The sequence below is a fragment of the Tamandua tetradactyla genome, chromosome 7 (assembly GCF_023851605.1).
Source record: "Tamandua tetradactyla isolate mTamTet1 chromosome 7, mTamTet1.pri, whole genome shotgun sequence".
Taxonomy (NCBI): domain Eukaryota; kingdom Metazoa; phylum Chordata; class Mammalia; order Pilosa; family Myrmecophagidae; genus Tamandua; species Tamandua tetradactyla.
Window position 1 is genome coordinate 78,801,920 of NC_135333.1, and position 144,179 is coordinate 78,946,098.

At 36.8% G+C, this 144,179-nt stretch overlaps 1 protein-coding gene across 1 annotated transcript; it reads right to left on the minus strand.

Annotated features, from left to right (window-relative positions):
• Positions 1–23,841: 23,841 nt before the first annotated feature.
• Positions 23,842–100,921, minus strand: SLC15A5 (solute carrier family 15 member 5). The gene is made up of 9 exons (XM_077167930.1): positions 100,561–100,921; positions 95,887–96,109; positions 85,293–85,462; positions 75,262–75,479; positions 70,256–70,442; positions 52,225–52,413; positions 45,750–45,881; positions 27,283–27,391; positions 23,842–23,989 (listed from the first exon to the last, which is right to left on the minus strand). Exons 1-9 carry the CDS (start codon positions 100,919–100,921, stop codon positions 23,842–23,844), a joined length of 1,737 nt encoding a protein of 578 aa, XP_077024045.1.
• Positions 100,922–144,179: the final 43,258 nt, after the last annotated feature.

The window sequence follows — 144,179 nt, forward strand, 5'->3', positions numbered from 1 at the left end:
ACAGCAGGATGGACTAGAAATGAGATGAAGGGTGACTTAAAGACTGAAGTCAATGGAAGGAATTCTTTGAGTTGTGTCACATGCACCATTGCTTATTTACTTCCATAATTCTCTCCAATTCCCAGTTTTTGTAAAAAGCTCTGAAAGGGAAGTAAGTCTGAGGATACTGCTGTTATAATTACACAGGTGAAATAGGGTAATTGGGAAGGTTAAATACACTGGAGACTGTTGACCCTGCAAAATATGTGCAAAACTGCCTCATGGGAGTGATGAAATCTTTAGCACCTAGAAGGTCTGAGTTTTGACCATTCATGTATTTGCAGTAGTTGTACCTAAGCAGATAACAGTTGTGGGATAATTGACTGAACTCTGCACCAGTGTTTGAATCCTATACCTATGACTTGTTCTGTGACATTGGGCCAGCTTGCTTTATATCTCTTAACCTTAGGCCCTTGTCTATAAAATGCAGGTAATAGTACTGCTGTAAGATGTGTTGAGAAATGTAAATGATATTTTATATAAAGGAGAGCCTAGGACATAGTGTTTAGGAATAAATATAAAATTTATTGGGAATTTAGAGGCAATTAAAAGTTTAAAAAAAGGATTTTGAATCTTTAAAAGCTCTTTGCTTTAGTTAAAATGGAAAAATAGAAGGATTTGGTTTACTTACCATATACTTTATTATCTACTCAGAGTTAATGAAAATTATTTAAGCATATAGTTCCCCTTTGGAATGTCAGAGAGGAAGACTAATGCACAGCTAAGTGAAGGCCTCACCTTAAAAAAAAAAGCCTTTGAAAGTGAAAACTTCTTAAAAGAAAAATGCTACAGTTAATTCTTAGGATTTTAAAGAGCGAGAAGGAGAGTGCAAATTGAATGAGTTTCTTTACTGATTAAGTAGCTGAAGCACAGAATTCTGTGCAAAGTTGAAGCAAAATGACTTTGTACCATCCATCACATGGCACTGTAGAAGGCAAATTGAGAGGACAAAGTGCAGTAGAATTGATGTCATTTGTTCTGGAACCAGGGACTGAAGCATTCAGAGAATAAGGAAAACTGAGAATATTCCTCTCTGAATGGGTTCCGTCAGGCTCCCAAATGAAGGCTCATTTCTCTAATGGCATTCTACTACTAGACTATTTTATATTCGTTTAGGGAAAACAATAAAACTTGTTTGTAACTAAGGAGCAGCCCCCGCACACAGTTCCTGCTGGGAAAACAATATTGGAGCACATCTACTGAGAGAGTGTTCGGGCTCACTCTTAAGCACTGACAACTAACCTACTAGTTAATATTTCTCAAAGGAGGAAGCAGACCTTGTCTTTTGGTGATGCGTTCTATAAATTTCTTTGTTTACTTTAACACAATTTTTAAAAAAATACAATAAAAATCAAATAGTACCTCTGGCACTAGTAACTTAACTAAAAACTAAATCAGAAATACTGTAAGATTTGAAGGATTAAGAGTCAGAGTGAAAGGTTTTTACTAGCTTTGGCTTAATGAAGAGTGAATTCAAACCTTTGAGAGTTTAGAATTTCAAGTGTTGGGTAGATGAAGAAATCATCCAATCAGATTCCATGGCCAAAGCACAACTCTTGAAAATTAACTTTGCCTGAAATGTACTGACCAGATTTTGCAAAAAGGAAACCACCAGGACACAACCTGCAGGGCTCTGCTTGTAACAAGTTACAGGCTCTGCTGCCTTGAAGATGTTCGGGCCAAAGACACAGACATGAGTTTATCAAGAAATGAGACAAAGTCTTACTGATATTTTCCCTTTGGGGAGAAGTAATCCTATACCTTGCTTATAAATTAGGCACTTACTCGATGAATGCCAATTGAAAAAATATAGTGCTCTTTGTGAATAACATTGATGCACGTGAATTTAATTTCTGTTGTCATAAGCATGATGTTACCTATCCAGACTATTTCCCCATGTCCCATGTCGTCTAGCTGTTCATAGTTTAGGAGATGGTTGAATGAATAGGGAAAGGGTAGGAGCAGAACTATCAAGCAAAATTGACCCTTCTTTCTGAAATTTTAACTATATAACTTTAATCAGCTCTACTGACAGACCACAGAAGTCAAAATGGAGCTCAAACTTGTGTTATCAGTATCACTCAGAGATCTCATTTAAAGCACTGTCTTACGCCTTATTCCCAGAGATTCTGATTCTGTGGCACTACTGTAGGGCCCGAGAATCAGCATTTTAAATAAGTACCACTTACTGGTGGTTCATGCTCAGATGGTTCTTGAACCAAACTCTGAAAAACATTGGCAAGTGATGCTTGACATGTGAATTCACTGGAGGTTAGTAAGGACTGTGAAGAAATAAAACTTTATCTTCCTTATAACAGAAACTAAGAGGGGAGGAAGGAAGGAAGGGAAGCAATAAATTGGCTAGGTGTTTGTAGTACTGATTACTATCTTAATTTGCCAGAGCTGCTATGGGATATACCACACAGTCGGTTAGCTTAAACAACAAACATTCCTTGGCCTATGGTTTCAGAGGCTACAAGTCCAACATCAAGGCATTCTCAAGACAGTGCCTTCTTCCCAAAGTTTGTAGCATACTGGCTCTGGCTTCCCACAAACCTTGGGTTTCCTTGGCTTGCTTCTCTGCCTCCCATCACATGGTGATCTCTCTCTCCCATGTCTGCTCTTCTGGTTTCCTCCAACTTCTGGCTTTTGGTTCCTGACATTTCCCTGTGGCTTTCTCCTGTTTCTTTTCTTTATAAGGCTTCCAGGAATACGGATTAAGGCCCACCCAGATTCAGATGACCACTCCTTCTTTAACTAAATATAACATCTTCAAAGGTCCTAATTTCAAATAAATTCGTACCTACAGGAATAGGGATAAAGATTACTAATATGTTTTTTGAGGGGGGCTACATAATTCAATCTACCACAACTGATACATCCTGGGAAATGCATGAAAACTTTTTCCTACCATCAGTTCAATTACTACCCATTGTTACTTAGGGCTGTGGAGCACACAGGAGGGGGAGCGTAGAGGTTCCAAGGGCGTGGACTTAGGGCCATATTGCCTGGGTTTGTCTCCTGGCTCTGCTGATTATTAGCAATGTGATGTTTGAAAGTCACCTAATTTCTAATGTTTCTGTTTCCTCATTTGTAAATTGGGGATAATAATAGTACTTGTTCCATAGAGTTGCTGTGAGGATGAAATGAGTGAATATAGATGAAAGTGTTCAGAACAGTGCCTGAAATGTAGTAAGAGCTAGATAAAGGTTACCTATCACTGCTATCACTTATAATTCAATGCTTTTTGGAGGAAGGAAAGGGATGCAATTGGGGATAGAAAATGAAGCAATGAGTTGAGTTTACCTAGAGTAGAAGAAAAGAATATAATGCTTGTGAGCGCTTAAATTGAGCCAGACCATTTTGTGATCAGACTTGCTATTTTACAATAAGGTATCTTGCAAACTTGTATGTATTTGAACTTTTACATTTTTGATGTTCTCTTTTGCTTTTGGTTTTGATTTCCTTCTTGAGAAAGTCCTGTGTGAAAAATTCCAAAGTGGAGGTAAAGGAATTAATGCCCTAGAGTATGCGTTTTTAGGTTTGAGGGGATTTTTGAAGTCAAATTTTTGTTTATATATATTGAGGTACATTTGTAGATTCCAGGTAAAATTTCTTCCCCAAAAAAATTCCGAAAGAGAACTGGGACCCATAAAAAGTTTATGAATCATCCTCTGAGAGCCAGCTTATCTGAGGCCTCTTCCAGTCTCTACTTTTGACTGTACTCTCTATGAACCTTGAAGAATGGTTCTCAACCAAGGGCAATCTTTCCCTCCCCTACGGGGACATCTGTCAATATCTGGAGACATTTTTGGTTGTCATGACTTGGGGGTATTGGGAGTGCAATTAGTGGGCAGAGGCCAGGATATAGCTCACCATCCTACAATGCCTAAGGCAACTTCCTACAACAAAGAATTATCTGGTCCTATATATCAGTTGTACAGAGGCTGGGAAACCCTGCCCTAAGGTAATGTTAGCAGAAGCCCAGATGGAGACCAGGGCTAGGCCCAGGGAAGCTGGGCACATAGTGAGGGGAAATGGCAGAGCTGGAAACAAAGGAGATGGCCATTCCTTTCCTTCTGGGCTGTTCCTTTAAACCTAGTGTGGGCTTCCTACCAGGGTATCTACCAGATGCCAAGGGCATCTTCATTTTTGCACAGAGATACTCCTAACACAATCTTATTGTCTTTGGGACTTGGTATATATTGGTGAATTCCCACCACATTGGCTTAATACTTACCCCACTCGTGGGTCTGATATTAGGCTTATTGAAACTTTGGATATTTGATTCAGAAGCAAACAAATTAAAATTTCTGTAGCATCTACTTTATCAGGGGAGACATTTCCTCAGTTGGGCAGTGGAGTCCCTATAATAATTAATGTTAATTGACATCTAGGTCAGCAGCTTTAGTAAAAAGGCTGACAACTAAATCACTCAACAGCAGTGACCTAGGGAACTGGTCTTATGGGTCCACATTTAGTAATATGAATGAAGAAGAGGAAGGCAGAATTTAATGGGATGATTAAGCCAGCTTTCAGGATGCATTACATTAGTTGTAAACAGTCAGCAAAATATTTATTTGGGCTAAATTCTATGAAAAATATGCACACACCGATCTCTACTTAATTACAGATAGATATCACAGGGCCTATAAAATTATTCTTTGAATAATATATAGGTTGTGATTACTAGTCTGGGGATGAGATCACATATGTCCCAGTCATGTCCTAGGATGTCTTTGTGTGACTCTCACTTAACTTTTCTTTCAGTTTCTCCATTATTAAAAGAATCTAAACCTCTGCTGTTTTCTACTCTGTAGCAACCTTTCCATACCTCTGGAAAACTACATTTGGAGGCAAGACCAAGTACAGAGAGAGCTGTGAAATTTAAAGAGAGGTGAGTTCATTAACTTTCTTGAGTTATATCCTAGTTTTCTGGGGAAAGAGAGTGTGGATGAAAAATAAAGCCACTTAGAAGAAAACATCCCTTTTTGGTGAGTTACAGATGAGAAAATAGACAATGAAAAACTTGGAAGAGCCAGAGTACTTGCTATGGAAAATAAAATGTGTATTTACCAATACAGGCTTTGGTTTTATGTTATAGACCTGAGGAATAGATGCCTATGAAAATTCACAGAATGCTGACAGTTTCCCTCTAATCCTTCCCATAAGAGTACAGAACAAGAAGTGGTCTAGATTGTGTGAGGACAAAGTTGACGCAGTCCAGGACATGTGCAGCAAATGCCAAAGCTTTAAATGCCAAGAACCTTTGCCCCGTTCTTCGGATTTTTCTGAATTTGGCCATTTGGGTGAAGAGAGAAAAGAAAGAACTATGTGAATTCCAGTTCCAGCTTTGCCACTCACTAGCTGAAAAAAAAGATTTTTTCATATGCCAAGAAAAAAGGGTTGAACTAATGACATTTACAGTCTCGTTCAGAGCTAAGTTTCTAAAAAACTTGACTCCAAGCTGCTTCAACAACACTAATTTTAATCCAAAATAACTTTCTATGACAGACGTTTATATGAGAAACAAAGTTAACATTTCGGTAATCTATTCCCCTGGGAATCCCTAATTCTGAATGAAATCCTGGGCTGAGACCTCATCCCGGCCAAATTCATCATCAGAATTAATTTATTGCTTGTGAGTTCCAAATTTGAGCCTAAACTGCTGTCACCCCAGAGGGTGTTCACACCTCACTTCTTTTGGCAAAACCAATCCAATGAGGGCATGCATCTACCAGGAGACTATTTGCACAAAAGACCTGCCAACTTTTCTCTGTTCCGAGAAGAAATTCTTGAACAGAGTGCTAAGGCACCTGAGTTTGCCTAACTGTGAAGCCTTGGTAATTGAAAGAGTTTTGAATATGTAGTAGTCTACATTATTTATATTCTTCTGTTCCCATTAATACTTCTAGAAGAGCTGAGTGCTTGGCTACTTGGCTTTGTTATTTGTGAGGAAGATCAGGAAATGGGAAAAACCCTTTGGGCAGAGAGCAAGAGTACTGTTTTAGCAAACTAAGGGAATTAGAATAGAGAATCCAAAAGCTTCTAGCTGAGTTACTGTTCTTGGGGTTGTCAAGATACCTGTGGACTATGACAAGATACCTGACTGTGGGGCTACCTGAAGTGGTTCTGGAAGCACTGGGAAGAAGGACCGTTATGGTGGGTGACCTCACTGTAGGCACCTGCTGCAGTTATGCCCATGTGATCCTCGTGAATGGTTTATTTATTATTTTTTTTTTGGAGGGGGAAGTGTGTGTGTGTGTGATGCAATAATGGTGCACTCCATCTGCGGTGGAGAAGGCTGTTCTATGAAGCTTCAGTGGGGAAGAAGCAACCACAATCTTGGGTTCAGGAGAGAATCAGACAAGCATGGTATACAATTATAATGTGATTTTCCCCCTCTACCACCTCTAACATATCTACCCCTCCAGCCTCCTTTGTCTAATGACAAGGAGGGGGACCCAAGTCCCCCAACCTGGTGTATTGAAAACCACTCAGGTAGGAGTGAAATCTCCTGGGAATTCTGAACAGAACAGAGCAGAACAGTTGTAATGCTGGGTACCTGATGGTTGACAGCAGTTCTTATATAACAGTGAGTAACTGAAATGAGTTTTAGGGGTCTCAGATAATTTAAGGCCAAATTTAGGATGGCCTTAATGCCTGGAAGGCCATGGCTAGAATGCCTGGAAAATGCTAAAAGAAATACCCATATGGAGTATCCTGGAGCAGAATTTGTATACATACCAAAACTTGCAGACTATTCTGGCAGTCTACTCTGTTTCCAACTTTTAATCTTTGTGTTCTCTTCTATGGGGCATCTCCATTTCCAGCTTCAGAGCCGGCAATGAAAAAGGGCTCTGAGTAATTAGAGGATTGTATGCTTGAGTCACAGTGATTGGTTCAGAAATGGACACATGGCCTGTTTGAACCAATGAGATGTACTGAGGCAATTGCTGGAACTTTCCTCCTCCAACATGAGCAGGAAAGAGATAGATAATAGAAAAGGAGGTAGTGGGTTCTGAAGTGATCATGAACTTTCCAGCACACAGTATCAGAGGAGTCAGGTCTGGCTTCATCAGTATGTAGGCTACAGAGGTACACAGGGCCCCATGCTTAGAAGGGTTCCATGCTTGTTTTAATGCTCTGCTGCTGCTGTCTTGAAAATTTTAATACATTTTATCTCTGAAGTTGTGTTTTGTAAGTGAAGTCTTATGGGATAATAGAGCCTCTGTAGAGGAGATACACATAATATGCATGTCTGGCATTCCTTGCAACCCCATTTACACATGGCATTCATGATGACCCATGAACACAGAATTCCAGTGGACCCCACAACACATGGGGCTCAGGAAGACTCAAAATGAGCACAAGGTATACCTCTTATGCTTGTGACTCAGTAAATAGAGAGTGCTGACAGTTCTGAGAGGCCATTCTTTCCTTTTGAACCAGAACTTGCTTTGAATATAGAAGGAAGGCAGAGTAGCATTCTAAGAAACACAAACAACCAGAGAACTTTGTCAGATCCTTTCTTACTCATTTCTCTGCATTAGCCAACCACTTTCACTGAAAATGATGGCATAGAAGGAAAGGGAAGGAAAGAACAATCTGAAGTTCCCTTCCTTACTTATCATTAAAGCTAAGATAGCAAGTATTGGTAGAATATGCACTTTAACAAGAAGTGAAATTTAAAAAGTTGAGTTAACTTTTTGAAGTATTTCTATTGTCCTTGTAAAAATAATCTACATTTGCATGTACAAGTTATGAAATAAGAATCGTACAATTTTGGTGATTCCACATGCAAATTAAATGCTCTTATATTTGCACTTAAAACTGACATTGCACAATTTAGAGACTGGTAAAATTCATGCTAATAATTCGAAACTTTGTATAATTTTTTTACTAGAATGACTATTTAGCAAATACAAAAACACCATGACAAGTTAAGAAGACGACCTTAGAAGACAGGAAGAAAAGTCTTATTTTTTGATATCATTAATGGTACTTTTACCTCTGCTGTTTGGACCCACATTTTCAGTTTTCCCTGGGCTCTGCAAATTATAAAGCCAGCACTGCAAGGGACTTTTCAGTGACAGAAGCCAATAAATTTTCTTTATCTTTATGTCATTAGGTTCTACTTTTTTTGTCACCTAGAACTTTAAAAAAGTGTAACTGAGATCGCTTCCCAATGCAATGTCTTAGCCCCTATTCTAGGCCATCCATGGAAAAATTATTTCTAATACTCTTACGCAACTTAGAATTGAGGGAAGATAGGTAGCTAAAGTTGCCATAAAATGGAATCAGATGCTTGTGAAAATATACCTCCACATTCCATTTCTTGAGCTCAGAAAATGTTAGTCTAGTGGAGTCTCCTTATTTTCATAGATAAATAGATTGAGGCCTTGGGAAAGTCAAATTAAATCCACAAAGCTCCAGAAGCAAAGACTAGAACCCGCTTTGAATCATGCTTATGTTAGGACTCTTCCCATTCACTCCAAGATACTTTGTCCATAATACAGAAATGAAGGGCATAATTTTGATTCCTGAACTGATATACCTGATTGGTAAAGCTCACCTTTCAGGTTGTCTTTGGTTATGAATTTTTGAACAAAGGATCATTTGAATAAAATGTTGTACCAGTATACCAAGATTCCTCCAAACTTCTAAAATATGTGCAATAGGAGAGTGTCTAGCTCATTTTAAAACAATTCTTTTATAGAAGTAATGCAGATAAATGTACTTCTCATTCACAAAAAGTCACAAATGCTACACTCTAAATTGAGATATTTGTAAGTGTGACTTCAATGACAGTGTATACAAAATTATCAATAATTATAGAAGGCAACATCTCTATAGCAATATTGGGCTTCAGAAGCAGGATTAAGCTTTAAAAATGAGAACATCCTCCATCCATCCCTGGAGTGAATTCCACATGCAGGGCATAGACTTGGTTCTCAAGAACTAACAGAAAGCAGTAAAAGCACTATTTTTCCTTGCACAGTTTTCTAAAGAGGAATCACGTATATGGTAGATGGATATTTTTTATTTATTGAATGTTCTCGGCATTCCTCATTGGTATCTTTAAGCAGCAGAACTAAGATCAATAGGAAAGAATAAAGTTGTAAGATGGGAATGAAAAATGAGATAAAGAGTGATGCTTGTAAAAATTCAGATACCTGCCTGAGAGACAGTGGAGACTATGTGACCCAAATTCTCTCAAGCTCTCCTTTCTTCATGCATGACAGTACCAGTGCTATGACCACCTTGAAAAAAATGTCTTTCCAAAGTGTTGAAAAATATAAAGTACTGGGAAGATAGTGAGAGAGAGCGTGTAACCGCAAATGAAATGACTATTCAAAGTTGAAAGGTTTGTTACTGCCTTAAATGCACACAATTATAAAGTAATAGGGCTGTTTTTTTTGGGTTGTTTGTAAAACAAACACATAAACACATGCTGCTTGTATAGAGGTTGCACTATTTTCATGTGTCTTGGTTGTATATGAAATCTTATTTTATGTAATGCAAATAAATATACATTCAGACACACCATTACTCCCTGGTTACAAACAAAACAATTTAAGTCAGTTCTCTGTTTTCTCAATTTCTGGTTTAAATTCTATCAAGTTAGAATTTTTCCTTTTTTTAAATTTTTGTTTATTTTTTTTAATCCCTGGAGTTATCTTTGATGTGAGCTTTTCACAGCCACACAGTAATAGTGAGGAAGTAGTGTTTAGTCCTTGGTCTCTACCTGTCTCTACTGAGTTATATAATTGTCCAATTTGGTCCTCCATGGCTCTTCCTGTTGCAGTGCCCCCTCATCATGTCTACAAGGACATCTGGGCCACTTTCTTTCTCTCTCATACGTTCTCCTTTCGAGTTGCAAATGTGGGGAGGAGAGACTCTACAGTGTGTGTTCCACACCTCTTGAGGCTGCTGGGGACTTGGATAAATCTTGGGCCCCAGACATTCTGTGAAGCTATTTATCTCTTGCTGTAGTCATGTGGGGGGAAAAGTCTGTGATGAAATTCCTGGCAGGTAACAGGATCTCTTGAATCTTTGTTGCCTGGATGGCTGATTGAATACAGTTGCTGCTTCCCAGAGTTCTGGAAGAGAAGTAGGGTGTATGTTTTCTCATGTTTTGGTTTCCCTGAATTATCCAAGTATTCTGTTATTTTCTCCATTCTCTTTGAAACTAATCCTGGGGTACAAGTGGGGAGAAGAGGCTGAGGCCACTTCAAAGAAACCCTACAAGAATAATTCGAGATCTCCAAGGACTTCCCCTAACATTGTAGTCCCCTGGGGAGGTGTCCGATCTGATCCATTCCTCCTCCTCTCCCTGTTTGGCTAAATTCTACCCCTCTTTTAGGTTTTAGATGAGACCTCACTTATTGGATTTTCTCTAGCCTTTGTGCTTTATGAGGGCATGAGCCTTTGCTGTTCCTGTCACCTCTGAATTACCAGGTACTGTGTTTGGCACATCAGACCATCGATACTAGCCTTCAAAAGGTTTAATGTGACTGAAAGGTTGAGCTCTTTGAGTAAGGCTGTTTTAACATTTCTTAGGCTTACTGGTGTTTTCTAGATTTTACTACTTTCTCAGAAGTCTGGAAGTACTGTTTTAATCTTGGCTGCATCTTTGAATCTGGAGATAGTGGGTGAAGAGGGAAATGTTCTTTTCCCCAAGTAAACATCACTTAAACAGACCAAAATTTAGAAAGGCAATTTTGTTTTAAGATGCTATTTATCTAACTTTTCAGATAGTTGCTTTAAAAAAAAATCCCACACATTCAAGGTCCTATTAGAGTGCTCTGGGATGTTCTAAGATCTGACAAAGCCAGTAATCATATGTAAATTTTCTGTTGCATAACCAACAATCCATTTCTTGCATTTCAAATTCCTCAGTGACCATAAATGACTTTGAAAGGAAGAGTACTCCTCACCAACCAGTACAGGGAAATCTCCACTGTACACTTTGCACAGTGAAGATTAGGAATGGCTGGTAAATCTTTAATGGACAATTGCCTTCATTCTTCATGGGTTTATGAGACCAGCTGCAGCGACGTACTAAATTGAAATGTTCTGCTGCGAAAGATCAACTTTTCTTTTCCTTCCTTCTGTACTTTCCCTCCTTCCCTACTTTCCTTCCTTCCTAATACATTCCTAACCACCATGTCTTTAAACTAGTTAACTAGATTTGCAGAGAAGTAATCCTACTTATGATTGGCCCACGGGGGGATAAGAGGTGTGTTTATTTCCAGTTGTTTAAACTTCATCTCCATTCAGCTGTTCATAGGAGCTATGCTTTTAAGGATAAAGAATAAAATTCAAGGATACCAGTAGTCTGGGATTTTCTCTGAGCATATGTATTCCTTTCCTCAGATATCAAAGGCAGAGTTATATGTCTTCAAAGTCATGACAAAAATTGGTCGAGTGTATACAGTATTTCATCTTTATAAACTTGAGTTCATCGCACAGAGGCAACACAGCCAATAGGAAGGATGGAATTTAAAATACATTGGTCCTTTATTTCAGAATTGGGGCAAATTTTTTAACTCTAGTTTTGAAATCCGGAACTTCTTTCACTGGAGCAAAAATAGCCATTAAAAAAAAAATCTGATTTCCTTCCCCTTAGATTTGAAAGTGGATCTTCAAAACGTTAGGTGGGAAGTTGGGTCATCATGAAGCATGTGTTAAACACCTAATTGCATATGTCACTAACATGTTGGCAGCATTTATAGCACACATTTTAAAAGTTTTTTTTATTATGGAATATTAAAAATACACACAAAAATGGTAAGGATGGTATAACAAACTCCTATGTACTGGTGGTGGTTTGGAAGTGTATGTATTCCAGAAAAACAAGTTTTTAAAGCTATTCCATTCCTGGCAGCATGGGCCCATTGTAAGTAGGGACTTTTGATGAGGCTACTCTAGGTAAAGTGTGCCCTACCTCAATCAGGATAGGTCTTAACCCTATTACTGTAGTCCTTCATGAGAGAATGAAATTCAGACAAAGAACGAGAAAGCCACATAAGAAAGAAGCTGAAATCAGGAAACCTGGAGAGAAGGGAGAAACCACCACATGTTGCCATGTGCCTAGCCATGTGACTGAGGAGCCAAGGATTGCTGGCAGCCAGTCCCCAGGAAGAATCGCCTTGTTAATGCTCGATTTGGACATTTTCCTGGCCTCAAAACTGTGAGTGGATAAACTCCTATTGTTTAACCTGAACTATTTCATGTTACTTGCTTTGATTTTAACAAAAGAGTGGAGGGCTGATATTGCTAATACCAAAAATGTGTAAATGGCTTTGGAATTGGGTCATAGGTAGAGGCTGGAAGAATTGTGAGGAGGCTAGAAAAAGTCTAGACTGTTTTGAAAAGACTATTGATAGAGATACAGATGCTAAAGGTACTTGAGGCCTTAAACAGAAAAGATGAATGTGCTATTAGAAACCAGAAGAAAGGTGATCCTTGTTTTAAAGTGGTAGAGAACCTGGCAAAATTGAGTTCTGATGTCAGATTGAAGGCAGAACTTTGATATTTGATATTAAGCTAAGTGTAGAAAGTACAGCCTGATTTCTCTTTGCATCATATAATAAAATGCAAAAGGAAAGGAATAAGCTAAGAACTGAACTCTTGGTCACAAAGAAACCAGAAACTGATGGTTTGGAAAATTCTGAGCTTCCAGAAAGGAGTTCCCAGAGAATACTGCTCCATGTGAGGGTTTAATTGAATGAGGATCCAGTCAACCATTTCAGTGCAATCCAGGATTGGAGGTACAGTAATCCAGGAAGGATCTGTGGAAAATCCTACTGTCTGATGGTTTGGACACCTGTGTCCTATGTGCAAACCAACAAGTTTCTTGTGAGATCTGTATGAACGGAATCACTGCCAGCCTGGACTAAAAGGTTCAAAGAAGGGACAGATTTAAGGAAAAATCACCCCAGGGCAGAACCATGGAAGCTGAGGTCTGGACTGAAGACATCTCTCTTGGGCTCAGCGAGCAGGAGCCCACCCATGTATGTGGAAAGGGTGAGTGTGTCCCAGTGCTTGAAAAGGGTTGGCCTTCTGCTCTGCTCAGGATGAGTGCTGCTACCCCAATATTCTGAGAGGGTGGAGCCTCAGCCTGGGGATTTCAGAGAGCTTGGCTGCCATCTCAGTAGTTTGAGGTAGGGAGCCTGTGACCCAGCATTTGCAGAGAGCCTGGATGTCATCTAGATGCTTCTTAGAGAGGGAAGGGCCTTCATCCCAGTTTTTAGGGAGTTCATGACTGCTGAGCATAAACATAGAAGGTATGGGACTGCTGCTCCATCAGGCCCAGAAGATAAAACATCGTTTTGTAGGTGATTGTCAGACCTTGAAATCGAATGGAATATGCCCTACTGGATTTTGAATTGTTTGGGAACCATGATTCCCATTTTCCTTCCAATTTCTCCCTTGTGAATGGGAATATTTATACTATGCCTGTCCTTCCTTTTTTTTTCTGGCATGGGAAGACTCCGGGAATCAAACCCCGGTCTCAGGCACAGCAGGTGAGAATTCTGCCACTGAGCCACTGGTGCACTGCTCTGTCCCTCCTTTTTTTTTAGGTGCATGGTCTGAGAATCGAGCCCGGGTCTCCCATGTGGAAAGCAAGCGTTCTACCACTGAACCACCTGTGCACCCCTTCTGTCCCTCCTTTTTATACTAGAAGCAGAGAAGTTGTTTTCTAGGTTTCACAGGTCCACATATGGAGGGGAATTGTGCCCAGGGAGAGACCACACTCATAATCAAGTTTAATCAGACCTTGTACTAAGCTTTGTTTCTGAAATGACTTGATGCTTTTAGGATATTGTGATGGAATGAATGTATTTTGCATGTGGAAAGAACATATCTTTTGGGGGTCCAGAAGGTGGAGTGTGATGGTTTGAAACTGTATGGACTCCAGAAAAATATGTTCTTAAAGTTAATCCATTCCTATGGGTGTGAATCCATTTTATGGGGGACCATCTGATGAGGCTACTTCAAATAAGGTGTGTCCTACTACAATCAGCATGTGTTTTAATCCTATTACTGGAGTCCTTTATAAGAGAATGAAATTTGGAGAAAGAGAGGGAAAGCCATAGAAGCAAGAAGCTGAGATCAGTTGAAATCTAGAAAAGAAGGGAAAGATTGCGCAATGCCACCACTTGCCTTGTCTTGTGAGGGAGGAGCCCAGGATTGCTGACCACTGGCCAGTGGGAGGAAAGAACAGCCGGAATAATGCCTTGATTTGGGCATTTTCCTGGCCTCAAAACTGTGTGTGACTAAATCCCCGTTTGTTTAACCCAACCCATTTTGTGTTTTTTTATTTGAGCAGCCTTGAAAAATTAAAACAGTGTCCAAATCCAAACATCAATATTTATCAACTTGTGACCAATTTTGACTTATCTAAATCCTTATATAGTTCCCTTCATTCTAAATTAATTTGAAACAGATCCTAGAAATCATGGCATTATATCCATTAGTTTTTTGTATTGATCTAAAAAAGATAAAGATTCTTTTAAAATATATAACCATCAGGCCATTATCACACCCCAAAATTAACAATAATTCCTTAACAGCATTGGTCATAAAATATTGTCAGTGTTCAAACTTCCTTATTTTTTACATTTATTTGTTTGAATCAGGGTATAAATAATTCCATATATTGGAATCGATAGATATTTTATTTAATTTTCCTTTAATCTAAAACTGGCACCTCTTCTGTTTTTCTTTCAGTACATTCATTATAGTAATTGAGTTTTATTTGTCCTTTGAGTCTTTTTTAGTATTGGTTTTGTTGATTGCATCCCTGTGGTATCATTTAACATATTCCCCATTCCCTGTATTTCCTGTAAATTGATATATCTAGAGGTTTAATCTACTTCAAGGTTTTGGCATATGTTTCTATTAGGTGACATCTAATGCCTAGTTTTCTTTCTGTTTGTATAGTATACATTTTTAACAATGGATTATATATCTTTATAAATTATTTATTTTATCAGTGAATATCTTATTTGCCAAAGGAGTTTATAAGTGCCTTTAGGGTGAGCTTGGTTTCTTATATACCCTGCATAGTGTCTTTCCACAGGCTAGACTCACAGCAAGTGAGAATATTAGGCATAATTGTTGGCAAATGTGGCAAACAAGCAAACTTTATTTCTTTATTAGAGACTTAGGAAAGAAAATGGGTGAATACATCACTGCTGTTCATTAAAAAGGAAATTAAGTTAACTTTACTAAGGCTCTAACAGAGGGATTCTTATCCTAATGTTTAATGTGTAATAAAGACCTTACTTATTTCTTTGCATTTTATACAGTGATTATCTTTATGAAGCTTTATTTTCATTTGTAATTCAGATAAGAGTGGCAAAGTGCCAAAGAAGGGGGAGACCTATATTGTGTATCGGGAGAAAATCAAAGTTCCATGGAATCGGAAGACTTTTTAGGGCATATTGGCATGGACTTTTTGTTCTGATAAATGAGATTTCTGCTGCTCCATCTCTTCTAGGCCAAGAATTGGATTTATTTAGGGTCTAGTATCAACATGATTGGTATTAATGGATAAATATCTTGTTTGGAGTAAAATAAAATAAATGGAAAAGACTACTTTTAGTTTTTCTGGAACAATAGTGAGGAATATAATATTAATTAATATGTATTCATGAATTGTTTGGGATACATAGAAGATATCCAATGAATATTTGCTAACTGAGGAGAAAAAAAAGAATGGGTGACTAATTTGTGTTTACCATATACCAAGTCTGAAATTCTATGCCATATTCTAGATAGATAGGTAGGTATAGATAAAAAGTATATATTGATAAAAACATAAAAAGCACTGTGAAGAATTTGTTCACATCTGTATGTTACAGATGTGGAAACTGAGACTCAGAGATTAAATATTGTGTCTAAGGCCTCCTAGCTGTACCTGGTAGAGATATAATTCAAATCCAGTCCTGCTTGATTTCAAAGTCTATGCACTTTCCACTCTGCCAGCATTACAAAGTGTACAACAGAGATGACCAATAATGAAAGATATTCCCCGAGTAAAGAATTATGTGTCCATATAAGTTTAGACAACACTGAACACCAATTCTCTTTCTTTGGGAATCCCCAATGTACATAATAAAGTTTCTGAGAAGTCCAATAGAAATCAAACTAAAGCATTTGAATATGCACACTTTTCTCCTACTCTAATAATTCTTGGAAATTTGTGCTCTACCGAGCCGTATGAGTCAGAAGTCCTGGAAGCTTTACCAGCTAAATAGGTGTTTGTACATGAGTAAGCCACTTCATCTCTCTGTGCCTCGATTACCTCATTTGTGAAATAAAATTTGGTCTCTTTTAACTATAAATGCTCAATAACTCTGATTCTTTTCTATATGAACAAAACCCAGTATGCCTTCTTTAAATTATCAATAGGTTTTTCGAAATCTCCAACTGGATTTCTCACAGACACTTCAAATTTATTATATACAAAAATGTTCTTATCCTTTCCCTAGCCGTCTCCTTTCATCCTTCTTCACTCCTGTATGTCTTTGTCTTGTTAAGAGGCATCAACATTGGCTTAGATGCTTAAACCAGAGACCAAGTAATGATCCTGGGCTCCTTGACCTCTGTTCCCACCATTTCCAATCATTATATCATAGTAGCTAAGTGTGTGGGCTCCAGTATTGCACTGTATAAGATCTTTGGATCCTGGCTGTCATTGTGGGTATTAGGGAGATAGTTGAGACACTCTCTGTGTCTCAGTTTCCTTATCTGTAAATGGGGATAATAATTCCAAGCTCATAGTTATTGCAAAATTACACAAGATAATTTAGGAAATTCACTAAATTGTTTCTTCCTATCATTTTATCTTTGACTTTTCTTCTAGTCATCCTCTCATTTCCTAATACTACCACTCTATCCTCAGATCTCATTATCCTTACCAATATTATTGTGATAGTCACTTCTCTGGACTCTCTAACTCTTGTCCAGTCCCTGTCAAGTTGTCCTCTACATTTTTGACCAAGTGATCTTTTTGAAACACAAATCTGTAATATTCCTCTGCCATTGAGTCTTGGCCTCAGTTCCCAGAATATGCTATGTTATGTCACACTTGGCTATTTTCCTTATGCAACTCCCTAAGGTTACCTGAAATGCTTCTGCCACTGTCCCATGTTTGCCTAACTGATTCGTATTTAGATATAAGATATCCATAGCAATATTTCTGGTCTCAGATACTTTTCCCAGAACATTTACACTTATGGAGAGATGGAGCTTTTTTGCCCTCCTCTTAAGTCTAGACAGGGCTTCCTGATTTCCTCAAATAGAATGCAGTAGAAGTGATGCTCTGCACCCCCCTAAAAAGCTAGGTCATAAAAGACAAAAAGGTTTATGCCTGGCTCTCCTTCTTGGGAGGCTTGCCTTTGGATTCTAGCTATCACAGCATCAAAGAAGTCCCAAGTAGGCCATGTGAGAGATGACATGGAGAGTACCGCATGGAGAGGAGCTGAGGCTCCCAGCAGGCAGCCAGCATCAACTGCCAACCAGGACTCCATTTTTATACATGTGTGGGTGTGGGTGTGCACATGAGTATGTGTATATCCATGTATCTCTGCCTTCTTGAACCACATGTTACCTATTGAGACAAGAAGAGAGTCCTCATTAAAGTATTTTAGTGTATAGATTTACTCACTTGTGTGCAGGATCATTTATATTTTGCATGAATTAGAAACGAAAATGCTTGAAGGTGAGAAGACCTTTGAGTTTGTCTACCTGCTGGTCTAACCAGTGAACTTCACGGACAGTTATACACTCTAGCTTCCTTGTCATTTAATCCTTCTTTTGTGAGCTGCATATGGTGATCTGGGCCAGCCGTATGGGAGGTGACTCCTGCTCCAAGAACGAGGATAAAGTTGCTGGCACTCACTGTCATTGTGGGAAGCAGACTGTGGTTGAAGTGTTATTATTAATGAGAATTACTGCTGGACAGCTTGAACTAGAGGATAATTTATTCTCCGTGAACTTCTAATTGCAGTGAAACAGTTCATTCACTGCCACACTTGTCCATCTTGCTTGTTCCTGTCTTTCAGGCACGGTTGGCTGCAATGAAAGAAGGCAAGACTGCACAAACTACACTAGAAACAAAAGTCTGCATTTCTGGAGACACTTTGTTAACTGGTCAGAAAGGTTTAACTTATACAAACAAGGTTTTTGAATATGGTAAACATCTGCCTGGTATGCTCACAGGTGTCATAATCAATTCCTATTAATCAAGGCACCTACTATGTGCATGACATTATGCCAAAGTGGGTACTCAGTGTTTCCAGATGGTCTCTCGCTGCTCTCGCTTTTGAAGCTCACACTTCTTCTCTGGCATTTTTCCTATCTGAATGATTTCTTATTCACTTATTTTAAAATTCAGCATGTCTTCTCTACTCGTTTTCTCATTTCACTTGACTAGATTGCTTTGAGAAAATGAAAACTGTCCATGATGATGACATGTGTATTTTCTTGGTAATATTGTTCCTTCCCCCTGATTTTTGCCAAATCTCTGCCTCCTATTGATTCTGTTCTTCTCCATCTTTTCTCCCTGCTAGATTGTTGGCTTATTCTTTGCATAAACATCATAAATTTTGCTCTGACTTGCTGCTACCATGGTAATAGACACTTGTCATGGGCTACTGACTCATTACTGCATTTATATGAGATTTGGTCACTTGTAGTTTAGCAGGCTTAAGAAGCAACCTGATTCCAAGACAGTAAATGGATTCAAATCTGTCTATGATGGACAATAAATTAGGGTTTGGATCCTATTATTATTTAATAGTAAAGTTTCTGAGAGGATTGGTGATGTTGCATCACCTGAAGAAATGATCCTGGCTGTCAAATAGCATCCATTTCACCATAAACTGTCTTAATGGGACACACAGCCAGAGAGAAAGAGAGTCTGAATCTTGTCTTCTCTCTTGTCCTTGACAATTTTCTGCTCCCTAGAGAACAGGGCTGAAGAAGTCCCAGGGAATGTCTAGATGCTAAGGAAACAGAGAGCCTCTTTGACTTCAGGCTCCCCTCTTGATCTGACTAAAACTGTTTACGTTGTGACTTGAGAACACTGGAAAAATATCCTACTTAGATATGTCCATGCACTGCCACAGAGCATGAAATTCTGCCTTTAGAGTCATTCCTTTGGGTTTAAACAAGAGACTGTAATTATTTATGATTGAGGAAGGAGGGACAAAATGTAGGGATGTTAAGAACCATTTTGTTGCTCATGGAAGAAGACATATTCTATTGTGTTGTAACAGAAAAAAACCTAAAATCCACTGGGCTGAGGCATTCTCTGGCATTCCCCCTAAGAATATACAAAACCCACTATAGACAATGGCTATACTGAGAAACAGTTTTATAGAGTTAGCCCCCACATTTTGCAGTCAGATTCTCTGGGTTCAAATCTCGACTCTGCCCATCCTGCTGCTCTACCTTTAGAAGGTTATTAACTTTTCTATGCTTGAGGAGTCTCATCTTTAAAGTAGGGATAGCAATAACACTTAGTTCATAGGGTTTTTTTTTTTAGAGGATTAAATGAGCTAATACACTGTTCTAATTTTTACTAGAGCTGCCAAAATGCAGAGACCATAAAATGAATTGCCATTTTTTTTTTTTTTACATGGGCAGGCACTGGGAGTCGAACCTGGGTCTCTGGCATGGCAGGTGAGAACTCTGCCTGTTGAGTCACCGTGGCCTGCCCGAAATGGGTTGGCTTTTAACAATGGGAGTTTATTAGTTTACGGGCTTACAGTTCTGAGGCTGTGAAAATGTCCAAATCAAAGCACCATCAAAGTGATGGTTTCTTCCCAAAGACCAGCGGCCACAGATCCTTGGCTCCTCTGTCACATGGCAAGGCACACGGCTGGGTTTGCTGGACTCTCCCTTCTCTTCTGGATTTCATTGCTTTCAGCTTTTTACTTCCTTGCTGTCTCTCTGTATTCATCCCCTTTGTAAAGGACTCCAGTAAGAGGGTTAAGACCCACCCTGGGCCATACTTTAACTGAAGTAAACTAATCATAAGGTCCTCCTTACAATAGGTTACACCCACAGGAATGGATTGGCTTTAAGAATATGATTTTTGAGGAGTACATACCAGCTTCAAACCATCACATATACAAAAAGAAAAAAAATCACTGAGACCAGAGTCTTCCACTTATCAAGTCCTGCAGAAGTCTTCATAATTATTAATAATATTTTTTGGGTAATTTTTTTTTCCAAACTGGTGTTTTCTTTGGCAATTTGTAAGCGACTGTAGCACGTCCAGGGCATTGTGATGAAAAGGAGGGAAAGAACAGTTTTGAGCCTGTATACGGCCCCCTATTCCCCAGTGTTGGGTCAGCCCAGGTGGGTCTCTACCAAGGGGAGCTTCTGACAGCCTGTGGCACACATGAGAACAGTATGCAGCTTGAGCACTGAGTGAGGATAACAGATGCAGGGAAAATGCTTGTTTTACTTTTGTTACCGTTTTGCCAGGGTCTCTAGCAACGAGATGATTTTCCCTGACATTCGCATTTCCTTTGTGATGCTATAGAGAGGTCTCCGTTTAGGTGGGTGGAAGAGAGCCAGTGCTGGCAACATACGAGTGCTGTTGGTAAAAGGAACTGGCACTTCAGAGACAGACAGACCAGGGTTCAAGTCCTGCCTGTGCCACCTTCTACTTCTCTGACTCTTGATAAATTTCTTAATGTTTCAAAGCTGTATTTCCTCATTTACAAAATGGCCATACTAAAATGTGTCTACCTCCCAGAATGGTGGTGCTAATCAAATGTGATGATGTGCATGACAGCAACTTGTAAATTGTAAAGGGTGACATAGATATGCCTTGTTATTATTAGTGGTTCCCTTAATTTCCCTGCTCTCTACCAGCAGACCTGAAAATTTTAGCAACACCTGTGTGCTGTCATCACCTAGCTGATGATTTTATTTGAGGGCTTTACTTAGAAGCCTGTGACCAGTAATTGCACGCTGGCTTCTTTTGCATTGGAGAAGGTATATGCCTGTTGTGGGACCCGTTCAGGGTACTAAGGCTGAAACCCTGTTCTCATAAAACAAGTGATCCTGACAATTTTCAGCAGGGGTTATTCTGTCTCCTTCAATTTGTAAATCACACAATATTAAGAGGAAACTTGTTGGACTCATGAGCTATTTTTGGTGATACTGTTAGTCTGAGAGTGGATAAAACACTTTCAAAAACCAAGAGAATTAGAGGCTGGCCAGGGTGGAATGAATGTTATAAATCAAGATTACCTGAGGGGGATATGAGAGATAAGGGATTAAACTGAGTAAAGAGATAACAAGGGGAAATATCCAAGGAGCTTGGAAAATTCACCAACTTCCAGGGGCAGATATCTGACTGCTATTTATGCCATTAAAAAAGCAACTCTAATGGAAACATTTTTACTTGTGAATTCATGTGATAAGAATGATGGTACTCTTAATTTTGTATACCAGTTCAGTGTGGTGATTTTTTACTGCATTGGCATGAAGTGTTAATAGAAAAAAGAGGAAGATGAAAGAGATGTTACTGTCAGTTTTGGACAGAATCAGATGGGGTCAGACCTATGTTCTGGGGGTGACAGGAAACATTTTTCAAATACCTTTCCTTTCTGATCTCGGTCTTGGGTGGAGCTAGAGCACAGGAAGGTGCTTTTTAGGGAAGACATCATTTTCCAACATTTTAGCACTTGAAAATGGAGCCAGTGAGCGGCTGGGTAGAAACCTTTGGCACCGAGAGACCGGGAATAAATGGACACTGCAGGGACAGAACTTTGCCTGCCACTGAGCATATTACTGGAGAAATACAGTAGGGAACCCAGCAGGCTTCTGCAAACAACACATCCCTTTAAGTTAATTGGTGTTATATAGAAGCTGAAATGCTCCGCTTATTTACAAAGCTACAGATTTATGTAAAGCAAAACCAATTACACTTAATGCCTAAACTATTCCAGGTGCTCAGTGATAATGTTGCGGGCAGAGAGAAGAAGCTGCTGTGTGAATGCTTCCTGTTCCGACTGGAACACATGTAGACACTGCAATTTAGCTAATCACGGTGTCAACCCCAATGTGAAAATTCTCAGCTGTTTTGGTGTTCGCTTTGGGGCAACTTCATAATTCTGTAGATCTCATTTCATCTCTAAGGACAAGTGAAAGCATGATGAGCATCTTTTTTCTCTTATGGTGTAGAACTAAGGACATGAAGGCAAATTTTGGGGAAAGAACAAAATAAAGTGCCCCCCCCCCCCCTTTTTTTAACTGTCAGAGAAATGGCAAGAGCTCCTCACTTGGTCTGAAGTGAGGTATTCAAAGGTTTCTTAAACTTTGGAGTGTTTATTAAACCTAAATAACAAACTTGGCATTAAGCCTTTTGCAGCAAGGAAAATTTTTAAGGCATATCAGGGGTCTGCCTACTATTTTGCCAGAGAATGAGTGCTAACCAAAGAAGGACTGGAAAAAGCTGCAAGGAGAGAATCTATGTCTATAAGAGATAGTCTTTTCACTTGTCCTCAACACAAATGATAAAACAAAAAATAGTTTGAATAAGAGAAATGTGTGGTGCTTTACAGCTGTTCTTTGGCAATTAAAAATGCATATCATACCTAATTAAGTTGCATGAATATTTTATTCTAAAGATCTAAAATCTTTTATATACACATAATGGAGTGTTTAGTTACAGGATCATTTGCAATCAGCTGACCCACATACCTATCCTATCCAACCTGCGTTGTCCTGGAAAGTAGCAGCTCTCCAATTTTAGGAAGGATTAGAAGGATTTGGGTGTGTTTGTTAAAACCACTTCTTCCTGGGTAATACCTGGGAAAAGGTTTGGATTAAGGCAGTCGGTACATGGGCCAGAAAGATTCACTTGAAGTGAGTGGTTCTCAACCAAACATTGACGCACACTGCTACAAAGGCATGGGGCATTAGTTTTGTCTGACTCTTTTTGTTTAAAATGGGTTTCCAGATTTCTTTTGCATATAAAGGAAGAATCTCTTTTGGAAGATGACCCTGCCTTTGTTTGAATTAGTAGCAGTGGAGACCAAAAGATGTCTTTTGGGTTAGGGAATCTCTAAGCATCTCTTTTTGGTTTGGTAACTCACCTCCTCTCAGCACTCTTATGACCTTCCTTAATTTTATTTTTTCATTAATCCCAATAGTTCCCTCATTTACATTTATTTTAAAACTTCTTCCATATGTGGATATTCTCTCTTTGTGAGGGAACTCCATTTAAGGAACTGTGCTTTTGAATTCAGAGAGAATGTCCCTAATCAATTAATATCTTGATGGTGGAAAATCAAGATAATATATGGTAAAATAGTATAAAAATTTATTATTGACTCTGACACAGAAAGCATGTGGTCACAATGCCTGGTATGTACTAAGTGCTCAATAAATTTACTAAAATAAATAATGTTCATATACTATTATTTTGCTTCCAATGGCTCTTATTAAATGTCTAAACAATCATATATGTTGCTTTTAATGGCAAACTATTGTAAAAGTTGCAAAAAATATTTAAGAAATTGTCATTTTCTTGGCATAGAGCAATCACCTAGACTTTGAGATCACCCTATTAATTCTAATGTCTAATACGATGCAAAAACAATGGTTTGTTAGAGAGGTCATGTTGGCTTTTGTAAATAAAGTAGACAAAGCAATACTCAAAAGCCACTCCCAGATATATTGACTCTTACACTAAAATAAAGTGTTCAGCTGAAGCAAACAATGAATACTGTGCTCATAAGACAGGTGGAGTCAAATACAGTTTCATAGGGCTGTCTCCCAAAGATGAACACTTGAAGAAAATTCCTGTATACTGCCATAAAATTTCAGAGACTTTTCACAGAGGAGAAATGTTTCTTCAAGATTACTTCCACTGATGTCCTGGGCATTAAAATGATTTAGATTACAATATCTAAAAAAGAAAGAAAGAGCTTTTCTTAGGACCACATGTAGATGACTTGATAAATCATTTTGCTTTCCTCCTGTGCTTGTCTATCTTTCATGATGGGCCTGTAGATATGGCTCAACAGTGATGATTATTTAAGAGCCCTGCTCTCCAGAACAGCCTTTATAAAAAGACAAAACGACATTCGGGCATCTCATAGAGATCTTTAGACGGCACTCTTTTACAAGCTGCAGTGAGTCTCTTTTCAGTACCAATAGACTGGATGGTCTGAAACCAACTTTGAAGAGATCATGGAGGCCAGGACTTGTACAAAGTTAATTACACGGTAACAGAGATTTGTAAATTTGGTGCTAAGACTGTGTGGAAAATACCATTGTTGATGGAGAATACCATGAATATCTTTCTAGAAAGCACACACCTGCCCCTGTCTCCCACCATTCCTACACACAGAAGAAACCTTTTCTTCCCTGAGTGCCTTCTGAGTACCACACACCCTGCTAGGCTGACTCTGAAGAAACCTTTTCTTCCCTGAGTGCCTTCTGAGTACCACACACCCTGCTAGGCTGACTCTGTCTGAACTCTCCCTACGAATCAAGAAAGATGGAGTCATCCCGTTGCTCAGACTGGGAACTGAAATCCCAAGACATTAAATAACTTGCTTGGATTTGATGTCAAGTTAAAAACTTGCCTACAGAATTAGGGTTATTGGTAGAGCCTGTATTTAGAACCCGAACTCCTTATTCTAAATCCTGTCCTTTTTCCTCTATGACATGCTGCTTCTAAAGACAAATTGTTTTCTTAAATGCTTCTGGGCAAGCTCCAGGAAGATGGGAATATCTGACTGCTTTATTCACCGCTGTATTTCTAGTGCCTGGTCCAGTGCCTGATACTAACTGGTTTTCAGTAAATATTTGTTGAATGAGCAAATGAAGATGGGCTATAAGTTCAGTTTTATCAAATAGACATATGTTTCTGGGGTCACACATTTATTTTTGATTTGTGAAAGGGTCGAAAGCTAATTTCACCTTCTTTTCTCTCTCAATATTTTGCTAAAAATAACTATAAGAGAATGAATATTGCCTGAATTCCTCTAGCTGTTTGTCTGTGGCTTATGTCTCTTTCAATAATTGTTAAAGGTTATGCACAAAAGAATTCTGCGGTCTATGTAACAGGGAAGTGGTAGAGATAAAGTTAGACTATTTGTGTGTGTCTAATGTCTTGCCTGAGACATAAAGGTGCTCAAGACATGGCAAATTAATTTATTTCCTTAATTCTTTATTTCATCCTCTTCACTTCCTACTTTAAAAAGCATGTGGGAATGAATAAAGAATGTAATCAGGAAATGGAGATATGGTAAAAATCAGATGTTTTTCTGAATAAACCCGACATTATAATTTAGTCCCATCTTATCTTTGGTTCCTCCAATTCTGCTTTGTTTGTTTTTATTTTTACCTTCTTTACATGCCACCTCTTTTTTTTACAGTAGCTCACTTACTCAACAATCGGAGAGACAGAATCATACTTAATATTTTAATTTGAACAGTAGATCCTAGCTCCACGTAGACATGTACGTTGCTTTGTTTAACTCTGTTTCTTTAAGATCTGTAACAATACTTGGCACGTTTGTTGAATGAATGAATTAATGAATCAGAAAATCCCTGAGCTAATAGATTCTTGTTCCATCGCTAGTTCTACCTGAATTCAGAGCATAATCATAACCGTCTTGGTTACAACTCCAGCGTGAGTCTAGAGGAAGAATAAAAAGCAGATCGGAGGGCACACAAGGCAAGGTATGAGGGCGTTATTACCATTATAGCTGACTTCTTTGAATGTTTCCTCCTACTCACAACAACTGTATGAGGCAGTTACTATTCTTATGGTTTCCATCTTACAAATGAAGGAACCGAAGCTTAGTGAGGTTAAACAGCTTTCTCAAGCATGTACAACTGATAAGTTCTGGAGTTGACTACACTTGGGCTGTGTCTGAATGTTGCTTTTAAACCACTGCATGAAAGATGGAGGTAGAATCTTACAGTGGGAGAAAGGTAAACATTTAGAGACAGTAGAGTTTTGTGAGAATTGGCAGGTGGACACCACTTACGTATTTGGAGGCCGAGGATGGAGGTAAAAGAGCTTCTACCTTCAGATTCAGGTTTTGTTTTCCCCCTCTTTATTACTGCAAGACTGAGGAAGTTCCTTTGGATCCTTCCGCAAGACTCTCTGATTCTCTAATTTGCTTTTCAATCTAAGAATGAGACTCGTGTTTTAGGGAAATTGCACATTGAGGAAGGTGAAGTCTGTAAATATAAACTTGGATGCTAAGAAATTTAAAAATTTAGGAGCCATTAAGGTTTTTGAACTTGTTAATTTACTGCCTTGTTTGGGGTTTAAGTGCCTCTCCTTTGTACTGGACCACAAACTTCAAGAGAACCAAGAGCATAGGTTGGGCTAAATAGATATTGCTTTATAACTTTATGTTCTTCAAGTCTACTACAGTTTGTTCGCATGGTTGATGCTCCAAAGAGATTTGTCAGATCAATAAAAGAATGACTTAGGGAAAGGAGACCTGACAATGGATAAGATAATATACAGCTAAGTAGATAAATGAATGAAGGGAAGTGAAGAAAGTAAAGATCTGTTTGGTTTCCTACTATATGGCAGACATTGTGCTTGACCCTTTATCAAAAGCCAGCCCCCCAAACCCACAAGAGGTTGGTATTATTGTTTTTATTTTACATGTGTGAGAACAGAGGTTCAGAGAAGTTAGGCAATTTGCTCAAAGGCACACAGTCATTTGAGAATACGTCACTGGAAGAGAGAGAAGGACTGGTGATAGATTGATGGGTAGATGATATACATTAAGCTGCTTAATGGTCTCAGTGACTGGCTAAGCGATTTTGCACAGTTTACTATTGACCTTGAATTGGTCACTGTTGATCAAAGGTCTGAATAGGATCCAAATCTTAATTGTCATTATATTCCTAGCTAGTTGTTTAATGATACTTGTTTTTGTTAATAATGTTCATCCGTTCTTAATATCAATCTGGTTATTTCTAATTCTAATGTGGTAATATGTAGTGGAGAAAAAAGTCTTGTTTTAGAATTCAGTTAAGCCCTATTTTATTGAGAGGATCAATGGAAAAAGTGAAGTCTAAATTGCTCTGAATAATCTGTTACATTTTTCTAATATACTAACTTGTCCAGTCATGGCACACAGGATTCCCGATGGTTTAGTGATGGTTCCCAGACCAATATTTCATGGACTCAGAAATTGCTCCTCTTACCCCACACTTAGTTACCTTTGTGAAACACTCCAGAATCCCAGGACGTTCAACAACGTTAATGATGCCAGGAAGAAGAAGAAGCTTTCCAAATTGCCTTTGTTTAATGTGTTTGGAAACCAATTGCCTGTTTGGAACAAATGTAATTGTTATTCAACTGCAGAGATGTAAGTTTCTCTGAATATTTTATCATTCCACAATGCATAGAGCTTTATTCGTTTCAATAGTATCTACAAAGCAACAAAGCTCGTCTGAAACTTCATTGTCAAATTTCATTTAATTCTGTTATTAACAGTAAAATGATAAGCAAAGTACCCCAAATATTATAAGTATTTTGAAGGTCAAAAAGCTAAATTTGCATAACATGATTTAGGTGGCAGAATAGCTAGGTTCCAAAGGTGACCCTGATGTATGCTATTAATTTGCAGGAAGCAGATTTGCCTTATTCATCCTTATATTTCTAGTATCTAGAACAGTGCTTGTCATGTAAGGATTGTTCAGTAAATACACACTGAATGAATGAAAAATATTTTAAACAACTGGATAGTCTATCACATATGCTCATTTTAAGGTTAGTGAAATAATATTTGTAAATGGAAGATGTTATATTATTTTGACAACTTAGATAAATCTAGTGTTACCTTATTACAACATCACAGATTTTATTGGTGAAGTTATTTGCAATCTCTGGTTATCTAGAGATTTTCTTTTGATCTAGTAAGTAATACCTTCAATTTAATACCCCCAATACAGAACTATCCAGGACTTAAGGTAATTGCCATTACTTTGCTCCTAAGTTTTGACTTTTACTTTGGATCTCTTTCTATATATCTGTCTGTTTGACTGTTTGCCTATCTGTTTAATTTTTCCTCTTTTGTTTGGGTTATTATTTTAAATAAATTATATCAAATACTTCGGATATATTATATATATTTTATATGCAGTTTTAATTTCTTTGCAATACTTTTGAAACAGCAATGAGTTCTAATTACCAAATGTATTGCAGATATATAGTACAGTGTTTAGGATATTGTTTAAAAAGGAAAACTTATCTTCACAGAGAGAACTGAAATTCAACTGTGGCTCTGAATGGGTAAATGTTTCAAATCATAAATATTATGAGAATAGGAATTGATCATCTTTGAAGAATCAAATGCTAAGGTTTTAATTCCTTGCCTTTTGGTATGACTAGCTCCTAAATGGGTGAGGAAGGGTATGGGACCAGAACTATCAGACTGTCCCCACAGACTTGATCTTCTATGCCATCCTTGGCACAGGGGTTGTGTGAGTTGTTTCCTGAACTAGAAAATGGTTCTTTGCCTCTCCCTTGACTGTGCATTCTTTGATTTGGGACTTAAATTAAAGCTCTGTTCAAGGCTGGTATTCAGCAAGAGTATAACAGCTGTGATTAATTGTGCCACTTCTCACTTAAAGCTGTTTCTCTTTTGTCATTGAGCTTCCCATTGGCTATTCTTAGAATCAACCATGAAAATCAGCTTGGGACCATTATAGTCTTGGATCCATAAATGAAAGCTGGTATTGAGTTTAAAGTTATTTTGTAAGTTCCACTTCTCCAATTTATCATTTTGTGTTCCATCATGAAGAAAATTATGGTTGTATTGTTACATTGACACGATGCTTTCATCCAATGTTTGGATATATTTAGATGCTTCATTCAATGTTTCCCTACATATCTGTCTATTCAATATTTTGTAGGCCTCTTAGTGTGTATATGTGTGTGCTTATGTTCATGTGTAGGAACTAAACATTTGTACTTGAATGGGGGAATTGGAGTAGAGGTCAAGATAAGGTGAGATAATATCCCACTTATTTTCAGGAAGAACTAAACCATCCAGCCAAACCTCCTCAAACACTCCTATTTTCTTATTTCTCTTAAATTAATAACCCAGCCATATTTCTGCCCTTTTCATTCCACATCAGCACTTTGCATGCCATGCGATTATATCATTTTATCACCGTGTTTCTCCAGCTGCAGTCAGAGGAGTTTGCAGAGAGTAAGTGAAGCCTTAGAATTAACATGACATTAATTCTTCTTGGAGCATGAATTTTGATCCATAATAAGCAATTGAAAAGACTACCTTTATATTATAACAAAGTCAGATGAGGGAGAAGAATATAAATTTTGCAGGATCTTTAAGGGGAAAACGTAATGTTTCTGAGAAATTATGCAATCACAGCAAATAGAAGCCCTTCAGGAGAGTGCACCAGATACCCCCAGGCATGCCAGCGCATGCCAGTGAACTCCATCTGTTGTTGGGGATACTGTGGTGGACACAAATGAGAAGCACAGGGACTTGGTGTCTGGGGATGTGGGATGACAGGAGGATGCTGTACTAGAAAGATTAGAGACAGGGAGTGGAAATTTGCAGACATATACAGTACATTTTGTGAGTGGGGTTATTGGAAAATAAAATGAAAGATTGCCATATCAGCTATTCAAATAATGCTCCCATATTTCTTTTTAAATATCATTTTTAGGATGCAGTGTTATTCGTAATGCTGATCTTTATTCTAGCCCCATTTTTTTTGCCTGATTTAACTATAATTTAGCATTCTCCATGTAGCTAATTTACATGGTGAGCGTCATTGTAAAGAGAACCATCACTTAAATTGATAGCATGGAAAAAACACTAGCATCAAATCTGTCAGAGAGATTCTTTCAGACCTTAAACTTGCATTTTTCATAAAGAAATTATTATCTGACTATGTAAAGAGACAGCATTGGGTATAAAAATATAGAGGAAGAGCACAGACTTTTAAAGTCAAATCTTGCCTCTCTTATTTAACAGTTTTGTTGTTGGGCAAATAACGGAATAACATCTGATCCTCAGTTTCTCCTCTCTAAAATGATGACAACAGTACCTCCCTTACTGAGTTGTTATGAGAAGTAAAAGAGATAATAGATGTCAAGAGGAGGCACTCCATATAAGTTAGATTATTACCTCCCCCCTGTCTCTTTTCAAGGTAGTTCACACCAAATCATGTAGTCTGAGCTTGATCTTGGGCCCATTTCCTGTCAGATATTTCTTCATGTTCCATGTGCATTTTTTTTTTTTTATCGTTATCCCAGGACTGGTTGTAAAATGTTCCATTTAACATTGTCAGTTGACTCAGCTCTTAGGTACTATAACTTTATTTTAGTAGCTTATAAACTTTTATTGTCGTAATTCACATTTGTGCCATTTTTCATCTGACATTTCCAGTAGCTGATTGAAATCAAGAACATCCTTGCAACAGGAGATAAAGGGAAGACTTTTGGTCTAGAATAGGACTAACTAAACTTCTCTAGTTTTCAGCCTGGGGGGAGGGGCAGGAGGGTTAACAACATGAGAACAAGTTTACCACATGAGGCTGGTGGGTCACCCAGTGTCGTTGCTAACACTCACAGTGTACTCTAGCAATGGACTGTGATAGTATAATCAGCCAATGACTAATGAATGATAAGCTGCTGAAGTAATACAGCACTTACAAAATATCTGGCATTATACAGAAGTCTCCCCAATACTCTGGCTCAGCTAGATTTATTTTACACTTGGAGGTCATTCATTAAGGCATTTTCATGTACCATGAAATGGGTATTCCAGGTTGATTTAGAAAAGAAGCTTATGGGTTAGTAGGGGAGACATGCAAACAAGTAACTACTCTTAGAGATATGAGATACAACATTTTTCTATTTATCTTAAATTATCATAGTCATTTTAGAGACAAGAAGACTATAGAATAATCTTGTCTACTTCTTTTATTTTACATATTAAAAAGTGAAGGCACAGAGGTAAGGTGAAACATCAATCAATAGAACCTTCATCTTCTTAAGACAATAGCCCTCTGTTGGGGCTAAAGGAACTATTGATTTTGTAACTTAACATTTTAGCAGTTTAAAAATGTATTTGGACAGCTGTCTTTGAAATAGTGTACCTCAAATTCCCTCTAAAACACCTAAGACAACATCTTAAACCCTGGGATTGGCATTCAACCTGTTACAAGGATATTGGAGTAATTTGCACTAAATCTAAGGCTTTGGAAACTGGATCGAGAAACATATATGCTGATCCACACATGCTGTGCTATGCTATAAACAGCACAGCGTTGCTAATGTGAAAGAGGAATATGATTCCTTTCATTTCTTTTGCATATCTTTCCCCACCACAGAAATCAAGGTCAGTTCTAGTGAGAACACCAACAGCTGTTGCTCTAATGCATAGCTGCTGCTTTGGAAGGAGAAGGCACCCTTCTCTCCCCCCATCCCATAGCTCTCTATGAACCAAGTACCACTGCTTCTAAATTACATCCGGGAGTGCAAGTCCCACACAATCAGGCAAGATGTCATGGGATACAGGCATGGTACCCTGCATCCCAGGAAGTGGAGACCCCCAAAGTAAGGCTTTAGGTGCTACAGGGAGCCCCTCATAGCCTCATGTGCTTGAAACTGCACCCTGTGATCACTCAATCTAATCAGAGAAACTGACAATGGGTATAGGTAAGGTTTTTGAAGTAACTTGTGTTTTAACGGGACACCTGCAGACTTGAGTGCCAAAATGGAAAATGAGCAGGGCTAAGGGAAGCCATACATAGTCTCAATTGGCGAACACTGCTTCTCAGTAAATCTTTTCTTTTGAGAATAAGTAAATAGAAAAAGGCCAATATGGGGAAGGGAAAGTAACTAATATTTGTACATAGATGTTGCTAACAAGAAACACCCCAAAAACAAAATGATAAATATAATGATGATAATAATCAAGTCATAAGGCAAAGACAAATAAAAATAAAGCAGCGGGAAATATTAATTTCAGGCAAAGTTGAACTCAAAGGAAAAATCATTTAAAGGGACACTGAGGATCATTTTATACTGATGAAAAGCATGCTCCAAATTAAAGATATACCAATGAACATCCAGTGAAGAATGAAAAGATAATAAAATATATTAAAATATATGAACAAAAGATAGAAAAACAACTCTTGCAAATGATTATATCATAGTTAGATCAGCCTTTGATGACTATATAAAAGAAGAAAATGATGTAGAGAATTAGAATAATGAAAGTAATGAGTGCAATAAAGATTTATACCATTGTTTTGTACAAAAAAAAAAAGAATATACCCTCTTACAGAAGTTTAAACAACAGTAACACCAAACAAAATCACCTAAATATTAAAGAGACTGCTCTCAAAACCACTATCGCAAGCTAATTAGAAAATAAAGAAAATGAGAAAATTGCATTTACAAATGTGGGGATACAGATACAAACACGGATGAATATTTAAAGGTATATGTTCTCATTTTTAAAGTAAATGTGGAAATAAATGAATTAAACAATCATAGCAAGAAGTCAGAAAAAAGAATAAAACAAATCTAAGCAAAACAGAACAAAGGAAATAAAGATGAAAAAAGAAAACGAATATATGAATGTATGTTAGGTTTAAAAATTCTAAGAGCTGATTCATTGGTGGAAAATATAGCAAAATATATAAAACTGGCAAATCCAATCAGAATATATATCAAAAGATATACAGGATAAAAATATTTAAGTATGAATCTGCTATAATGATGTTGAAAATCTTATGGAAATGGGGTGATTATCTAGGAAAACATTAATTGTCAAAATTGAACCAAAAGAAATGAGAAATTGTAATGGCCAATAATAATGGATAAAAGTAACAAAGAGTGATCTCTGAAAGAAACATTTGGCCTTGATTGCACCTTTTCATTTTCGTGGAAGAAACAATCCTTCCCCTAAAATGTAAGGAGTGCCAGAGAATAGCCACAGGACCATCCATTGATACCAAGTATTATTTATCCTACATAGGCAAAGATAGTTTAATATCAAAAAGTCTATCAATTAATTATACTATAATGCTAGCTCCAATAAGAAAAATCATGAAATTATCTCAACTGCTGCTTAAGAAGCGTTCAATAAAATTGAACCTGATTTGTTTAAATCTTAGAAAGCAATAAATAAAAAGTTTCTTATGAGAAAGAATATCCTTTAGGATTACCTTTATAAACCTGCAAACACATTTAATGGCAAAATAAAGGAGATCCATATTAAGATAATGAGCAAGATAAAATGATCATTCTCACTCTCTTTTGATATTAACATGGCCCTGGAAATTCTGTGTCTTGATAAAGGCACAAAGCATAGCAGGTAATATTAGAAGTGAGAATATAAAATTATATTTATTTGAAGATAAGATAATTTCGCTGCAAACTTGAAAGGATCCACTGAAATACTCTCATAAATTTACTAAGAAAGTTTAAGGAATTGAATGCAAGATGAAGACATAAATGTTAATAGTTTCTCCCCATATGATAGCGATAACCTCAGTGAGTTGTAATGGGGGAAAATAATTCAGTTTATAATGGCAAAAAATAAAATAAAAGAGCATAAAATGCTTACAATAACTCCAACAAGAAATGTTCAGGGTAAATATGAAGAAAATAACAAAATCTTACTGGGCAGAATTTTAAAACATGGACTGCATTAAAAAGACATTTAGATGAAAAGACTAAAAATTGTAAAAACTTCAATTTTCTAAAATTGACTTGCAAGTTTACTCTTTTTATTTAAATATAAATGGATTTTGGGAAAACTAATAAGATGATTCTAAAAATATTTAGATTCTAGTCTGAGGAGACTGTGATGCATTCAAAGATTATCCATAAAAATGCTCACCCTTGTAAAATTTATAGCAGTGAAAAACTGGAAGCAACTGAGACATTCTATAAGAAATGAAAGGGGAAATACATTTATTTATTTATATAATGAAATACATTACTAAAAGTGACCTTCATATTTTTTCTTTTTGGAGAATTTCAATTACATGGAAACACGTTCACAGTATTATTTAAGAGAAGAAAAAAAGGTGGGGGCCTGATACAAATTTGTTTATTGAGCATTCAGCAGGGTTTTTCAGACCTTAATTTTGTTTACATCTATATAACTATACATAAATTTAATATATGCACACGTAATACATGCACACAAATAGGAAAAGTATTGAAAGAAAATTTACCCAAATAATTACCATCATTTCTTCAAAGTCTGTTTTTTTCTCTCTTTTCTGGTTTTGATTTATTTCATCATATACTACCTTTATAGCAGAAAAGTAATATCTTAAATCTCCTTAATCAAATATCCTTTTGGTAAAATTTGATTCTAAAAATCATCTCCAATTCATTGCAATGCAACAGAAGGGGAAGGTTTCCTATTTCAACCAACTCTTCTTCCGCAGTTGAATGATGGGATAGCAGGTCTGTTATTAGCAGCCTGGATACTATAACCTGAAAGTTAGGTGCTATTTATAAAACTGTCCTACCCAAGAAATAAAATAACTCCAAATAAGTACTTGATTCTGAACCCTAAGACTCAACTCACTTCAGTGAAATGACACGGTATTCACTACTGAAACCACAGATTTACCAAAAGCTTCAAGTATACATGGCATTATTCTAAGTGCTACAGATTATTGCTTTTGATTGGAAGCAGATTTCTGTTGTCTTTTTAGAGGAAGATTCACTCATTTCCCCATTTTACTAACTACTGTTTTATTTTAATGTAATGGAACCATGAAAATCTTAAAATGTGCCCTTCGGAATTTCTTCAAATGATAGTTGCGCATGCTGGGCAATTAATTTTCCCAGACTTGGATTTTTTTAGGAAGTTATTTTGTAATACTGATGCTTTAGCAAACGTCAAGAATTGTTGAGACAATACTGAAATGGCTTTTATATCCTGTTTCATTTTAGGCATACCTTTCACTGCACTGTTTTTTTTTTTGTTTTTTGTTTTCTTTCTTGCTTGGGAGCAAAGAAATATGCAATTAAAATATGTAATAGTCGTTTTCCAGGGTGGACATGCTTCTGTACCACAGAAAATAAACCCATCAAGGAGTTCTTGCTTCAATACTGCTCTATGATTTCTGCAACTCGTGTAACTTTTTCTGAGCTCATTTTCCTCTTATATATGATGGGGCTACAAATATCTACCCCCAAAGAATTGTTGAGAAGACTTAATGAAATAATATCTTTGTGAAATACATATAGCAAGGTCTGCATATAACTGACACTTAATAAATGTTAATTTCTTTCCTTCCTCCTTTCAGTAACCTGATTTAAATGCTTCATTTGAGATTCATAGCTCTCCTACCTGAGTTAATTTTTAAAACACATTAATTTTCATGGCACCTGAAGGAAATAATACCTAACAACTGCATTCTAACTTTGACTTTTCTACCGTTTTTTTTTTTTTTCATATTTATCAAATAAGAACTTGAATTGCTATTACCCTCAATTTACAGTCGAGGAAACAGAGGCACAGAGAGGCTGAACTGTCTGCCTGAAGTCATATAAAGGAGACAGAATAAATATTTGTGGAATGAATGGATGAGCTGAGATTGGGTGGCAGATCCGCACAAGCTTAATACTCAGCTACTGATAAAAATGTGCTAATTTGCATTTCCAGTTCTTGGGAATTGTGGATAAAAATGAAGTCACGTTGCTGTTTCCAGGAAGGGACACAGTGTCTTTCAAACTTTTAGAGAACTAGCTAGCATTGTTCACCTGAACTGCAGGGAGAACAGGCATGGGTGATATTTGGCATCATAAGCTCTCATATAAGGGGGAGTTCATTCTTTCTAAGAGCATTGGGAGGTAAAAACCCATCAAGATAGTGTGTTCTCATGATGATTTCAATGAATTATCATGGAAATGAGTTTTAGAAGAGAGGTAATGCTTTGTGATAATAGCCCGATAATGCCATTAGCTATGAACTGTAATTGTAATAGCATTAGTCAAATGAATATATCTGATATTAATTTGAGTGTCAAATATTTCTATAAGGTTCTTCTTGTTAATTAAGCATCAGCCTTGGTATTATTAATTCAGTATCTAGCAGTGCCTGCACATAGTAGGAACCCAATATGTATTTGTGGACTGAATTAATAAATTGTTCTCTAAGTGGAGCTATTTAAAATAGTAAAATACCGAAATTAAATAATTTCACGGAACGGGAGAAACTGATTTTTGCCCAACATCTGCCTGTGTATACAGTCTGTTCTCTCATTTGCAACTCTAGTTAGCTAATGGTGTAGACTTAATTTCAAAACTTGAGAAGAAAGCCCTTCTAATCTTTTGCATATTTGAGAGGAAACGGCCTTTAAGATTTACCCCAAATTATTTTAATTCAAGATTAAAGTAGAGTTTGTCCCTTCCATGCTGTGTTCATCCATATACCATTTTTAAAGCTATCAGATATTTCCATGTCTGCCTTTAGCACCTGAATATGGCTGGGCAAAGTCACGCTCTAGGTAGATTGTTATCGTGTCCATAGTCACCAGCATTAACCAGGCCTTAGACACTGCCAGCAAATCTTAGTTCTCCTCTTCTACATTATTTTATCTGTTCTCACACTGACGAGTTCATATCTCTTTGCTCTTCCTACTCCTTCTCCTCATCCTAATCTCCTTTGCTCTCCTGGATGGCTTGCTGCATACTTCTTAAAGAAAATGGGAACCTTCAAAGGGAGGTTCCAGCATCTTCTCAAGGCCAGAACTGTGTAACTGCTTGCAACTGCACCCATCCTCTCCTTTCTCCCTCCTGTTTTCTGCAGAGGAAGGAGAATCCATCCTCCTATAAGGAGCCAATCTTTCTGTGTAGATTCTTGACTGAAACCCCAACTCCTAGCCTCAGTGCTTTAGCTCCATCAGTTCTCTCCTCTTTTTTCCTGCATTTTAAAATATACCAGATATTTTCATCAGTGTTAAATATGCTTAAGCATTGCTCATGATAAAGACATATTTGAAGCCACATATAGTATTGCCAGGTAAAATACAGGACTTCCAGTTAAATTTGAATTTCAGATAAACAATGGATTACTTTTTAGTATAAGCATATTCTAAATATTTATTGAACAGTCTTTTAGTATATGTCCCAAATATTGCATGGGCATACTTATACTCAAAATCATTTATTATTTATTTGAAATACAGATTTAACAGCATATCCTGTATTTTTATTTGCAAAATCTGACAACTCAACTCACATCCCCCCTAGTTACTACTCTAGGTCTTAAATCTCCTTTAGTGCCAAGTTTTTCAAAAGAATTGTTTAAACTTGGTGTCTTTATCTCCTTACTTCCTAGATATCCTTCACCCAACTCCAATCTGGTTTTCATTCCCATCTAGCCACAGACTAGACGGCTCCTGCTAAAATTATCAGTGGCCATAATGTTGCTAAATCTTAGGGGCACTCTACAGTCTTCAACCTACTTGATCTCACTGTACCATTTGACACAGTTTAAATGCTTTCCTGCTTGAACCAAAATAATATATATGTTATACATTATATTGTTATAAATATATATTTATATACCCACTGTATATTCACACATATAGTTATTATTTTATATGTCACTTTGTCTGGCAGGATATTTCTCCTCCATCCAACTTATAATGTTGGGGTTTCTTTAGATCTTGGTCCTGGGCTCCTTTTACTCCTTATTCTTAACATCCATGCTATGTCATTTTATTAAACTTCAGTGGATTCATATGCTATTTTTATGCCAAAGACTCCATATTTAGGTTTCTAATTTAGTTTTATTTTCTAAGCTCCAAATATTGCTATTTGGATATCTCACAGGTACGTCCAACAATATGTTTAAAAAATGAATGAGTGATAAGTTTCTATATCTATTATTTTCCCTGTCTTCTCCATTTAATAAATGGAATTTTTGTCCACCAGTTGTTCATGTTAGAATCTAGGTTGTGTCCTTGGTGCTGCCTCCTCCCTCCATCATCCTTCCCTCCCTGATTGTGTATCAGAACCATCACTAAGCCTTCATGATTTTACCTCTATGCAATAGCTGTGTCCATTTGCTTCTCTCCATTTGTCCATTACCTCTCTAGTTCATCCCTGCTCTAAACTTGCCTGGCTTACTTCAAAAACTGTAACCTCTCTTCTACTTCCAAATCATTCTCTTTTCCTTGCTAATTATACTACATTTAGAGAAATCTTAAAACACAAAAAGGTCATGATGCAGTCCTTTATGATTTCTTATTACTTCACGTTTAAAAAAAAATCCCTGTAAGCCAAAAGTCCTACATGATTTGGCCTCTGCCTAATTCCCCAACCTGATTTCAAGCTACTCTCTTTTTCTGAATAGTTTCTGCTTATTGGCCTTCTCTGTGTTCTCCTGATGTCCCTAGTAATTTCCCATTTCAGGCCCTTCTCAGGTATGCTGTCAGCCAGAAATACTTCACGCTTAGGCTCACCAAGCCAAATACCGCCCATCCTTTTCATTTCAGCTTCGATTCTATTTCTAGGGACTCTTAGTGTGAGCATGGATGTGTCTCTAACGCTACCTATACTCATACATTTGCCATGCAATGGAGGGCGTGGGTTCTGAGGGCCAAGAGGAATCTCAGAGCACTGCTTTACTTCCTCTGATCACAATCTGGACCTGGAATTAGAGTACGAGGAGAACAGAACTGAGCCCTGAATTTACTGAGCACGTTCATTTTTTGAGAATTACTAAAGTGTCAGGCCAAAATATACCCATTTGGAAAACACTGAAAGACCTCACTCAAATGACAATAACAACACAAACCAATATTTTTGTACGTCTACATTTCTCTGGTACTTCTCATCTATTTCTTCTAGTACCGCTAATATTTTTGCAAGTAAGTTGTTAGGAGCATCATCTTAGAGAAGGTGAAACTGAGACTCAGAGAAGTTAAGTAACAGGCTCAAGATCTCATATCTCATTAAGGGCTGAATTGAGATTGAACTCTGATTGTCTGACTAAAAAAGTCTGTCCATCTATCTCCTGTGAAGCCACAGGAGCAGATGATTGCTTTCCAAAGTCAAAAAAATAATTTGGGCTCTTCCCTGATGTGGTTATGAACTCTAAGATCTCTCACCGGCTTCAGGGATTTCTGTGGACCCAAAGGTGGAGGGTGTGGAATAAATTGTTTCCGGGATGCAGAATCCCAGGGTAGAAAGAGGACTCCGCATCTAATTCTGACTGAGAAATGTGGGCAGTGTTGGCCCGTGCAAGTCTTTGGGGCCTGCCAAGGAGGCCCCAAAAACATTGTCACTAAACCAAGTGACATACAAAGCAGAGTATGAGCTGGCCTAAAGATGGATTATAGACTAGCAGAGCACTTCTCTTCCACTCTGGCTCTAAAAATCTATAAGCTCCAGACCCACATGGAGTTGGACCCGAGGCAAAGAGCTGAATTTGAAGAAACACATCTCTTAAAAAATAGACACGAACCAATGAAATCCAGTCAAACACATTTCTGTATGCATAAATACTTTTTCCTTTCAAGTTTACCTTAACTGCAAATTCCTGTTTCAAGAGCAACAGCAATTCATGCTGACACGGCTGTCAGTGGCCTCAACAATCATAGATATTTAAATGAGGATTTTAAAACATCTCATTTATAATTTAAAATGATCTTGATCAGAATTAAACAGCTTAATTCTTTGCTCCTCTCCTGAATTTTAAGGAGTCAGAAATAAAGGGGACAAGAAGTATACTTTGACCTCTTGATTCTGCCCAATTATCCTTTTCTTCTTAGACATTTTGATTTGAATCCTTCAATCACTTGCACTCCCATAACTAAGATGTCATCTTTCACTGAATTTTATTTTGTTATTTTCGTCAAAAGGTAAGTTCAAATTCATGAGAGTGAGAAAATTGATCCTGTTGCTAATGGGATATTGCCGAAATAGGCAGTTTGACTGACTTCTTCACTCCCTTATATTAGCATTGCTACTTTTAGATAAACTATTCCTGAAATGATTAGTGTAGGAAGATGGGTTTTAGTTTTGTATCTTCTCCTTTAAAGCACTCAGAGTTAGAGATCCCAGAAGGATCAGTTTTCTCACTTGTACTGAAAATGTCACTCTAACAGTTATCTGTCTGCACAGTCAAGTTTTGAGAAATCTTTTGAATTTACCGCATTCACACCATTCTCCGTCATGTGCTAAAAATGACTAATGCAGCTTGGAGGCCGGGAGACAGTGATAGCTGATCATCTTTTCAAATCATACACTAGCACTCACACACACACACACACATAGACACATGCTCAGCTGACATTATGAATCCTTAAAGATTTAAAATATCCTATATGCGAAATGGAATGCTGAGGGATACGGGTGGTCTAAACATATAGTTGGAGGGCCGATTTCACTATGGTTGGTTCTGTTAAAAAATTGGTCCATTTGACTGAAAAGACTGATCTTGTTTTTAACCAAGTGTGCCATTGTGATGTTTGACTTAATTTTTATATTTAAAAATAATCTCTGACATTAAAAATTTCAAAGATGTTCAATTTTATCCTCTCATTATGTCTGAGGAAAGCAAAGTGCAGTGTTCCCAGCATTCCCTTTTTAAAACTGGATGAAACGGTCTTTGAGTGTAATGACCTACCCAAATTTAGGCTGATGGTCAAAGAGTCACTATCTTTTAATGGCCCTAATTAGTCACTATGAGCCATTTTAGGGCCACTAGTGCCCAAATCTTTTAAATGAACATCATACTTTTTTTGAGGATGAAATCCTGGTGGTTCAAGGAACTGTCACAGACACAGACTTATCCTATTCCCCGAAGACATATGACAGTATCTCCTACGATGACACACAGGACATGATGGAGAAGTGTGTGGGCTGAATGATAGTGATTAGGTGAATCGTAGCTGATTACTTCCCAAAATGAATGACTAATTGGTTGTTACTAACTTGCAGTAAGTGTCTGGAAATTTTCCATAAGGCTCTATTTTTGGTTCTGTCCAATTCAACAATTTTATCAATTACCTTTAAGAGGTCTAAGAACTTGCTTACCGAATTTGCAGATGACACAAAGCTGGCAAAGGAGTAAGGATTAGTACTGCACTGAGTGACAGAAGGAAGTTTCGAAAGTGTCTGTTCTTTAGGATGATGGGTTGACATTTATTAACTATAAAGACCTGCTTTTGTCCTTGATAAGAGGAGTGGAACTGAAGTGAAAGCAAATGCTAACAGTACAAAAACTTCTGGTTGTAATTGACCATAAGCACAATGCAACTACTGAAAGAGTCAACCTAATGGCTGTTGAAATTCAAAGAGAACGTGTGTTGGGTTGATAAAGGTACCATATGCATTCCTGTTGTTCCTTTCTTGAGCCTTGTTTGATTCTGGAAACTGCTTTTTAAAGAGGATATTGTCAAATTGTTGTTTGTGTAGTGGATGGAGGGGCCTTGATAGTGAAAAATCAGTGAATCATGCTATATGAAAAAGACTGTAGTGGTTTGTCTGTAAAATAGAAGGGGACTGTGAGTGCTGTCTTTACTGAGGACTGTGTCACAGACTCTTCTGAATATTTCTTGTATTAATTCACTTAAACCTTAGAAAAACATGATGTAGACGTTATTGTCAACACTGACATGGAAACTAAAGACACACGACTAGGCAGCCTGCATTCAATTCCTGGTAGTCTGACTCTGGAGTCTACTTTCCTAACCACTATACCAAAAGATTTCACCAAGTATTTATCAAATGTTGAAGAGCTGATAGGTAGACAGAAAATGAGACTTGTTCTATGGAATATAAGTTACCAAACAGAAGGGAAAACTCACATTTTATCTCAAAGTACAGAATTTTTCCAGACACTGAAAGGTGTTAGGACATCTAGATTTTGGTGTTAGGTTAGACTAGATGACTAGATAACGTTCAGTTGTAAAATTCTAACTTACTGTGATATGCTTTGATGTAGCACAATATTATTATGGACAGAAAGAAAAATCTTGAAGTAAATTAAATTATTGATCATTTAAATGCAATTTCCTCAAGCACAAGTTTAGAGAGTACCTCACACTTATACCATCTTGCTAAGATATACTTCCTTGTATCCTTGGTAACCCTACTTCCATGAGCACCAAACTCTGCCAAAGTTATATTAAGTTTTGTTCACTTATGTTTGGGCTGTGTCTAGAATACTATCAATTTTATTTTATATGCAGACACCATCTGTTTTCGTTTCCTATGCTGCTTAAGCAAATACCATATAATGGTTTGGTTTAAACAGTGGGAATTTAATAGCTTGTATTTTAAGCCTAAAAGAAAGAAAGTCCAAATCAAGGTATCATCAAGGCTGTAATTTCTCCCCAAAGACTATGGCATTCTGTGGCTGGCTGCTGGTGATCCTGGCATCCTTAGCTTGTCACATGGCAAGGCACATGGCAGTGTCTCCTGGTCCTTCTGAGCATTGAAGTGGGGCCAGACCCTCTGAGATCCCTGGGGCACAGGCTCCAGCCTCTTGGAGTGGTGGCAGTCTTCCTAAACAATGGAGTGGATTTACCCTTTCAGCATACATGGTTGGGTTCACTCTCTTGGCTGAAGAAGGTGCCTTTGGTCCAGACCTCAGCTATCATGATTCTGCCCTTGAAGAGATTTTTCCCTTCAAGTTGTCCCTTCTCTCCATTTTAGACCAGGTGGCTGTGGTGCAATCAAACAAATTGTGCAAGTTATGTGTTGCACACAGAGTTCAAATTATCGGTCCAAAGGGCTTTCCATGTACCCTTCCTGGATAATGGATCTCCAATTCTGACTTGCACTGAAATGGATGACTGGACCCTTGTTCAGTTAAACCCTCGCATGGAGCATTATTCTCTGGGGACCCACTTTTCAGAAGTTTAGAATTTTCCAAACCATCGATCTGATTTCTTTATTCCCAGGAATTCAGTTCTCAGCTTAATCTTTCCCTCTTGCATTTTACTATAAGACACAAGAAGAAACTCAGCAGCACTTGCCACATTTAGTTGAAAATCTCCTCAGCTAAATATCCAAGTTCATCATTTCCAAGTTCTGCTTTCCATCTGACATAGAACTCAATTTTGCCAAGAACTCTGCCACTTTAAAACAGGGATCACCTTTCCCCTAGTTAACAATAATACATTCATCATTTCCTCCTGAGGCCTCATTAGAAGTACTTTAGCATCCATATTTCTACCAATAATCTCTTCAAAGCAATCTGGGCTTTTTCTATTAAGCACCTCACAATTCTTCCAGCCTCTACCCGTTACCCAATTCCAAAGCAGTTTGCACATATTTGGTATTAGCAATAGCAGCACCCCACTCCTATGGCTCCAAAATCTGTTTTAGTTTCCTAGGCTGCTGAAAGCAATACCATGAAATGGGTTCGGCTTAAACAATGGGAGTTTATTAGCCTATGGTTTCGAGGCTAAAAGAAAGTCCATATCAGGACATAATCAAGGCAGTGCTTTCTCACTGAAGACTGTGACATTCTGGGGCTAGTAGTTAGTAATCCTGGGGTCCTTAGCTTGGCAAGGCACATGGCGGCACCTCCTGGTCTCTCCCTTCTCTTCTGGATTTGGCTGCTTGCCTTCCGTGGCTTTCTCTCTCTGTCTGAATTTCATTCTCTCATAAAGGACTGCAGTAATAGGATTAAGGCCCATCCTGATTGAAGTGGGCTACACCTTGCCTGAAGTAACCTCATCAAAAAGATACTATTTATAATGGGTTCCCACACACAGGAATGGATTAACTTTAAGAACATGTTGTTCTGGGGTACATACAGTTCCAAACCACCAAACTATCCAAGGAGGATGAGTTACAGAAGTAACAAATGTCACTAAAAAGCACTTTCTTTGGGGAACTCCTACCAGATGCTGGAGTATGGCAATCAATACTGGAATTGATTTCAGAGTGCCAGAGTTCAGATCTGTCTCCAAATACTTGCAAGGCCTAGAACACCTCCCTTTCTCTTTTCTTCCTTAATTGTTACATTAGAAAATAGGAATGATAATATTACTGCCTTTACAAGATTGTGGTCATAAATGAGTTAATGCATGTAAAAACTCCTGCCACACCATGCAGATTTTCATTATTTAGGTTTGTAGTGAAATATATTTGCAAAAGCAGGTGCTTAAACAAGTATATGAGAAATTTAGATTGATATAAAGGATATTTATATATAATTATATATATAATTGTCTATAATATTTGATCTTACATTTCCTTTAGAATACCACCAATTGAGTTTTTTAGCAAATTTTCAGAAATATAAGAATAAATAATGGCATGTTAAGGCCTAAAATATTTTTGGTAAAGTATAGGTAATACTTTTCCAAGTTGTCTTACAAAATCCTAACAGTATTGCTTCATCACTTGTTTACATTTTAGGGATCTAGAGAAGTTGGCAACTTGCTGCAGTTCACTCGGTTACTTATAACAGTTTGGATTTGAGCTGTTTTAGGATTGAACCTTGAGGAATCATGACTTACATAATTCTGTGTTGCTCATGCTAAGTATTTAATACACATTTTTGTTTACCTTTCTCCGTAATTAGGAAAAGGATGGGGCTTGATCTTGCTAACTATCAATCAAGGACTGGTGAGTTCAGACTCTAGAAGTATCCTATACCCACCATTGAATTTATCATTCTTGATTTCTATTGCTTCCTTACACCTCTACAAATTTTGTGAGTGCTTAGAAGTGTTTATCTCACTTGTCATGGTATTCCTAGTACCTGATATGGTGCATGTGAGAGTGGATCCTCAAAAAATATTTTTTGAATGGAGACATGGTGTTCAAGGGTGTCTCTCATTCACAAAAGTTAAGTTTTCTATCATTTGGATGTAGGTAAATTAGTTCTTTATAAGAGAATGCAAACACTTTATATTATTTTAAGTGTACAACTATATATATTTGAAACTAGGAAAAATAAGCTGGTAGTATTTTTATAAAGTAAGTTAAAGTACATTAAAATAAAATTTAAGCTATGCTAACTTCTTAGAACATAAAAAAGAAAAAAAAATTCCCCAAATCCATGGATTTAAAATACAGTCAAAGACATTTCATTGTTGCAGCTTGTCATATGGTCGTCTTTTGATTTTCCCACCAGCACACTAACTAAAAAGTAGTACTTTTTGTATTTGCATCAGAATTTTTCAGATTGGTTGTTTCTTCTGATCAAAATCTCTGTTGGGAAAATTTTCCAAGATCATTTGTCATTCAATTCACAATTTCTCTTCAGATGCATAGACAAGATTTCCAGCAAATCAAAAGGAAAAAAAGATACCCTACCCACCTATAGTTGCATGGAACTTCACCTTTCCAAAGAATTATCTATGCCAGCTATGAGGCATTATTGAATATGGCCTCACAGAAAGAACTAATAAGAATTTAATGACTGTTTTGTTTCAAAATGCACTTAAAAAAGACAGCAGACAGGGTCTCATGAGACGTGACATTCTGTAATTACCTTCTTCTATCAAAAGAAAAACAATTCCCAGAAATTAATGAATATAGCAAGAGTCTATTTCCTATCTTAATTCTATCTTAATTGCAAAAGTGGATCAATTAAAAATAACTACACTGGCAAAGCCCTCTCTTAAGGTTTTTGTCTCAACATTCTCTAGTCATCAAATCAATGCATATAAGTATGCCATTAACCAATTTTTACCTTCTGAGATGAGATATACCAACTCCACCAGCAATGCCCCTGTGAAACAGCCAAGTCCATTGAACAGTGTCAAAAAATTCATAGAGGTTCCTCTGACATTGCTTGGAACAAATCTGTATGCTATTACAGACACTGAGAAAAAAAGAGAGAAAGCAGATGTTAGAACATTCTCTCTAAAACACTTCACAGATATTATCCAAATTAGTGTTGATTATTCCTCAAATAAAGTATGCTGGTATGGTCAAAATTTGAGTTAGATTTTGTTAAGGTTACTGTAGTCAGACATATTTTGATGTGACAATTTACAGATGTCTACTGGAATAATGTATGGCAAAATTTACCCCTTATAACGACTAGGAGAATTTGATGACTTCGTGGTTGGGTGTCCCAATATATTCCCTCAAATGTCATACCTGTTTGATAATTTGAATATTTCTGATGAATTTGGGGTTGAAGTAAGTCTCCACTAGATAACATCATGACAGTCTATTAGTAGGATCTGTAATTTCATGACTGTATGTAAATGATTAGGTTCCCTATGGGAATGCTTGAATTTTTCCTATACAATTAGCACAGCAGTAAAAGCATGGGCTCTGGAATTAGACAAGATTGTGCTGAAAGCCTAGTCAACTATTTACTTCCTCTGTGACTTGGGGTAAATTATTTAAACTTTACAAGCCTCAATATCCTCCCCTATAAAGTGGGATAATACCACTATTCGCCTGGCAGAAATGCTGTGAGATTTACCTGTTATGCTGTATGTAAAATGCTCACCAGAGTGCTTTCTTGTAGGGACTAAATAAAGGTTATCTATTTTCAATAGTATCAGTCTAATCAAATAGCACCTACTCTAAGCAAAGTAATGTGCTAAGCTGTTTAAGTACACTACCCCATTTAAGGGCAGAGGACTTAAAGAGACTAGCTTAAGCACTGGGTCTCCAAAATAGTGATGTTTTTTCCCCTCAAGTCATTGGGGTAGTAGTAATGATGGTGGTAATAGATTGAGAGAAAATCTCGGAGAGAAAACCGGGAAAATTTTCAATAAGAATAACTTTTTTTTGAGATCAGAAATAGATGAAAATAGGTATATGTATTTTTCTTATATACCATATTAACACAACTCTCTTAAAGTATGCATGGAAATCTTAGTGATACATACTAAAATATTTATGATATCTGGAAATTGTTTCAAAATTATACAGCAGGAAGGATGAGTGGAGGGGGGATATGTGAATGAGAGTAGAGATAAAACAAGTTTGGCCATAAGTTAAAAATTGTTGAAGCTGGAAGATGGATATATGGGCATTTAGTATACTAGTCTCTCTCCTTGATATATGTTAAATTTTTTCATGATAAAGTTTTCCAAGATTCATGGCAGAAAAAATTGTAAAGGAATTGTAAAGGGATAATAGTAAACACTAAACCTTTCATTGCCCTCTCAATAATAAGAGACAGATCTTGTTATTTCCTCTTTTCTCCCTCAGAAATATTTCACCCTAATTTGTTCTTTAACTCAGTAAACCTCTGTGTTTGCCCAGCACTTTTAAATGAAGTTCCATGATGTAAATGTTCAATGGTCCTATATTAATTTAACATTTTCTGTTTTAGTTTCTCTGTGTCTTCCACATGTTTCTATTTATTTAAACATTTAAAGGAGTTTAAATAAATAAAAAACATTTAAAGGAGTCCCTATTTGTGCTCCAGGAAAGGTCCCCTGTGTGAGGGCTGAGATTGGGAAAAGATTTAAGCCTGTATCTTTCCTGGGTTTTAAACTCTGGGAGAGCAGAGAGAAGCTCAGTTCTAAGGGCAGTGTCAAACTCACACCCTTAATATTGCAAATACCGATTGGAGGTGATGAGAATGATGGTGACAAATCAAATGCCATGGAGAAGGGCTTCAAATATTTGGCAGCCAGGTGCAGTGTGCACCCCAGCTCTCTTGAGCAGCGGCATTCAAATCACCTGCAGGAGCCAGAGGCCAGAACTTCAATTTTTTTTAAGTGCAAATGAGAACATGAAGGAAATGCTGAAGAGGCTTTGGAAGAAAGGATTCATAAAAGTTATAAAAAGAAACTTGGCTTATGCACTTTCCTCTTTATAAATATAGGCAGACAAACAATGGACAGAAAGACTAAGTAGGCCTATCTTTTTCACTGAGAAAAAGCAGAAGTACAAGCCCATTATTACTCTCCTAGTTAATTATTAATCCTGTGCTTTTCTCTTGCTAGAACTTCTGGTGCAGTATATAATTCATGAACACACTTTGCCAGCTCTCTGCCTGCTGGTTAATCTCTCTTTGGTGTCATTTTAGTCATTTTGAAAGTCTCCAGTTCCCTTTTATAGGACTTCACTTTTCAAACCCTAGGATCTCCATTTTCAGGCATCTACTTGTATGCTCTGATCATTTTCAACTTTAGTGATCATCAACTTGATTTTTTAGGCCCCAAAATTCTTTTAGCCCATTACTTTAGAGACACTATCAAAAAAATCTGTCACCATTCTAAAATTTTCATTTTACTAGGAAGGCACAGTAAAAGATATTCAGAGTGTATGTGAAATCTGGTCTTCTTGCCAATGAGAGCTAAAATGTGTCTCCAGGGGGTTAGTGTTTGCAAAGATGCCTTGTGAGAGCATATGTGGGATCTGCAAAATATAAGACCATAACTACCTTCCTAAGGCACCTGGTACTGGGGACTCATTGCTGGAAACTTCCTTCTCTCCAATTATTCTTCAATAGTCGAAGCATATTTGCCGTATTTGGTGGAAAGTTGTGAACATGTAGAGGAAAACTGCAGTCCTAGAAAATGGAACTTTCTCCTATTGCCATTGTCAAACCATTATTCTTTCTCCATTCCCTAAAAAGCTTCAGCTTTGTATCTCACGCTATCAAATTATATCAGCCAACACGCATCCTTTGTGCTATCATCTTCTGACTCCTGGGCCATTTTTCTCTATTTCCTGAAGTTGTAAGCTTCTGTCTCATCACATTCTCCAGTAACAGTCCTGCCTTAATTCCTGGCAATTTTAACATACATCTAGATCATCCATCCAATCTCTGTCCTTGCACTTCTTGGCCTCTCAGTTCCTTGATTTCCTCACCAATGACTTTGTCCTCCATTCTACTTTAGCCATTCTACCCAAACCAGGGGCTAGCCAGCTACAGCCAGGTAAAGTCTGACCTGCCACATATTTTCATGAACAACGTTTTATCAGAGCATAGCCAAATCATTCATTATATATTGTCTCTGTCTGCTTTTGCATCACAACGGAGTTGAATAGTTGTGACAAAAAGCTATCTGGCCTGAGAAGTATAAACTACTTACTATCCTGCTCTTTACAGAAACAGTTCATGAGCCTCTACCCTATACCAATAACTGTGACCACTCCATAATCTCAATTTTGTGCATCCCACATGACCAATCTTCCCAGCATACTTTTTACTATCCTGGCCCCAAATACTTGTATTCCTCCATGTCCTCCAATCCATTGCTCCTTTCTTCATTTTCATGTGTCTCATCCCTTTGATGCCCACACTACTCTTTTTACCCAGGTTAAGCCCCATGCTCAACTATTATAATCCCATTCTTTCACATACACTTATTTCCATGCTTTTTGGAACTTGATTGGCAAACAATCAACTCTCTACTATCTCTGCTCCTCTATTAGCCTTGTGTGGCTGGGGAAAAATATACAGCAAGTTAACCAAGTCATTTTATAAACTGCCCACAAACCTCAAGCAGCCTCCCAATGCTCCTTGGATCATACCATATTGAGAAATGATCCACTGTGCTTCCCTGCTCAGTGCCATCGATGTAGAACATTACTGGTAATTTGAATAGTATATTTCATTGCAATAGTATAAAAATATAGGTAGGTTTCATTCATTCATTGTTTTATTCAATCAAAAATATGTGTCAATCGTGCAATTTTATGCACTATGCACATACTTTCCAGAAGAGAAATGTGGGGATGAACAAGACAGACAAGAATCCCGACTTCAAGAAACTTACATTTTCATGGTGAGAGGCAGGAAACAAATCTACAAATACATATAAGTTCAGATGAAAAAAATGGGACAGGGTAATGGAATGGAAAGTGATAGGGCCACCCAGGGAAGCCTCTCTAAAGAAGCGAATGACCTTTGAGAGAACTCAGTATAATACTGAAGAAGCCAGCCATTTGAAAAGAGAGGAAAGGGGATTCCAGGTAGAGAAAAGAGCAAATGCAGAGGCCTTAGGGGAGATAAATTTGGCATTTATGAAGGCTATCAAATTTCTAGGGAAGTGGTCAAGGGACAGAATTCTACAAAATATGGTTGGAGCACCACGCAGAGGCCAAACAAGGTGGAGTCTAATTCATCATGGGAAGGAATTGCCTATAAAACCCTGCTGCAGAGTTTTAAGTGGAGGAATGATAGGACTTGCGTTTTGGAAAGAGCATGTAGCTATTCTGAGAACAGACTCTCATGGGGCAGGTGAGGAAGCAGGCAGCCCAGCTAGGAGGCTCTGGGGGCACTGGGGCTAGATATGATGGCGATGTGGATTAGAATGAGGCAAAGGAGATGGTGAGACGTGGGCATATTTAGGTTATATTTCAGATTAAAGTCTAAGATTTGCTGTTAGATTGGAGGTGAGAGGTAAGGGAAAGGGAGGCATCTAGGATGAGTCATGTAAGAAAGACACAGGTCTGATCACAATACTTGGTCTCTTGAATCAGGGCTTGAGTTGTGTGATGTAGTAAGAGCTAGAAGCAGGACACAGACTTATGTCCTAAGTCTGTTGCTATTTATTTTTGTGGAAGACGAAAATAACAACAGTAATAGCTGCCAGGTGTTGAGTACATTTTATAAACCAGGCACTGTGCTTGGTGCTTTATATAAAATATTCTGCTTAGCCCTTACAACAACTCTTCCTCATTTTACAGATGAAGAGAAAGTCTCAGAAATACAAAATATTTTTTCCCAAGTTCGCATGGCTAATCAGTGGCAGAAGTCAGGCTGATTTCAGACCTGTGTGACTTTAACCCCACTGATCTTACCCACTAGACTCTACTGACTCCTAGAAGAGTAGTATTTGATATTGTATTTCAAAACACCCTTTCACCTATTATCTTATTTGATTCCCAAGGAGTATTCTTCTATTTCCATAGATTCCTATACTGATACTATACGATAAGAAAAAATTGTAATTATTTCCACTTCAAAGTTGAGAAAGGAGAAGTTTGGAGGTTAAATGAGTTTCCAAGGTCATGCAGTTGGTAAGCGACAAAGGTGGGACTTCAGTTGAAGTCCTCTGGTTCCTACTTCATGAATGCGAAGTCAGTTAGACCATCTAACGGTCTTAGATGGGCCGTTTCCTAACAGGTAGAACGAGGTAGATGAACTAAGTGATTTATATTATATAATCTGTCTTTTAACAGTCTATGGTTGTATGGAACTCTCTGGCTCTCATAACTTGAACCATTTTTGCTAAGCTGGTTGGGAATTTTCTCACTACATTTGCTTATTTGTTGCCTCCACATCTAGTCCAGAAAGTTTTGGCTGATTATTTCCAACGATTTTATGGAAACAACCTCAGGAAAGATCAGAAGTTTTGTGTGGTAGCATTCTTTTATACTTCTGTATCCTTTACAGTTTATAGTGATGTCCCTTTTATACTACTTCACAAAATAACTTATTCATGTAAAATGAATGAAATTATTTAAAATTATATTTAAAGTTATATGACTATAGCTATACAAACATTATAAATTAATTTTATTTTGATTTTCTTTGTTGAATGCTTTGGTATCATATAAATGCATGCACATATATATATATATTTCATATATATAGCAGGGGGTCACCGAAATTTTGATTAATTTTAAAGAAACTAGTTTAATTAATATAAACAACCCATATAATCCAGAACCCCTTGAAATTTGATAAAATTATTTTGAATCTGTCATATTAAACACTGTGATCGTACTTATTTTAGTATGATTCAATTTAAATACAGTGAGTTATTTGTCTTAAGTGTTTACATTGTTTGCATGTTTATATATTCAAAGTACATTGGTTGCCATTTTTGAAGGGGATGTATATGTGAGCCTAGCTATACGTGAAAAGAAGGGAGGTTGGAAGTAGAAAGGAAAGAGAAGAGGAGAGTTTTCTTCTGAGTATTTTAGAGCTTCCTTCTAGGTTTGAGCAGAGTTTTTTCCCCTCCTATTGTCTATCTGACCAAATGGTTATTACCTTAACCACGTCAGTTCATCTTTCATTCCACCTAGATTCAGGTAGAATTAATGTTTTTTATGTGTAGAGAAATTAGTTTTTTTTTTTTTTTTTTAATATGGTGATAAATAGGCTTGTTCTGAAGAAATGTGAGAAATCATGAGGGGGTATGTCGATTGGCAATCACTTTAATTGTCCTGTGAAGCTGATGTGTTCCTTGGGAAGCTTCAGTGTGTTCTAACAGTTGATACAAATTGTTACTGACCTGCTGGGTTTACCAGTGTTTCAGCCACTCCAAGTAAAGCATACTGTAGAGCCAGGTGGAAGCAGGGCATGGAAGAAACAATGAGAACTTTGCCGGAAAGAGTCTGCTCCACTGGAGGGAAGTGTTTCCTATGAATTTCAAAAAAGCCAGCTATCATGATGGATAATGCAGCAGTAAGATTTCCAGCGACTGGAGGAAAAGAATGCAAAAGAAAAAGATTAAAGAAAGAACTAGAAATTATTGTAATCAACCAAAGTGTTTCTTAGACATTAACATTAGGGGATGTTTCCCCAATATTTTTTTGCTTGAGGTCACCCAGGAGTGAGCTACCTGTTGTATAGCCATTCAATGCCTGGGCCCTAGCTTCAGAAGGAGCTCTATTGATTCCCTCTTTCCCAGTGTATTAGTTATGACCACCGACCAGTTACTTAAGTTTATATCAATTTCCTCAGCTTTAAGAGGGGGTTATAAATGTTAATTAAATTAAGTTAATTAATTAACTTAATAATTACTGTTAATTAATATAACATCTAAATTATTATGATGATGATTATTTTGCAGGCGGTGAGATTTAAATATAGTAATGTGCTAGTATTATAAGGGTTCCTGGTAGCAATTAGTAACAATCTATTATTGAACATAAAGCAAAGTTTTGAACTTTTATCCCCAGATGGGATATATGATTATAGATAATATTTTTAGATATTTATGATTCAAAAATGGTACTGGAAATTAGACTGAGTTTATCCCTTCAAATATATCATGGTTAGGTTCATGTGTCAATTTGGTCAGTTTGTCTGGTTGGACAAGCACTGGCCTGTCTGTTGCTATGAGGACACTTCATAGAATTAAATCATGAGCACATCGGCTACATCCACAGCTGATTGCATTTGTAATCAGCCAAGGGGAGTGTCTCCTGCAATGAGTGATGCTTAATCTAATCACTGAAACGCTTTCAAGGAGTATTCGGAAGAGACAGGTGCTCTTCCTGCTTCAGCTGGCGAGACTCTCCTGTGGAGTTCGTCCAGACCCGCCATCAGAGTCATCAGCTTCACAGCCTACCCTATGGATTTTGGACTCTACATTCCCACAGTTATGTAAGACACTTTTGTAAATTTTACATTTACAGACATTTCCTGTTGATTCTGTTTCTCTAGGGAATCCTAACTAATACAAAATGATTTTTAAAATGCAATTTTATTGAGATATATTCACATATCATAAAAGTCATCCAAAATGTATAATCATATAGTTAGGCATTCATTACCACAAGTTTTGAACATTTTCATAACTCCAAAAAAATACATGTAAGAATAAAAATAAAAATGAAAATAACACCCAAAACATCCCATGCTCCTTATCCCCACTATTATTAATTTATTTTTTGTCCTTATATTTTTACTCATATGTCCATAAGCTGAATAAAAGTAGTGTCAGCCACAAGCTTTTCATAATCACATGGTCACACTGTAAAACCTATATAGTTATACACTCATCTTCAAGAATTAAGGCTATTGGAATATGGTTCAACAGTTTCAGGTATTTCCTTCTAGCTATTCTAATCCACTAAAAACTGAAAAGGGATATCTATACAATGCATAAGAATAACTTCCAGAATGGCCTCTCTATTTGAAATCTCTCGGCCACTGAAATTTTATTTTACTTCATTTCTCTTCCCCCTTTTGGTCAAGAAGTATTTCTCAAATCCACAATGCTGGGTCTAGGGTCATTCCTGGGAGTCATGTCCTACATAAGTGTGGAGGGCAGCAAGTTCACCTGCAGAGCTGATTTTGCGAGAGTGGCCACATCTGAGCAACAAAAGATTCTCTTGGGGTGACTCTAAGACATAATTATAAGTAGGTTTAGGTTCTCCTTTACAAGAATAAGTTTCAAAAGGGCAAGCCACAAGATTAGGGGCTTAGCCTTTTAAATTGGCCGTCCCTAATACTTGCTAGAATATCAGGAATTCCACAGGTGGGGAAGTTTAATATTTCCACCTTGTTCCCCAGTCCATCAAAGGGGCTTTGCAAATATTTTTTTATTCTTGGTCTAGATTACTGTGGGGTGTATCAGGGCTTCACACTAATCTATACAAACCAACAGGATCTCATTCCCTATCCAAGGTTCCATGTAATTATGGTGTTCAAATAAACTAACCACATAAGTTGAATTAGATAGTGTACTACAGAAAATATAAATTTTGCACCACATAAACATCTCTTCCTTTGATATCATATAGAAGTTGAAGTTTTAAAACATAGTCATATCATTCTTTACCCTTTAGTCTGATTTACCTTAGTCCTAACCAGATCTGCTTCATTCATATCTCTAACTGAAGTTTGATCTTTTCAGCATTTTTAACAGTGGCTGTTGGGGGTAATACTGACTTTCAGAGCTGCACACCTCTAGCTCTGAGTCTCAGTTGTCACTTTTCATATGGTTTTAATTATATTTTAAAACTCGTTTTGAAATAACCTATAGACATTATCAGCCCTCAGATTTTTTGACGTTTCTCTAATTTTTGCAGAAAAAGTAAAGCAGCTGTTAGAGAATTTAAGGACTGGAAATTTTAGGTTAGGGAGTTTTTAAAAAAGATGTGAATTAGATAAATGAAGAGTATTAATGGAAGAATTACTCAAATATTAGTCCAGATCTCTTCTTTTTGCCTTTAAGGGATTTTCTAGGGAATTTTGGTTGGAAAGTGAGTCATGATTTTGTTACAGTTTATTATTACTGCAGCCATTCTATTTCTCAATTTATCTTTCATATTACCGGACTAAATCCCATTGTTAGAGAAGAGGCAAACTTTAGCTTGTTGGAATTTATTTGAAATTTAGAGACAGTCACATTTGCTTAATTGCATACAATTTTTGATAAAGTAAAGCTTTCAATTCAGAAAAATTAATCTCATGTTTAAAAAGCTTAATGTTTGTCTTGGTTGATAGTGAACCTGGTAGGTAATTTTTGGATTATATCTCAGCATTTAAATCTATCAATTAAAGTCTGCTCTCTACTACATCCCCAAGAGATAGAAATGATAAAAAAGGTGGAAACCTAAATAAGAGTTCAAGATTTTGAGGAGTTTATTGTGTATTATTATTTTAAATTAAATTCCATAAAGGCCTATTCATAGTGAAATAGGGATTGTGGTTCTGAAAACAGCTCATATTGAAAATATGAATTTTGTAACATATCTGCCATTAAGATCAAATTCATCACATAATTGCATTTATCTAGATTACTTGGCACATTATAGACCCATGAGAAAGAGAGCTAATATGTCAATTCAATTTGATGTTTACTCTGTTCCTGCTATTTGCAAGGCACAGTGTGGAGGGTACAAGATAAAAAAGATCTATTCTTAGTCATTGCAGACTTGTGCTGTTGGGGAATATAAGAAGAAGGATTTACTTTTAGTTGGAGAGGTGAAAGGCAACATTTTGTGCTTTGAAGAAAGAAAGTTCTCAATAAAAAAAGGTGATGGCAGTACAAATGGCATGAGCAAAGGCACAGAGCAAAGGCAAAAATTTTCAGAATGGTGAGATGCTGAAGTTACTTGGTATCAGGGGAGAAGATAGATTGGGGTCAGATCATAAGAGGCATTCAATACCCTTCTTAAGGAATTTGGAAATTACTCTGAAGATAATAGAAACATTTAAGATTTTAGATATGAACGAAATTATTAGAATTGTCATTTAGGATGATTACTCTCAAGGTCATGCACTAGGTAGTTGAGTGGAAGAGATATTGGAGGTAGAAGGACAAGAAGCAACAGAAATAACCTTGGTAAAGTTTAATGGGGTCTTGAATTACAATCAGGGCTCCCACTGCAAGAAAATATAAGGAGGAAGAAACATAAGATGCAATAGATTCAACTGATAAAACCATAGCAATTGAAGCAAGGAGCAAGGAGGAAGCAGATCAATACTGAATATGAGTCTAGGTGATAGGAAAGATGGCAGTGACCTTTTTATAATAGGACTTATGTTTGATATTGAGAAAGATAATGAATTTGATTTTGAACATGCTGAGTTCGAGGTATAAAGGGATCTTCTAAAGAGATATGCCCCCAAAATAGTTGAAATTGTGAAACAGCTCAGAAGGTTGGTTGAGTCAAGAGAGGAATATTTATGAATCATCTGCTTAGAGTTGGAATTTAGAGTCAGGTGAAACTGAAAGAGAATTGGGGGTGAGGGAAGGAGTAGAGGAAATCTAGGTAATGTCTTCAGATGTGTTTGCATTGGGGAGCAAGAAGAAGTAAAACCATAGAAAGAGAGGTCAGAAAGATAATGTGGTGTTTTGGAAGAAAACTAAGGGAAAGTTTCAGGGAAGAGTGTCTCCAAAACAGAACTTTTAATCTTTTCCTCCAATTTTTCTCCTTCATTCTTCCCCATCTTCTCTAATACCTTTATGTTTTCAAGGCAGAAATCTAGGATCTCCTGTCTCTTTTCCCCTACCTCCAAATTCATTAAGTTCTGTAGATTCTATTTCCACAATAAATTATGAACCAACCTGTTTTTCTCTGTAGCCATTTCCACCATACTAATCCAAGCCATTACAATTTTTTTTTTGGTATACTGTATGGCGGGGGTCACATTTCATTCTTTTTCCATGTGAGTATCCCTTTTGCAGCATCATTTCTTGAATTTCTGTTTGACTGTTTTTTTGTTTGTTTGTTTGCTTGTTTGTTCAGGAAAGTGCATGGGCCAGAAATTGAACCCAGGTCTCCTGCATGGCAAGCAAGAATTCTACCACTGAACTACCCTTGCACCCCAAGCTATTACATTTTAAACCCAGACAATCCGGAACAACATTAACGGGTCTTCCTATTTCCACTCTTGTCCACTTCTAACCTATTAAGCACCCAACAGTCAAAGTCATCACATGTAAATGCAAATTGAATATTTCTCCTCTGTTTAAATTCTTTCTGTGGCTTCCCATTCAGTTAAGATGAAATCCAAAATCCTTAACATGATCTGCATGATCTTGCCTATACTAATTGCTTCACTGTAATTGCTTACTTTCTCTTCTCTAACATGTTTCAGTCACTGTTTTAGTTTTCATGGTGCTCAAGCAAATACCCTGCAATGGGTTGGCTTGAACAATGGAAATTTAGCTCAAGGTTTTGAGGCTAGGAGAAAGTTCAAATCAAGTCACCATCAAGATGGTGCTCTCTTCCCAAAGACTGGTATTGTGGGCCTGCCTATTCACAATCCTTGGTCCTGAGTTCCAACGTCACCTGCCAAGGCAACATGGCAGCCTCTCCTGGCTCTCCCTTCTCTTTCAGTTGACCTTCAGCTTCTTTCTTCCTTTGCTTTTCTCTCTCTCTCTGTTTGAATTTCATTAGTATTCCAGAGATGGGATTAATACCCTTCCTGATTGAGGTGGGCCACCCCTTAACTGAAGTAACCTCATCAAAGAGTCCTACTTACAATGGCTTCACATCCACAGGAATGAATTAAGTTTAAAAATGTGTTTTTTGTTGTATATACAACTCCAAACCACCATAGTTACATTGGTCTTCTTTATCTTTCTTGAATATCTTTCCTACTTTAATACCTTGCTATTATCTTCTCTCTCTCTGAAATAATCCCCCGCCCCCATGCACTCTTTACCTGCCTAATGCCTACTAGTTCTTCAGGTATGCAGTTCATATAATCCAAATTAGATGCTGACTGTTAATCTTCCATTGTATCCATTCCTTTCATCAAATTTATCCTGTTTGAGATGAAATATTTTTGGTGTATTCATTCGTATCATGTCTGTTTCAATTACCTGACTGGAAGCTTCATGAGGATAAGCACCAAATTCGTTTTGTTTACTACTTTTTATTAGCCAAAAAAGTGCCCAAACTCACAATAAGCAACACATATTCCACCCACACCCCCGTATTTGAGTAAATGAATAAATGACCATAGAGTTAAATAATTTGAGAGATGGAGGATAATGAAGATTATATAAAGGCAACTGCATTGATAAATGGATTATTGGTTACCTTTTACAGAACAGAACTCCCAGGGCAGAATCAGAAAGCAAGGAATTGAAGAATGAGTGGGTGGTAACTGTGTGTAAGTACTGTCATTTAATCTCTTAAGATTTGGTGGTAAACTAAATTTGTAGCTTAAGAAGTTAGCAGAATTATAGGAAAGGCTTTTGTAAGATGTGGAAGCTTTAGCCATATGTGAATGCTGAGGGAGGAACCAGTGGATATAGAAAAAATGAAAGATATGAGGAAGAAATAAATTACAAAGAAAAGTTCTAAAATAGGTAATAAAGGGAAAAGGATCAAGGGCCCAAATATATTAGTTCTAGAAGGGAGGAAAAAAAAATCATCCTCTAAGGGAAAAGAGAAAATGTACACAATACTCGAGAACACAGAAAGGTGAATTTAAGGAGATTCACATCATATGACCTTGATCTTGCAAGCTAAAGGGGCCAGTCATTTGCTGAGAGTGAGCAGATGGGCATGTAATTGATGGAAAATAGGGGAAATGTTTTCCAGAAACCACTGTTGCTGGGTTTAGCTGAAGATGGAGAGTCTATGGTAGAATTAGGGCTGGTGGCTGTGATTTGCAGCTGATGTTAGTGAGTGAATTGTTTTCCTAGTGGTGTAATAGCTGAGCTATCCTAGACAATGAATGTGCAGTCCAATACTTTTGCATTATGCTTTCTTTTGACATTTTCATAAACAATTAGAATGATATTGAATTTGTTTATAGAATTTAGATGAATCGTTTTTATGTCTCACCAAGAGGATAATGCATTAGACTCTTAAAAAAATTTTTTTTGGAGTCTTTATTTTTAATTTGTAAAAAAGGGCAAAAAAAATTCTTTAACAATTGTATTCTTCAATTTTCAATTAATCAGATTTAGGACTAGATAGTGGCTAAATATTGTTCTAATTGAATGGTCACTAATGGCAACAGCACATATAGAAAAAAGAACCCAGGGCTGATTATGCTCTTTCTAGTTAGGTGACTGTGGGCAAGGCAATTTACTTTACTCCTAGTTTTTAAGAAATTTTTTGTAGCAAAAAGCTTTATTGTTTACACTTGGTTCATGGCTTGTTAGAGGGTGGCATGGTGGCTGGTTAAAAAGATGTCTCCTGACTGGAGGGAGGTGCTCAAGCAGAAGCCTGAATTCCAGGGGAATGCAGAGGGGCTCCCCAAAGACCTCTGGATTCCAGAGGCTCCTGGTTGTGCTTGAGAGTGAGCCTTCAAGGAGATACTCAACCAGCCTGGTCTGTACGCTGACCAGTCTGTGGCATTGATCAGGTGGTTGACAAGCAAAAAGGTTCTCATCTAGAAAATGGTTCTGCAGGAAGTTACAGAGATGGGGCTCTGTGTTGGTAGAACCCAAGGCATACAGATCCATAAGTTCCTATTTCAGGCTCTTCTTTAAGAACAGGGTGGCTTCCATGACATCCAGGGTATCACTCCACTCATCTTGGGGTGGCTTCTGCATAACCCAGAAGAGGGTTCGGCCACCGTGCTGTTTTCTCATCTTAAAGAAATGCTGGGTGCCCTCGTGCTTCTCCTTCATCAAATCACGGAAGAAGTGGTCCATGCCCTTCATAGCCATATCATTGGGATCAAATAGAAGCCTAAAGAGAGGTAGGTACAGGAGGTCCACAGATGCAGGTTAACAGAGGCCTCCACATTGGCAAAATAATTCTGACGGATCTGGGAGCCCATGGTTGGTTGACAATGAGGAACTAACCACAAATAATGGTGTTAGCTGGTCTTGGAAGCAAGTAATGACCAAAAGATGGTACTGGACCAGAGAAGCAGTTGGAGGGTAGTTGAAGCTGAAGAGGTGGGGGGAAGAATCCCGAAGTCTGTTCTGTTCAAATATTGTTGAAGCAAGAGACAGATATGCTGTGTCTCAGTTACTTTTTATACAAAATGGTGATCATTAGATAATATAGGTAAACGTTCTTTGCAAATTAGAAAGAATGTTGTAAATTTAGGAAAAAAATTCAAGATTCTATTTTATAATGAAATAGATTTTTATCTATATTTCAATTTCTGAAAATGATAGACTTTCAGATGGCTGATTGACCACACAATTTTATTTTCCTCCTTCCTGTGATCCCAATTAAATGATAATACAGGGATTTTAAACTGGTAAAACATTAGAGAGGGAGGAGACACTGGTGAACAGGAAATTAAAAAAGTATTTGGAAATTGAAAAGAGAAGTGAGAAGTGGTAACTGATTTAACAACAGCAAAAATAAAAAGAGAGAGAGAAAGGGCACTGCAACCTAAATTCACTGTTGAGGGAGATACTGAACAAGTATCCTCCAGTCACCGTAAAGAGTCTTTTAGAAGCTTATGACTTGGAAGCATCAGGTATTTCAAAAAGTGGGGAAAAATGCAAGGGTTGATTGCTGAGCTCCCAATTTGATTCCGTTGATCTATATGTCTATCCTTGTGTTAGTACCATGCTGTTTTTGATTACTGTGGTTTTGTATATGTTTTTAAACTGGGAAATATAAGTCCTCCAACTTCATTCTTCCTTTTCAAGATGGCCATTGCTATTTTGGCCTCCTTATCTTTCCATGTTAACTTGATGATTGGTTTTTCCATTTCTGAAAAGAAGGTTTTTGGAATTTTGATTAGGATTGCATTGAATCTATAAATGGCTTTGGGTAGGATTGATATCTTAATGATATTTAGTCTTCTAATCCATGAACATGGACTGTCCTTTCATTTATTTAGGTCTTCTTTGATTTATTTTGGCAATGTTGAATAGATAAATAAAATATGATGTATGTACATAATGGAATATTGTTCAGCCATGAAAAAAAATAAAGTCCTGAAACATGTGACAACATGGATAAACCTTCACGTCGTCATGTTGAGTGAAATAATCCAACATGGATTATTTAAAGGACAAATATTATATGAAATAGCTAATTTTAAATTAGACAATTAGGATAAGCAAACTCACAAAGTCAGAATCTAAAATATAAATTGTCAGGGATGAGGTGGGATTAGGTAAAAGGTAAGAGTTAAGGCTTACATTGTACAGGTTTCTATTTGGAGTGACAGAAATGTTTTGGTAATGGATGGTGGTGAGGGTAGCATAACATTATAAATACAATTAACAGCACTGAAATATATATCTGAATGTTATTAAAAGGAGGAAATGTTAGATTGAATATATAGTCACAATAAAATTAAAAACAAAATCCATGGAACTGCATTTCACAAACAGTAAATCCTAAGTTAAACCATGGACCATAGTTAATAGTACAATTATTAAAATGTGCTTTTATCACTTGTAACAAGTTCCACAGCAAAGTAAGCTGTTAATAATGGGCTGGTATATGAGAATCCTGTATTTTATGAAGGATTTTTCTGTAAACCCACAACTTCTCTAATAAGGAAAATAAAAACACAGGTGGGGATAAGACATAGAAGGAAAACTCGGATGAATAGTTGAAAGTCTGTACACTAAGGAATGAGATCCTCAAGTTTCCATCCCTGCCTCATGAAGCTAGGTGACTACCCATGCCCCATTTTCTTCCGCTGCAACAAACTGGATATATACTCTGGAGAGGTTATATAGGAGAGACTGTGGATAAGTGAGACTGAAAATGGGGAATATGTAAAATTAGGATTCTGAATGGTGAGTTCCCTTCTTCCTTTCCCATCTCTGGCTCAGCTTTTGGGAATATACCTCAAAGGACAGTGGACGAATCTTATCACAAAAGCCCAAATGACCCAATTTAAAAGTCACCTGTATTTAATATTTAGGGGGCGGGGTTCTCACAATAAAATGTCTGGTTCCTATTGAATAATTTGACTACATGAAGCCCACTATTTATTAAGTCCAAACTATAGGGAAATTCCTCAGTCATACTATTTGTTTAAAGTCTGTATGAACGGAAAGCTGACAATCCCAAGACATTTGAAGATAGCCTCCAATATGGAAAACAGAGAGACAAACAAGTAGGAACCTGAGATACTCTCTAGTTAGTGTCATCAGAGAAATGAGAAAAGCTATTTCATGTGCAAAATGTGAACAGATTGTTATAAAAAAGGGGTAAGAAACCTTGAAAGTATGACTGCTGAAATTCAAAATTCAATAGAAAAAATGGAAGCTAAAGTCATGGAAAGCTAGAAAGTAGAACAATAACAACAACAAAAAGAAACAACCTCCACCACCAAACCAAACCAAACCAAACCAAACCAAACCAAACCAAACCAAACCAAACAAAACAAAACGATAAAGACATCTGGAGGAAAAATTAGACTGGGTTATTTTAGATTGGTCAATTTCAAAAAAAAAAAGGAAATACAGAGAAATTATAGGGGAGGAAATTATTTTTAAACATAAAAATAGTTCTCTGATTATAAAAGCCCATCTGGTCAACATACAATGGGGTGAAAAAGACTTTCACAAAGGCACAATAACATGACGTCATGGAAATGGAGAAGAGTCTGCCAGTTAGGAAAACCCAGGACTAAGAATCAGAAGGAAACTGGGCCGTTTGATATTCAGACTTCTGGACACTGTGACTATGAGTAATGGCTTAACAATTCTGAGGAAAAATAATTTTAGACCTAGAATAATAGAACAAGTGTAAGGGTAGAATAAAGGCTTTTTTTTTTTTTTTGTCCTGTAAGTACTTAGGAAATTTACCTCCTGTGCACCCTTTCTTAGAAGCTGCTGAAAGATCAATACCAGTAACACCACCTTCCCCCTGTCTATGTGGGACATGACTCCCAGGGGTGTGGACTCAGCATCAAGGGATTGATGAGCCGAGCTGAGACTCAGCATCAAGGGATTGAGAAAACCTTCTCGACCAAAAGGGAAGAGTGAAATGAAACAAAATAAACTGCCAGTGGCTGAAAGATTCCAAACCGAGTTGAGAGGTTATCCTGGAGGTTATTCTTACACATTAAATAGGTATCACCTGGTTAGTCAAGATGTAATGGAGAGGCTGGAGGGAACTGCCTGAAAATGTAGAGCTGTGTTCCAGTAGCCATGTTTCTTGAAAATGATTGAATAATGATATAGCTTTCACAATGTGACTGTGTGATTGTGAAAACCTTGTGTCTGATGCTCCTTTTATCTACCTTATCAACAGATGAGTAAAACATATGGAATAAAAATAAATAATAGGGGGAACAAATGTTGAAATAAATTTAGTTTGAAATGCTAATGATCAATGAAAGGGAGGGGTAAGGGGTATGGTATGTATGATTTTTTTCCTGTTTTCTTTTTATTTCTTTTTCTGAGTAGATGCGATTGTTCCAAGAAATGATCATAATGATGAATATGCAACTATGTGATGATATTGTGAATTATTGATTATATATGTAGAATGGAATGATCAAAAGTTAAGAATGTTTGTATTTGGTGGTTTTGGTATTTAAAAAATAATAAAATTAATAAAATTAATTAATTAAATTAAATTAATTTTAAAAAATGAGGGAGTAAACCAAGAAGGAGAAAAAGAATGACCCAGGTAAGTAAGAGATCTGGCAAAGGAGAGCAGTAGGGTTTGTGAGAGGTTCTCCAGGAAACAGTGGGCGTTAGTCTGTTGTTCTATATGTTTCAGCATTTGGGAAAAGTTAGTGATAGTATGGTGAAATTAATAGAACAATTTGAAAATTGAAGGAAAAGCTTAGTTGGAAATAAAATATGTAATTATTAAGTACAGATAAATTCTTTTATATTAAACAGTTGAATCACAAACCCTTTCTTAAGTTTTGCAGTAATATATATATAGTTATAGTGATATGTGTATATTATACGTAAAGCTCATTATTGATTTTAATAAAAATATCCTTATAATCATGTTATTTAGCAATATTTACTTGCACAAACAAATAACACCTAAAAGATTTAGATGTGATGTGCCTCTGGGAACCTTAACTGGATGGAGGGAAAACTAGAGTTGAAGACTGTTATTTATTGTTACAAGGCTTTCAGTACTATTTTTTAGCATACCATGTTTCCCTGAATCTAAGATTAATTAGACTCTAAGAAGTAACATTTCTTAATGTACTGCTGAGAAAGAAAGAAATGCTGCCAATATATCATAACACATAACCCAATTTCAGATATGTGCATTCATATATTATATGTTCAGTTGTACATGAAATTTTGCTATTCAAAGTACATAAATTTAATTGTCCCCTGATAATCAAATGAACTTTAGCAAAATTATTGGGTGGGTACGGACAGAGTTTTCAAACTTTCTTTGGTCTCATGTTTTAGAATTTGAATTCTGTGAGCATCTTCTAAAACACCCCTCATCCTAAGTAATTTAGTTAAATCTAGGTTTTTTTCAAAAATCATGGTTTTTGGTTTCTGATTATCATCGGTACACCTGTGCTATGTAAGAAAATTTATATTTTATCCAAGAAAATTATAGCATTATATGTAATAGTTTATAGCTGGGTCAGCAATTATTTTTCAGTAAAAGACCAGATAATAAATATTTTAGGCTTTGTGAGGCAAAGGAAAAAATTGAGGATATTGTGTAGGCACATATGTAACAGGAGAGTAAATAAATTCCTGCAAACTTTTTATTCCTGAAATTCAAAATATAATAATAATAATTTCAGGGAGATGGTGATAATGCAGTTTCATTTATCTGGACTTCAAAGTTAGTGTTTCCTATCAAAGCAAATCAATTGCAAATGTTCATCTATGGAAACTATTCATAGCTTACAGAATGTGCAAAAACAGATGGTGGGTCAGATTTGGCCTGTGAGCCATAGTGGTTTGCCAGCCCTGGTTTAGTCATCAGTTTTCATTGCCTGCTTTTGAAATTTCGCTGCAACCTGTTAAAAAAATAGTGGCATTTTCACCTAGGCCACCATCGCCTGTGCACATGCATGGAGCCTGGAAGAGCTGTCTTTTGGCTTCTTTCCTTGTTCTTGCTGCCCCATGAGTCTATGCAGCAGCAAAAGATATCGCCTCTGGGTGCTTATTGAACTTGTGGAATCTCAGGCTCCACTTTAGAATAACTGAACAGAACCTGCATTTAAACAAGTTCCCCAGGTGATTCCTATGCGTGCTCAATTTTGAGAAGCTCTGTTGCTCTACCTTAGATCACCATCAGACCTGATCAAGCAAAATTACACCAAAATTGTTCTCCATGTAATGTTGAGCAAAATGCCCATACTTAACTCATTTAGCCAGATATTCTTAGGGTAAAGAATATTCACCTGAAGGATCTAGGTGACTACTTTTGTACTCTTGTTTTATTTGGTACTGTACTCTGATGCCAGGGAAAAATAACTATTTTAAAATTCAAGACAAAGTTTGATTCCAGCCTAAATTTAATCTATTCTGTTTTTATTTTAGTGTATGAGATCATAGCATGTCTCAAGGAGATGACAGTTTATCAAAATGCACACATTTAAAACCTCTAGCAGGTCTGTATTACAAGATAAAGCACAATGGTTCCAATGGAGATATTATATTCAGATAAATAATGTTTTAATATTGTCTGTGTGGTTGCAGGCAAGTCCATAAAAGTCTTGGAGCTCCTATAGTTTATTCTGTTATCCTTTTCTGTTATTCTGTTACCATGTAATACTTTTCCAAATTAGACCGCAATGAAATATAAGAAAGTCAGAATACATTCAAACACTAAAGTTGCATTTGTCATTTTATATTGAAGCAAAGTCTTATATTAAAAATATGGGTATTTTAGGAGTCTTCAGTTATTGGCTAAATTTATGCACTGCGAAAACTATGGGTTTTCTATGGGTAGTTTGATGTATGAGTTTATGGTATGTACGCTCACAACCATAAATATGAAATTCTATTGAGTGCTTGAAATATTCCCCTCTGATCCATGATTTTCACAAATTCCCAGAATAGGAAATTTGCTCATCTGAGAATGCACTGGTGCCCATAAACCGCTCTCTCAGAGGCAGCTACAATTTTATAGTTGTATGTATCTCCTGCCTTTGGGGAAGATATTTCTTACCCATTATTAGGATGGCATATGATTTTTTATTTGTATTTGTTTCTCCTATTAATAGTGTGTTCCTATATTTGAATTGTCTATCTTTTTTACTTTGTTTCTTTTTTGACCACAGAAACTTATTTCATGAGATTCAACTTCAGTTTGTGTCTTGATTTCTGAATATGGTACAGATAATTCATTTCCATGGAGGTCAGTATACAAACATATCTCTATAAGGAATCAATGATTATTTCAGATGGTGTACTAGCTTGTCCCTTTACCTCAAGTTTAGATGTCAACTTTAAAAATAAGAACCTAAGAAGATTGTTGTGTTTTCTAAATAAATGAACAATTGAATGCATAACTCAGGCTAAATATTTACAGATTATTTCTTTTGGGGTTTGCACATTTCCATCTTTTGGACATTTTGCAATGGATATACACTGTGGTGTTTCTTGGGAAAAATTTTCAGTTCCAAAACTATAATAGAAAGAGGTCGTTTTGCCCAAAAATAATCCTTCTCCCAATGAAGGTGACTGGGTCCCTGACTTAGCTTTTAGTCTACCACATACTTTGGTCTCAGTCAAAAAAGAAACTTTATACAACTTGCATTTATTAAAACTAGTAGGAGTAACTGCTTATGTACAAAAGGATCAACACCCTCACTGTACTATGTCATAAAGGACTTTTAGTTAGAATATATATTTTCACGATTTTGTTTTAAAGAGGGAGTTCTTATAGGTATTCGGATATATTTCATCTGCATTCCATTTAGATGTTATTTAGAAGCCAAGATAATTACTTCCCATTGTGTTATACACTTCTGCTCTGTGTGAGGCTTAATAACAGTCTTAATTAGGCTAATTTTAGCAGATTAATACTTGTGTGTGTCAGCAGTACCTACTGAATGCCACATACTGCCGAATTTAATTAATGCTAAGGAAAGGAAATACTCATGGTGTAAACATTTCTGAACTGAAAAAGACTGAAGTGAAGTATGCCCAATCATAACAGAGGATAAAGCACAATAATATCACTGATTCTAGATTTTTTTTTGTCTAGAATGATGTTAGGAAGTGATAAAACATTATACATATCATGCCTTTGCATTTCACAGTTACGGAAGGCTTGAAGAAATTTTTATAGTTGGTAACTTGGCATGCGTCTTGATCTCATTAGGTGATGAATTCAGGAATGTCGTATCTTGGATCAGAAACATGCACTCCCACTTTGTGGCACTGTGCAAGAGTTAGGTAAAGGAAATGAGTTTATTGGTTTTTATTTCCCTTCATTAAATTTCAAGTTTGACTAACTGGGAAATGTTTCCCATCTCTCACTCTTGACTTGGTCTGTGATTATATGTGTCAAACATGAGGTATGGGCATTGTGCACACTCTGCCTCCTTCAGTATGACAGTCTCTAGAAGGGGAGTGACTGAATGTGGAAGGGAGTGGAGAAGTGTAAGGGGTAACTACCCATTGTGGTGACAAAAGGATTTTTCCATGTGCTTCATAGAGTTTACTGGAAATAGCAATGAGGATTCCAACTAACACTGATAGTTTAATATAATTTAACTTCTATACTGGAGAGCTGGTAGGTAGTATAATGATAATGATAACAAAAATAAGGCAATAAAGCAATGACCTAAATTGGCCTGAATTACAAGACCTGAATTCAAAAGACACTTGTTATCTTTGTGACCCCTCATCAACTAAATGGCAGTTTCAAATGAGGTGAAGTGTGATATGGATATGAGGGTGCCCGGGTTCAAATTAGGAGCTCAATAAACATTTGTTCATTCTTGATTTATATACTTATAAACTTCACCCATATTTTCAATGTACTTGAGTTCAAGGTGAGAGGAAATTTTAACGTAAGACTAATTTGATTATGTAAATTTCTATTAGAAAGTATCCTAAGTTTGTACCCATGTGTCTTGATAAAACGTGTTACTCTTCCATAATCATAATCAGAATATGGAAAACTTAAGCAAATATATAATTAAGAAGATGAATATCATTACACTTTTTATATCCCCATAGCAAAATATTATGCAAATAAGTGAACAAGTATGCAAATGAATGAATGAATGGAGTCTGGTTTAGAAAGAACTGAATTCATTATTCTGTACCAAAAGGAATTTAGGTCAAGTTCATTTACAATGAGTCTACTTTTTCCTCTTTCCTGCAACAGGTCACGTTATTAGTCTTGAAGAGGAATATCTAGTTCATAAACATCAAACAATATCCTAGATAACTCTGTTTGACACCCCTCTATCCAGTAAAAATATACTTATTAAATTAGGGATGATTGCAAATACACAAGCATGGAGCAATGCCCAAGAGAAAGTTGTCTATATATAGAGTAAATTTAGGATTTCTTATTCTCGGGAAGGATTTCTATTGTGGTCCTTTCAGCCATGTTGTATAGCAAGTAGACCAGGTTAATTTATTTATTTAGTAATTAAGCATAATTTGGAAGCTCAAGAAGGGATGTTTCATGATGTACAAGACTGCTAAAGTTTAGACATTGCACAGTATGAATTTACCCCCATTTTGTCTTGCATTCATTCTGTTTCAAAAGCCTACTTGCTGAGGCTGTGAACTATGTCTTATCTTCCTTTTGCAGGTTCAAAGGGCCCACGATGGTGCTGGGCATCCATTAAATACTTACTGGTTTTGGATTTCACCTTAGCACACGAAAAAGCACTTTCTAAGATTTAGGGACTGACAAAACCTAATCAGATATAGTTTTCCAAAAACCTATTATAATAAATAAATATGGGGTTACTGGGTTAAGATATAACCAGTAAGGTTATGTATTGGAAGCTTCTATAACTGAAGATAATAAAATAAACTAAGGTTAGTTTAGTTCTTTCCAAAACAAACCCATCCTGTGGTGGTATGGATACACAACAGAAAGAATCCAACCTAAGAATTAACTTCCGTTAGCAGAGAAACAGCAAAAAATATAACATACTAGTAAAGTGTGACTAGAGGCTGTATAGTCTCCACAGGTGTTTAAAATCCCTTAAGAATAAGAATAGGCTAGCCAAGAGGAAAGAAGCTTCTAGATTTCAATGGAATTATCTCTCAAGTAGAGGTAAAGCCATCAGACTAATACTGGGTGATATTTTTAAAGAGATTTAAACTCCTTTTGCTTTCTATTTAGGCTTACCAAACAATTAGAGCTGTTTCCTGCAAATGATCACTCAAAATTATATAGCTAACATTTATAGAAATTGAATTATGTGCCAGGAACCACATGCCATGCTCTGACATCATCCTAAGCCATTTCAAAAGTCTACAAAATAAAGGAAACAACAACAAAATCATCTACTGCAAACTCCTCAATGAAAAAAAAAAATAGGTGAACTAAAGATAAGAAAGGGTAAGTGGCTTTTTCAAAGTCACTCAGCAATTCAGTTCAAACTGAGGGATTGGACCCAGCATCCTTATTTCTAGGCTGAGCCTGGTTTTCCTGTACCAGCAAAGGTCCTCTTGTTACACGAAGATGCCTGAGGGGCCACAGCTGGGTGAGGAGGCTGTGATCAGCACAGATTTCAATTCTTCTCCCGTTTCAATCAGAGAAATTCTATTTTATGTTCTCTTGGTTGTGTTCTAAGATGTCATATATTTTTCACGTACAAAGATGTTTTAAAATCATTTCTCTATATATCACTATTTGAGGAAGTATTATACTGAAGCTGTGAATCACAGCACTGATTTTTAATCAAATCCACTACTGGTTCAGAAATTAACGTCTCCCAAATATTACTTTTTAAGTTCATGGCCTTTGTTAATTTTTAAGAAATATTCAGTATTGATATAGGATAAGGAGTAGCCCACTTGAAGATGAATAGGCCAGTTGGTGTTGTTGCAGATTTCACTTTCTTTTTTATAACAGGTGTGTCTCCTGAGGAGGCATAACAGGCTGAGAAGGAGATGGGATACCAAAGTAGAGATTTGGGGACCGGAACAGTATCACTCACAAACTCACCTTCTTCCCAGTTGGTCAAAATCTGGAGCTTAGCTCTCAGATTAATTTTTTAAGAATTGTAAAAAGTTCACTTGGATGCTAAATTATACTTACTAATGCATGTCAATAGCAATGGTCCATCTCTATTAGAAGGCAATAGACAGGTGCTGAAATACTCCATAAAAGGAGCCAAAATTAGTAACGGCAGGATGCTAACCACATTCATGGCTGCAATTGGTAGAAGAGATCCATCCAAATTCAGGTTGGAATTCATGGTCTGTAGATAATATCCTGAAGGAATCTGTATTTGAGGGGGAAAACAGTCATTCATTAAAACAGTGGTTTAAATTAGGGGAAAGCCATAGTATTGACAATAGTAGGGGGTCATTTTTTTGTCTTGTTGTCTATCTGCTTACTTTTCCAATGGAAAGTAAAGGAAAACCCTAATTCTGTGCTTAGAATGACACATAAGAAATCAAATAACCTAAGCTCTGCATATAAGCAATATACTTTTTTTTCACAATCAAGTTAAAATCAGTACAAAGTATCAAAGATGCTTGTTTTCACTCCAATGAAAAAAATGTATTTTTGTTAGAATAGATCCTTTAAATAGCATCTAGCTCAGAGCCAAAATAGAAATAGTTTTTTGGTAAAAAGAAGAACTGTGTGGAAAACATAATACTGTTGTAGGCTATCTTAGTGGATTCCCTGGACTAGCCTCATTTCTGGTGTGAACCAAGTAACATGAGGAGAAAAGAGAGCCTGTGCCCATACTCTCCTATTAAATTCATTGCAAATTTGGTTAATTAATTAATTAAACTGCAAAGGGGACTACACAAAAAAGGTCTGTATAACAAATAGCATTAAAAAAAAACTCCCCTGCTCCCTGCAAAGCCTCAGTATATTGTTAGATATTCTTTTTTTTTAAATAACCCCAATCCTAACTAAAAAGCCCTCAATCTAATTTGAAGTCTCTTCTTGTGTTCCAAGCCCATCCAGAACTAAGATGTAGCATCATATGAAAGAGGTATCTCCTCCCTCGTCTAGTTCTTGAACCTTGCTGCAATCATCAGGTCATCACCCTTATCATTAGCCCCTTCTAGCATTTCTTTAATTCCCCGTGGCACACAAAGCTCCTGAAAGGAATGGAGAGAAAGTCGGCTCTCTCCTGGAGGAATGAGTTCTCCAAACTGTCTTTCTTACGTGTTTTGCCTCACCATAATCCTGGAATAGCATTCCTGCTCAAGCATCCAGACGATAACTTCTCATTGAGACTGTCACTAATGCCTTCTTCTATAATAGATTGTAAACTTTAGGAGAGAATAAAGAGAATCCGAGTCGTGGAATCAGTTCAGCAGTTACCAAGTACGCCTTTCATAAAATGAGTCAAATGCTATGCTAACTGTCTAAAACAAAGAATGGACCACGTTTTCATTGAGATTCTTCTTTCTATCTATAAAACACGTCCTGGTGATAATTTATTTTCCAATCTTTACTTTGACCCTTAGAATAGTAAACGAAGATTGTTTTGGTTGGGTAGATGGTGAGAGTGAAGGGAATATTAGCTAGCCCTCTCCTAGCTCAATAAAATTCATAAGCATACATCCCCCAATCAGGGAAAAATGAATGATGTTTTAAAATGAAGTGCTGGCAGCCAGAATGTTCCAGGACTGACAGGCTCCCAGCATAACTTGGAAGTTTCTGTTACTGATTTCAAATGAGAATTATTGTTAATAGGAATAAAGTTATTATCAGCATGAATCACAGACACAGAAACCTGTTAACTTAATAATGTGGCAAATGTACTATTAATCTTTAGTGAAGCAATATTAATATATTGCCTAATCTAAGGAAAGGCTCCAGAGTCTTGAAAGCTTGAAATCATTTCTGCTTCTGCCTCAAGTTCTGAAATCATCCCCTCTTAAAATTTTAAATACTTTTATTTCCTATAAGCCTCTGAGTATTCAGAAATAATTGCTGTCAATAGAGATTCATTGTCACCTTTGAGTGGCCAGTAATGTCAAATGGCAACATCATCAGCCTTAATACAACATATTTTACATGTATGTCTTGAAGCCGAAGGTCAATAATGTCTACTAAATTTAAAATATGGAATCTATGTTTTATTCTTGGTACTTTGATTGCCTTTGTACTGGTGATTATTTCATCTGGGGGCAAAAAATGTAATCCCAGCCAATCCCAGTGGAAGTTTCTTCTGCTTCCCAGGGGAAAGAGACTCTCACCATTGTCTTTGAAGTTTCTGGCAGAACATTACTGTGTATACTTTGGAACCCATATGGTCTTTATCAAGGATTTTTAACCCAGACCCAAGAGAGGCACTGCCATGATGATACTGGCCTGAGCACTGATATTGGCCCTGAGTTGAAATAGCTGCTTTGTGGGCAACTTATTTACAGTCTCTAAGACTCTGAGGTAGGATAATATTATCAGCCTTTACAGGATTGCCGAGGATTAAATTAGATACTGTGAAGCTAGCTTTTAGGGGCTAGGACTGATCAGTAAATATTAGTTTTGTTCCTAAAATAAACTGAGCATCTACAGTTGGTGAAACACTTGAAATTATCTATGAAAATGCATTCTAATTTGTGTGAAATTTAAATATATATATTTAAATTATATATAATTTAATTCATATTTAAATATATAAATATATATTTAAATTATATATTATTTAAATTAAATATATAAATAATATATTTAAATTATATATATATAAATATATATATATATATTATATATATATAAGAGTTTGTAGAAAAGCTCAAATTTAATCAAAAGAAATAAGTAGTTATAGAACAGATTTTAAAGTTTGGTATGGGTTACAGTTTCATGTTTTTTGTTTTTACTTCTATCTGTTCCAAGACACTGGAGACCAAAAGAAATATCAATATAATGATTCAACAGTCGTATTCATTTGTTAAATCCTATCTTCTTCTTCTTTTTAAATAACATATACACATAAAAGCAATAAATTTCAAAGTACATCACGACTAATTGTAGAACAGATTTCAGAGTTTGGTATGAGTTACAATTCCAAAATTTTAGGTTTTTATTTTTAGCTGATCTAAGGCATTAGAGGCTAAAAGAAGTTTCAGCATAGTGATTTAGTGCTTATACTTATTTGTTAAAGCTGACCTTCTCTGTATAACTCCATCATCACCTTTGATCCTTCTCACACTCTTGAGAGGATCTCAATTTAGGCTATGCCCATTCTAACTTTTTCATATTGGAAGGGCTGTCAATAATATGGGATAGGGGGATGGAACTAGTTGATGTTCTGGAAAGGATGGCCCCTCTGCATCACAGGACTTATCTGGATCAGGGACCCATCTGGAGGTTGTAGGTTTTGGAAAGTTACCCTAGTGCATGGAACCTTTGTAGATTCTTATATAATGCCCTAGGTATTCTTAAGGATTGGAAGGAATGGTTTTGGTTGAGGTTTTCAAGTTATAATAGGTAGTAATGTCTAACTGAAGCATGTGTGAAAGTGACCTCCAGTGTAGTCTCTCGACTCTACTTGAATTCTCTCAGCCACTGATACCTTATACATTACACTTCTTTACCCCTTTTTGTCAGGGTGGCATTGTTGATCCCACAGTGCCAGGGCCAGGCTCATCCCTGATAGTTGTCTCTCATGCTGCTAGGGAGACTTTCATCTCTGGATGTCATGTCCCACCTAGCGGGGGGGTAATGGTTTCACTTGCAGAGTTGGGCTAAGAGACAGGCCACATCTGAGCAACAAAAGAGTTCCTCTGCAGGTGGCCCTTAGGCATGCCTGTAGGTAGGCTAAGCTTCTCCTTTATATACATAAGCTTCACAAGAGCGAGCCTCAAGATCAAGGGCTTTGTGCCAGCTATTCTTATAGTGTCAGATGGAAGGTTGAATCTGCTAAATCAGACTAGTTTTCATGCATTGTTTAGAGCAAAATCAACAACTTTCTATAAAGGACCAGATAGTAAATATTTCCATATACAGTCTCTGTTGCCACTAGTCAACTCTGCTATTAACAAAGAAGTGTGGCTATATCCCCAAAAAACTTTATTTATGGACATTGATTGCAAATTTTATATAATTTTGTGTGTCACAAAATATCATTATTCTTTTGATTTTCTCCACCATATAAAAATGTAAAAATCTTTTCAGCTTAAAGGCTGTACAAAAATAGGCAGTGGTCTGAATTTGGCCTGCAGGCAGTAATTTGCTAACCTCTGGCAGGTTAAAGGAAAAAGCATTGTACCCAGAGGCAGAAGGGGTGGGTTCTGCTTTTCCTTTCACTACTAATTAACTGTATGATCTTCTATCCCTCAAATCACTATGGTTTCCTCTCCAACAAATGAGGTACTTGAGTAAGTTAATCCTTAAATTTCTTTTTACTTCTATTATTCTATGCCCTACGAATCAAGCTCCCTCGTTAGCCTTCTACATTCCATGTTGGGGGGTTGCAATGAAGAAAATACCAAATTTGTTCAGAGACTTTTATAACCATTTGTTTTTCTACTCAAAAATCATATATATTTATAAAAGGTACTTCAGTCTTAGTGTTTTACCTCTGATTTCTGCACAGCACTAGTAGTGATTCACTAAGGAACCAATAGAGCGGGTGGAGAGTGAATCCCTCGCTCATTAGTACTTATACTTAAGAGTACGGGGGGTTGGGGGGGAGGTGGTGCTCAAGTCAGTCAATTTAGCTACTTGCTAGGGCCGCTTTTTAAAGGCTTAATGAGCAGGGAGGACAAAACCTTCAGCCAAAAGGAGGTTTTGTAATTGCCTATACAGCCGATATTTTTGTGGGCTGCTTCTGGGCCTTTTGACTCTACACTATGAAATCTTGTCTGTCTTGGGCACTTAATGAAGGATATTATCTCTATCGGAGATCAACAATAAACAATGTCAAGGTTCTCTTCAGGTAGGCTTCTGCCTGACCCGGCTTAGCTCTTGAAATTAAAGCATGTAATGATTACAAGCATTTGTGGGATAACTGCTGGAAGAAGTCTGAGAAGCATTTGCTGGAGTGCCGATTAAAGTTTATTTGTAATGTAAATATGTAGGCATGTTATTGTCGTCTTATTGTTGGACTACTACCAATTAACCTTCCTTACCTGCATGATGCACATTCTGTATAGGAGCTGAAAAATGAAGAGAGGGAAAAGCATGAGGAAGAATTTTGTGCCTTCCACATGAAGCTCACTATAGCAACCACCATTTTTTTCCTTGGCGTGGTCTAACCAGTTGGTCACATCTCTGCCAAGATGGTATGGCAGACAGGATGTTTTCAGTGCATTAATAAGCACCCCAAAAGTTGTCAGGGGGGAGCAACCTGCAAATAATTGGCGATATTGTGTATTAGTAAAGGCATTGCTCTTCAATTTTCCAAGATGACAATCACAAAGATGACAATTGCATTGATGAAATACAATAAAGTAACTGAGAAGGTTTTAGCACCCAAGGGGTTGGATTCAAAAGAACAAGCTTCTGACAAGGGTTCTGGCATCCTGGTGACCAGCCCAAGGTGGTGCCTGACAGCTGATGTAAAAAATGAAAAAGGTAAGATCAATGGGAACATATTTAAAAAGGAAGAAAGGTGACAAAATAAAACACCAAAGTAAAGGATTTCAGAATCTCTTAGAAGTCTCTAACTTTAACTCATTAATGAATGACAGCCTGAACTTTCTTTTACATCCTTAAGACAAAGAACTAGTACTACTTTTTAAATATAAATCATTATATAAATAATCCTCACTTTACTTGGCAGGTAGAAGGCGGTTTCTTATTTTGACATGGAGATGAAGGGAAATGTATTCTCTGCTTTGACTTTATCCTTGAATTTCAGACATAAGGTTAAACTTTGAACTCTTCAAATTACTTTATCCATGTTGATAGTGTCACCAAAAGTTCAGATTGGATTAGTTGGCTTTTGACTTTTTCAGTAGTTTCCCCTGGGTTTATGTGGCTGTTGCTTTGGTTTCAGAAGTACTTTATTACTTCAGATGTTAGCAGTCACTTACTGCTAGTGATTTGCAACCTCTTTGTTGCTTCTTTTTATGATCTTTCAAATTCTACCTTTTCTTTGATTCCATTAGGACTTCCTGATACAACGACAGATAAGAGACCGCCCCCTCTTTAGTTAGCAGTTCAGTTGTGCCATCATGATTGTTAGCACAATTTTTCATAGCACTCCCTTTGACCAGATAAATTGTTCTAAAAATTACATAGGCATCAAGCTATGTTTGCAAGATAAATGGTATAATAAATGTGAGAAGGTTTGCATTTCTCCAAAAGAAGGCTACTATAAAAACTCAGAATATGGTTTGCTCATCACCTAGGTTGTGTTCATATTTCCTCTGATAAAATTCTGGTAGAAAGGCTGAGTGAACTGAATTCATTTAAAAGTCATAGATTATTGGTTATTATATTTAAATAAAGAATATTTATGGATATTTTTTATGGTTATAGAGTGGCTATATTGATTTGATCTGCTCTATTTTTTTAAGCATTGTAATAGACCTATTATGTCAGTCTTTGATTAATTGAGGAAGCTGGGGGCCTGGTAATTGGATATGGAGCCTTTCACCTCTAAGTCACTGAATCAAATCCAGCCCAAATTGGTAGTGACCAAGAATGATTACAGTGATGGTGCTTTGATGGCCTCTGTGAAGTATATTTAGGGCACGTGGAAGTATGTTTCATTAATTGCTGATGGAACATGGGCTCATACCTATTGTCACTATTGCATTTCCATAGGTGGATGGGAACAGTTGTAAAGCACAGGCATTGATAAAGCCAAGAGACACTTCTTTATTATCACAGAAAGAGCTGCTCTGCTCTGAGGCTTTCCTAGCTAATTCAATTAGTTTACTTCAGGTTTTGGTTAAGATGAAAACTGAGAATGCATTGATCGGCAGTATAGGGACCAAATTTGAACAGGCCTGGGCAAGAGGCTTAATTTCCTAACGTTTCCTTGTAGTCTTGTAGTCTCTGCTGTTCATCAAGCTGTTTTCTGTTCAACTTTTGCAAAACTGGGCTGTGTGGATTTTAAGGTTATTATTAGCATTGATCCACATTTCCCTATATTTTCAAATAGGCTCTATTATATAAGAAAGAACTATTCACAGGATGAAAGACTATTTCCAAAGATTCCGAATTTTCTCCCAAGTTTTTAAAATTCATGAGCTTCTATTGAATAGAATATGTTTTCAACTTACTGTTTCCTTTTAATAAACTTGTGGCTATTACTATTTGCTGCAAGATAAATTTGGATCTGATCTTAATGTGTGATAAATTGGTACTTACAACCTTGTTAAATAATTAAGCATCACCATCATATTATTTCTAGAGAGAGGTAGCTTAGATTAGTGCTTTGTGAATTGTGTTAAAGAATCATTTTTTTAAATTTCTCAACTATCACAATCAATGCATTTGGAAATGCAATAAAAATTAAATACCTGAAAAATAAACACATGCAAAATTACAAATTCTAATTTTTTATTATTAGATTCAAAAGACAGCACTGCTCTTTGGGCCAGGCTTTAAGTAGCACTGACTTCAATTGATGACACATTTGGAAAATTAATTTATTGAAGCAAATAAAATTGTATCTGGCACAGTGACATAAAGCAACAAAAACAAAGTGGTCACAGAAGAAGAAATGGGTAAGTATGAATGAGGAGTAAAATTCTATACTCCTTATAATTAGTTTTGGGGTTGGTCTGAGTTGAGCTATCACAGCAGTGCACATGACTGATATCAAATAAGTATGCATGCAATCGTTTGTTCGTTCAACATATTTATTGAGAAACTACTATGTACCAGGGTCTATTCTAGGGTGTAGGAACATAGCAATGAATAAGACCTACAAAGTCCTGAGTTTTCTTTCTGGTGGTGGAGATACTAAATATGCAGAAAAATATTATGTAGGTTCTATAATGAAAACAAAATAGGTAATATGATAGAGACTCACTGGGGGCATAGAATGCAGGAAGCCCTCCTTAGGAGTTGACATTTTGAGCTGTGGCATGAATGACTTGAAGGGGACAAAAAAGACGTGGAGGAAGCATATGGCAGGCATACCATAAAGTAAAAATGAACTGGGAGAGGTACTGGAATAGAAAAGGCCAATGAAGCAGAGTTCAGTTAGTGAGAATATTAGGAGGAGATGAGGTCTAGGAGGTAGACAGGGGGCCAGCTCTTAAAGGCAAAGGTAAAGACCTTGGCATTTATTTTCAGTATTATGGTAAACCATTAAGGAGTTTTAAGCAGAGTAAAGATATATTGTATATTTTTAAAAGATTACTCTGGTAATCTGATAGCTATATGGATAATGGATTTTAGGGGGCAAGAGATAATGGTAACTAGAACTAGTATGGTGTTGTAGCAATGTGAAGTATGAATAGAATGGGATGTATATCTGAAGAATTCATAGGATTTTCTGATATGGGGGTGTGAGTTTGCAAGCTGCCAGAATGTGATATATCAGAACTGGAACAGCTTTTAAAAAGGGGAATTTAATAAGTTACAGGTTTATGGTTCTAGACCCATAAAAAAAGTCCAAACTAAGGCATCCAGGGAAAGATACCTTTAATTCAAGGAAAATCGATGGGTCAGGAGCACCTTTGTCAGCTGGGTAGTCATGTGGCTGACATCTGCTGGTCCCTTGCTCCTGGGCTCCATTGCTTTCAGCCTCTGTTTCTGTGGGGGTTCCTCACTTTGCTTCTCCAGGACTGGCCTTCATCTCTTGGCTTCTCTTGGCTCTTTTCTTGTTCTGGCTTGCTTAACATCTCATTGCAACGTCTGCTGGGCTCCAAGCATCTGCCAACAGCTGTGTCTCTGTCCTCCAAGTGTTGGCATTTATGTCAGCTCTGCTTTCTGTCAGCTCTGTAGCTTCTGTCATTTCTGACTGCCTCCAAAATGTTTCCTGTTTTAAAGGATTCCATTAAGCTAATCAAGACCCACCTGGAATAGGTGAAGTCACATCTCCATCTAATCAAAATCATTTGGCATTGGCCTAGTCACATCTCCATGGAGATCCTCTAATCAAACGTTTCCAACCTACAATATTGAACCAGGGTTAAAAATACAGGGCTGCTCCCACAAGATTGGATCAGGATTAAAACATAGCTTTTCTGGGGTACAAAATACTTTCAAACTGGATGGGGGGTGAAAAAATAAGATTTGGATGTTGGTGAGTTAAACTGAGATGGAAATGACAAGACAGGAACCAGTTTTCACTTGGGAGAGTTATATTTTGGCCAGGTTAAGTTTGAGATGACAGATAACCTAAGTCAAAATGTCAAATAGGGAGTAGGACATGTGGTGTCAGAAAAGAGGTCAATATGAAATAGAGTGTTTGGTGTGTAGATGGCATTAAAAGCTATGGGATTAGAGGAGATTACAGAAGAACAGTGTGGGTGGAGGCCTATCAGTGTCCCTGGTGTGACTCCTAGGATTCCATACCAGCTAGAAGTGCATCAGAGGAGAAAAATCAGACAAGGAGACCAAAAGGGTAGATGATAGGTTAGATGGATTGTAAGGAAGAGGGAAGGAAAGTAGAGAAGTAGTGAAGTGATCAGCTGGATTAAGTGTGAGCCAATAAGCCAGTTAGAGAGGGAAAGAAAGGGAAGTGCACAGTGCAACCTCTATACGTAAGGGGAGCAGCAGTTGTCCCATGAATTCATAGGGTTATGTCTGAATGTTAGGAGGGGCATCTTATTGAAAACAATTACATCTATACATCGAAGCACCTTCTTGATTTAAATTTATCAGACAATAGAAAACTCATGTCTACTACACAAATAATCTGGAGTATGTCATAGCCTAAAAAAAAAAATCTACTGCCATTATAATTCTCAAATTGCTTTTTGGCAGTAGGAGCAGAAATGGGAAGTTGAAAAAAATCTGGAATGAAAATTCAACTGAGACTTCAAGCTCTGGTTTAAATGTACATGGCAAACACACCAGGCGTGCACATCTTAAAATAAAACAGATGAGCTATTTTAAATGTTTTATTGCACAACTTAAAGAGAGTAGCTATTACTATTTTTTTAAAAAAAAATTTAGAAAGCTATTTTTCTATCTGTACATTTCAGTTCTTGGCTCTGATGTTCTGCTCCTTTGACCTTGATCTAATCATGAATATCTATGCTACTTAATTATAATAAAAAAAAAAGCCTACATTGCACTCTAGATGGTAGATGCACATTTTTTCTTCTTTGGTCACCTGCCAGTTCTCAAAATTATAGCAGTGGGAAGAAATGCAAATGAAGGCCATGCTTGACAGCTAAACATAATGGAATGCATGGTCCACATTTGAAAAGTTACCTTAAAATAAAAGGTAGCATATAAAAAATCATTTCTTTAAGGTCACCTATGGCTTTGAATTACAGCTTTGAGGAATTTCCAATTTAGTCGTCAGAGAGGAAGAAGCCAAAATAAGTATTATATACTTTGCTAGAGGGAAGACAGAGTTTTACTTCATCATAGTTGAGTGATCTTTTAACTTGGAAATAGTTTTTTATAAAAACAAAATTTTCATATTATAAAACACTGTGTAAGGTGAATAAACTACTATTTTCTATGCTAACTGTACACATAGCTAACAAAGATTTTCTTGTTAATGTCAAAAGAAAGGTTATTTTCTCATGGGCTACAATAAGGCTGGTAGTAAACAAGGTTGATTGTATAGAACTGTATTACTAGAAAAGAATTGTATTTCTTTATTCAGACAGATTTTCAAATAAGAGATTGGTATGCAAATGAAGGGATGCTGAATATTTTCTAAACTGTATAAATAGTTTACATAGTTAAATTATGTAAATTTGAATGTATAAACTATATATATATATATATATATACAATTTATATTCACAAAAACCTAGCATTATTTGATAATTACACTCTCCAGAAAATGCCAAAGTCGTCTTCCAGCAAAACATTTATAATTAACATTTCCCCCCTCTCTCTTCAGGGCTAATAGAAAATATTGTTCAGAAACCTTTTTCTATATTGAATCTGTTTCTTAGACTATCAGGAGGCCATGCTTTGCTAAGCTGTGGTCCACAGACCACACAGCCCTAAGAAACAGGGGCAGGCTCTTCTGTGGATCATATTTCCAGGGCTTGACTACTTCAGTACACGGTAACATATAATGTGCTCTAGTCAGAGAAAAACGAAACCTGGGTTCTGGTTTCACTTCAACCATTTTTCTGCGAGATCTTGGGCAAGTCACTTAACTGAGTTATTATGCCTTCATTTCTGCATTCAGGTTAACAATGACCAGGACAGATTGAGTACTTCCCATATTCCAAGAATTTATATGACACAGGAGTTTTTAATTATATTCAAAAATAGGTCATTTCAGCATAACGTGTTTAGTGAAATAGTAAAGATGTGCTTGGGGTGTTCAGAGAACCGTAGCAAAGCAGATAGAGTCTAGTTTGTAAAGGGACATGATAATACTGTTCCTCACAGGGATGTAGAGAAAATAAAGTAGCATAGGAGAATATGCTCAACTTTAGATAATACAGCCCATTGCATTACTATTAGGGGTAATTGTGCAGACGTGTAATACAGACGGTGACAATAGTAAAAGGAAAACATGTTAGAAATTAAGGTCAGGATTAAAACAGATAGCTGAATGGATAGACCAAAGGAACAGAGTAGGAACCCCAGAAATGCAAGTAGCATTTTAGTCTATGATGAAGGCAACATCTCAAATCATTGGGAAAAAGATGGACTTTTTGATAACTGGGGTTTGGATGACTGGATGGCGATGTGGAAAAAACCTATTCTAATATAATTTCCAAATGCATCACAGATGCAAAGGTTTTTTAGAAATCGTTTAAGTACCAAATGAAAATATGTGTGATATCCTTTATAATTTGAGAGTGAGAAAAACTTTTCCACCATGACTCAAAATCCAGAAGCAAATTTATCAAATTGATAAATTTGATTTCAAACAAAGAAAAAGTCTAATAAGAGAAAAAACAAACTTAAAATGTTGTGCATAGCAAACTAACACCAAAAACAAAATAAAAAATCAATGACAAATGGAGAATATTATTTGCAATTTCCATCATAGAGAAAAGATTAATATCCGTAATATATGAAAAGGTTTCCAAAAATTGACAATAAAAGACTATAACTTATAGGAAATTAAGGACCAGAAATCTGAACTGATAGCTCAGAAAAAGAAATACAAGTGGCTCTAAAGCAATGAAAAGATGTGCAGCTTTTCTCATAATAAGAAAAATGTAAATTAAAATTACAGTGAGATACCATTTAGCACTCTCAAACTGGCAAAAATCCAAAAGTTTAACAACATATTCTGTTGGATAGACTGTGGGGAAAAGGCATTCTCATTTGTATTTTTGGTAGAAATACAACATAATGCAATCGCTATGGAAAAGGATTTGGAAATATATAGAAAAAGTATATATGGATTTACTTTTTAAAGCAGCAATCATATATCTAGGCTTTTTATCCTAAAATGCTAAGAGAGACAGGCACCAAGCTATTGATTAGAACCTCTTTAATCTAGCCAAAAGTAAAAGGACAACCCAAAATTTCAATTTAAGACTGGCAAAATAAATGCTGGTTCATTCACTACAGAGTACTGTGCAGCTATAAAAAGAAATGAAGAATTTTTTTATATACATTTGTGAAGGGATCCTCGGCTTATAGTAAATGAGAAAAGCAGTCGAGAAAATTATGAATAACATGCTACTGTTTATATAAGGAGAAATACACATGCATATGTATACACACATAATTTTAAACTTTGCCTTTATTTTTTTTTAAATGGAAGGATAAAACATATTCAAATGGTGATCTACACGAGAGAAAGGGAATAAAGTGGAAAACCGAGACAGGGATATAAGTACTAGACTTTGTTTTATATATGAAATTTATATACACAGAAATATTTACATAATTAAAAATAATTTAAATTACAAGTATAAAATAGAAAACAAAATGAAGGAAAAGCCCAAGACTGAATACCAAGTTAGTGGTTTTCAGGGCATAACCACCGAGAGGAACTATACCAGTAACTTTAAAACTTAATAGAGTATGCATCCTTAGGGATTATAGATAAAGACAAAAAAATGCAAGAAAATCATTGAAACTATTTTCAATAAACATATGACTATGTGGCAGTGTTGGGAAACTGTTGAGCATGTCCTTAAGGATAGTACAAATATGTAATCATATTGATGTTATTGAGAATTGGGGATTTTGGCAGTTATTGATGCTCAAATTTCTTTTCCCTCTCTACCACCCATAGAACACTATTTAAATATGGTTTAACCTTCCATTTTTCTTAATAAGGCAAATATCAAAACCATATATGTGCAGGCATATTTGTGTAGAATATGTCTCAAACTCAATAAGATATGAGTTTGATGAGATTAATAAGAAATCCTATAGTATTGAATTTGATTAGGGTATTATAATGACTCATATTGAATGCTATCTTAGGAGAAAGAGAGAGAACTTTTTAAAAAATTTTAGGCAGTGAAAAGACTTAGAAAGTATGACAGACTAAATAGCAGTGAGCATCTCCATTGCCAAGATTGTGGGCTACAAATACCATTATTATTATTATTTTTTTTTCTGGCTTGGGCAGGCACCGGGTAATCGAACCCGGGTCTCTGGCATGGCAGGCAAGAACTCTGTGACTGAGCCACCATGGCCCTTCCTCCAAATACCATTATTTATTAGAAGAAATCAATGTTCTTTGGAGAATTAGCTGATTCCAGGTTCAGGGGAGGAATTTATGAATATAGAATATTTTGTCATGCCAGAAGGAAAACAAACAATCAAAGACAACTAGAGGTTAGCCCAAAGGGCTCTGGCACCAAATTGAAGAAGACCTCTTGGCCCAAATATGGGAAAATTTGAGCATCCTCAATCCCTGTAATGGTTTGAAACACATCAAAGATATAAAGTCCATTAGTTCATTATAATCATATTTTTTAAGAAAAGAAAAGTCTAATAGGTCTCCTTTGCAAGATGAGGAAGCCCAACTCATTAATTTGGAAAATCTATAAATATAGGGGAAAATTAAATATTTATCTCCATTTTCCTAAGTAAACTATACCTCCGTGTACCTAAATAGTTGTTGAGGGGATATTTTTCTTCATTGAATTATTTCAGCTAATAAAAGAGAAAGGATTATAGACTATCACTACTTTGCAAGTGCCAGTAGAATAGTGGACTTAGGGAGTAATCATCAAAGGATGCTGACACTACGAAGCCAGAGATAAGAAGACATTTAACACCTTGATTGAAGAACATAGCACCATCTATGAAGGAATTTTACCAAAAACACCTGGATTTAATTGAATTTGATCAAGCATCTAACACAATGTATAGGAAATGCAGAGAAGAGAGAAACCAGTTAGATGACACCATGTGTATGCAATTAGAAAAACCTATACTATGGGAAATGCAATCTTGAAAATTTCCAGATTTCTTAAAAAAGAAAATGAAAAGAGAACGAGAGGAATGTACATGTATTATTTAAGGGACATATTTGCCATCTGGAGTGTAGTGGCCTTATTTGGATTTGATTTGAACAAACTATGAAATAAAACAAAACAAATAAAAAATGGAAACAATCAGGGACATTTTAACAGTGATAGGATATGTGATAATGTTAAGGAATTCTCTACACACACACACACACAATTTATTTATTTATTTATTTATTTATGATGATCGTGGATTTTGTTTTTTAAAAAGTACTTAGCTTTTATATACATATACACAATATATACACATATATGTATATATTTGCAATGAAATCATAAAATATTTAGTTCTTGTTCCAAATTATCCCAGGTAGAATTCGGAAAAGTGAGTGGAGATGAGTTGATAATTGCTGAAGTTGAGAGCTAGAGATAGGGTTCACACATGACTTTTTTTTTTTTTTGCTTTTCTATATTCCATTATTAAAACATTTTTAAGCAGGAAAAATAGAGATTATGGATGTTCTTGAAGACCGTATTTCTATCAAGCATAACAATTGGCAAAATCCATAAATTCTGTGAGTTGAAAGAGAAACAATAGGGAACCAAAGAGGAAGGATATTTGGCAAGAAAAAAGATTTTTTCTAAGTAAAGTATGATTTACTTACATTTTTCTGGCTTATAAATCAGTTTCCAGTACATCATATAAAGAGTAATCAGAGCCATAAGCATAGACATAAAAGGAATAATTAAAATAAGGGCTTGGGCCCCTGAGTGCTGGATATAAGATATTCCCAAAAAGACAGCAGTTGCATTTAGGTTCATGAGCCAATAAAACCTGAGGTATAAAGACAGACAAAAATAAAAATTACAAGTGGACTTCAGATTACAGTTGCTAATTTTAATACTTTTATATAAATATAAGCTATGAAATGGTGGCATGGTAATGAAACCAGAGCCTGAAAATATTTAATTTCCTTATAAGTGGAACTTACCAGCCAAATTCTTATCAGTTATGTTATCTTTGTTTCCTTCCCATGTAGAGTAGATGTAGAAAGAGTGAGTTCTATTTTATCTAAACCAGAGGTTTACAAACTTTTTCTGTAAAGAGCCAGGTCGTAAATATTTTAGACTTTGCAGACCATATGGGATCTATCACAACTGCTCATCTTTCTGTTGTGCTGCAAAAGTGATAGAGAAGACCTAATCGAGTATCCTAATGAACCTGGAAAGGGTTAAATGGCTAAATAGTTGATTCTTCGAATTTAATTAGGTTTTTAGTGTCTAGGGAACAGAAGATTCTGGGAAAGGAAACCTACCGATAATAGAGTCTTAACATTATGTCTAGAGCACAAAATAAACCAAGTACAGGAATATTTGAATAAAACTTCCAAGGAAGTTAAAATAAGTCCCTGCCCTTCTTGTCTGGTTTGCAAATTTGGGGGAAATGGCCTCTTAGGTCTCCATGTTTGGGTCTAATGCTAACATTAGAACCTCATTGAGGGCAGAAATTTTAACATTAACTTAAAAAAAATTGAGATAAAATAAAACAAAATAAAATCTGTCATTTTAAAAGTGTAGTTTGATGAGGTTGGGTTTCAGTTGTACAAACACAAATTGATGTATATATTATAACACTTACATTACCCCCAAATTTAACAGGCTCATCTGATTAGGTCAGGGCCACCCAGAATGATATTTCCTTTGTTTGACTCAAAATCAACTGATTTGGGATAGTCAGTATCGGTGAAAAATCCCTTCACCTTAGCCATATGATGGAAGACAATCAGTGAAGTAATATCCCATCACCTTTGCCATAACATATTGGTTAGAAACAAGTTACTGCCATATGATTTAGGAATGCCTGGAGTTGACAATGATGGGGATTAAATATGCAAATATAAAAATGTTTTTGCATGGGGGAGAAGAAATGAATGTCAATATTGCAAGGTGTTGAAAATGAGGTGGTATACAGGAAAAAATACAATCAACTGCAGGCTAGGATCTATAGCCAACAGTGACATTGTAATATGTGTCCACTGAATGTAGCAAAGGCATTGTGCCAAACTAAATGTCAACAAGCTGGGGGGGGGGGGGGTTGGGGGAGGGGTATGGATTATTTGTGGAAGAAAAGGAAATTCTTCCTATAGATTATGGTGGTAAAGCCATGTCTATTTACTTAGGTTGAATTGTATGATGTGCAAATAAAACTGTTTTAAAAATGAACAGAAAGAAACAAGTGCTAGAGAAAACGCAGAGAGAGGGATGTACCTATCCACTATTGTTAGGGAAGCTGAGAGGCACAGCTCCTCTGGAGGGCAGTGTGGTGATTCCACAGAAGCCTAGGGGTGGGTTTCCATATAATCCTGCAACGCTGTTGCTCAGTATAAACCTGGAGGAACTGAGAGTGGGGACACGAATGGACATTTGCACACTGGTGTTTATGGTGGCAGTGTTCACAGGATTTGCAATGGATGGAGGTGGCCTAAGGGAACAATGACTGAGGAATGGAAGGGGTCACTGTGGTGTATACATACAATGGACGACAGAGCAGCAGCAAGATGGAATGAAGTTGTGAGGCTTGCAACTAGATGAAGGAAATTTAAGGACAGTATGTTGAATGAAATGTCGGAAACAAAAAGACAAATATTCTCATGCCTCATTCTTATAGATAACTATAATATACAAACTCGGAGAATTGAAGTAGAGATAATGGGTTATCAGGTTGTAGCCTATTGTAAAGGGTCCTAGATTATAAACTTTTATAGCAGTCATTTATATTCAGGAGTTGTCACTACTGCTTCTGAATTGTGGGATACTGAGCTATTTGTGTAAAGCTGGTCATTCCCAGAAATTTCGGATATTTATGTGATACCTGAGACTCAGAGTTATAGCACTGACTATGAAAGTCAGCATTACCCCATACAGCAACTATTTCAAAAATTGAAAAAGTGATCAGACGTTGACTTAGAGGATGTGAATGAAGCTGATCTGGATAGGACCAAGATAAATCAGAATATACAGTAAAGGATGAGATATAGTTTAAAACTTCAACTTCTGCATGAGACCAAAGGGAGAGATGTTTATTTGGTGCAAAATTTATATTTTGGGTGGTGCATTTTCTAATTTAACTTGTATGGTCGGTTTAGTTGAACACCATAAGTACATGGAAACTTGAATAGGGCATAAGATCTTATTGGCTAGTACAGGTTAGTGTGATGCCCTGATATATCCCAAGTAATTTGGGTAGAGAATAAAAAAAATATTTACAAAATTCCTTTTAGGGAGGGGGGAGAAAGGTGGAAATGGGCAACTTCCCCATCAGGGAATTCCTGATATGCTCACAAGCAATGTGGATAACCAATTATCCTGGATCTTGGGGATCCCTGTGAAACTTGGCTCAGATGTGGCCCTTCTCTTGAAGCCAACTCGGCAGGTGAACTCACTACCCTCCCCCCTGCATAGGACATGACTCCCAGGGGTATAAATCTCCCTGACAATGAAAGACAGGACTCCCAGGATAAGCCAGGATCCGGCATCATAGGATTGAGAAAGTCCTCTTAACCAAAAGGAGGAAGAGAGCAATGAGACAAAATAAGTTTTCAGTGGCTGAGAGATTTCACACAGAGTCGAGAGGTTATCCTGGAGGTTATTCTTATGCATTATGTAGCTACCCTTTTTTAGTTTATGGTGCTTTGTAGTGGCTGGAGGGAAGTACCTGAAACTGTTGAATTGTGTTCCAGTAGCCTTGATTCTTGAAGACGATTATATAACCATACAGCTTTTACAGTGTGACCGTGTCATCGTGAAAACTTTGTGTTTGATGCTCCCATTATCCAGGGTATGGACAGAGAAGTAAAAAAAAAAATAAGGAAAAATAAATAGATAAATAAAAGGGGTGGATAAGGGGTAAAGACAAATTGGGTAGATTGAAATTCTAGTGGTCAATGAGAAGGAGGGATAAGGAGTATGGGATGGGATGAGTTTTTCTTTTTATTTCTTTTTCTGGAGTGATGCAAATGTTCTAAAAGTGGTCATGGTGATGAATACACAACTATGTGATGATATTGTAAGGCACTGATTGTATACCATGGTATGTGTGTGAAGATTTTCAATAAATATATATTTTTTTAAAAAGGCAGCAAACCACTGGATTTGTCCACACTCAAAGGAAGGGGAATGCACAAGAGGGTGACGCATTGGGTCCATCCTGTGGCATGCCATCACCTTTTCTAGTCCTCCCTTCCTTCCTCCCTTCCTCTTGGGAAGGAAGAGTCAACAGCTAGCCACGAAGGGGGGTATTGAAGGCTTGAGAAGGAAAGGAAAGGTAAGGAACTGTCATCTAAGGGAGGGAGAGAGAGAATGAGTGGATATTGCCCTGTACACTTGCTTTGCACTATTAAGGGCCCACTTGAGGTTGGTAGTCATAGATTTAATGCGAACGTAGTCCACATGATTGTGTATTTTCTCCAGTCATGTTTGGCTGTGTGAGCACAGTAATGGAGTAAAATTTTAAACAGGATTGTTTCCCCTGTTACTCAAGAGATTACAGTAAGGTTGCCTGTGTGTTGGGGTGAGGGGGTTGTGGTGGAGGGAATTGAAGATACGCATTTCGATTGTTAGTTATCTGATGGCTAGCACTCAGCGCCCTCCTGGACTGAGCTGATAGCAGAAGAGGGGGGAGCAGCATGCAGACTAGCCCAGTGCCAGAGGCGATCATTTAGGACCTCGAAGTCCATGATGAACAGTTTGGATCTTATACTCCGTGCAATGGGAAGCCATTTGAAGAGGATTGAGGGGTGAGCTGATACCTGATTTTAAGTGGAAAAAGGAAAGATTACTATATCAGTCCTATGAGTTGTAGATGGGTATGGTAAGAGGACTAGTTCCAGCTATTGTTATAGCTTATATGAAACTCAAGAGTGAAACAGACTGGGGTGGTAGCAAAGGAAAAGGAGACACGAGGCCAATCAGGTTATTCTCCTCACTGCCCTTCTAAACACACCTGCTCATTTCTTTCCTATAATTTTTCATGTGCCTTGGCATGCCCTGCCTTACCTCTCCAAGCCCATACCAAATCTCTTTCTCTGAACTGCTAAAGCAAATATTAATGTTTCGAATATTTCACTTTTGCCAGTTTTGTCTTCTCGTTTATAGATTGCAAAACTCCCTGGTGGGATTAATACCTTATTCATTTCTTTATCTCCACAGGATCTAGCACAATACTAGGTCCACAGTACGTGGACAGTAAATAAGCAATTAATGAATCATATGGCATCTCCTATCAAAAATCAATTAATCAAACACACAAAAGCAGTGAAAAAACTCTCAAAAATTGACCAGGGGATGCAACAGAATATCAAACATGACCGTGCCCAGCAAACTGATTTAGTATGATTCACTAATGGGAATTTATCACAATGGGGGCCAAGTACAAAGTTAGACTTTTCTAGGATGGCTGGTACATCCCAAGTCTTCAGCTTCAGGTCATCCTTTCATGCTGCTGCACATTGCACACTTGAGTTATGAGCTGCGACTATAAAAACTGAGAGAAGCTGGAGCCGAAAGCAATGTTATAGCTCTTTCAATCTTTAGGAAACTCCTTTTTTTAATGTTAAGTATTGTTGAGAAAATCTAAGAGAACACTGTGTGACTCTTCAGTAAACCACATGGTGATATAAAACTGAATTGCTCTAAAAGAGGGTCAAGGAAAATTACAATTATTCCAAGTCTTAACTCTCCTGAAAGGCAGTTAGTGACCTAAGAATTATAGTGCTGAATATCTATGTCTAGGAAGAGATTTAGCATAAAGTACTAAATGTATTTTAACAAATGTCACGCAACCTATTTGATTGTGTAATTTTCTAAAAGAATTACCCAGTACAGGCATGTTTTATATATGTCTTTGTTGATCCATGGACAGGACAAGCCATAGATAATTAAGGGTGAAATTGTATATACGTTAACTGTAAAAAAATAAAGGAAATAAAAATCCACAGTCTTCAAACTCGCCGTTAAGACTCCTTTCATTCCATAGCTCACTAACAAATTGAATATATAAAGCACCTTTCACACAGAAAGTCAGAGAGCAAAGCACTAAAGCAAAACAAATACCAGTGATTAAGGAAAATTGAAAGCAGCAGTAAAAATATGTTTCTTTAGACTACTTTTAAATACGGGCTGGGAACTGCAAATAACTGGGATTGTATACAAGTGACAATATTTATTTGTCTTCATGGTTCAATTGTGTTGAATACAAATAAAAAAAATCCACTTGTTGCTGCAAACTTCAGCAATCCTTCTGAATTTCTAATTTTTAAAATTTGCTTTAATTTACTTAATTATAAACTGAAAAGTCACTCAATTACTTTGTTATTTCTTAGATTGACCGATTTTGACATGCTTCATATTTCTTTTAAGTGATTTTAAGAGAAATGGTTATAATGGTCTTTCCCAAACTGAGAAGACATCAAGGAAGGGAGACAAATTTTCTGCAAGTCCCAGGGGATTCCTAGCATTAGAGGACATTGTTAAAAGCTACGCAGAGAATATTTTATTCTACACTGAACAAAACTGAGATAATTCACAAGGAGATTTGAGACTCTTGAGTGAGATAAAACTAAATTGTTTAGAAGAATCAATGACATACATGAGGGCTGAGTTCATGGTGGCTGACTATTGTCAATTCCTTTCATATAACCACTGGCCCACTGCAAAGAATACTCTGGTCACTATGCATTTGGAGAAAGAAGTAGCCAAAAGAAATTTTGCTATCTTTTTCAGTCTGTAATTTTTTTCAACTGAACTGTTCTAAAAAAGACAATTTAATAAAGGAAAATCATTGCTGTTGGTGAATGTAGCAACATTAAATTTCATTTTTAATTAAGAAATTTGGGAGAACATTTCATTCTCTTTTTCTTGCTCTAGCTCTCTCTGCCTTTCTCATTCTTCTTACTTGCTTTAATTTCTTTTCTCTCCTTCTTCCCCTTTCATTTGCCAACACCCCAATTATAGCAGTTGTTTACATATGACATTTCTTACTCACTGCATTTAAGATCTATGAACCACCACAGGTTATACAGAGTTTACTAATGACAATAAGCCCTGGCTTATGCACCTACCAAGCTTAAAAGAGAACAACCAGTGTGAAAGAAAAATTCAGGAAGCAGTAAGAACACTAAGAAGAGTAAGAAATTTCTCTCTCTCTCTCTCTCTCTTTTTTTCAATTTTCTTTGAATCCCACAGTTATATGTAGTTTGGAGAGAAATTCTGATGATATTTCCTAAAGGCTTACTTACAATTTTGGCAAAGGTAAAGTAGGCAGTACTTTTTGTTATTAGATGAAAGGGTAGTATTTGTTAAACTTAGCTAGAGTCAATGCAAATAGAATTTTGGAAGGTCTAGTGGTTTTTTTCAAAGCTATTTGCAGGCTATATTTCAGTATCTAACTCAGAAGATAATATAAAGATCAATGAGATTATTTGATGGAATTCTTTGAATTTGTTGTCTGAAATATACCTTATAAATTATGATTTTACTATTACAGAATACGAGTAGATTTGTACTTTGTTTGTCTTCCTTCTCAAGGATTATATAGAATTTCTCAATCAGGTAGATTTCTAAGTGTGCTAAAGTTGTTATGAATCATCAGAATGTCCAAAGCAGCCTAGCTCACAGTACTCGAGTAGCATTTAGTTCCGTATTTTTTCAGTACTACTTCTGCACTGCATGTGAAATTCCCTTTCCTTGTGGCTCTGGAGTTTCAAAATTTGCATGATCCTCTAACTCATATGAAGTACTTTTTAAAAAATGTACATTCCCTTTCCAGTACCTGCCCATGCAAAAAAAAAAAAAAAAAAAAAAAAAGTACGTTCCCTGTTTGTCTTACCAGGAGCTTTTTTCCCAGCAACACTTTTCAATGAGGCTCCAAGTGTTTCCTAGAATCCCAGGTAACACTGCTCTAGAGCAGTGACTTGCAACTCTGATTACTTAGGCACCTTTAAAAAATATACATTATCTGGGCCCCACTTCAAACCAATGCAATATGCATTTCTGTAGTGGGGCCCAAATGAGAACCACTGTTCTCAAATAATGCTAGGTGAATATTAAAACAGACTGAGGAAAATGCTGTGGGATAATCAATTTTTACTGCTAGTGTTTCCTTAAGATGAAAGATATTAAATTTGAGTAAATTAAGTATTACAATCAGAAGTATTTCATTATAGGACAGATATCATGTAAGGACATTTTGAGTACCAGATATTCAAAATTTCTGGGATGCATTGTCGATTTCTAGGCTTTTTTCAAGAACTTTACCAATACTCCAGGCTTTGATCATGTATAATTCACTCTAGTAATCCATTAGTAACAGGCTATGATATGCAGGTGGCATGCAAATTATTAGATGAAGTAAGTAAAAAAATGCAGAAGCAGGGTTTGAGGTAATTGTCATAGAGTTTAAAATTATGGTCATGAGCAGACTTAATTATCCACCTTCTCTTTTCTTCTATAAAAGAATCCGCACAGGTGTATTTACCTAGATGATCTCCTGTGTAATGACTCTTAATTGTGCTCCTCAGATTTTGGAAAATGCTGTAAAACCAGGTTCCAATCTGGATAATCGCACAAGGATGTTGGCAGATTCTTATGCCTCTTGATTTTAGAGAGTTTTGCTTTATTCTCTCAATGAGGAAGATCCAGCACCAGATGGTAATGTTGGCTGGGAGTGGTTTTCTCGCCTGCATTTGGCAGTTCCACTCGGAAGTGGTGCTTTTAGTGCCTGAGACTTCCAGTCCATAGTATCTAGCATGATCACTGAAAAGCTTCAGGGGGTATAAATGCAATGACACATCTTGTTAAAGGTCCAGTAGCTATGAATAGCTGATGTCTGTGCTGAAAATAGGACTGGATGCAGCCTTCAGGTGGTTACAGATTCCAGTGGTATATTGTTTTGTCGCAAGGCACTGCTGAAATTCATTATATTAACCAAGCTGGTAAATCTCAGAGACATTTTTGCCTTGGAGAACTAGGATATGTGTTGATGGGCTGCCCATCTTAAAGATGGTCTCCTCAGAAATGGGTTCCCTCCTTAACAGCGTTTAGGCAGTAGTTTTGGCTGATGATTTATTCATCGTTATCATCATAGCTATCATGACTTGAATACTTACTATGTGCTAGGATACTTTATGTATAAGTTATACAACAGCTGTCCAAGGTATGACCATTTTGTGGGGGAGGACCTAGGCCTCTGAGAGCTTAAGGAACCTGCTGGAGGCCGTTAAAACTCCTAAGTGACAGAGCCAGGATTCTGCAGCTGTCTGACTACACGGTGGGGTCTCTGACCGTCTTAGCATCCATTCCCACAGACTCGCTAGGAATAACGTTAACATTCATTCTTACAAACTGCAATCTGTGGCTAAGTATTTAAACTGGGAAAAAAGCAAAGCAAAGTGAATTCAAGTAGATGCAGCCTTCAGGGAGCTTACCATCCAAGGAGTTCTTTAGCACATTAAAGAATAATGCCATGGCTCTCTTCATATACATTTCTAGATGCTTTAACTTAAGGTTTTTAAAACACTACATGATTCTTTTGACCAGAGATTTTAATAAAATTAGGAAATGATAAAAGACCTGAGCCGAATGCATTCATCTTAAACTTGGCCTGGCTCCTCACAGCTGCAGAAATTCATTTTCACTCCATTCCCTATCCCCCTCCCCAAAGTCCTAAAGCACAGATCCATTGGGAGCCCCCTCCATGTCCCAAAGGAGATATTTCATTCATATAATGTCTCCTTTGTAATCAACACTGAGAAATGTCACTTTGATTAAACACAACTCTGAATGACTAAGACCACAGTACAATAAATTCTCCAGAGCTATCTTTCAGAACAACTGATTGCTCTCCAGTCTTAATCCTCCAGAGTCTTATTTAATCAAAATGATGTTGCTAATTAAGGATTAAAACCGCCGAATAGAATAAAAAAGAAGGATTTTTCTTTCTCCTTTGGGCAGGTCAAGGAGGCAGAATTTGCTGTAAGGAACTAAAGAGTTCCTTCCACCTTTGGTAAAACTGTATTATTCGCATTTGGACCTAATCCATAACAGGCCTATGGGCATTGTAATATTAATATAATTGGAAGAAAATGAAAGGAAGGAAAAAAGGAAGGGAGGAAGGGAGGGAGGAAGGAAGGAAGGAAGGAACGAACGAAAGGAAGGGCCTTGAATATCTAGCTTCATACATCCCAGATATTATTTATGCAAAAAGTTTCAGTTCATGCTTTCGGTATGAATTTTCTCAAACTATTTTGTCTGATATTGTTTGTGCATTGCTTTGATCCATTGCTAATATTGATGGAAAGGCTCAGAATATTTTGAAAATATTTTGGCAACTCATTTCATGGAAAAGAGGTAACAAACACTTAATGTATCTCAGATATATTTGATGACCACTGATGAACAGCAACAACAAAAAAGAAATTCTAATACTCAATACTGAACTGCTTTCCCTTCAGAACCAAATTTCCAAATTTTCCTTGACTTTGTATTTGGCAAGAGAAATTGGTTCCTTAAAAACCACATAAACTGTAGAGGAACTCATTGTGAGAAATGGTTCATATGGAATATAAACAATTTAACGTGTTGGGTAGAAGTGAGTGAGAAATGGAACTACTGGGTGATGTTTTAACAAGTTATAAGATATTTCATCCTTCTCATCTTCTCCCTATGTTGGCCTATAAATTTATAATCCTTGCCAACTTAGTCTATTGCAATGTAGACGTAACTAATAACAGCTACTTTTAATTAACCACCTATATGCCAAGTTCTCTGCCAATGAAATACATATTATTGCCTTCAGTAGTCAGAGAGGAGGTTTTATTATTATTCCCCTTCACAAAGGAATAAATTGATGCCTATCGAGAATAAAAGTGGCCAAGGTCAGGTGGCTTGTGTTAAGTAGAGTTGAGGCTTCCTCCCATTCAGTTGGGCTCTAAAGCCACATTCTACCCAACATGACCCGCCACTTTTCACCTGTTTGCATGGAGGACACATTCATCAATATACTTGGGGAAGATACTGGTGAGTTGTATTTATCTGTACCTGACTCATCTGCTCCTACCATAACTGACTGAATCATCATCACATTGCCCCAGTCCGAACAATGACAAAGACCATCAAAATGGGTCCAGGTACCAAACAAAGAGACAGCCGGAAAGAGAGAGGAATACCGTAAACTGGTCTTCTCTCTTAATTGATACCACCTACCAGTTAAAAAAAGACAGTTGTTTCTTTGATCTATACTCCCGAAGGCCGTAAGCACCCAGAGGGCAAACGATGGCTCTTATTCCTCCTGTGCCAAGGCACATGGTCAACAGGGCTGCATAAAACAGTCTGTTCTGCTCCTTTCTTGCTATGTTGTTAATCACATGGTAAGAGCCTATATAAAAATCTTCCAAGGGAAAAGCAACCGCCGATAACAAAGCAGTACCTGTAGGTAGAGATAAAGGGAAATGAATGCGGCGTAGACCAAATGAATCACCAAATCCCATCATACATAAGTTTTTTCCTCTGAGAGAAGGATTATTTTGAAATTCTCTTATTCAAATATTTATGGCAATTACTGAAATTTGTAGGGTAACCTGATTTTTCGAAATGTGAAATTTCCTTCAGTAGGTGTTGTCACTTTTTAGAGTCCTTTTATTTCCTCTCCTCATATTGAACTAGTTTTTCTCTCAGGATGTATCAGCAAGTCATGCCCATTTTAACAAAATTAAAACAATTCAGAAATACAGCAAGTAGGAAACAAAGATGCCTCTAATCCCACCCCCAGAGAAAACCACGGTAACGAGGGTCATCTGTTCTTAATCAATAGAGCGATAGAAAGTCTCAGAATTCTCAGAGGCCTGTTAAATTTTTAAAGGAAGGATATTATCCTAGTTAAGGAGAACACAGCCTCTATTTTCCTTTCCTCCCTTCTCCTTCTTCTTTTTAATCCCCTTCTTCCTTCTCTGTTTCATTTTACATGCAGTTGGATGGGGCCTTCTTTGCCCACACACAGAGGTGGGAAGGCTGAGGAGAGGGGAGTATGAGGGGTGATGGTGCGCTGGTTGGAGGGAGAAGAGGACATGAAGGGACAGAGGGGCTGAGGTCCGCTTCACAGGGACTGCACTTGAGGAGTTTCTTTAAAGAGTCTAATAAAAAAAATTACTATTCAGTTTCTTTTGTTAAGCTCTTGTATTTTTATAAAACATTTTCATGTACCATATCATTTTATCTGGAAAAACTTTGTAATGTTGGAGGGTAGGCTTTATTATTCCAAGTTTTTCAAATGAAGAAATAGGATCACTGAGGTTAAGTGACTTGGCCAAGGTTACAGAGGATTCCAGGTGTAATTCCTCTCTCCTTGGAATTCCTATCACTGCTTGCCAAATCATCATTTTGTTTTAATGGTAATAGATTCTTGTTTCAGAAAATTTGAGAAATATGGAAAACAACAAGAATAATCGAAAGATCCAAAACCCAGAGATAGTCTTCACCATTTATTATAACTTTAAGAATATGTTTGACTTGAATATGAACAATTTCTAATATCTTTAGATATGCTTTTGCAACATGATTTCTAATAATGATGTGGGATTCCAAACATAATTTTCTTGAAAATCCCTTTTCAGTTGTTTCAAGTGAATACTGCAAAATATTGTAAAAAATTCCTTAAGCACAAATTTTGTGCACACCTTTGATTATTTCTGCAGCATAAATCCTTAGACATTTATTTTTATGGCTTTTAAATACCGCTGACAAAATGTTCTTTAGAAGTATAAGAATTTGAACCCCCACTATCATTGTATGAGACAGGCTTCATCAACACTAGTTACCATTTCTAATCTTTGTTTTTGCCATTTTGATGAGTAGAAAATGGTTTCTCTGTGTTATTTTTTTTCCCATTTTATTAATATGGCATTCATTATTTTTGGTATTAAATCTTTTATATAGCTGTTTTACATGTCTGTATTCCTCAATTAGACCATCAGCTCTTTAAAGGGAAAAACTGAGTCTAACGTCTCCCCTGCAGTGCCTTTCATAGTGTGAAGAATATATGCACTAAATAGTTATTTCCTAATTGATTGACTTATCCTCAGGGTGGACCCTTTAAATTACTGAGTTTCATTGTGGAATGATCTGCTGTCTCTCTCTCTTTCCATTCAGTCCTCTCCTTTGGCCATGTGATGCGAGGCTTGGCTAGGCAATGGGTTATCCATAGAGGAATTACTTCATGCAGCCACTCTTTGTTTAAGGACAGGCACTTTTAGTCCAGATGGTGCCTTTGTATAAGTTAGAAAAACACTTTACCCCCATCTTTTGGGAATATGTCGTAATATAATGATGTTATTAAATTAAAACTTTATTTCTAATGCCTGTAAAATTGATGCAACCGAAAATACAACTTAATGGCATGGGTGATAAAATGTCTCCTCTTTGATGTGGTGCTATCTTGCCCTGCACAATCAGCATACCTGCACTTGGCAGCTCTGAGTCACGCACCGTGATGTGGCACAGCCCCTGCTAGGTCATAGCCCCTGCAAGGTGCTCTGCTTTCCAGGAGCTAATGAGTCCATTAGCGAATATAGACATGCTGGTGGGCAACTCTATTTTAATGTGATAAAAACAATCACGTAGGTATGATCAGAACGGGGTTGAGTAAGAACAGAAGAGCAAGCAGTAATTATTATATTGTCTTGAAAGAAGAGGAGGAGTTTTCAGCTCCTGGGTGTGGGTGGAAAGCTGAGGGGTGGTAACAATTTAAGGTAGAGAGGAGAAAGCAATTGCGATTCGAAGAGTAAGGAGAACATAACAAGTTCAACATGGTTGGGTTGATTTACTGAGATGGAAGTCTGGAGAGACCAATTTGAAATAGATTGTAAAGGGTCTTATGTACTAAATTAATGTTTGATTTTATCTTATAGATAATAGAGCCAGTATTTAGATTTATTTTTAGGGAGCCAATGTTGCTTGAATGGTGTAGGATGTCAGACTGATGACTTGCAGGCTGGTAAGTAGGCTATCATAATGGTTGAGAAAAATAAAGCTGCATTTTTGAGCTAAAGTTGTATCAATTCCAGCAGAAGAGGCATTTCTGATAGAACCGCTGAGGTTTAGTGACTATTTGGAATTTTATGGCAGCTGTGAGTCAGGAACACAAGGAAATGACTTTTAATAGGAAAATGAATGGAGATGAAGTTGACTTTGCCTTTTGTTTGTCAAATTCAGAAGTTGGGACTTCAGTCTTAGTCTGATAACTTACATAGGAAGTTGAACCCATAGGAATCACCATGTTAAACAAAAATTTACCAAACACTACTGATGTGGCTGGTAGGATAACCTGACACTAAGTAGAGAATAAATTACTCAGATCTCTGCTTAAAATGTCTCCCTCTCAGAAAATATTCCCTGATTTCACAATACACAGTAGCCAGCCCTGTCACTGTCTATTCCCTCCTGTCTCCTTACTCACTTTTACTTTTCTTCATAACACTCATCATTACCTCATGTAATATCTATTTACTTGTTAATTTTCTTTCTCCCCCACCAGAAAGTAAACTGTAGCCAAGCAGAGCCTGCTTTTTACTCTCTTACATTCCCAGATCCTGGAACAACGCCTGTCACAGGGTAGTCAAGAAGAAATATTTGTTGAATGTTGAGTGAGTATTTGCCATGCAGTGACTTGGTTTTTATTCCACAGAACTTAAGCAGTGAAGAAGTTTGCAAGTTTAAATCACACTCTGATCTTGATTCAGCAAATGGTAATTTACCACCTGCCTGAAGTCATGTGATATGTTGCGTGCCTGACATCCACCCCTTCCTCATTCGGCCTCCCTCCCCACAAATGCACATTGCCCTGTGCTCCTTGTTCTTGGTGAACAGCACACTAAGTTCCTCAGCTCACACCCTTGGAATTAATTTTTCTAGTTAATTACTAGAAGTAATTTGTACTTCTAGAGAATTCATGCCCTTTTTTAGTTTCCAAGTTGTTTTATTAAAAAATATTTTTCACATGATTTCTCTTGGATTGATGCTTTTCCATTGACAACACCATTATCCTGAGGTTTTTCTGATCTCTCTATTTACTATTTCTCTGTGGTTGTCCATCCTGTTTATCAGTGAAAAACGTCTTCTGAATGTTGTTTTCATCTTATCTTCAGTGACTCCTCGTTGTTTAGAAGAACGACTTGAATTTCTCGGCTTAAAACTCTAGACTGTTCATCAGCTGGCTTCCTACTCCTTATCAAGCTATCTTGATATTTCTCCAACATCATTTCATGCAATCACTTTACTCCGAAACTTTTTTTATTCCTAAACTTTTATAAATGTACTTACTTTTTTCTCTATGTAAAGAATCAAGGTTAGTGTATGAATTCATTCAATTTTTTAGCTTATAGCCATAGCTCTTAATATAGAAGTTATGCCTTCAGATGCCACCTTAACTGCTAAATGGTTAACTAAAGTACCAGTTTTTGAAGAAAACATTTTTCATTTATTCTATATGACTTCAAAACCTTTTTTAGCAAATTTCATCTTAGTTGTAAAGCAAATACATTTGATGTCTCAAGTGGGATTTGTCAGGAATTTGAATTTGGGCTACAAAGGGGGAAAAGAAGGTTATTCTGAGGAGTACAGAAGTCAGACATGTAAAGATAATTATGATAACATATAATAAGTGCAATGATATAGTATCAAAGCATCCTTTAACACACACAACATATTTGATATCATCCTTGAAAAAATAAAGAGAACGAAATGAATTGAAGCAACATTCTTAATTTTGAACATTATACATTAAATGCAGTATGATAAAAAAGCAGAATGATAAAAACAAAAAAATTCTAGCAAAAGTCCACTTAATAAGTTTGCAAAACCATCCAATGTCAACGGGACACTCACCTAGAAAGTGTAGAAATAAGCAAATATATACCAGTTTGTTTCTTCCCAGACAGACATCCACGAGCCATCCTGCAAACACAGGGCTAAGTATTGACGTTCCCGTAAAACACAAGTTCAAAATGGCTGCTTGGTAATTGTGATAGCCAAGCTTGACAGTGCAAAAGGGGATCAAATTGCAGACAACTTCAAAAAAAGTGAACCTCTCACACAGCTCCACCAAAAGCAAACAGAGTCCAACCTGAATGTTTTTCACAGAGAGCGATGAAAAAAAATTACCAACATGTCTTGCTGTTTTCTCCTTCTGAAAGCTGTGATTTAAGAGCCCTTTCTCATCAGTTACTTTAAAGTCTGTAACAGACATGACTAACCTCCTCGAATACAACTTGTCTTCGTGGTTTGTATTTGGTGATTTTGTATACCCTGACCCTCTGAAAAAACAAGTAGAATCTTTGCTTTGAATTTCACATATCCATGCTAAAATTTCATGTTTTTTTTTTCTTGCACTTAAGTGGTGTTCATTTTGATGATCCAGAACATAGGAAAGAAGGCATGAGTTTCAAACATTATGGCGGTCCAATATAGTCAAATGGATTTGTTTGTTTGATTACTAAGAAGCTAAATTAGACTCTTCCTCTGAAGTTATATTGGATTAACAAGAATTCAGTTGAACACATGTGGAAACTCATCTGCCTCACACTGATAAAGGTTGAAACTCTGAGGCAGAAGCAGCAGTTTTTCAGGAGAATTTGAGCACTAGATCAAGAAATAATTTGAGTCTAATAACTTCTGATACTTTAATTAAGCAAGCCAGAACAGTACCAAGAGATAAAAGCATGAAAGAAAATCTGTTTTGAAGGGGTAGGATGCCTTATCATTATTATATTTCATGTTATTTTTGCTTGGAATTCTGATAAGAAAGTTAATTAGGTAACGAAAGTGCTAGTACATTGAGGTAACAAGCAGAGTTTACAAGAAAGTAATTTAAGTGCACTAATGAAAAGAGAAACTATTAAAAACCCTCTTCCTTTACGTTGACCCCATACTTGTAGAACAGCTTCTCAGAGGGAATCAGAATCAAAAGAAGCTATTTGAATATCTTATTATTAGCCAGCAGTTAGAAATACAGTAACGAGCCTACACATGCTTTGGGCATTATTGGATCTGGTATCACCTCGACCTTCCAGCTAAGTGAATGGATGTTGGCACTCTGTTTTAGAAAGCAGGAGGCCACCAATTAAGATTTTTAAAAAAAAGCGGCAAAAGAAAATACTTTAAACATTTAGATGTTTAACAGCAAGGGCATACAAAGACAAGGATATGATGCTATTGGGTCAAAGCCACAATAATTCAATACACAAGGAGTGAGCAAGGAATGCTGTTTTCATGTAAGAGTTAAAAGCAAAAGACTGTCAGGGCTTTTGAGTCTGATTCTTATCTTTTGGTCTGAGAGATTGGAAACAAAACACCTTGTTCTGACCCCTTCTAATAGTCTCCTTGTAATGGCAGCTGTTTTAATCTCCTTGGCCTCACCTCCCCCTTCTTTGGACACGACACACTATTTTTCCTTTACATAAGGTAAGCATGGCATTTATTATTCAATCTTGGACATTTTATGAGTGAAAGTGATGCTATTTATAGTTAGTCCTGGACAACAGGTATAAACTGGGTCTGTCCAAGGCAAACCCTATCATGTGGGTAATTCTACCTTTGGAGAGCCATTCTCCCTTGTTACTTGAGTCCATGGTGGGGCAATTACTCAGGGAATCCCTTTTCTTTTGGCAAAGGGCAGTAGCACATAGCTTAACATAGTCCATGTACTTTTTCTCCCAAGGAAATTTCATCAGGAGTGGAATAATTCAATAGTGGACATGGTAGAAACTATCATTTAGATGGCAGTGTCTGCGCTGTATGACACTGTTATGTACCCCCAGAAAAGCCACACTCTTTTAATCCAATCTTGTGGGTACAGACCTATTGTGGGTGGGACCTTTTGATTAGGTTGTTTCCATGGAGATGTGATCCCACCCATTCAAATTGGGTCTTGCTGGAGTCCTATAAGGCAGTGACATTTTCGAGAGAACCCAGAGTGGAGAGGAGCTCAAAGAGAAAGAAAACAACCCGGGAGAAGCCAGCAGGACCCACAGAGGCTGAGAGAGCCATTCTGAAACCAACCCAGGAGAGAAGGGCCAGCAGACATCGCCATGTGCCTTCCCATGAGACAGAGGAACCCAAATGCCATGGGTCTTTCTTCAGTGAAGGTATCCTTTTGTTGATGCCTAAATTTGGACATTTTTATGACCTTAGGATTGTGACTTGTAACTTAATCAACCCCTTTGTAAAAGCCAATCCATTTCTGGTACTTCGCACTCTTGCAGCATTAGCAAACCTAAACAGTGCCCAGAAGGGATTATCTGAGGCCTTGCTGGAGAACTCAGTGTGGCCCTGCTTCTTATCTTCCCGGAGGTATGACTGTTCAGTTTTCTTTTTGTAAACTAATCTATTTAAAGTTAAGTTAGCCACACTTGCTTTCTTTGTAACAGAGCTTACATTTCTGTCTGCCCTGGATGCAAGGGAAAAGGGCTCCCCAGCCACTGACTGATCTATTTAGCTAGTCCCAATGTCACTTCCCAGGCAGGGAGGCCCTGACCCTTCCCAGGGCCTCCTGACCCATCCTACTTAAATTCTTTGGTTCCACTGTATTCTTGCCCAAGAACAGGCCACCTGTGGGGGGACGTGTAATTTGGGTTGGCTGGGTCAGCGAGAGCAGCAGTGTTGCCTTCTTTGAGGGGCTGTTTGATAACTCACCAAGACAGCTACCTACTCAGAAGTCAAGTTTTTTTCAGTTATCTGTGACTGACAAGAGTATTGTAATAAAGGCAAAATAGCAGACAGTATACTTACCGAGTTGGAAGGTAGGAGTCCTGTGTTTCATTCCTGTCACTTTGTCACTTAAGGCAAATTACTTTACATCTATGAACCCATTACATCAGCTGTGAAGTACAAACAGTAAAGCTTACTTCAGAAGCTCATTTCTGAGGCTTGTTTTAGAAAATGTTGAAATGTCAAGGACCATACATTAAAAAGCCTTTGTTACTACTTGTTCCTATATTCCTGCATTTCCTAGTTACCCTAACCAATGAGCCATAAAGAAATGTGGAACTATTTTCAAATTTCCAACTTGCATTAGGGACATAAGTTAAGGGGACCAGATCACTCTCAGTAGAGTTGAAGCAAAGGAAAAAAAATCTTATTTGTTACTTCCTTGCTAGTTTTCAATACCAAGCTCAAAGTGAGCTTAAAGGACAAGTACCGACTCTACTTGAGAAAAACACTTGGGAAATATTGAATGTCATCATCTGTGTCAACAAATGTTGAACTTTTGAATAGGAATTTATACATACTTTAGTTTTATATAACATTCTCCCTCCCCACCCCAGACTTGTTCCGTATTTCTTTCTGTCTTTCTATAATGGAATGATATTTTTTCTCTATTATGAAAGCAATGCATAGACATTATATATAAATGGGGAAAAACACATATAAAAGGAAGAACAAACAATGAAAGTTTGGGGAGCATTTCTTTTGGTTTTCTTTCCCTATGACTATTTGTTATTAGTAGATTTTAAATATTTGAATTGTGTACAATTATTTGTAATACGGTTGCTACTCTATTTGTAGGAAACGTTATAAACATTTTAACATGCCAAATTAACCCTTTGTAAATATATTTTTTATGGTTGCATTATAGATACATAATGTGCTTAGCTTTTTTCCATTTTTTGGTTAGTTACATTTGTCTCAGATTCCTAATGTCAGTCTTCCTCTAGCTTTGACCATGAATCTGAATTAAAAAAAAAAAACTTCATAAATAATGCTAGAATGAGTATCTTTGGGCATAAAGCTTCCCCCACTCTCAGGTTATATATATCCTTTGGCTGAGTTTTCAGAGCAATGCTACAGGGTAAAAGTGTGGGAATGGTTTAATACTTCTCCATACATAATATAAAATTTCAATAAAAACCTCAGGCATTTTAACCGAAAAGCCCATGTTGTTTGGAATGCAAAGATTATACTCAACATTAGACTTCTTCATTGGAAAAACAAAGGTCATATGTCCAAGATGTGGGGTAATAATGTTGATCACACTTACATATGGTAAAATGTGTATTATTAATAGAGAAAATTAGCCAGAGGCCCATTTGATGAACTAATGAACCACCCTCAGTTTTTACTGAGCATCCAGGCCATTTATGCATCCTGTAAGGGTTATATTGAGAATATACCAGAAGTGCAAGCCCTGCTTTTTATTTATTTTTCATGAGAGAAGTTGTAGGTTTACAGAACAATCACTCAGGAAATACAGGATTCCTATACACCACCCCACCACCAACACTGCATTGGTGTGGAAAATTTGTTACAGTTGATAACACATTTTTTAAATGTCAGCATTTTTTTTGACAGTACTTCCATTTGTTACTCTTGGTGAAAGATTATTAAAGTAATACTATAATTATTGTTCAGAGTTAAGTAGGAGTATTTTTTCCCATATTCCTGATGTTATTATTTTCATGCATATCTTTATTTTATTACCTATGTACCCATATACTGGATAGAGGGAATGTCAGTCACACAGTCTTTACAATCACATGGTCACATGATAAAAGCAATATAGTTATACAATCATATCAAAGATCAAGGCTACTGGATTACAGTTCAACAATTCTAGGTATTTCCATCTGAAAGATCAAATGAGAGGGAGAAAGTATAACTGAGAAATTCAGATTTAACAAATGCTTATGACTACTGATATAGGTTATATATATTTCTTTCTAGTTCCTAGTGTATCAGAATAGTCAGATGGAAATACCTGAAGAGACTGGCATCTCTGGTTTCAGGGCTTATCTGGCATAGGAACAATATGGAGGCCTTATGTTCCTGAAAATATAAGCTTAACTAAGAAAAATTTTTCTAGAGAATTAGAAAGAGTTTAAGTCACTCCTTAGGGTTTTCAGGAATACTGTTGGCTGGGGCTTGGTTAACTGTGGTAGTTTGAAATATCTGGCTAAAGCTTGCATAAGAGTGACATCCAGAAAAACTTCTTGACTCTATTTGAATCTCTTAGCCCCTGAATGTTTCATTTCTTCTCCCCCTTTTGGTCAAGAAGGCATTGTCAGTCTCATGATGCCAGGGCCAGGCTTATCTCTGGAAGTCATGTCCAAGCCGTACTTTTAAGAAGGCCATTTTTAACTATGTAGTATTAAAAAGAAGTTCTATAAAATATCTCCAAGATAATTATGAATTTTGAGGAAACTGTTGTGCCTTCTAGAATGTTTTTACAGTATGTTGTTGCAGTGCTTTTTCATGTTATATGAATTTCCAGAATAACTTTTCATAAATCCTCTAAACAGTCAACACACATTTTTAAGAGAAGAACTTTACTAGTGCCTAGTAGGCACAAAGGTCAGTTGAAGATATTTATTCATTTTGTCCTATCAATTCCATTTAATTCCACTGATGATGGGGCTTGGTAGCTGGTTTGAAAACATTTGTAAGAACATGGGGATTGGTCTTTGTGTATTTTAATTATAAAAAGTTGGCATCAAAACCTTGCTGAATTGAAATTCGTTGCTGCACTGTTCAAGATGCAAAGTATAAATGGAAAGTAACATATTGGGCTTTATTTCCTGTCTTATTAAAAAGACATTCTCTTTGTAAACCTGTACTCCATCAGTATAAAAGGGCTCTAACATTATATCATATCTAAACTCTGAACCTTTTACCAGTGTGAAGAGAATTACTTTAGCCCCTATCAGATAACAGCTCATGTATTCCCAGGAACACAAGAAAATGTTCAATTCTTCTCCATGAAGTATGCCTTCTCTCTGGGAAAGACTAAGAACAAGGCCATTGCACTCCTGTGTTAGTTCCCTAGGGCTGCATTAACAAAGTTCAACTGGATGGTTCAGAACAAAAGAAATATATTGTTTCAGTTCTGGAATCTAGAAGCCCAATATCATGGTATTAGCGGGTCTATGCACCATCTGAAATCTGTAGGAGAGAATGCTTCCCTGTTTCTTCAAGGTTCTGGTATTTGCCAGCCATCCTTGGCATTCCTTGATTTACAATCGCACCACTGCAATCTCTGCCCCCTCCATCTTCACATGGTCTTCTCCTCTATGTTGGTCCGTGCATGTGTCTGAGTTTCTTCTTCTTATAAGGATACCAATTGTATTAGACTAGGGTCTACCCTAAACTACTTTGGCCTCATCTTAACTAATTACACCTTCAAAGACCCTCTTTCCAAATAAAATCACATTCACATTATGGGACCTTGAAAATATCTTTTTTTTATACAATTCAACCCTTACTAACTCCTCTGGGATTCTTCCACATTGTGTAAATGACAATTATGAACTTTGCTTCTGTGCTGACCTCTACGTAGAAGGTGTGTCTATATAAAGTAAGCTTTCACGTGAACACCTTGTATATTGCCCCCATTTTTCTATCTTTTGTTTCTGCTTTTACCATGAAGTCAAGAGAAAGACTAGCTTATGAATATGGAATTGATAATTCGTGAATCGATCTGTTAAACCCAAGTATCTCTCCTGAGCTCTTCGTGAACTTCTTCTAGAGTTCTAACTGAGAATTCAAACTCGTCATGTCATAAGCTTAATTGATTATCTTCCTTCCAGAGTCTACTCCTCCTGCTGTTATTTTCTTTCTGGCTAGTGGCATCACCACTTACTCAAGTGAGGAAACAATGAGATATCCTCCACTTTCCCCCCACCTATTATATTATTACATTACATTATAATATATTTTTGTACATAATATATGATATTTTTGTATATCATACCATATATCTTTTCCAGAATATATGTAATGAGTTCCTAACATGTACTGGGCATTATCTTAGACTTTGGGGGAAAACGTACTGTCATTTCAACCTTCTAAATATCTCACAAAGCCACATTTTTCTTCACCTGTTCTACCACTTTTTCACTATGAGATTCCACATTATTTAATGCCAAAACCACGTATCACCTAAAATCATTTCCAATTCCAAGATATTGGGAAATATTCTTTCAATCGATTCTCCCTGCAGCTCTCAAAGCTCTTTTTTTTTTCTCTTTAATCTGAATTTTATCAATTTGCCCTCCAGCTTAAAAGTCTGTGAACTGTCCCTGTATCCTATTGGATCAAGTTAAAAATTCTTTGTTGGCACATAAAGCCCTCTGTGATTCACTTCTTGCCTTCTGATTAAGAGTCCTCTCTTGCCCTTCCACCACTGGGCTGGATTACATGCTCACAGTCCCGTGACTATACCATACTCTTTTACCTCTTCCTACTTTTTTTACATACTATTTCCTCGGCCTATGACACTTTCATGTTCTGTTCACTTAGGCACTCTCTTCATTCCTTAAACTTCAGCTTGAGTATCACATTCTCAGTGACGCTGTCCTGATTCTCAAAGACGAAGTAATTTGAGCACTCTTAAATCACTCTGCATGTTTCTCACTTTTAATATTTATCAAATTACATTTTTTTGTTATGCTGTATCAATATTTGCAGACCTGTTTTCCTCACTGACTATAAGTTAGAACAGGGGAAGTTTTATACTATCTTTATCCCACTGCATAGCACAGTACATGTCTAAGAGAGCGGCTGTGTTATGTCCCATACCCAGATATAAATAACTTTCATTCAGACAAAATTCTATAAGCAGTGCTGTTTAGTTAGTATTTCCTATCAGTTACTAGGATCTTGACTTTAACTGGGTAAGACCCATGTGGTACCTAAATAATGAAACATTATGAATGAATGAATAGATTTCTGGATGAATAAATGAAAGAAAAACAGTTTAGGTTCAGATATTCTCAGGATATTCTGAAGGAAACAAAAGCATTATTATGCACTACAGAGACCTTATCTGATTACTAATAAATATTTATTCAGTAGAATACCTAGTAGAAGCCAGGCATTGGGGAGCCTGTGAAGACAAAATACCAAGCCCTGACTTCATGGGACTTGCAATCTAATTAGAAATAACAACAATGAAATGAAAACTGAAGTCCAGTGAGCTATGTCATAGAGGAAGAGGAAAGTAGAAAAGAAGCATATAGCAGGTGTTTCTGTTTCCCAGCTGCCAAAACAAATACTGTGCATGGGTTGGCTTACATGGTGGGAATTTATCAGCTCATGGTTTTGAGGCCAGGAATTCAAAATCAAAGTGTCATCAAGATGTTGCTATTTCTCAAAAGGCAGTGGCTTTTGGGAGCTGGCTGCGGGTGATCCCTCGTTCTTGGCTTTTCTGTCACATGGCAATGCTTATGGCAGTCTCTCCTGGCTTTCCCCCTGTCTTCCAGGTTCTGTTGACCTTCAGCTTCTTGTTGCTCCCTCTGACTTGCTTTCTCTATGCGACCCTCCCTGTAAGGCCTTCAGTGATGGGCTCAAGACCCGTCCTGATTCCGCTGAGCCACACCTTAACTGAAGAACATCATCAAAAGGTCCTGCTTACAGAGGTTAACACCCACAGGAGCAGATTACACTTAGTAACATGCTTTCCGAGGTACATAGCTCCAAGTCACCACACAGGTTTGCATCTCAACCTCAGAAAACCCACACATTTCCATGGGAGTAATCCCTATAGATTTAAAGGAGGGATAGAATTCAGCTTGGGGAAAATGTTAAGGTGAAGAATTTTCCTGACTCCGTTAATAAACAGAGTATTTCTCTTCAAGGACCTGAAGACCTCTGTTATTTTTTATGGTCCTAGACAAGAACATATTTGGAAGGTCTGGGCTAGGAAGCTATGGAGCTGTAAGAAGAAAGGAAAGAGGAGGCCGAAGAGAAAAGAAGGAGCCTGATCATAAGTGGCTTTATAAGAGACTGTATTGGTTTCTCATGGCTGCTGTAACAAAATACCACCAACTAGATGACTTAAAACAACAAAAATTTATTTCCCCACAATTCTGGAGGCTACAAGTCCAAAATCAAGTTGTCAGCTGGGTTAGTTCCTTCTGGAAGTTCTGAGGGAGAATCTGTTCCATGTCTCTCTCCTAGGTTCTGGTGGTTACCTGCCATCCTTGCTGTTTCTTGGCTTATAGATGCATCATTCCAATCTCTGTCACTGTCATTACATGGTATTCTCCTTGTGTGCCTTGTATTTTCACATGGCATCTTCTCTGTCTTTTTCCAAATTGCCTTCTACTTATAAGGACACCAATCACTGGATTAGGACTCATTCTAACCCAGTATGACCACATCTTGATTTAACTTAATTATATTTGCAAACACCCTATTTCCAAATAAAGTCAAATTCTGAGGTTCTGAGTAGACATGAATTTTAGGAGAAAGCTATTCAACACAGTACAGACACATTATGGAATTTTGACTGTTTCTTGAAGTCATTTCTCTTGTATAGGCTAGACCTGTCCAAATAGATTAAATTTCTAAAATAAAACCATGGATGAAGGACTAAAGTCTTTCATGCTAAGCCATTTGATCTACTCAAGAGGTGATGTATGAACACCAGTTAGAATGTACTGCCAAGACTCCATAATTTTCAGCAACTTCTTTTATTACCATTATTACCGCTATCACTAATGCTGTGCTACTAATGCAATGATCCAGACAAAAACAGAGGTAAGAAAGAAGTCTAATAATTAATAGAGAATTGGATTTTTAGGACTGATTGGATGTAAGTCATGAGAAAGTGAGAGCAGCAAAGATGATATACAGTTTTCTCGCATGGATACCTTGTTGAGTTATCGTGTTATTTAGTACAAAGGCACAGATCTGAGGCAGGGGAAAATTACTATACCATTGACATGCTGAGTTTGAGGCACCTGGGTAACAACTGGTAGGTAATTATAGAGCAAGATTAAACTCCTTTTTTGTGTGTGTGAAGAGTCCCTTCTTGCTTTGAGCGAAGGTGAAACACGTTCTCCACTGTACAAAAAAAAAACAAACAAAAATCACAGTGGCATTTCATGTAACAGTGTTACATGGAAAGGGGGAAATTTGGTCAAGTCTCTTGTTTTGTGGTGGGCCAAGGCAAAAGGAGCTTGCAATATGACTGTTCAATCATCCTTTTATGAATAACATTCAAATTTCATGAGAGTATATGGAATCACTGTGCCATTCCTAGAGAAGTCTGTAGAAAACATAGATAATGCTAAACATAAGCTGTAGACTAAAAATAAACTTTAGAAAAAGTTAAAGTTTTCAATAAAATATAAAAATAGTCATGTTTTAGTGTCATTGCTAGTAATTACAAAATACTATTCTAAATTTAATTTACTTTTCTTTTTTTCGGCATGGGCAGGCTCCAGGAATCAAACCCAGGTCTCCGGCGTGGTAGGTGAGAATTCTTCCACTGAGCCACTGTTGTATCTTCCTAAATTTAATTTTAAATTTTTAAGAAATTTTGTTCTGTTATTTCTTTGCATAAAGCAAACAATTCAGCTGTTAGCACTAGATTACGTTTTCTATAAACACAAACAATTGGATCATGTACCATGTTAATCATTACAAAAGTAAAACTAATTCTTTCTTACACAACTCAGATTTGGATTTTGCATATACCACTTTAAGGGGAAATGTGTAGGGAGTGAAAATTAACCTGGATGGTACTAGTCTTGAGAACTTAAAGTGCTGATTAATGCTGAAGACTCATTCTTAAATAAACATTTGCTTAGAAAATAGCTTGACCATAACTTAACAGGCATGTCTTAAAGAAAGTGATGGTTCTCTTAAGGAAGGCATCTGACAGTGTAAGGGGTGGAGGGGATTGGAGTTGATGGCTACACAGGTAGTTGTTAGGCAACAACTAATTTTAAAGCCCATAATTTTGATCAACTGTCCCCTAATTTCAGCATTTGACAGCTTTATATTTGGAAAAGGGCATTCTGGCCAAGCCTCTTGTTTAATGGTGAGCCAATGGAAGATGTAAGAGGTGTCATAACTGGAAGACATAAGAGGTGTCATAACTGTTAAGCTAACTTAACTCAATACTAGCTTGTTCTGAAATAGAATTCATGTCCCTTTGCTGTCAGTCCAATTTTATTTCCATAACATTGTAGTTGGATATCAAATTTCTTAGAGCTCTCAAGTATGAGTACCTTGAAAATTAAAAGTTGACTTGGACCAAAAGACTTTATGTTTGATCAAATCCATAATAATGTAAAAATGCCTTTAGACCTGGTTCTTTCACTTTCTGCACAGATGTGTATAATTGACTTCTGAGAACTTCAGTTTTCTTATTCAGTGACTAAGGGCTTTGAATTAGAAAGTATTTAAGCCCCTTTTATAGCTCTCTGATTCTAATTGCTAAATACCCTTGGAATTTATAAGAAATATATCTTTCCACAACAGCAATAGAATTACCTTGCTATAAATTTTATTTTTTCACATATATAAACCATGCACAGGGCATAAGTAAGATTTAACTATTTTAAAAGATGCAATTACCATGGTTTGGCTAGATTTCTGTCTTTGTAGCACTGTCCCTGAGGATCCAATGTGAGGGGTGGGGAAGGTGAAAAGCAAAGAAAGAGCTATTGCATCTCTCTCCCCCTGGGCCTCAAAGTTAAAGAAAAAAAATTATCCCTGGCCTTTCAAAATTTATACAGAGGGAAAACTTAAAAATATATAGTTATAAATAGAGCTTTGGTTCTGATTTCATTGTTTCTTCAAACTCTGCAAATTTTAGTCTGGGAACTTTATTCAAACACATGTAATTACCTAAGCTAAGCAGTTTTTCATACTTTCAAGGCTCTTGCATTATTGCACCTGTACGACGACTTTATAATTTAGTAGTAATTGAACAGCAATTATTTTTCATGATGCATGTACATTTTTATATCAGATTGTTGGCAGATATTCTTTATGATGATGTCATTTTCACTAATGAGGAAATTAGAGCAAGTTATCGCATAGAGTGAGATGTCTTTTCTGACTCATTTCCTAGCTCTTGACATGTATTTTAGGAAGATTTTTGTGGTGTAAAGCAGCATGTACAAATGGGATCAATGTTTTTTCATGGAGGAGGATAGAGGGGGAGGAGTGGTGAACTGTTTAATAGGGCTGGTAAGAGCCTGTCTGTCCCATGCCGTGATGGGTATATGCATCAGTGTATATATTTATATTATAAAATTCAAAGAGGACAAAGACCAGGCTTGTACACTTTAAGCTTTTCAGCACCTAGCACAGTGCTCTGCTGTGGTTCTCAAATGAGTAACTGACTCAATAATTTGGTATAGAATAAAAGAGGAAAGGACTGGTCTCACTATCCAATGGACTCAGACACCAAATGCATTCGATCTAGATCACTTAAAGCCAATCAAAATTCAACACTTATTGAGTACTTGTCAGGCATACTGCTTGATGCTAGGGATTCAAAAATGAATAAGGCCTGATTGTCAACTTTCAATTTCCTCCAATACTTAGGTTATATATTTTTGGTATATTATATACATATATATAAAACTATAATGTAATTACTTCATTCATTCAAGGAATATTTAGCTCCTTCACTGTATTAGAAAACCATACTAAACAATGAGAACTCCAAGAGAAAAGAATCAGTTTGGGCCTTCAAGGAATTTGTGGTCTGATGTTTGAGAGAAATACAAATACAATTAGAAGACAGTTATAATCACGCTCATAGAAGTATACACAGGATACTATGGGATTATAGATGAGGTTTACTTAGTTAGATTGTATGGAAAAGACTTTCTTTAGGAAGGGATACCTGAGTATAAAATCTCTATAAAGGATGAAGTGTTAGTTATCCAGGCCAAGAGAATAAGAAAGAGAATTCTGGGAAGAGAGAGGATTGGACCGAAGGTAAGGACAAGTGACACCAAGTACAGACTGTGGGGGACATGCAGATACTTTGATAATCTTCGAGCACAGTATGAAGAAGAGTGGTGACAGATAGGCTAGCTGGGGGGAAATCATGGAGAGCCTTGTGTATCATGATAAGGAATTTATATTTTTTCCTAAACTCAGTGGAACGGTGTTAGATATTTCCAATTTGGGATTTATGGAGTCAACATTACATTCTAGGGAGTAACGAAGAGCATTATTTTAGAAGCATTGGACAGACCAGACAAGAGGCCTTTGAAATAGATGGAATAGAGATAATCTAGGTGATAAGTGATGAGAACCTATATAATGATATAATGGGATTAAAAATTAGGGTGCAGATTGGTGAGTCATGGAGGAGGGAATATTTACAACAATTCTTGGCTTATTTAAATGTCTGTGCTAGGGGAGGAGAAATCAATCTTGACTCCTAGGTTTCTGGCTGGAGAAATCTCATAGTGCTGTTCTCTGAGACACAGATTACTGGAGGGGGTTTAAAGTAGGAGTTTGGATGAAGGGTGAGAAAATAATGAACCTCCTTTTGAGAAGTCTATGGTACCTACTGAAAGAGATGTCCAGGGTTTTAATACCTGTAGTTGAGGGGACAGATCTGGTCCAGAAATATGGAGTGTGTCATCTGTTAACAGATGATAGATTGAGCCATAGGAGTAGCTGAGGCCACTCAAAGAGGGTGAAGAGAATGAAACAAGGGCCACGCCAGGATTCTTAAAGGATTTCAGTATTCAAAGCAGAATAAAATTTGCTTATGTGGGAATGTTGGAAGAAAACAGAGAGTAGCAGGGGTGAAGATACCTGATATATTCGGGAAGAAATGAGTTGCCAAATGTCACGTTAGATATGAGGTAAGATTTATTTATTACATTTAATAATAAACAAGATGTTGACATCTTTGATGAGGGAACAGTATCACTGGTACATCAAGTGATATATTGAAGGTGTTTTCCAAATGCTTAGGGAAAGTGAGGGAGTAATTTTCCTGAGGAGGGGAGACTATAAGATGATTTTTTTCAGCGAGGCCTGGAAAAAGTGAAAATTTGCTGGGTGGAAAAGTTGGAAAAGTAAATTCCACCCAGAGACACAGGATGTGCAAAGATCTGGATACCTGAAAAACATGGAGTATTTGGGGTGCAGTATGGTTAGAAATAACCTAGTCATCTTTTAGGCTTCCAGTTTTCCAACTGGGCCTCCCATTGGTCAAACTAAAGTGGAGCTCATTAGTAATGGGATCTTAGAAACAGAGTTTGCAGAGATCATCCACCAATGATATAGAGCAAAGTAGAGAAAAAAAGGGAATGGACCTTGAAGACAGTCATTGGAAACGGACAGAAAGAAATGAGTTCAATATATATGTCATAGGTATTGATGCCTAAATATGCTAATTAATTGGGATGAGTCAGGAATACTGCAGAGAGATGTATAAATGTGACTCCATCCTCATCCGATTTTTGGGTTAATGATATTTAACTTGGGTGTTGAATGATATTTCACTTGGATGGAGAATACTGAAGGAAAACAAGTTAGAGTGGGATAGTTAGTTTGAACTGGGACACGCTGGTTGAAGTTACTCAGAAACATTGTGGTGATGATGGAAATGTGGTAAATATGGGAGCTGGGTAAAAGCATATGAATGTAATGATATAGATTTGAGAATTATTAATATATAGATATTTGATCATTACAGCCATTGGGATCAATGAGGCCACTCAGAGAAAGTGCATACTGTAAATTGAGGACACAAACCTGTGGGGACCCCAAACATTCTGGAATAGATACTTGTAATTTCTGTTTTCATTAATAATGCTTTCTAGGTTCTGATGTTTTTATGGCCTAGAAAAGTGATGTGGAAAATTGAGGTTATTGCTAAGTATTCTAATGTGTCTCTAAAAAAGAACTTCTACTATTGAGGGAAAGAAAAGTTTGGAATGTTTGTTTATTTGTTTATATTTTTACTTTCTACATAAAAACCACACTGATGATACGGGTTGACTCATTTCATTTTATCACCTAATTTCTAGAAAAAATCTTTTCTTGGCTTGTGTACTTATAGTCATACCTAGTTAATTTGCTTTTAAAAAATTTTACCTTGGGTCTTATTTTGGCCACCTCTATTGAGAGAACTCATGACAATTTCCTGAATCTCTTTATGCTGTGTCTCCATTTAACACCCGGAGAGCACAGAGCATTTAGTTGTTGCATTCCCTTACATTTGCAATTCATTTTCTGTGTCAATTCATGTGGTTGATATTGTAAAAATCATTTTAAACCTAGTTTAACTTTTCTTTTTTAACGTTTGGCTTATTCATAATTTTATGAGCTATAAATTTTATTGCATTGTGAATTGCCTTTCCCATCTGCAGATAACTCTGAGGAAGTCCTTGGAGGAATGGCTTAGGATGTGGTAAAAATGAAAAGAAAGGGGCGACTGCTGTGATTTGGTACATGTTAGGCCAAAAGGTATTCTTGAGTAGGAAATGACCGGGGGGAAGTTTTGACCTCTGTAAATCTGGTCTTATTTCAAGTATTTGCTCTAGCTAAACAGTTAAGCTATGTCCTAATGTGTATGAGATTTAATAAAATTGCATGGTTTACTGAAACAATTGCTGTAAATGATGCATATAAAGTCCTTTTCAGCTAAATATTTTCTTAGGTGCAAATTATCCAAATAAATTATTAATAAGAATTAAAATAATGAGAAAATGTAAGTTTCTACTTTTCCCGTGAAATGCTGACCTCATCTCTGTACAGACTAAGGCTGGGGCTATTAAAGTCACACCAAATCTATTTACTGAATGTTTCCGGGTTCTCCACACCAGTATTTTATTATTAATGTAAAGGAAGAAACTAAGGGCCAAAAATATGTAGATGGAAAATTACATTGATTGTTTTCATGTTTATATTTATGTTTATATTGCTAACATATAAATGACTCAAAGGAGACTGAAGAAAAGTTAAGATAAATTTTGGGTCCAAGTTCTTCTCATGGTTTGTTGATTCAGTACAAATAAAATCTTGTCTATTACATTTCCATTCCCTAACTATTTAAATCTGTTATTTTTATTATTCCCAATAATGAGTAATTATTCCCTTAGAAAGTTTGGAGTAATACTATGAAGAAAAGATAGTGGACATAAGCACTGCTTTTCTGACCCTGACACCTGATGTTTTTTCATTTTGCTTCCTTTTTGTAGACATAGTATGTCTGTAATACTTCCACTGTGCTTGCACACAACAAGCCTGCTCCCAGCTTAGGGTCTTTCTCTAGCTCTTCTCTCTGTTTAGAAGGCTCTTCCCCCAGATATCACACGTCCACCTTCCTCTCTATCAAAACTGTTCAGATACCATCTTCTCAATTAGGTCTACCCTGAGCTATTTCTTTAATATTGCTTATGACTTCCCCACCCCACCCTTTAGATTAACCAACTTGTCCTGGTTTATCCAGGACTTTCCTTGTTTTTAACAGAGTCCCAGATCCTGGGAACCTCCCTTATTCTGCCCAAATTTTTATCACTTTCCAAAAAATTATCTACATTTCTTTTTTTCCCACAGAAGCATTTCCAGAGCCTTAAAATGTATTCAATGAATATTTGTTAAACAAATTTAAAAATATATGTCAGGGAAGATTAGGAAAAATTAGAATAGAAAGGCCATGTTGAGTTTGCTTCATCTGTCCAGATACCTACCCAAAGTAAGCTTTGATTTTTACCATTTTCCTAATTTATCTTATAGGTAAATTCTGAATAAGCCAGAGACTTCAAATGGCAGGAAATGTAATACCGTATATATTAGTAGTTTTAACTGAAAATTGAGATTTGTATAGTGAAAATGCTAACTCATATCAGAACCTTGATTCCAGATGGCCAAATTGGATAGAAATTTCCAGTTGTGCTTTAGTTTAGTCTGTTGGAGACACAGAAAAATAAAGAGAAGGAAATGATGGCCCTAAAGCAGCGTGATAGAACTAGCTTGTTATCTGTAAAGTAGGTATCGTACAATAGGTACTAGCAGTTTTAGATTCAGATTCAATTAGCCAAAATGTGCTTAGGCATTTTTATATATAGCATACAGATAAATGTATCTAGTAAAAAAATAAAAACCAGAAAACAAATGTAATAGACCTTGATATTCTCTTACATGTCACCTAATCAACTACTCTAATTAAAAATGAAGATATTAGTCCAGAGATCATGATGTGATTTACCTAAGATAAGGCAGCTATTCTTTCTCTCTCTCTACATGGTTTTATCATAATTTCTTTTAGCCTTTTACCTTTAGTCTATAATTCTGGTGTCTCTCCATTAAAGAAAAAAAGAAAATTGATCCTATGGTCAGCTTTGGTTATCTTTCATTCCCCTTCCCCTTTCTCGTTTAAACTTTTGGGGTTTCAGGTATTTCTCCTTCTTCATCACTACCCCCACAGCCAGTCAATCCTAAGGCCCTACCATTTTTTTTTTTTCACTAAACATTTTCCAGATTGTCTCCTCTCCTCTACTTTTAGTGTTCCTTACTCAGGCTCTTATTATCCCTTGCCTAATTAGTGTTATAGCCTTCCTACTGATCATTTTGTCTTCACTCTTGTACAATAAAACCCCTTTTCTTAGTCCGCTGCCATAGTCCTCTATTTACCATGTCACTCTCCAGAACAAACCCATGTTCCTTGAGAAGATACATTTTACTCACCATAATCTGACCTCTTCCTTTACTTATCCTTCAGCACTTTCTGCTTCAGCAACACTGAACTACTTGTAGTTCCCCATACATCTCTGGTTTTAGTTTCTTTCCTCTAGCTCATGCTGTATTCTAATTTATGAATACTACCCTTCCCAGCTGATTAAGTTTCACTCAGATTTTAAGATTTGTCTCCAGTGTCCTATCCTCCAGGAAGATGTACCAAGGCATGTGAGATATTCTTCCTCTGGCTCCCTTAACATTCAGAGTTCTGTGGTGCTACATTATAATTAGCTATTTATATCTCTTTTCCCAACTTTGTCCCTCTGCCTTGCAGATGTTCCAAATCTTATTCCTCTTTGAATCAACAGAAGCTGACAAAGTATTGGTGATCAACAACTGCTGGTTGAATGATTGATTGAATAAATGAATGTTCATCTGACTTCACCGATATCAGCATGTGGACACATTCATTGATCAACAAAGAACTTCATTTGACCTTTTTGGAAGTCATCTTTTTTTGTCACTCTTAGGGAGAATCCCCTTTGACTTTGACACCTGACAAATGAGTCTCCCCTCAGGTCTAGTGAAATTTTCTTTCTAGTGCCAATTCTCTGTTCCTGATGGAAAGATCCTTGTTCAAACCCTTATTTTATTCCCTTCAGACTATTGTAATAGCCTTTTGGCTGGTGTCCCAGCACACATAATTAACAGACTTCAGTCAGTATGAAATGTTGCTACTGGAATCCAATCCAACATTGGATCAAATAAGCACATAACTCTAGTTTTTGTGTCATCAGAATTAGAGATGGAAAATTATTATAGTTTTACATAGATCTTCTTCCTCTGGGGAGTTAAGGCAAAATTGTTCCTCTCTGGTGTTTTGTCCACTGAGTTTAAGTGAATCAAACAACGGGTCCTCTACTATTTCCCTTGAGAGATTCTTACACTGTCATACAGAAGTGATTTTTAAAAAGAAGAAAAGGAAAGGGAAAAAATTCCTTCTACTTATATTAGCTTTTCTTTACTGTTTTCTTTCTAGCTTTACTCAGTTGAATTCTGAAGCATTTATACGTGAAGCAGTGTGTCTTTTGGCCAAAAGGTTTTTTTTCCCTTGTGATATTCATTCAAGGCATTGCCTTTATAATGACCCATTTAATCCCAGTCATTTGGAAATGAGTTAAATACTGCCTCCTTCAAACACTATAAATTGGTTTAACATCTTTCAATGCAAGTTATTTGTGCAATTCCCTGCACATCCTAATGTATACACCTCAATCTGACTACATAGACATCAGGTTCAAACAAATGATTTCAGGGGCCCAGGAGGGAATTACTGTATTGATCTATTAAATAGACCTAAAATGCTTGCTCGGGTTTGGAAGTCACTTGCAATCAGCAGCATTTTAGTGAAAGGTTTAGCCTGTGAATGACTTAGTAGGAGGCAAAGCCATGTTGCCTAACTATCTAAAGGGATTGGTACTCCAAGAAGTTTCCCAAAGGGCTCTCACGACTGGCAGGCTTTGCTATGTGGCTTGATGCTAGTTTGTCATTAAAATAATTTTCAAAGTTACATTAGGGGCATAGTGAAATAATTTCTCACCCTATCTCTTTGTAGTTATGTACTGCATTCATTAGCGATACTTTTAACACAGAGTGAAGAAAACTTTCTGGAATTTGAAACTAAATAAACTACCATTCAAATACTAAATCTCCCACCTTCAAGCTATGCAACATTGAAAATATTACTTGGCCTTTCTGAATCTCTTAGATTTCCTCTTTATAAATTGGGGATAGTAATATGATACCCATATAGTTACTCTGAGAATGAAATGAGGTAATGTATATAGAGTGTCTTGGCACATGGTAGACACTCAATAAAATTTAGATACCTTTCTCCTCTTACAGTTTGTAAAGAAGTCTATCCTACTACATGAATCAATGAAGGTATTTTCTCCAATATAAGTGAACATCTGGCATGCATTTAACATGCATTTTATGGAGCTAAGAAACCAAGGTGTACTTTATATTTAATTACTTAAAAATTACCACAAATGACATTAAATAGAAAGTTCCATATAAACTGAAGATGCTAATGCTATTGCTAATATTATTATCCACTTCATGATCAATCACATCCCTTAATAGCTCCCTCTTGACCTATAAAACCTTTAAACTTTACTTCCAAGATATTTCTCTATATCCTTGAATATTATTTGGGGCATCTCAATCTTGCCTTTTGGCTCAATAATATGTAAATGTACCATACTAAAAAGTTATTTCAGACATCCTGTGGGGTTTTATTACCTATTATTTGTAATAATTTGGTCAATAAAATCAAATAAGTTCTTAGAGCAGGCACAGCATGTATGGGGGTGTGATGATATTGAGGCAAAAGGGATGGAAAGCTATACCATTTGGCTGGCTGCAGTCTCCCAACTTGTATCATCCTTTAGACCGATTTTTGAGGTCACTGAAGCTTTATTTTGTTTCATTGACGCTTTATTTTGTTGCACTGAAGCATATTCTACTTCCTTTCCCTAATGATAAAAGGCAGTACAGTCTTTGTATTCAAGATATGGGAGTGGTGTGGAGGTGGTGTGGACGAGTGCCACCCCACACTACCTGAGGGATTCCTTCCTAGTACCAGTAAGCCCCAAGGGAAGCCAGCTTGATCAATGTCCATTAGGAAACCCTGGAGAGAATTAACTGCTGTGTGGATTATATAGTCTTGTGTAGATTAGTTGTGGAAAAATTGATGGTGCCAAGGATTTCTGATTATATTTCAAGATAAGTTATAATTCAATGAGATGATTCAACTTTATTTTTCTATCCAACTTAAAAAAAAAGACTCCTGATACCTTAGCATTTAAGTTGCATATTATATTTTATCAGGTGTCTGTGGGTTTTTTTTTGTTTGTTTGTTTGTTTGTTTTTAACAACTCTCTGTGAGACAGATCAAAATCAACTCTGGGTGAAGAAGATCAGTTCTTAAGGACAGGTGTTCACTATAATTTGTTTCTCATCCCATTAAAAGAAGTACCAAAACAGTACTAATTTGGTTATTTTTACACAAATCTGCATTAATATTCAAAAGGTCCGATGCCAGGTATGCAAAATAAAGTAACATTAATTAATTAGCGCTACCTGTCTCAACTATATTCAAACCCAGGATTCAAAGCAGACTAGTTGGATTAAACAATAGGAATTTATTACTTTATGGTTTTGGAGGCTAGAAACCCAAAATCAAGTTGTTGGCAGGATTGTGCTTTCTCTGAAGTCTGTAGTCATCTAGGTCTGTAGCACTCAGGAGGTGGTTTACCAGCAAGCCAAGCCTCAATCTCTGTCTCCATCACATGATCATTTGTCTCTTCTGTTCTTCCTGTCTCCTACTGCTGCTTCCAAACTTTCTCTACTTATAAGGACTCAGTCATATTGGACTAAAGACCACCCTGATTCAGTTTGGCCTTATCTTAATTGATCTTATCTTAACAGGATCTTCAAAGATTCTATTTATTAAAGGTTCACATCCACAGTTTCAGGGGTTAGGATTTGAGAATGTCTTTATGGAGGCAGGATTCAATCTGTAATATACAAGTTTTTAAAGTTTTGTGCTGAGTCTTTCATATGCTCATTCCCCAAAACAAGATACAGAACTAACTGGTGACAAGGGCTGGAGACAGCTAGAGAGGTGGGATTGGCATTGGAAGGGAGCAACAGAAAAGAGGAAGAGGGAGGAAGGAGGGATAAAGTAGAGATGGGAGTGATGAAAGAAGATTGAAGCCTGATTGCTGTTGTGGATGAATATATAGTTTCATTCATCGGAGCAGGTAATATTAATATTATACAGGAAGAGACTATAGAACAAGGAAAGGACAAAACGTTGGAGAAACCAAAATTTAAGAAGAAGAGGAGAAAAAGAAGAGATAGTGAAGGAGATTGAAGACAATTTTTCCTTCTCACAAATCTACTGTTTTCTTAAATTTCATAATTCTGACCTTGATTCAGGCATGGCTACCTTCCATCCTGAACTATGGCTAATACCTTTTCTCTAATTTCTGAACTTCAGAGAAAAATTGCTAACCACCTAATTTTCATCAACAGGAAAATAAGTAACTTGTATTTATGTTCACATAATGACACTATAGGTAACTTGCATGAACTAGAACTACATGTATTAACAAGAGAAAATATTAAAAATATACGGTTGAATGAAAAATAAGTGTAAAAAATTCCAGGCATATAAAGGTTAAAATTTTTAAAATGAATATTTGTCACAGATGCATACATGTGAATGAGAGTGATAAACAGCAAATTCAGGCTAGAAGCTATCTTTAGGGAGGGAATGACAGTAATAGAATTGGGTAGATATTGCTACAGGGGGCTACATCTGCTTCTGTAATTTATTATCTAAAAATATGAGATCTGAAATAAATAGGGCAATATATATTAATAATTGACTAAGCTGGGTGGTAGATGCACAGCTATGACAGAAACTATTAACTGTTTCCTGGTATCTACTTTCCCTTTCTTCCCTAGAAGAATACAAACTTTCACCTGAGGTTTAAAAGGGTACATGACTACCTACCAGAGATTATATATCCCAGTCCCCTGTACAAACATGTGTAGTCAGAGATTAAATTCTTGCCAAGGTAAAGTGATTAGAAGTGTTGTATGTGACTTCCCAGTCCCTCTCTTAGGGGAAAGTGGCTGGCTTTATATATTCTCGTTCCCTTTTCCCATGTGCTGGGATATGGATGGGCTGCTGGTAATCAGCTTCAATCTTTAGGACAAGGGCAGTATTCTGAGGCAAGGGTTGTGGTGCTTGTGCTAGTACCTTTTTATTAAGCTGTTTTGTTGAGATATATTTGTATACTCTACAATCCATCCAAAATGTGCAATAGCAGTCACCTCTCAATTTCTCTATCCTTCTCTAACTCTACTTAACCATTAATCTATTTCTGTCAGAACAAACACTTTTTTTCCATCTCTATAAGTTTATTTATACTTATATTTTATATAAGTGGAGTCAAACAATATGTAGCACTTTCTGTCTAGTTTCTTTCACTTACACAATGCCTTTTTATTCGCAATTAAAGGAAAATATTCATATATTACTTTTTTGCTACAGTCCATAGTTTGCTTTAGATATATTTTATCTAAATAGATGTATTTATACCCATACACCACCCTATTTTTAACACCTTATAATGGTATTGTACATTTGTTCTCATTCATGGAAAAGACATTCTTATATTTGTACTATCGACCACTTTCATCATCTGTGAGAGGGTTCACTATGTTACACTTTCCCATATTTCATCCTCTAGCTTTCTCTCTATTGACATACACTGCCCTAAACTTCCCTTTCAACCACAATTACACCCACATATCATCATTATTGGTTACACTTACTATAATGTGATATCATTACCTCTAACCACTTCCAAACATTTACAATCAACCTTATTACATATTTTGCATACATTAAGCATCGACTCCTTATTCTCTGCCCTCACTCTATCTTCTGGTGACCTATATTCTAGATATTGACTCCCTGAATTCGCTTGTTATATTTCATTCATATTAGTGAAGTCATGCAATATTTGTTCTTGTGTCTGACTTATTTCACTTAACTTAATGTTCTCAAAGTTCATCCATGGTTTCACATGCCTTGAGACTTCATTTCTTCTTAAACTAAATGATCTTCAATTATATGTATATAGTACATTTTCTTTATCCATTCATAGGTTGATGGACATGGGTTGTTTCCATCTTTCAACAATTATGAATAATGCCACCATGAACATTGGTGTGCAAATGTCTGTTTGGATCCCTGTTTTCAGTTTTTCTGAGTGTGCATTTATTAGTGGGATTGCCAGATCATATGGCAGTTCTATATTTAGCTTCCCGAGCAACCACCACACTGTCTTCCTTCCACAGTGGCTGCACCATTCTACATTCCCACCAACAGTGAATAAGTGTTCCTATCTCTTCACATCCTCTCCAACACTTATAGTTTTCTGTTTTTTTAATAGTGGCCAGTCTAGTAGGTCTGAAATGATATCTCATAGTTTTGATTTGCATTTCCCTAATAGCCAGTGATGTCAAACATCTTTTCATATTCTTTTTAGTCATTTGTATATCCTCTTTGAAAAAAAAATGTCTATACAAGACTTTTGTACATTTTTTATTTTTATTTTTTGTTTTTTGATTGTTGAGTTATAGGATCTCTTTATATATCCTGGATATCAAACCATTATCAGATATGGGTTTCCAAATATTTTCCCCCATTGAGTAGTCTACCTTTTCACCCTCTTGACAAATTACTTTGAAACAGAAAGGCATTCGGTTTTGAGGAGGTCCCTTTTATCTATTTTTTCATTCTTTGCTTGTGCTTTGGGTGTAAGGTCTGAGAAACCACCTCTAACCACAAGATCTTGAAGATTCTTCCCTACCTTTTCTTCTAGGAGTTTTATGATTCTGGCTTTTATATTTAAGCCTTTGATCCATTTTGAGTTAGTACTTTATATGGTATAAGAGAGGAGTCCTCTCACATTCCTTTGCACATGGATATCCAGTTCTCTCAGCACCATTTGTTGAAAAGAATGCTCTGAACCAGTTGGGTGGACTTGGCAGCCTTGTCAAAACTCAATTGCTCATAGATGTGAGGGTCTATTTCTGAATTCTCGATTTTATTCCATTGGTCAATATGTCTGTCTTTATGCCAATATCATGCTGTTTTTACTACTGTAACTTTGTAATATGTTTTATAGCCAGGAAATGAGAGTCTTCCAAGTTTGTCCTTCTTTTTCAGGATTTTTTGACTATCCAGGGCCCTTTACCCTTCCAGATAAATTATGATAATTGGCTTTTCCAATTCTGCAAAGAAGGCTAAGGGAAGTTTGCTTGGGATTGTGTTGAATCTGCAAATCAATTTGGGTAACATTGACATCTTAGCAATATTTAACCTTCCAGTCCCTCAATATGGAATGTCCTTCCACTTATTTAGGTCTTCTTTGATTTCGTTCAGCAATGTTATGTACTTTTCTGAACATAGGTCCTTTAATTCCTTGGTTAAGTTTATTCCTAGATGTTTGATTCTCTTAGTTGCTGTTGTAAATGGAATTTTTTTTTTAATTCCCTCCTTGGGTTACTCAATGTTAGTGTATAGACACACTACTGATTTTTGTTTATCTTGTATCCTGCCACTTTGCTCAACTCAATTTTTAACTCAAGTAGCTTTGTTAATAGAGTTTTTTGGGGACTTTCTAAGTATAGGATCATATATTCTGTAAATAGTGAAAGTTTTACTTCTTCCTTTCTAATTTGGATGTCTTTTACTTCTTTTTCCTGCTGAATTTCTCTAGAACTTTCTAGCACAATAGTAAATAACACAGGAGACAGTGGGCATCCCTCTCTTTTTCCTGATCTCAATGGAAGAGCTTTCAGTCTTTTACCATTGAATGTAAAATAAGCTGTGTTTTGTTTTCATATATGCCCTTTATCATGTTAACAAGATTTTCCTTCTATTCTTATCCTTGGAAGTATTTTATGTCAAGAAAGGATGCTGGATTTTGTCAAATTCCTTTTCTGCATCAATCAAGATGATAATGTGGCTTTCCCCCATGTTAGTTAATGTGGTATTCAGTTAGTTAATGTGGTATATTACATTCCTTGATTTTCTTGTATTTATTTGGAGAGAGAATTTTGGCTTGGTTCTTTGTTTTTAAGTTTATTTAAATCACAGTCTTTTAAATCTGTATATCATATATCATTTTAAATGTGTATATCATAAACCTGTCTTTATACTCTTCTGTTTTTACATGGATTGTAATTTTGGTTCAAAGTTAAATAGAGGAGGTGAAGGAAAAAAGGTAACTGGGACAGAATAATTTTTTAAAAAGAAGAAGAGTTTTATTGCTGTTACTGCTTATTGGACACATTTATATATTGAGAAAAAGATTATCTGAGATGGAAAAAATGAAAATGAAAAAGATTTAAATGAAGAGGAGAGCCATGTGCCGGTTTTACTTGAAAGGTGAGGTGAGGAAGCAGGGGCCAGGCTGGCTACCAGCTGGCCCGTACTGGCTTAGCTGGCTCAGCTGTCTTCCAGAGCTCTCTCTAAGGGAGAGGGCAGTCCTGAGGTAAATACTGAGGATGGGAAAGAATGAGTTCATTATGTAAATAATAGTTGCAAGCCAAATGTTCATAGCTTGGGTATACGTTACCTGCCTGAGGCAGTTGTACAATGCATTTTGAGCTAGTTTTCACATCCTAGGGTGCCTTGCTATTAAATTCCAAAATTACTCCCTCTCCTCAGACAGCTTTCCTCACAACCACTGAAAAAAGAAACTGTTAGGAAAGTCTCGCATTGAGAAAATTTTAGTAAAGTGAACTACATGCAAACGAGAAAAGAGAGAGGGAATTAAGCAATCCAGATAATTATTATCATGAATGCTGGATGGTGTGTAAAAAAGTGAAAAGGTTTTGCTTTGTAGTGTTTATAGTGAAGTACATAAAATGAAAATAAGGATGCCATGGAGCTAATTTTTGAAAAACAAAGCAGGCTTTTAGCTGCTCACATCCCATAAACATCAAAAGGACAAATGTGACGTAAACCTGCTTTACTGAAGCAAATTGTGATAACCTGGTATTTAAATTGAATGTAGGGGCACTCAAATCCCACCAATTTGTAAAATTTGACACTATGTCTGCATCTAAATATTCTTACTCTGAGATTTGGAATCCCAATTGGCAACCTGGGAAGACCATATTACTTACACTTGCTCAAACAGTCTAATTAGTTCTTCTGACCCTCTTGTATACTAATAAATGGCCCATTACAGAACATTAAAACTGAATTCTTTCCATTGAAAATGATTTCCTTGCTAGTGAACACAATCTAAGTTTAATAGACAATGTTGGTTAACATTAGATTATTCTAATATACAGTGAATGTGTTCCAGTATAAAGAGATTGTAGCACTAATTAGGCTTTCTTGTTCAGTCAATTAGCTGAGAGGGGCATGAGTCCTCCTACAGTGATCTAAATATTGCTTATATTCTTAGTTTGTTTTTGGTGTATTACTTTTGATCTAAAGAGCAGAAAACGCAAAACGCAATTGCATAATAAGCCTCAGAAATTATGAGCCTAAAGAGACATTTAGATCACCTCATCAGGTCAATTTTCAAGTTTTATTTGGTTAGTGGTATGAATAGGCTGATGCAATGGGAACTTCTTTTTCGATTCCAGCACATCCCTCACCCCATCCAAAGCCCCTCTTGGAACCTCATACGGTGTCACACATAGTAGATATCTAGTAACTACACATTGGATTAATATTGTAAAATGCTTCTACATGATCAGTAATTATAAATTTCTGAAATGCTTATATAATAAACTAATTAACACCTTTTATTTATTGAGCACCTCGATGTGCCTAGCATGGTGACTAAACCCTAAGGAAATTTTAAAATATACCTTAAATGTGGTTCTATGAAACTGTATCATGGGCAAAATACTACATATGTACTTTAAATTCCCATTTTTATTCTCAGTCCTCCCCAAGAGAAAATATCATTTACTTGTTCAGTTAATTTTAGAAAGCATTACTGGATAAACTGAGAGTGGCCAGGTTACTTTCCTTAAAAACAGGGAAGACTCCTGTCGAAAAACACTTCTAGTGGAGGGGCAGGAGACCACAAAAAGTGGCCAATGAAGGGAGTGAGGGAAACCAGCGTGAAAAGAGTTTTGTGTGGGGGTGGAGGCTGGGGAGGAAAGAGAGAGAAGTTACTCTAAGGAGTGGATTATTGGGATTAAAAAGAAATACTTGATGAATTTTTTAGAAAACCCAGCTCTATAATGTGTAAGAGAACCAGCTTCCTTGTCTGCACAAGAAGACATCAATAAAATAGCTCTCTTCAAAGCTTTTGGACTCTGATTTGTTGGGAGATTTGAAAAGGACAATGAACTGAGAGCCTTAGTGAGTTTATCCTGGTCTTCATGAGCTAGAATCAGCTACATTAACATTATACTAATGTTGAAAGAAAACATGGAAGTATATCTAGTGCTTATTTATAAACAATGTACTCTAAGTATAGTAGTTTTTCTTGAAACCAAAATTAAGACACATAGTTTAAAAAATATGACTGTAGTTATTTGGTGGTTGGATATATCTCTTAGATTGGGACTTTCCAGAAAACCCAGGCTAGAGGTTCCCCAACTCTGATTGCTCTCAGGAGGGCAAGAAGGCAGTCAGGGCAAGGTTTTCTTGTTTTGTTTTGTTTTTTGGGTGCATTCCAAGAATCAAACCTGGGTCTCCTAAATGGAAGGCGAACATTCTACCACTGAACCACCCGTGCATCCTCAGGGCAGGTTTTACTGAGGATTTTTGCATCTATATTCATTAGAGAGATTGGTCTATAGTTTTCTTTTTTTGTAATATCTTTGCCTGGTTTTGGTATGAGGGTGATGTTGGCTTCATAGAATGAATTAGGTAGTTTTCCCTCCACTTCAATTTTTTTGAAGAGTTTGAGGAGAGTTGGTACTAATTCTTTCTGGAATGTTTGGTAGAATTCACATGTGAAGCTGTCTGGTCCTGGACTTTTCTTTTTAGGAAGCTTTTGGATGACTAATTCAATTTCTTTCAGGGCAGGTTTTAATATTGGCAATCACATTTTTTTCCTGAGTTGCTGTGGTGGGAATTTTATTCACTGGACTAATGCTTATTGAGCAGCTGATATTTGCCAAGATGCTTCTAGGGTTTGAGCTCACAAAGAAAGCATCATCACTGTCCTTCAAAAGAGCTTGGCTAAAAACTATTTGCAAAATCCTCTTGAGGGACTAGGGAAAAACGTGGAACTAATAAACTTTCCAACCTAAAGAATTCCTGATATTCTCTTAGGTATTAGAGACTCACAATTTCATAAGCCAAGCCCTTGATCTTGAGGCTTGCCCTTATGAAACATTTCTGCAATGGCAAAGCTAGGCCTATCTGTAATTAGGCCCAAGAGTCATGCCCAGAGAGCCTCTTTTGTTGTTCAGATATGGTCTCTCTCTTTAATCCAATTCTGCTAATAAACTCACTTCCCTCCTGCTACATAAGACATGACTTCTAGTGGTGTAAGTCTCCCTGGCAATGTGGGACAGGACTCCTAGGGATAAGCCTGGTCTTGGCATCGTGGGAGTGACAATGCCTTCTTGACCGAAAGAGGGAAAAGAATTGGAACAAAACAAAGTTTCAATGGCTAAGAGATTTCAAATAGAATTGAGATGTTATTCTGGATTAGCATCTCGCAAGCCTTAGCCAGATATTCCAAGCTACCGGAGTATACCAAGCCCCAACCAACAGTATTCCTGAAAAACCTAGGGAATGTGTTGGGCTCTATCTAAATTTATATAAAGGTTTTTCTTAGGAAGTTTATCTTTTCAGAAATTTAAAGCATCCAGATTGTTCCTATGCCAGATACATCCTGAAACCAAGAGGTACCAGTTTCGCCAAAACATCAACCCGTTTCATTCCTCTATTCCATAAGGTCAACACCCTTTTCCAGCACAAGGAAGTTAAAATACTCATTGCCAAGACATCCCTGAAGATTGAGAGATGGATAAAATAAGAGGAAGTAGATGTAACTGAGAAATTAGTATTTAACATGGGACTGTGACTACTGACTCACATAGATATATATTTTTAGTTCCTAATGCATCAGAATAGCCAGAAAGAAATACCTAAAATTGCTGAACTGTAATCCAGTAGCCCTGATCTTTGATAATGATTGTATAATCATATAGCAAAAGAAGCATCAGTGACCCGTGTTCATATGGATCTATTTGTGGATGTTTTGTCCTGTTCCACTGATGTATATATCTATCTCTGACATTACTACATTGTCTTGGTTAACTTACCTCTATTGTAAGTCTTCAAATTGGATAGAGTGCAATACTAGTGGTCAATAAGAGGGAGGGGTGAGAGGTATTGGTATGTTTGGGGTCTTTCTTTTTCTTTTTATTTATTTTCTGAATTAATGCAAATGTCCTAAAAATGATCATGGTGATGCACACACAAATATATGATGATTCATATCATACTGTGAAACATAGATTGTATAATTTGGATGGATTATATAGTGTGTGAATATTTCTCAATAAAATTACATTTGAAAAAAAGAGCATGGCCAAATATGAGAGAGAGACATACACATACAAATATCACAGTAAAATGGGATAAGCATCACAATTGCTGGTGCTACAAGTTTAGCTTATTACTTACTCCCTGCCGAATTCATCTTTACCTACCCAGGTGCAGAGGCAAGAACTCTCATGACTAGATGAGGATAACAGGTGAGATAAAGGAATTGGTGAAGATTGATGAATAAATGGAAATGCACAAGGGGTAGGAGTAGATAAAGGAAAGAGGAGATATTTTTTGAAAGGCACGATGTTTGATGGAGGTTTAGGAACTTGGTGTTTTAATTTCCTAAGCTGTTCGAAGAAAATACTATGAAATGAATGGGGTTAAGCAGTGGGAATTTATTTGCTCACAGTTTTGAGACTGGAAAAATGTCCAAACGAAGGTATCATTAAGATGATGGTTTCTTCCTGAAGACCAGCCACCATGAGTCCTTGGCTCCTCTGCCACATGGCTGCTCATTTGTCCTTCTCTTCCAGGGTTCATTGATTTCAGCTTTTTGGTTTGGTGGCTTTGTCTCTCTTCATCTATAAGAGAATTTCATTCTCTTATAAAGGACTCCAGTAAGAGGATTAAGGCCCATCCTAATTGAGGTGGATCATGCCTTCACTGATGTAGTCTCATCATAAGGTCCTACTTACAATGGGTTTATACCCATAGGAATGGATTAAATTTAAGAACATGTGTTTTCTGGAGCACATACAACTTCAAATCATCACATGTATGGAGTACATACAGCTTCAAAGTTTACAGTCAATGGTTCACAGCAACATCAACAAAGTATTGCAAGAGCTTCCTAATTGCTTGTCCTCTTTTCAGCCTGAGCCCACAATGATCAGGTGAATCTTCTTTGAAATATAGCACATCCGTGCCCTTGTCTCAAAGGCCCCTCAATTGTTTAAGAAAATAAGTCCTGACTCCTTATTGTGACACTTCAGATCTTCTACAGTTTGGTCCCAATATGCAACTTTGACTTATGAGGTTGAATTTATGTGGTTCAACAGCATAAGGTTTGTCTCTCTCAACTTCTCCACAAATCATAATCAACTTTAGTCAGTGCTTGGTTCTTTTATTGTCCCTGTGTGTTTTCCAAAATTCCTGTTTGTTGATAAAAGCCTTTTTCTAATATTGCTCCTCTACAAAGTCCCTCCTGATCTCTCTTCACCCCCACATCAGAAATGATTTCCTCCTCATATGAACACTACTGTTACTGATTTCTTTGTATGGTATATTCTGTCACATATATAATTATTTATACACACGTATGTTTTCACTTGCCTTGATTATAGGGATTTTTTTATTGTACTCAATTTTTTGGTCTTTCCTATCATTCCTTTCACTCAAAGCAACTAGCGTGGCATAACACCATATATAACATTTATAAAGAGCAGAATTGAGTACTTTGTGTTGTTGACAGTGAGAGACTTGAAGACCCAAACCAGAAGTGTGGGAGAAGAGTTGTGATTAGCTGGAGGACTGATGGAGAGAATCTCTCTCCATCCCTGTGTGTGTTCTAAGTGTCATCTTAATATTTAAATGAGAGTTAGGAAATCTATGCTAAAGTGTTAATAGCTGGGAGTATGCAAAACCATTTTACTCTCTTTATTTATAGTGTAATGAGATTGTCAGCCTAATTTAAATGTTGCGAATAATGCAAAATATCTTTGGTCAGGATTCCAATATACAACCTTCCCAACAGTTTCCATTAGTGAATGCAGAGTGTTTTTACGCTTTTTGTTGCCTATTTGCATAATAAAATTTTTATGAAAAAATGCTATATTTTTAATAAAAGTCATTTGAGTGTGGAGCAGAATATCTGTGGATACAGTAGAAATTTTTAATTCAGTACTTGTATAATTGTTCTAGTTTGCTTGCTACTGGAATGCAATATACCAGAAGCGGAATGGCTTTTAAAAAGGGGAATTTAATAAGTTGTTAGTTTATAGTTCAAAGGCTGAGATAATGCCACAATTAAAACAAGTTCATAGAAATGTCCAATCTAAGGCATCTGGGGAAAGATATCTTGGTTGAAGAAGGCCAGTGATATTCAGGGTTTCTCTCTCAGCTGGAAGGGCCCATGGCGAAGTCTGCTAGCTTTCTCTCCAGGCCTCTTGTTTCATGAAACTCCCCAGGAGGCGTTTTCCTTCTTCTTCTCCAAAAAAGTAGCCAGCTGGTGGACTGTATTTCATGGTTCTGCGGTATTTTGAAGATTTCTCCAAAATACTTCTTTTATAGGATTCTAGTAAACTGGGTGGGACGTCTTCATCTAATCAAGATTAATACCCACACTTGATTGAGTCACATCTCTATGGAGATAACCTAACCAAAGTTTCCAACATACAGCACTGAATAAGGATTAGAAGAAATGGCTGTCTTTACAAAATGGGATTAGGATTAAAACATAACTTTTCTAGGGTACATAAATCCTTTCAAACCAGCACATATAACGAAAGATAAATATGAATTAAAGCAAAAGGAAAGGTATGCCTGAAATAAAATAGAACATATATACAAATAAGTGCTAATCTGAATTTGCCAATTTATTTCCCACTATAGCAAGTATATCACTCAGGATGTTCTCAAAACCATAGGAGATGATCATTTTTCAGACATGGAAGCTGAGCCCCAGAAAGATCATGTAACATGCTTTCATTTTCTTGCTCTCTTCTCTAGGTTTTGCTTTCTCTCTTAATCATTTAAAGAAAATGTAATTCACTGCTCTATAATCTTCCTGTGTTCCATATTCTTGCTCTATTCTATTTGTTGGCCAAATGTCTCAGTTTTGCTAGACTGCTATCACAAATACATGAGCTGGGTTTGGCTTAAACAACAAGAATTTATTGGGTTGTGTTTTCAAAGGCCAAGAGGTCCACATCAAGGCTTTGGCTATTAGGCTTGCTTCCTACCAGGGTCAGCAGTGTTCAAGCTGTGCAACAATCCTGTGGTGCCTTGGCTTTCCTGTCATAGGATGATGTCCTTTCTTTTCTCCCCCAGTTGCCTTTGGCTTCTGGCTTCTGGCTCCTCCTTGTGTCTTTCTCTTATTGTAATTGAATTCCTTCTATTTATGAAAGACTCCAGTAATCCAGATTAAGGCCCATCCTCATTCAGTTGGGCCACACTTTAACTAAAAGAGAATCTGTAAGAGGTCCTGTTTGCAAAGGGTCCACACCTACCAGAACATGGACCAAGACCAAGAGCATGTCCTAACTGGAGTACACAATTCAGTCCACCATATGAACATTTTAACCTCGGGTCCTGCTTTAAAGTAGTGAATTGTTCAGATGTCACACACTTATCTAATATTTAGGCAGACTTCCTTTGTTTTGATCCCTCTAATTTTTCTGCTATTCTAAGTACACTTTATAATCTTACTACTGATCTTCATTGAGATTGTTATTATCTGTATCATTATCCCCACTTTTCAGATAAGAAGACTGAGGCTCAGACAATTTATAATATTTGTCTAAAGTCACTGGATTCCAACCTAGACCACTGACATCTTGTGCTATTTCTATAACATCATAATTGCCTTTTCTGAATAGATATCCTTGTGTGTGTGTGTGTGTGTGTGTGTGTAGTCCAGGGTTCTTTTTTTAATTAACAAATCTTCATATACATACAGTCCATATGTTGTGTACAATTCACAATATTATTGCATAGTTGTGTGTTCATCACCATGACCATTTTTAGAACATTTGCGTCACTCCAAAAAAAGAAATAATAAGAGAATAGAAAAAGCACATACATCCCATACCCCTTATCCCTCTTTCTCATTGATCACTAGTATTTCAATCTACACAATTTATTTTATCTCTTATTCTCCCTAATATTTATTTATTTTTTATCCATATTTTTTTACACATCTTTCCATACCCTGGATAAAAGGAACATCAGTCACAGGATTTTCACAATTGCACAGTCACATTGTAAAAACTGTATCATTATACAATCATCTTCAAGAATCAAGGTTACTGGAACACAGCTCAACAGTTTCAGGTATTTCCCTCTAGTCACTCCATACACTAAAAAGGGATATCTGTATAATGCATATGAATAAGCTCCAGAATAACCTCTCAAATCTGTGTGAAATCTCTCAACCACTGAAACTTTATTTTGTTTCACTTCTCTCTTCCCCCTTTAAGTCAAGAAGACTTTTACAATCCTATGATGCCAAGTCCTGGCTCATCCTGGGAGTTCTGTCCCACATTGCCAGGGAGATTTACACCCCTGGGATTTGTGTCCCATGTGGGGAGGATGACAGTGAGTTCATCTGCTGAGTTCACCTGCCTGAAAGAGAGAGGCCACATCTGAGCAACAAAAGAGGTTCTCTGGGGTGACTCTTCGGCATAGTTATAAGCAGGCTTAGTCTATTCTTTGCAGGAGTAAGTTTCATAGGGGCGAATCCCAAAATTGAGGGTTCAACCTATTGGTTTGGTTGTCCCTACTGCTCCTGAGAATGCTGGGAATTTTCTGAATGGGGAAGTTTAATATTTCCTCCTTTCTCTCCAGTCCCCCAAGGGAACTTTGCAAATACTTCTTTATTCACTGCCCAAATTACTCAGGGATATGTTGGGGCATCACACTAACCTGTACAAACCAAAAAGATCTCACACCTTATTCAAGTTTCCATGTACTTACAGTGTTCAACTAAATGGACTATACAAGTTAAATTCGGTAATGCACTACCCAAAATATAAATTTTGCACCAAATAAACATCTCTTTCTTTGGTCTCACACAGAAGTTGAAGCTTTAAAATATGGATGATAACTTTTACCCTGTATTCTGATCTTAGTCCTATCCAGATCAGTTTCATTCATACCTCCAGTCAAAGTCTGATCCCTTTTTCAACTTTTTAAACAGTTTCAGTATGGGGTAGTTCTGACTTTCATAGCTTCAGAGCTCTAACTCTGAGTCTCAGGTGTCACATAAATACCCAAAGTTTCTGGGAGCGACCAATTATATACAAATAGCTCAGTATCTCAGTATTTAAAAATAACAGTTACAACTCCTACATGTATATAAGTGCTGTAAGAGCTTACAATCTAGGGCCCTTTGCAATATGCCCCAACCTGATAACCCATGCTCTCAACTTCGGTTCACCAAGTTTTATATTATAGTTAGTCCGTATGAGTGAGGCATGATAATATTTGTCTTTTATGTGCTGCCATTTCATTCAACATACAGTCCTTAAGTTTCATTCACCTAGTTGCATGCTTCATCACTTCATTTCTTCTTGCAGCCTCTCAGTAGTCTATCATATGTATACACCGCAGATCCTCCTGCTCTCCCTCAGTCATTGTACCCTTAGGCCACCTCCATCCATTGTGAATCATGTCAACACTGCCACCATAAACACCAGTGTAAAAATGCCCACTCATGTTCCCACACTCAGTTCCTCCAGGAATATAAAGAGCAACAGGGTTTTAGGATCATATGCCAACCCCATCCCTATCCTTCTGTGGAACCACCACACTGCCCTTCAAGGGCCATACCTCACAGTTTTCCTGCTGACAATGAATAGGGACATCCTTTTCTCTGTATTTTCTCTAGCTCTTGTTTCTCTCTGTTCATTTTTAAACAGTTTTATTTGCACATCATACAATCCAACCTAAATAGATAGCCATGTCTTCACCATCATAATCTATATGAAGACACTTCCTTTTCTTCCCCAAGTAATCCATATCCCTTCCGCATGCCCCCTGCCTGTTGATATTTAGTTTTGGCATAATGCCTTTGTTGCTTTCAGTGGAACCATAATACAATGTTACTGTTGACTATAGACCCTAGCTTGCATTGATTGTACTTTTTCCTGTATACCATCCATTTTTAACACCTTGCATTGTTGACATTCATTTATTCTCCCTCATGCAAGAACATTTTTTATTTGTACAATTAATCACCATCATTGTCCATTCTAGGCATTTCTAAGTTATACTATCTCAGTCTTTATTCTTTATCCTTTCCTTTAGTTCCACTGAATATATTCCTAGTAATTATTTTCAGGCATATTGCTGGATCATATGGCAATGCTATACTTAGCTTCCCAAGGAACTAGCCTTCCAGAGTGGTTGTACCATTTACATTCCCACCAAACAGTAGGTAAGTGTCATGGTTAGGGACAGGTGTCAACTTGGCCAAGTTGTGGTACCTGTTTATCTGATTGGGCAAGCGCTGGCCTGTCTGTTGCAATGAGGACATTTCATAGGATTAGGTCATAATCACGTCAGCTACATCCACAGCTGATTCCATTTGTAATCAGCCAAAGGGGAGTGTCTTCTACAATTAGTGATGCTAAATGTAATCATGGGAAGCCTTTTAAGGAGGACTCAGAGGAGACAGGTGCCATTCCTGCTTCGGCTGGTGAGCCTCTCCTGTGGAGTTCATCCAGGCCATCCATCGGAGTCATCGGCTTCACAGCCTGCCCTGTGGATTTTGGACTCTGCGTTCCTACGGTCACGTGAGACACTTTCATAAATTTTATATTTGCAAGTGTTACCTGCTGATTCTGCTTCTCTAGAGAACCCTAACTAATACAGTAAGTGTGCCTCTTTCTCCAGCTTCTCTCCAGTACTTTTTTTCAGTTTTTTTTTTATAATGGGTATTCTAGTGAGTGTCAGATGGCATCTCATTGTGATTTTGATTTGCATCTCCATAATAACCAGTGAAGTTGCGCTTCATTTGCCTTTTAGTCATTTGTATTTTCATTTGCCTTTTAGTCATTTGTATTTCCTCTTCTGAGAAGTGTCTGTTCATGTCTTTTGCTCATTGGGTTGTTTGTCTTTTTGTTGTTGAGTGAAGAATCCGTTTATATATTCTGGATACTAAACCCTTATCTGATATGTGTTTTCCAAATATTGTCTCCCAATGTGCAGACTGCCTTTTTTCTTTCTTCACAAAGTTCTTTGATGCACAAAAGTGTTTAATTTTGAGGAGATACTATTTATCTATTTCTTTTTACAATGCTCGTGCTTTGGGTGTAAGGTCTAGGAAAATTTATAATATTTCCCTACACTTTCTTCTAAAAGTTTTGTGGTCTTAGCTCTAATGTCTTGGCTGTAATGTCTTAGCTCTAATGGTCTTTGATCCATTTTGTGTAGGGTATGAGATATGGATTCTCCTTCATTCTTTTGCATATGGATATACAGTTCTCCAAGCACCATTTATTGGAGAGGCTGCTCTGTCCCAAGTGGATTGGCTTGACTGCCTCATCAAAGTTCAATTGTCCATAAATGAGGGGGTCTATTTCTAAACACTCTATTCAATTCCATTGGTTAGTATATCTATCTTTTAGCTAGTACCATAGCTAAAAATATTTTTAGCTATTTGGGGCACTTGCCCTTTCAAATAAATTTGGTTATTATTTTTTCTATTTCTGCAAAGTGAGTTGTTGGGGTTTTAATTGGTATTGCATTGAATCTATAAATCAATTTGGGTAGATCTGACATCTTAATTATATTTAGTCTTCCAATCCATGAACATGGTGTGCCCTTCCATTTATTTAGGTCTTCCATGATTTCTTTTAGTAATTTCTTTTAGTTTTCTGTGTATAGCTCTTTTGTATCCTTAGTTAAATTTATTCCTAAATATTTTATTCTTTTGGTTCCTATTGTAAATGGGATTTTTTTCTTGATTTTCTCCTCCAATTGCTCATCACTAGTATATAGAAACACTTCTGATTTTTGGGCATTGATATTTTACCCTGCCACTTTTCTATACTCATTTATTAGCTCTATTAGCTTTGTTGTTGATTTTTTGGATTTTCTGCTTATAGTATCATGTCATCTGCAAACAATGAGAGTTTTACTTCTTCCTTTCCAATTTTGATGCCTTAAATTTCTTTTTCTTCTCTAGTTGCTCTGGGTAGAACTTCCAGTATAATGTTGAATAACAATGGTGACAGTGGGCATCCCTGCTGTTCCTGATCTTGGAGGGAAAGCTTTCAGTCTTACCCATTGAGGATGATGTTAGCTGTGGGTTTTTCATATATTTCCTTTATCGTATTGAGGAAGTTCCCTTCTATTTCTATCCTTTGAAGTGTTTTTATCAAGGAAGGAAGTTGATTTTTTTCAAATGCCTTTTCTGCATCAATTAAGATGATTATATGGGTTTTCTGCTTTGATTTGTTGATATGGTGTATTGCATTAATTGATTTTCTTCTGTTGAACCAGCATTGCATACCTGGAATAAATCTCACTTGGTCATAGTGCATAATTCTTTTAATATGCTGCTGGACTCAATTTACATGTATTTTGTTGAGGATTTTGCATCTATATTCATTAAAAAATTGGTCTGAGATTTTTTTTTCATGTGGTATTTTTGTCTGGCTTTGGTATTTGTGATGTTGGCTTCATAGAATGAGTTAGGTACCTTTCCCCACTCTTCCATTTTTTTGAAGGGTTTGAGCAGGATTGGTACTAATTCTTGCTTGAGTGCTTGATAGAATTCACATGTGAAGTCATCTGATTCTGGACTTTTCTTTTGGGGGAGCTTCTTGAAGACTGATTAGATCTTTATATGTGTGATTATTTGTTAAGATCATCTATTTCTTCTTGAGTCAATGTTCTTGTTCATGCCTTTCTAGAAAGTTGTCCATTTCACGTATGTTATCCAGTTTATATAGTCGTTCATAGTATCCTCTCATTACCTCCTTTATTTCTGCAGGGTCAGTGGTTATGTCTCCTCTTCATTTCCGATTTTATTTATTTGCGTCCTCTCTCTCTCTCTCTCTCTCTCTCTCTGTCAAGCTAGTTAAGGGTTCATTGATTTTATTGATTTTCTCGAAGAACCAACTTCTGGTTTGGTTGATTTTCTTGATTGTTTTCATATTCTCAATTTCATTTATTTCTGCTCTAATCTTCATCATTTCATTCTTTTTGTTTGGGTTGGGATTAGTTTTCTGTCCTTTCTCTCATTCTTCCAAGTAAACAGATAATTCCTTGATTTTTGCTCTTTCTTCTTTTTCAGTATAGGCATTTAGTGCAATAAATTTCCCTTTTAGCACTGCCTTTGGTAAATCCCATAAATCTTGATATGTGGTGTTTTCATTTTCACTTGCCTCCACATATTTACTGATTTCTCTTGTAACTTATTCCTTGGTCCACCAGCTGTTTAAGAGTGTGTTGTTTAGTGAATATATTTGTGAACTGTCTGACCCTCTGCTTGTAATTGATTTCCAACTTCATTACATTATGATACAAAAAGTGTTTTGTATGATCTCAACCTTTTAAATTTGTTGAGCCTTGATTTTTGACCCAGCATATGGTCTATCCTTAAGAATGTTCCATGAACACTTGAGAAAAATATGTATCCAGCTGTTATGGGGTGTCATGCTCTGTAAATGTTTGTTAAGTCTAGTTTATTTGTAGTATTCTTCAAAATCTCTGTTTCCTTATTTGTCCTCTGTCTAGATGTTCCATCCATTGAAGAGAGAAGGGAATTGAAGTCTCCAGCTATTATGGTAGAGTTATCTACTTCTCTTCTCAGTGTTGTCAGTGTTTGCCTTACGTATCTTGGAGTACTCTGTCTAAATGGATAAATATTTTTGATTATTATGTCTTCTTGTTGAATTGTTCCTTTTATTAATGCATAGTGGGGTTTTTTTGTCTCTTTTAATTGTTTCACATTTGAAGTCTAATTTGTTGGATATTATTATAGTTACTCCTGCTCTTTTCTGATTGTTTGCATGAAATATGTTTTCCCAACCTTTCATTTCCAACCTATTTTTATCCTTGGGTCTAAAATGAGTTTCCTGTAGACAGCATATAGCTGGGTCTACTTTCTAATCCATTCTGCAGTCTGTATCTTTTTATTGGGTAGTTTAGTCCATTAATATTTAATGTTATTACTGTAAAGGCAGCAATTTTTCTACCATTTTATCTTTTAAATTTTATATGTCATATGTAATTTTTTCTCTCTTTTTACCTTTACCAATAGTCTTCATTTCTACATACTTTTCCAAACCTCTCCTGCTTTTTCCTATCTGCCTGTAGTGCTCCCTTCATTATCTCTTGCAGAGCTGGTCTATTAGTCACAAATTCTATCTGTGATTGTCTGTCTGAAAATATTTTACTTACCCTCTCTTTCTTTTTTTTTTTTTCTTTTTGGTATGGGCAGGCTCCAGGAATTGAACCCAGGTCTCTGGCATGGCAGGCAAGAATTCTGCCACTGAGCCACCATTGCACCAACCTTCTAATGCCTTTTTTTCCTCCCTCTCATTTTTGAAGTACAGTTTTGCTGGGTTTAGAATTCTTGTTTGGCAATATATAATATATTATACCACTGCCTTCTCACCTCCATGGTTTCTGCTGAGAAATCCACACATAGTCTTTTCAAGCTTCCCTTGTATGTGATAGATTTCTTTTCTCTTGCTACTTTCAAAGTTCTCTCTTTGTCTTTCACATTTGATAATCTGATTAGTGTCTTGGAGTATGTTTAATTGAATCTATTCTATGTTGAGTATGCTGCTCTTCTTTGTTCTGTAATTTTATGTTTTTCATGAGCAATTAGAAATTTTCAGTGATTATTTTCTCTATTAGTCTTTTTCCTCCTTTTCCTTTCTCTTCTCCTTCTGGGACAGGCACAACAAATAGCTTTATGTATTTCATGTTGTCATTCAGTTCCCTGAGACACTGTTCATATTTTTCCATTCTTTTCCCTCTCTGTTCTTTTTTATGTAGGATTTCAGATATCTTTATTCTGTAGTATACTAATCCTTTCTTCTGCCTCTACAAATCTGCTGTTTAAGTCTCCATTTTTTAAAGTCATCTCTTCTACTGCGCCTTTCAGTCCCATAAGTTTTGCAATTCGTTTTTTCAAACTTTCAAGTTCTTTTTTGTTCACCCAATATCTTCTTTATCTCCTCCCTCAACTCATTGATTTGATTTTTTATGAGATTGTTGCATGTCTGTTCAAACATCCTGAATTAGTTGTTTCAACTCTTGTATCTCATTTGAAGTGTTGGTTTGCTCCTTTGACTGTACCATATTTTTTATTTTCCTAGTATAACACATTCATTTTTGCTGGCATTTAGCCATTTGAGTTCCTTAATCAGTCTATTCTAGAGATTGTTTCTACTCTTTTACCTAGAGTTTACCTAGGGTTTTCTTGCTGGATGTTTTTTTTCTCTATCTGTTCTTCGACATTCAGTTCAACTTTTCTAGACCTCTAGCATACATTCTGTTTAACTGCTCAGAATTTTTCAGTTCTCGTTTTTCTGTTTCTTGCCCTGCCTTTATGGAGCCTTTTCTTTTAAGTGGGTCTCTTCAGATATTACAGACTCCAGTCAGATCTTCCCAGACCAGACAGGGCCACATTTCAGGAGGAAAGAGTAGCCAGCCTTAGTTTTCCCTGTGGGTGAGACCCAACAGATTGTCAGACTTTCCTATGAAGCCTGTAGACTCTTCTTTTCCTATCCTGCCCAGCATGTGGCACTTATCTGCCTGCAGTTTCCCACCAACTTAAAGTGATGTGGTGCCTTTAATTTCAGCAGACTCTTCCTGCTAGGGGTGTGGTTCAGACAGAGGTGAGGTAGTAGGATGGCTCTGATTGCTTCTGTTTCCAGCCTCTAGAGCCTGAATTCCTCGAAAGAGGGATTCTACTTCGGCTGGGCCCCACCTACTTTTCCTTGGAGAAGATATACCCTTTAGGAAATTAACCCCTTTCACCTGACTAGTTACTATGTCTCTCAGACAATTTTTGTTCTTTTCTTGCTTCTGGTTTGTCAATCAAAAGCTTGGGTTGGTCTGTGGCTCTTTGTATCTCCAGGCTCTATGTGCCCCCTTTTCTTAAGGTCCAGCCCTTTCCAATATTTTGTGCTGTTCAAATAAAAAAGCCTCTGTTTTGTTTTGTTTACTATCAGCCATGCCCCCTCTCTGCTGGGGCAAAACTCCTAGTTCCTTTAGTGATCATTCCAAGTTTATCTGTGCTGGGGACCTGTTTTCAGTAGTCATAATTTGTTAATTAATTCCACAATTGGAGCTTGGTTAATTAATTTGTAATAATTCATTAATTAATTTCACAATTGGAGCTTGGTTGAGCTAAGCCCTTGCTACTAGTAAATTCTGTTTACAGCCTGCCATGCCAGTGGGGGTGAGGTGCCGGCACCCACAACTTGGGGAATTTAGAGTTCTGAGTGGGATCTCAGCTGCTTCACCTGGTCCATATGTGCACTACAGTGTGTCCAGTCACTGTTGTTCCTCCAGCAGTTGTTCGGTACCATTCCTGGCTATTTACTAGTTGCTCTGGAGGACAAACTAAATCCATGCCTTACTATGCCATTATCTTGTCCCCTCAGAATAAAAATCACTTTGCCTTGGGTCTTAAGTCCCAGGCTTTTGACGCATGTTTATTGGAAAACACAGAGGAGGAAATGACTTCTTCTCCCTAAGTGTCATGGAAGCTTTTATTGAGATGCAATAATTTGTTAGGGCTCTTGATTGATGAATTGGAATCTATTAGATATAGGCAGATTGGTGAGAGGGAGGAATTCTAGGTCAAAGGAATAGCATACCCTATATTCACAGATAAGAAAGGTATGTGGGGGTGGGGGTAGGGTGTGCACAGTAGATTAGGGAGAAAGTCTGAGTAGACTGCAAAGGATATAGATGTTTTGGCATGTTTTAGAAAAACTTATAGCAGGTTAAGATCTTTTAGAAAAGCAATTTTGCCCATAAGGATAGACTTGAAGGGAGGCCATAGTAGGCTGTTGTAATGGTTGTGGCACTAAACTCAGTTTATGCATCAGCCCAGGTCCACTTGGCTCCATTTATCCCCCAACCTCATCGCAGTGATTTTGCTTCACTTCCTGACCCACACAGCATCAGCAATGTCTCTCATCAGACCTATGAGCCTCTGCTACAGACACAGCCATCTAATTTCCTGACAACACTAATTGGCCCTGCCTCCTCTGAAGCAAGGAATTCCTTTGGCACCACCTTCATCTCACCTACCGTAGTTGGAGTCATGCGAGATCAACCACAACTATGCACGGGGACTTTGGTGCTCCCAGAAGCTGCCCAGAGAGATTGATAACAACCTAGAAGTAGAAGGGAGATAATGCTCCATGGAATTTTGGCCAATCAAAGATAGGAAATAAGGAGGAGTCAGAAGATGATTTTTTCTCTTTTTTAAAGGCAAGTTTTGAGTGGAGATACTATTAGGCCTAGCCAATCAGTTGTGGGTTATTTTGTTTTGTTCTTAGATGTTGCAACCACCACACTTTATATTTGTATTGGTTTCTTACCTACTTCATTTCCCTTTTTTTTCTCACTCCTACTTCCCCATCCACCCCAAAACAAAACAGAATGAAATGTCAGCATGTATGCTTTGCCTGAGGGTCTGGGATAAGCTAAAAGAATTGTATGAGGAATGATTATAGAAAGCTGACTCTCAGGATGGTAGTTTGATACTGAATTGCCCGCTGGTCTAAAGGATAAGGATCCCTGGCATATAGTGGCATCACAGTTATGTTTTAGTAAGTTTTGTTACAACTGAGGTTAGTTAGGATGAGGGTGCATATACAAGCAAGGGATTGGGAAAGGAAATGGCTGCTGGGTAGTTTTAAGGATTTTTGTAGGATAGCTATTTTTGAGGGGTATTGGAGGCTATATTAGAGTTCTCTAGGGAAGCAGAACCAATAGATATATGTAAATATTATGAGAGTTTTATAACAATTGTCTCAAGTGACTGTTGGGATGGGCAAATCCAAATTCTGTAAAGCAGGCCACAAGCTGGGAACTCTGATGAAGTTTTTTGATAAATTCCATAGGGGGAGTGGCTTGCTGAAGAAAAGGTGGAAATTCTCTCTTCTGATTGCTGAAAGCATCACTTCTCCTTTTAAAGCCTTCTAACAATTGGATAAGAGCTCTCGTTGAA

What these genes read in the sequence shown, in the direction of transcription:
- SLC15A5 (XM_077167930.1), bottom strand. Translation starts at nt 100,921, where the DNA reads ATGTCTGTTACAGACTTTAAAGTAACTGATGAGAAAGGGCTCTTAAAT. An exon ending in ATTGCTATTGACATGCATTA is followed by an intron (nt 52,414 to 70,255) that starts GTAAGTATAATT and finishes CTTTTCCTCCAG; the next exon opens with TCGCTGGAAATCTTACTGCT. An exon ending in AACACTGGTAAACCCAGCAG is followed by an intron (nt 45,882 to 52,224) that starts GTCAGTAACAAT and finishes TTTTTTTCTCAG; the next exon opens with TGTCTGTAATAGCATACAGA.